The 139267-nt window shown below is 49.0% G+C and overlaps 24 protein-coding genes and 1 pseudogene across 25 annotated transcripts; 13 read left to right on the forward strand and 12 right to left on the reverse strand.

Annotated features, from left to right (window-relative positions):
- Positions 1–9634: 9634 nt before the first annotated feature.
- On the reverse strand, positions 9635–17334 carry LOC133345833 (uncharacterized). Of its 2 annotated transcripts, none has more exons than XM_061556853.1 (2): positions 12913–17334; positions 9635–12417 (listed from the first exon to the last, which is right to left on the reverse strand). In XM_061556853.1, exon 2 carries the CDS (start codon positions 11928–11930, stop codon positions 10893–10895), a length of 1038 nt encoding a protein of 345 aa, XP_061412837.1. In that variant the 5' UTR covers positions 11931–12417; positions 12913–17334; the 3' UTR covers positions 9635–10892. Both variants share the same exon structure in this region; 1 of them encodes a protein (XP_061412837.1).
- Positions 17335–19778: 2444 nt separating this feature from the next.
- Positions 19779–21339, reverse strand: LOC133345835 (heat shock protein beta-11-like). Its single transcript, XM_061556855.1, has one exon. The coding sequence runs from the start codon at positions 21276–21278 to the stop codon at positions 20646–20648; it is 633 nt and encodes a 210-aa protein (XP_061412839.1). The 5' UTR covers positions 21279–21339; the 3' UTR covers positions 19779–20645.
- A 1325-nt stretch (positions 21340–22664) lies between these two features.
- On the forward strand, positions 22665–23988 carry LOC133345836 (heat shock protein beta-11-like). The gene has a single exon (XM_061556856.1). The coding sequence runs from the start codon at positions 22745–22747 to the stop codon at positions 23363–23365; it is 621 nt and encodes a 206-aa protein (XP_061412840.1). The 5' UTR covers positions 22665–22744; the 3' UTR covers positions 23366–23988.
- A 155-nt stretch (positions 23989–24143) lies between these two features.
- Positions 24144–37595, reverse strand: LOC133345834 (pre-miRNA 5'-monophosphate methyltransferase-like). The gene is made up of 2 exons (XM_061556854.1): positions 37166–37595; positions 24144–27468 (listed from the first exon to the last, which is right to left on the reverse strand). The coding sequence occupies exons 1-2, from the start codon at positions 37406–37408 to the stop codon at positions 26833–26835; spliced, it is 879 nt and encodes a 292-aa protein (XP_061412838.1). The 5' UTR covers positions 37409–37595; the 3' UTR covers positions 24144–26832.
- Positions 37596–39764: 2169 nt separating this feature from the next.
- On the reverse strand, positions 39765–41156 carry LOC133345838 (heat shock protein beta-11-like). Its single transcript, XM_061556859.1, has one exon. It carries the CDS (start codon positions 41079–41081, stop codon positions 40467–40469), a length of 615 nt encoding a protein of 204 aa, XP_061412843.1. The 5' UTR covers positions 41082–41156; the 3' UTR covers positions 39765–40466.
- Positions 41157–42181: 1025 nt separating this feature from the next.
- LOC133345837 (heat shock protein beta-11-like) lies at positions 42182–43223 on the forward strand. The gene has a single exon (XM_061556857.1). The coding sequence runs from the start codon at positions 42254–42256 to the stop codon at positions 42866–42868; it is 615 nt and encodes a 204-aa protein (XP_061412841.1). The 5' UTR covers positions 42182–42253; the 3' UTR covers positions 42869–43223.
- Positions 43224–46153: 2930 nt separating this feature from the next.
- LOC133345840 (heat shock protein beta-11-like) lies at positions 46154–46870 on the reverse strand. Its single transcript, XM_061556861.1, has one exon. The coding sequence runs from the start codon at positions 46806–46808 to the stop codon at positions 46194–46196; it is 615 nt and encodes a 204-aa protein (XP_061412845.1). The 5' UTR covers positions 46809–46870; the 3' UTR covers positions 46154–46193.
- A 1034-nt stretch (positions 46871–47904) lies between these two features.
- On the forward strand, positions 47905–48816 carry LOC133345839 (heat shock protein 30-like). The gene has a single exon (XM_061556860.1). It carries the CDS (start codon positions 47975–47977, stop codon positions 48587–48589), a length of 615 nt encoding a protein of 204 aa, XP_061412844.1. The 5' UTR covers positions 47905–47974; the 3' UTR covers positions 48590–48816.
- A 2539-nt stretch (positions 48817–51355) lies between these two features.
- LOC133345735 (heat shock protein beta-11-like) lies at positions 51356–52412 on the reverse strand. The gene has a single exon (XM_061556704.1). The coding sequence runs from the start codon at positions 52357–52359 to the stop codon at positions 51745–51747; it is 615 nt and encodes a 204-aa protein (XP_061412688.1). The 5' UTR covers positions 52360–52412; the 3' UTR covers positions 51356–51744.
- Positions 52413–53511: 1099 nt separating this feature from the next.
- Positions 53512–54564, forward strand: LOC133345736 (heat shock protein 30-like). Its single transcript, XM_061556705.1, has one exon. It carries the CDS (start codon positions 53527–53529, stop codon positions 54139–54141), a length of 615 nt encoding a protein of 204 aa, XP_061412689.1. The 5' UTR covers positions 53512–53526; the 3' UTR covers positions 54142–54564.
- A 2341-nt stretch (positions 54565–56905) lies between these two features.
- LOC133345737 (heat shock protein beta-11-like) lies at positions 56906–57971 on the reverse strand. Its single transcript, XM_061556706.1, has one exon. It carries the CDS (start codon positions 57907–57909, stop codon positions 57295–57297), a length of 615 nt encoding a protein of 204 aa, XP_061412690.1. The 5' UTR covers positions 57910–57971; the 3' UTR covers positions 56906–57294.
- A 1142-nt stretch (positions 57972–59113) lies between these two features.
- LOC133345739 (heat shock protein beta-11-like) lies at positions 59114–60139 on the forward strand. Its single transcript, XM_061556707.1, has one exon. The coding sequence runs from the start codon at positions 59170–59172 to the stop codon at positions 59527–59529; it is 360 nt and encodes a 119-aa protein (XP_061412691.1). The 5' UTR covers positions 59114–59169; the 3' UTR covers positions 59530–60139.
- Positions 60140–70135: 9996 nt separating this feature from the next.
- LOC133345841 (heat shock protein 30-like) lies at positions 70136–70860 on the reverse strand (annotated as a pseudogene).
- Positions 70861–71974: 1114 nt separating this feature from the next.
- On the forward strand, positions 71975–73037 carry LOC133345842 (heat shock protein beta-11-like). The gene has a single exon (XM_061556862.1). It carries the CDS (start codon positions 72034–72036, stop codon positions 72646–72648), a length of 615 nt encoding a protein of 204 aa, XP_061412846.1. The 5' UTR covers positions 71975–72033; the 3' UTR covers positions 72649–73037.
- An 8967-nt stretch (positions 73038–82004) lies between these two features.
- LOC133345740 (heat shock protein beta-11-like) lies at positions 82005–83052 on the reverse strand. The gene has a single exon (XM_061556708.1). It carries the CDS (start codon positions 83035–83037, stop codon positions 82423–82425), a length of 615 nt encoding a protein of 204 aa, XP_061412692.1. The 5' UTR covers positions 83038–83052; the 3' UTR covers positions 82005–82422.
- A 3059-nt stretch (positions 83053–86111) lies between these two features.
- On the reverse strand, positions 86112–87239 carry LOC133345741 (heat shock protein 30-like). The gene has a single exon (XM_061556709.1). It carries the CDS (start codon positions 87097–87099, stop codon positions 86545–86547), a length of 555 nt encoding a protein of 184 aa, XP_061412693.1. The 5' UTR covers positions 87100–87239; the 3' UTR covers positions 86112–86544.
- Positions 87240–91621: 4382 nt separating this feature from the next.
- LOC133345742 (heat shock protein beta-11-like) lies at positions 91622–92980 on the reverse strand. The gene has a single exon (XM_061556711.1). It carries the CDS (start codon positions 92918–92920, stop codon positions 92306–92308), a length of 615 nt encoding a protein of 204 aa, XP_061412695.1. The 5' UTR covers positions 92921–92980; the 3' UTR covers positions 91622–92305.
- Positions 92981–94024: 1044 nt separating this feature from the next.
- On the forward strand, positions 94025–95400 carry LOC133345843 (heat shock protein beta-11-like). The gene has a single exon (XM_061556863.1). It carries the CDS (start codon positions 94098–94100, stop codon positions 94710–94712), a length of 615 nt encoding a protein of 204 aa, XP_061412847.1. The 5' UTR covers positions 94025–94097; the 3' UTR covers positions 94713–95400.
- A 3681-nt stretch (positions 95401–99081) lies between these two features.
- LOC133345743 (heat shock protein 30-like) lies at positions 99082–100044 on the forward strand. Its single transcript, XM_061556712.1, has one exon. The coding sequence runs from the start codon at positions 99392–99394 to the stop codon at positions 99944–99946; it is 555 nt and encodes a 184-aa protein (XP_061412696.1). The 5' UTR covers positions 99082–99391; the 3' UTR covers positions 99947–100044.
- A 3302-nt stretch (positions 100045–103346) lies between these two features.
- Positions 103347–104504, forward strand: LOC133345744 (heat shock protein 30-like). Its single transcript, XM_061556713.1, has one exon. The coding sequence runs from the start codon at positions 103656–103658 to the stop codon at positions 104208–104210; it is 555 nt and encodes a 184-aa protein (XP_061412697.1). The 5' UTR covers positions 103347–103655; the 3' UTR covers positions 104211–104504.
- A 9876-nt stretch (positions 104505–114380) lies between these two features.
- On the forward strand, positions 114381–115409 carry LOC133345844 (heat shock protein beta-11-like). Its single transcript, XM_061556864.1, has one exon. It carries the CDS (start codon positions 114406–114408, stop codon positions 115018–115020), a length of 615 nt encoding a protein of 204 aa, XP_061412848.1. The 5' UTR covers positions 114381–114405; the 3' UTR covers positions 115021–115409.
- Positions 115410–120985: 5576 nt separating this feature from the next.
- On the forward strand, positions 120986–122057 carry LOC133345845 (heat shock protein 30-like). The gene has a single exon (XM_061556866.1). The coding sequence runs from the start codon at positions 121073–121075 to the stop codon at positions 121625–121627; it is 555 nt and encodes a 184-aa protein (XP_061412850.1). The 5' UTR covers positions 120986–121072; the 3' UTR covers positions 121628–122057.
- A 9692-nt stretch (positions 122058–131749) lies between these two features.
- Positions 131750–132823, forward strand: LOC133345745 (heat shock protein beta-11-like). Its single transcript, XM_061556714.1, has one exon. The coding sequence runs from the start codon at positions 131811–131813 to the stop codon at positions 132423–132425; it is 615 nt and encodes a 204-aa protein (XP_061412698.1). The 5' UTR covers positions 131750–131810; the 3' UTR covers positions 132426–132823.
- Positions 132824–135494: 2671 nt separating this feature from the next.
- LOC133345746 (heat shock protein beta-11-like) lies at positions 135495–136521 on the reverse strand. Its single transcript, XM_061556715.1, has one exon. The coding sequence runs from the start codon at positions 136483–136485 to the stop codon at positions 135871–135873; it is 615 nt and encodes a 204-aa protein (XP_061412699.1). The 5' UTR covers positions 136486–136521; the 3' UTR covers positions 135495–135870.
- Positions 136522–137577: 1056 nt separating this feature from the next.
- On the forward strand, positions 137578–138594 carry LOC133345747 (heat shock protein beta-11-like). The gene has a single exon (XM_061556716.1). The coding sequence runs from the start codon at positions 137645–137647 to the stop codon at positions 138257–138259; it is 615 nt and encodes a 204-aa protein (XP_061412700.1). The 5' UTR covers positions 137578–137644; the 3' UTR covers positions 138260–138594.
- The last annotated feature ends 673 nt before the right edge of the window (positions 138595–139267 follow it).

Here is a 139267-nt window from a genome sequence, read left to right on the forward strand (position 1 = left end):
TACCATAATGCTGAAATTCATATTATCACAGGAAACATACCAGCTCATGAAAATGTGACTGTGAATGCAATCTGTGCATTATTGAATGAATCTGATGGAAATAAATGTTATTACCCGTAACTTTGTCTCCCGTATTGACACAGAGTAGCTATTACCCATGCAACAGTTACACACACGATGTACATCATTTGCATTTGCGTTGGAAAGTCTTTTCACACAGCAGGTGTTTCTTGATTTGTGCTGACAAAATTTCGCAGCAGCTTTCAGGTTCCCAATGCATCTGTGAATATTGGATGCGCTTCTGATGCCAAAGTAACAAAAATATAAACGTGAGGTATGGTGAATTATTTGGAAAATGTTTACGAATCTTTTACCAAGCCTACCTCATTCATCAAGCCACCAGAGGAATATGCTACATTTAATAATCTGTTCATTATGTATGCTTAGAAATATGGCCTTTTTAAAAGCCTGGCTTATTTTTGTTACTACCTTTTAAAAAAATCAACAAAAGTCTACTTTTATCTAACATGAATCAGACCCTTAGGACTGCTAAAAGCATTATTGTTACGTATTTATTTATTCAGGAATTTGAATGGCATATTGACGACCTTGACAATGTCTGAGCAATTAGCTGTACCACTTAGGGGTTCTAAGCTCTCGAAAAATGTGCTGTGGAAAAACAAATGTGAATTGTACCAAACGCTATTTGTTCAAAACGTCATGAAGGCCACTGTCATTTGGCGCCACACCTCACTCTCTCAACACTTTGCTTCCGTGAACATTCATTTGTTCAGGAATGCCTCACTCAAGACGTTTCAAGAGTGTCCTACTGGGTATGCACTGCATGACAGGTTACAATGGTGGGTAGTTGCCGGCCATGCGTATATTCGAGAACAGAATTTCCCAACCATCGCTTGTGGAACTGTCGCTAGAGCTAATTGATTATGTTGAGATGGAAAGCACTCTACAATATGTTTCTAACCAAAACTTCGAAAAGGCATACCGTATCTAGCAAATGGATTTGTATATGTACTGCATATAGATATTGGACCGCGATTTTATTTATTTAATTATAAAGCGCCTTCATCAGCTTACCCAAAAAGGTCTCAACATCGCTTCCCATTGGCTTTCGCACCAGCACTCATCCTGCGTCCACGTGAAATGGTTATCATTCTTGGGCAGTGGGACCAACGTTTTTATTCTCTCGCGAGCTTGTGGCCCGTCTTGGGGGTATGAGAAATCTTTTGAGGCCATAAACACTTAACCTATGTCATAACTCACAGTCAGCAGTGCTCTAGTTCCTGTGATTGGCCTGGACAAACTGGCAGAGCCACGAAGCTTTGCCACTAAAAGTGCCAGGCCAGTTTACAGGGACGAGATTTGCACCACTGGGTTATAAATCTATGGGCTTAATTTGCATAGCGTTCTTGCGAGCTGTACTAATCGTTACGCTGCTACCCCATGAGCGCCACTAAATTGCTGCCGCACTGTACTCTACACATTCAAGGGTACATGTTGGGGTCATGTGCTGAGCTGATTCTCCACCATTGCATGACACTAGGCCGTCTGCACCGTAGTTTAAAGTTTACGGAATCATTCTCCATGAATTTAGTGTAAACTAAAGTAAACTGTGTTTTAATTGACCAGGTAAGGCCCGCTGAGCAACATCGCCATTTTGTAGAAGCGACGTGGCCACAAATGACAGCTCAACGAAGTGGCGTATTGTCACGTATAAAAGTAGAGTAGCAGCCAAATACTCTAAACGCGTGATGTTGATTCTAAGTGCGGAGGGAAACAACCAGAGGACCCGGAGAAAAATCCACGGGACCACGGGGAGAGAGACACGCAAACTCGAAATATACAGCAGCAGGCGTCAGGGTCGGGATCGAATCATCTACCTCCTGCATACCAGGCGAGGTAGTTAACATCTCGCTGACGCGGTGCATATAAAGCCGCAGTTGTGACAGAGCAGTGATGATAAAAATGTTAGTTATGAAAGATTGGAATATACGGAAAAAATAAAAAAAGTATAAATAGCCACGTCAATTAGGGCCGGTGATAGGGGGGCACTGGTGCCCCCCCCCACCGAGTTCACTCTCCTTAGGGGCCGTCCATAAATGACGTCACGCGATTTTTGACGATTTTTGACCCCCCCCCCCTCGTCACACGGCGTCACAAAAAGTCAGACCCCCCCTCAAATATGACGTCACAAAGCTCTGCTCCCCCCCCCAATAAAACATGCTTCAAATCGCTCAAAACTATTGTCATTGTAGTGCGTATTTAATGTGGCGCTGCACTCTGATGTTGTAGGAGAACACATTTGTGTTGTCTATATTTATTTAAAGTTGCACATTTTGATGTGACGTCACATATCTCACCCCCCCCCCCGTCACACATCGTCACAAATGTCTGACCCCCCCCCCCCCAGGTGCGTGACGTCATTTATGGACGGCCCCTTAGCAGGGAACCACTGCTGTGATGCCCATTCCACTACACAACAGCAGTTGGAGCTGATGTCGGTGAAATTCAAGAAATGTTAAAACAGTTTAAAGCACAATTGCAAGTGGTTTAAATTTAACAGTGAGGAAAAGAAAACAAACTCATCGCATTTATGAATTCATTACAATAGCATTAGGCCACTTTCCCATTAATAACCCCAACACAATAACCCTGGCACAGAAATCAATAGCAATTCTATCTCCTTGCAGGCCTGGTGCCTCTGGGTAAATTGGTTGACACATTCAAGACGATTGTATTATTTTTTATAGTTGCCTCCAAAACCATATTTGACTTCCTGTAATAGGTAACCTTTATAATTTACACAGTAACCTGTCAACAAAACTGTTATCTGTAGCAAGAGTGACATCTACTGCGTCGGTGAATTATTGGAGACAAAGCAGCCCATACATGAGAGGAATAAATTGTGACGCCATCACCGATGTGGGTTTACTCTCCCACAAACCACCGAGACAGAAAGTTACACGTTCCGAATGCGGTCGTAATCTCCGAGGGTGGGCACGAACTGACAAAGTACAGCAACTGGTCAGTGACGTTTTCGACTTGGGTTGGGTGCCGATAATTCACAACGAATGACCACGGTGCTGTACGTCATTTGTGTTGACTCAGTGCTCATAGCTATCGTATTATAACTACCCTGAGTCATCCATATGCTTCAGTAATGTGGACACGCGCACAACGCAATTTATGGCTTCAATGCCTCGTTTTGTCATTTATCTGCCGACTCTCATGCAGTGTATTAAACCAATAGAGCTATTAGCATACTCGGTGCTTCCCGAACTCCGAACAATGATTTACATTTGAAGGGTTAATATCCTCCCGAACTGTTTAAACACATCTCACAGACAGTAAACATGTGATGTACAACAAAGTGAAGATTAAATTCGGTCCTGTAGAATGAAGTTACAGAAACGTATTGCCAAAAATATATCGTGTTCTTGAAAGCTTGGAGATTTTTTTTTCATTATTATAACAACATTTCAAACAGCATCACATTAAGTCATACGTGGTGAGATTGTGTCGGGTCTATTCTGTACATGCGTACATAACGCACTCCAGCCTTGTAGCCTTCATATATACTGTCGTGTATCACCCTCTGGATTACCCCAGCACATATCCCATTACATACAATAATGCATAATGTATTCTATTTCCAGTGAGTTAAATTCCCCGCCATGGCTAACATCAGTGTTGGGTGATATCCTCAACTGGTCCTGGTCCCCCATTCATCAAACGTGGTGGCGAGATGTTAACTACCTCGTCCGGTATACAGGAGGTCGAGGGGTCGATCCCGATCCCGACCCTGACGCCTGCTGTATATTTGGAGTTTAAATGTGTCTCTCCCCATGGTCGCGTGGATTTTTCTCTGGGTCCTCCGGTCTTTCCCCTCCACATTTAGGAACAAACGTACGTTTAGAGTATTTGACTGCTATAAATTCTCACGTGATACGCCACTTCGTTGAGCTTTCATTTGTGATAGCAATGTTTCGTCCTTTTTGTTTAACCCACACCGTCACTGAAGCGGTAAAATACGTTTTACGTTGGCATGTTCAGCCCAGATGATGAACACGAGAGATTTAGCAGTCTTTTGAAATACGTGGTCAACCAGGTTAGTGTCTAACTGTGTTGTTGGCCGACTGGAATGCGATACGTGATGTTTCTAAGGTCTTTTGAGTTTCTCGTCTCCCATCTTCTTGTTGCATTTGCCTACGTGCAGTTTGCCGTTCTCCATGTGCTCTGCACGTGGGGTCCCCTTGTGTGTTCCCTCGCTGTATGTTTCACCCCATTTCCACCTGACTATGAGCGCTTGTTCTTCTTGGTTCTTTCGGTAAAGTCACGTAGAAGGGAAGTAATAAAATAATAAAAATTACTTACTTCCCTTCTACGTGACTTTACCGAAATAACCAAGAAGATGAATCCCTGCAGTCACGAAAGCTTTAAATCGAAATATGAGCGCTTGTGTTGCGTTCGAAACGCCGTGATTTATATTAATTTAATTTATTAAAATTGTATTTTATTTCTACACACGTGACTTTATCGAAAGAACCAACAAGTGTCATTTCTGCAGTCACGAAAGCTTCCATCCTAGATTAGGTGAAATACGCTCGGACGTTGCATCACTGACGTGGCGTGAGGAGTCCAGGAAATCAACAAAGGGTTGTAACAAGTCTGCAATAGATTCAGCGACATCTTTATGGATTTTAAACATCAGTAACCACAATAGCATCCGATTTGTTCCAATTGACCCAGTGACCAATTGCAATGCAGCTTTTCGCACCCCTCCATACAATGGACATGAATACGATGGGAGTGCATTGTTACGCACAGGTTGCTGGAATAATCATAGCGGCAAACGCACACACGCACACACACACGCACACATACACACACACACACGCACACACGCACACACACACGCACACATACACACGCACACACACACACGCACACACACAAGCGTAACGAGGCCTCTGTGGGCTGTGAGCTATACGAAAGCATTGCATAAACCCTCAGGTACCGCCGTCCAAAGCCACCAGGTCCATTAAACATTCAGTCACAAGACAATGAGGATGATTGGCCCCTATGGCCTGGGGATTGACATAGTTTAGTGAAGTATATGAGAAAAGGCCAATAAAGCATACGTCTATGGAACAAGGTACCGCCGTCCAAAGCCACCAGGTCCATGAAACACTCAGTCACAAGACAATGAAGATGATTAGCCTCTATGGCCTGGGGATTGACAAGGTTTAGTGAAGTATATGAGAAAAGGCCAATAAAGCATACGTCTATGGAACAAGCTGTCATATAAAAAGGTTTTTTTTCTCGTAAAATGTCCGTGGAAAAGAACTTGATAATGACTATATACTCTTTGGTTCTTTCGGTAAAGTCACGTAGGTATAAAATAAAATAAATTAAATCACGACGTTTCGGGCGCAACACCACAAGCGTCCGTCATCAGGTGAGACAACCACAGCAAGAAACAATTATTTTCTACCTACGTGACTTTACCGAAAGGACCAAAGAGTATGGATCCCTGCAGTCACGAAAACATTAAATCTAGATTGATAATGACTTTCAGACATCAGTTTTCTCTAAGCGGGTGCCACATCTGCTGTAAATCACACGTATGCTCTCATTTTCTTCTATAGCCAAGCAGATTTTATTGTCCATTGTGTTGATGTCGGCTCCAGATTGGATGCTTGCAGCTGAACGTATAGGCTGACACATTGAAATAGCACTGGGGTTTTTATGGTTATATTCTTCAAAAGTATATTAAAAAAGGGTTTTAATTCTTGAATGCAAGAACTAGTTCATACTGTAGCAAAGCATTTTTGACCAGAAAACACATGGAGTGGGATGATCCTGCGCATGCCTATGTATTCATGAGTGTTATTGATATACATTGCACTGCCCGCTCATTTGCGTGTGATATAACTTAAGTGCAATTCTCTCACCTGGAATGCATCTGCAACAGCATTAAAATGAAAACGGAGTCGGCTCTGCTCAGATACATTATTGAAAAGGTCATCCAGCCCAGAGCGCCGAATAATTAATTTCTGGTTATCCTGGAACTCTTTTGCAAACTTCGATTCAAATCGGCCTCATAAAGTCGTGAGTGTGCATATTCTGCGGGGAATATTACAGGTAGATTTTGCTTAGCGCTCAGGATGCGTTCCTGGAGAAGTGAGCGCGAATCGAATCATTGTACTGTATCGATGGCGATGCGTTCCCGACGGCATTATTTTTTACGTATCAGCAATATGAGGGCTTTATTGGGGTATCGGTAACAGTGCTAATAATAATGCAAAGTTATTTTATAAATAAATTTACTTTATAAGTAAGAACGTTTTATCATAGCATCAATATGTACTGTGCTCACAAGTGCATCCAGCACTAACATTTGCAGACCTTTGTCCAGAAACGATGTGTCTAAAATGCTCACGAAAACACACAAAACTCAGGCAGTATAGGGGTGTATATTTTAAAGAGTATTCTTGCTAAGAGAATTCGCTATAAATAACAATTTGTAAATGTTGTGGCTTGGCTCTCCAACACACCGGTGTGCTGTACTAGTGACGAATTGGCACGTTCTGTTTACGTGACAACCCTTACTAGTTGGCTGTGTCGGGTGGTGACGGGTTTTAACGACACATTTATATATTTACGCGATATAACCCAAAAACCTCTATTATGGATGATATTGGTCGCGAAAGCCTACGTGTTAAACAATTTGAATTGAGACAAATTTGTTCACAAAACGGTGAAAAAAGTTCGTTTACCGAGCGGAGATCATTCAATAAAAATATGCGTCCCATGGCAGCAGGGGGCGCACAGAGGCTGTTTGTTTACCAGCTGTCCTGCACCGCGTGCCTCGCCTGTTTCGTGTTGTGGGGCAGCGGGGCTTCGTGGTGGCACTGCAGCGGGAGGGGAGCGGTGGCGGAACGGTTAGCGCGCGGCGCTACGAACCCGGTGACCCGAGTTCGATTCCTGCTCACGGCCAACACCAGTGACAATTATGTGAACCCGTCCTGGGCTTCCTCTAGGTCGACTCAGCCTCAAATGGGTACCTGTGCAGTGTGTAAACATCGCCACTCGGGAGACAAAGGCGGCCGGGCGTGGTGCTGGCCACCCACCCCTCGTGTGCTGTACCGGCCTTCATAGGTGCTCGCTAACAGCACTTACCTTCATAGGTCGCCAACAGTCTGTTAAGGGGTCGTCTATAAATGACGTCACGCACCTAGGGGGGGGGGGTCAGACATGTGTGACGATGGAGGGGGGGGGGTGAGAAATGTGACGTCACTTAAAAATGCGCAATTTTAAATAAATATAGACAACACGTTCTACTTAATGAAATAGACTTTAAAAATAAATGTTTTCTCCTACAACATCAGAGTGCAGCGCCACATTAAATACGCACTACAATGGCAATAGTTTAAAGCGATTTGAAGCATGTTTTATTTTTTGGGGGGGGAGGGTGGGCAAAGCTTTGTGACGTCATATTTGAGGGGGGGTCTGACTTTTTGTAACGCCGCGTGACGATGGGGGGGGGGGGGGGTCAAGAATCGTTCAAAATCGCGTGACGTAATTTATGGACGGCCCCTATGGTATACAGGAGGTTGTTGGTCCGATCCCAACCCTAACAACTGTATGTTTAGATTTAGCATGATCTCACCGTGGTCACGTGGATTTTTCCATCTACATTTATAAACGTTCGTTTAAGAAGATTTGGCTGCAATAGATTTCCACAATGTAAGCCACTGCGTTGGATTATCATGTGTGGCAAGGTCGCTTCTGAAAAAGAGCAATATAGTTCAGTGGGCCTTACCTGGTTAAAATAAAAAAAATACTATGGGGACCTCATTTGCCAGTAAAAATATGATAATTGGTTCTTTACCTTTCTATCTTGGCGTCATCTGGTCCAACCCATATGAGACTAGGCTCGAAGGAAAGCTGTCTCGGGTGTGGACCAATCAACTTCAAGGACAGTGCACATTATCAGAGTTATGTCTTTTGTTTGTATTTATGACTGCAGGTATTGCGGTCTATGCAAACATGACTCCTTGCAAAAAGGTGTCAGTTTTGTTGCCAGATAGAAGGGTAAAGAACCAATTATCATAAAAAAAATAGTTTAGTTTCCTGGTGACACTTGCTGGAGCCGACATTCATCCACGCACTGAATCATTGTGGAGTATTTGGCTTGAACAATGAAGTGCAAGGTGTGATACAATGATGTCGTCATGTACAAAGGGCAGGCTGTTGCATGTTCTGAGCTGTTTTTGTTGACATTTTGGGATATTGAAATTCAGAAAGGTGGCAATGTCCTCAGCGAGAGGAACACTTTTGTGTTTGTTTACTCCCGATGCACCATTTGGGAGATCGAGGGCCCTCTCCCTAGCCCATCTTTTTCAGCGCCCATTGTTCGTATGAAACGCAACATTCAAACCTTTGTCCCCGTAAATTGATAAGTGTCTCCGTTACTGTTTTCTGTGAGCAGGAATCAAGCCGAGGTTAAGATCACGAGGTACGAAGCACCGTGCCAAGCCTTGTGACGGGTTTGTGCTTAACCGTCAACAATGCAGCTCGAACCCTGCGGGTAAAGTTTGGAAAACCAAATGGAGTTCACCACAAGTCGCAAACACCTCGTGAAAGCCCCGACGACGTCCAATATTCCTGGCTTCGATCGTCCACGAAATTTCTGGGTCACAACCCTAAACCCCCTTCCACACACACACACCATGGCAGCTGCAGATGCGGACCTTGAAGATGATGCACAAATTGTAAAATTAAAAACTCTCCGGCAGTTGTTCAGAAAGTGGTCTCCCAGACCAGAACCACGGACCGTGTAACGACTTAATGCCCGATTCACAAACACGGTGATGAGCCACTCAGCCTGCGCCTGGCACAATAATCGATATAAAATGACAGTTGTTCTAGATCAGGGGTCGGCAACCTACGGCTCCGGAGCCGCATGCGGCTCTTTACGGGCTGCTTCTTGACGATATGTACGTATGTACAGTATGTACTCAAATGCATTGCGGCTCTTGAAATACTGAATTTTGTACCGAATTGGAAAGAAATGGCTCTTCTTGTTATTTTGGTTGCCGACCCCTGTTCTAGATCAACATCAGCCATATGAAGAACCGTGACTAAGACATGTTTATTTCATGAAAATCCATCACATCGCTGCATAAAATGGCTATGCAGCATCAACACAACTCGCTGGCCCCACGAGGTCGAAGTTTCGTATGAAATATTTTTGATACACAGTTCTGTCGTGGACACTTCGCATGTTATCTCACAATGAGTTATTTTTTAGGAAAAAGTTAACATAAGGGAAAAAAGTGCACCAGTTTATTACAATGTGTTGCTCAAGTAAAATACAGTAATGTTAAGTACAATGCTAATACTTGGAAATTGGTTTGATATGTATATAAAAGCAATCTAATGTATATTTAAGATTACACTCAAAACAATCTTCATTTTTATTCAGTTTTGCATTTATACTTTTTAAGAGGTGAATGTTAGATCATGATGTCTGTCTCGGCCTCGCTGTGCGCTGCGTTGCACCGCTAGGTGAGTAGTAAACCTCGCGTCCAATAAACCCTCAGAGCCAGGATGAACGTCCGACTTCAAACGTCATTTATTGAATTTAACGAGGTAAAACTGGTAAGAAAACAGCACAGATACAGCATCTTTTAGTACCCGGAAACACCAACACAATAAATGAACACCACAGCATAACATTGTCTTAGATAACATGTTTTTCAATAGATCCTGGATGGACCAGGCACCTACATTACCACTGAATAGCTATACAAGAGCATAAGCTACTGTGTTACATAAAGGCACACCGTGTTATCATCACACTGCACCCCAGATGTACAGTACTACACATAACACTGCACTATGAATTAGACATTTCGTCATCCTTGCTCTCCAGATCGCAATAAAGTTACTTGGGTACAAGTTTGACTCGACTCATTAAATTACAAGTAACATTCACAATAAAGAAAGTTGCAGGCTTCGTTGTTAACTAGGCCTCGAATTTATCATAACAATTTTAACAGCATTATAAAGGCATTTACATCATTATAACGGTCATTCTAACATTATGACAGCATTGCCAATATTATAAGTACATAAACGAACTTACAGACAATGCTTCTTAAAGTCCCACAATGGACAATTGCAGCTGGCTTCACTGGGACGCGATGTGTGCCGCCATCTTGAATTATGTGTGTAATGGCCGACAAACGCGTGGTTGAGCGGGAATCTTAAATCACAACTTCCTGATCACGTGACCAAACTTAGCATCAAAAACAGGAAATTCCTGTGTACATATGCCCCACATCTGCCGTGAGGCAAGACACCTGCCGTGAGGCAGAGCACTCCCCGTCTGGTATCTAGGAGATACCACCATTTATTTCCTATCTCATAAACAAATGGATAACAACTTCACCTTCTTGGATGTCTGGTCTGTTAGACTGGCACTTGCTGCGCACTTGGAGTGTCGTAAGGTACTCGTTTTTCCAGCGACGCCAGAACGTGTTCGCGAAGCTCTGCACTTGTCTCCTTTGACGTCTGTAGAGGTCTGCAGTGCTGGCCTCCTCGGTAGGTGCTGTGAGCACGTCTGTCTTCTGGGTAAGAAGTGTAGCAGGAGTCAAGATGAAGGGTGACTCCGGGTCGGTTGAGACAGGGATCAGGGGTCTTGAATAAAATATGGCTGAGACCTCGGTCATGATAGTGGTCAAGACCTCGTGAGAGAGCCGTGTGGACCCGACATCACATAGCATGAAGTTAAGAATGCGTCGAGCAATCCCGATCATGCGTTCCCAGGCTCCACCCATATGCGAAGAGTGGAGACGATTGAAGATTCATGTGCAGCCTTGGTCACAAAGGTATTTCCTGACAGAATCATCATTGACATTCTCCGTATTGATCTTAAGCTCTTTACATGCTCCAGCGAAATTGGTTCCACAATCAGAACGGAGTTGCTTGGCTGGCCCTCTGATGGCGAAGAATCTCCGGAATGCATTTATAAAGTTCGAAGAGTCCTTGGACTCGATGACTTCGATGTGCACTGCTCGTGTACTCATAGAGGTGAACAGCACTGCCCAACGTTTGCTGTTCGCGAGCTCTCCTCTGGTGCGGCGGGAGATGACTGTCCATGGTCCGAACACGTCGATCCCTACAGAGATGAAGGGAGGTTCCACACTGAGTTGATCGGCTGGGAGGTCTGCCGTTTTCTGTTTTTCCTCTTTTCCACATAGCTTGCGACACCTGATACACGTGGTGATTGTGCTGGTGATGCACCTTTTTGCTGCAACGATCCACTGCCCTGCAGATCGGATTGCTCCTTCTGTGAAGTGCCGACCTTGGTGCTTGACCTTCTCGTGGTAGTGGCGCACAAGTAAAATTGCAATGTGGCTCTGGCTTGGGATTATGAGGGGGTTTCGTTCATTTTCATTTAATTTTGCATTCTCTAGCCGACCACCGATCCTGAGCAAGTCGTCTTTGTCCATTCTGGGGTTTAGCTTCCTGAGGGTGATGACCCTAGGAAGGTCTTCTCCCTTGTTGATGGCCTTGATCTCAATTGCATAAGCTGCCTGTTGCACACAGCAGAAGATTGATTTCCTTGCTCTGGAAAGCTCGTCTTCAGTGCGTGGCACTGTGCAGTGATGCCATCCATTGCAGCTACCAGTGGTGCCTCTCATCGGGCGATGGAAGCAGTCTGCGATATGCGTTAGATGTGCTATCGCTCGCACGAGCGTCGTCCATTTCGAGAAATGTTCAAAATAGTGTGGACTCAGTGGACTTCTTGGTCGCACAGTGTTACGAAAGTTGTCACTTGAGGACGAATCTCCTTGTCTGACTCGGACTCTATGAGTCCAAAGTTCTCTTTGGTAGTACATGGGCCACCGTCATGTCGTAAGAGGAACGCTGGACCCGTCAGCCAGATGGTTTGCTTCAGCAGAGATGCAGGGACGATCCTAGTTGCGAGATCTGCTGGATTCTGGTCAGTTGGAACGTAATTCCATTGCTCCGGCTGCGTCGATCTCCTGATGCGCTTCACCGGTTGCTGATGTCGATGTAGAACCTTCTGGTTAGGTTGTTTATGTAGCCTAGTACGACCTTACTGTACATGTAGAACTTGACCGCGTCCAGTTTGACGTCCAAATCGTCTAAGATCAGTTCCGCCACCTCTGTAGCAAGAACGGCTCCACACAGCTCGAGCCTTGGGATGGTATGTTCCGGTTGTGGGGCCAGTTTGGCGTTGCTCAATATGAACCCAACATGCTGGACCGCCAGCTGAGTAGTTAACTTCGCGTCCAATAAACCCTCAGAGCCAGGATGAACGTCTGACTCCAAACGTCATTTATTGAATTTAACGAGGTAAAACTGGTAAGAAAACAGCACAGATGCAGCATCTGTTAATATCCGGAAACACCAACACAATGAATGAACACCACAGCATCATAACATTGTCTTAGATAACATGTTTCTCAACAATAGATCCTGGATGGACTAGGCACCTACATTACCACTGAATAGCTATACAAGAGCATAAGCTACTGTGTTACATAAAGGCACACCGTGTTATCATCACACTGCACCCCAGATGTACAGTACTACACATAACACTGCACTATGAATTAGACATTTCGTCATCCTTGCTCTCCAGATCGCAATAAAGTTACTTGGGTACAAGTTTGACTCAACTCATTAAATTACAAGTAACATTCACAATAAAGAAAGTTGCAGGCTTCGTTGTTAACTAGGCCTCGTATTTATCATAACAATTTAACAGCATTATAAAGGCATTTACATCATTATAACGGTCATTCTACCATTATAACAGCATTGCCAATATTATAAGAACATAAACGAACTTACAGAGAATGCTTCTTAAAGTCCCACAATGGACAATTGCAGCTGGCTTCACTGGGACGCGATGTGTGCCGCCATCTTGAATTATGTGTGTAATGGCCGACGCCCGCGTGGTTGAGCGGGAATCTTAAATCGCAACTTCCTGGTCACGTGACCAAACTTAGCATCAAAAACAGGAAATTCCTGTGTACATATGCCCCACATCTGCCGTGAGGCAAGACACCTGCCGTGAGGCAGAGCACTCCCCGTCTGGTATCTAGGAGATACCACCATTTATTTCCTATCTCATAAACAAATGGATAACAACTTCAACGGGTCAACTTATTTGTCCATATCTTTGCGAGAGACAAGTAGTACTGTCTCCACTATGGTCCTGACGAAAGTTCTTGCAACACCTTGCTTCGCAATCATAACCTCGACTTTTCTAACTTTTCCATCGGCGCTTGGAATCGACTTGAGGATGCGGCCCATTGGCCACTCATTCGGTTTGGCTTGGTTGTCCTTCAGTAGGACGAGGTCACCTTCTTGGATGTCTGGTCTGTTAGACTAGCACTTGCTGCGCACTTGGAGTGTCGTAAGGTACTCGTTTTTCCAGCGACGCCAGAACGTGTTCGCGAAGCTCTGCACTTGTCTCCTTTGATGTCTGTAGAGGTCTGCAGTGCTGGCCTCCTCGGTAGGTGCTGTGAGCACGTCTGTCTTCTGGGTAAGAAGTGTAGCAGGAGTCAAGATGAATGGTGACTCCGGGTCGGTTGAAACGGGGATCAGGGGTCTTGAATTAATTATGGCTGAGACCTCGGCCATGAGAGTGGTCAAGACCTCGTGAGAGAGCCGTGTGGACCTGACATCACATAGCATGAAGTCGAGAATGCGTCGAGCAATCCCGATCATGCATTCCCAGGCTCCACCCATATGCGAAGAGTGGGGACGATTGAAGATTCATGTGCAGCCTTGGTTACAAAGGTATTTCCTGACAGAATCATCTTCGACATTCTCCATATTGATCTTAAGCTCTTTACATGCTCCAGCGAAACTGGTTCCACAATCAGAACGGAGTTGCTTGGCTGGCCCTCTGATGGCGAAGAATCTCCGGAGTGGATTTATAAAGTTCGAAGAGTTCATGGACTTGATGACTTCGATGTGCACTGCTCGTGTACTCATACAGGTGAACAGCACTGCCCAACGTTTGCTGTTCGCGAGCTCTCCTCTGGTGCGGCGGGAGATGACTGTCCATGATCCGAACACGTCGATCCCTACAGAGATGAAGGGAGGTTCCACACTGAGTTGATTGGCTGGAAGGTCTGCCATTTTCTGTTCTTCATCTTTTCCACATAGCTTGCGACACCTGATACACGTGGGGATTGTGCTGGTGATGCACCTTTTTGCTGCAACGATCCACAGCCCTGCAGATCGGATTGCTCCTTCTGTGAAGTGCCGACCTTGGTGCTTGACCTTCTCGTGGTAGTGGCGCACAAGTAAAATTGCAATGTGGCTCTGGCTTGGGATTATGAGGGGGTTTCGTTCATTTTCATATAATTTTGCATTCCCTAGCCGACCACCGATCCTGAGCAAGTCGTCTTTGTCCATTCTGAGGTTTAGCTTCCTGAGGGTGCTGACCCTAGGAAGGTCTTCTCCCTTGTTGATGGCCTTGATCTCATTTGCATAAGCTGCCTGTTGCACACAGCGGAAGATTGATTCCCTTGCTCTGGAAAGCTCGTCTTCAGTGCGTGGCACTGTGCAGTGATGCCATCCATTGCAGCTACCAGTGGTGCCTCTCATCGGGCGATGGAAGCAGTCTGCGATATGCGTTAGATGTGCTATCTCTCGCATGAGCGTCATCCATTTCGAGAAATGTTCAAAATGGTGTGGACTCAGTGGACTTCTTGGTCGCACATTTGTTACGAAAGTTGTCACTTGAGCACGAATCTCCTTGTCTGACTCGGACTCTATCAGTCCAAAGGTTTCTTTGGTAGTACATGGGCCACCGTCACGTCGTAAGAGGAACGCTGGACCCGTCAGCCAAATGGTTTGCTTCAGCAGAGATGCAGGGACGGACCTAGTTGCGAGATCTGCTCGATTCTGGTCAGTTGGACCGTAATTCATTGCTCCGGCTGCGTCGATCTCCTGATGCGCTCCACCCGGTTGCTGATGTCGGTGTAGAACCTTCTGGTTTGGTTGTTTATGTAGCCTAGTACGACCTTACTGTCCGTGTAGAACTTGACCGCGTCCAGTTTGACGTCCAATTCGTCTAAGATCAGTTCTGCCACCTCTGTAGCAAGAACGGCTCCACACAACTCGAGCCTTGGGATGGTATGTTCCGGTTGTGGGGCCAGTTTGGCTTTGCCCAATATGAACCCAACATGTTGGATCCCTTCTGCGCTTGTGGTTTTTAGGTAAGCTACAGCTGCTACGGCCATCATAGAAGCATCTGCAAACACGTGTAACTCCTTCCGTTGGGTTACGGAAAGGGATGTGGGCGTGTAGGAATGTGGAATCTGCAGCTGCTCAAGTGCCTGTAAGGAATTTCTCCAAGTTTCCCATTCTTGTCGCCGTTCTTCCGTAAACGGGCTATCCCAGTCTTGTGTATCAGCACAAAGGTATCTAAGTATCCAACGGCCTTGCATGGTGACTGGCGCTACAAATCCTAGTGGACCGTACAGGCTGTTTACCATCGACAAGATGCTATGTCGCGTGTAAGGTTTCTCTCAAATTGATACTCGGAACGTGAACGTATCCGCTTTCAGGTCCCAACTCAGGACAAGGCTGCGTTGGATTGGTGGTGTGTCGACGTTAAGGTCCAAGTCTTTCAAGTCTTTTGAACGATCGTCTGAAGGAAACGCTTTTATCACTTCTGCGCTGCTGGACGCTATCTTGTGAAGTCTCAGGTTAGCAGTTGCTAACATTCCTTGCGTCCTTTGGAGCAGATCGATGGCTTCTGAGGCCGTGGGCATTGATTTAAGTGCATCGTCAACGTAGAAATCTCGCTCTACAAATCGCTTGGAGCCTTTCCCAAATTCCCCTTCTCCTGCCTGCGCGGTCCTCCTAAGTCCACAGGTGGCTACCGCTGGGGATGGGTTGTTGCCGAAGACATGCACCTTCATTCTGTATTCAACAATTCGATCATCGACATTGTTATTGTGGTACCAAAGAAACCTGAGGTAATTTCTGTCGTCTTCTCGGACAATGAAACAGTGGAACATTTGTTGAATGTCGGCTGTTACGGCGATTGACTCCTTTCTGAAACGGGTGAGTAACCCTAGGAGACTGTTGGTCAAGTCCGGTCCGGGGAGCATTACCTTGTTCAAGGAATGCCCTTAAATTGAGCACTGGAATCGAACACCACTCTGATCTGATCCGGCTTTGTTGGGTGATACACGCCAAAGATTGGTAAGTACCAACATTCCTGTTCTTCTTCTAGAGGAGAGGCTGCTTCAGCGTGACCACTATCAAATGTATTTTTCATGAAGGACACAAAATGATTCTTCATCTCTGTTTGTTGTCCAAGTTGCGGCGCAATGAGTTGAGCCGTGAGAGGGCTTGCTCTCTATTTTTGGGTAACCGGCATCTGGGATTACGAAATGGCAGAGGGGCAACCCAACTGTTTGACTCATCTTGGAAGAACTTTCTGTCCATTATTTTCAAGAATTCTTTATCCTCTAGTGATGAAGCAGGTTTGTCATCGTCCTTCGTGGTCACGAACACCGTATGTCCAACATCATCTTTCAGCATAGAGGTTTCTTCGTCGGCCTGCCTGGTACAGCCTTGACTTCTATCGTCGAATTTCTCTTTCAGCGTGCAGTGGTTGAGGCACGGTTTGAAGAGCGACATGCGTCCATTCATGAGCACACTCGTTCTGAATGTGCTAATGTGGTCTGGTGTGTGTGTTCCATCGATACAAACATCACCTACAATGACCCATCCTAGGTCGAGTCTCTGGGCGAAGGGAGCGTCGTGAGGTCCGTTGCGTTGATCACGAACTTTGTGGACTCTCAGCATGTCCCTGCCAAGCAGAAGTAAAATCTGTGCCACGTGATCCAATGGCGGGATGAACTCTGCTATAGGTTTGAGGTGTGGGTGGTGACGTGCGACTTCGGGCGTGGGAATCTCACTCCTGTCGTCCGGTATCGCATTGCATTCTGTCACCGTAGGAAGGGATAGCTTCATGGTGCTATCCATGGTTTCCACCATGAGGCCTGCTCGCTCTTCTTCCCGCTGTCTCCATCAGTCCTGAGCATGTTCTAAGCGTGTATGGAAAGGAATTCCCACCTACGCTCAGCTGATCAAAGAACTCTGCCCTTTCAGGATGTTCTTTGGGATACAGTCGGACGAGGCATATCTTTAAGCAAGATCTTCCTTTGAAGCATTCTCCGCAGACTTCTGTGCATTTGGTTGTGATTGAGGAAGTGAGTGCGGCGGTCTCGCCTTGCTCCCCGCCGTGCTATGCTTCGAAAGCCTTAGTGCCACTGGGTTTGTAGTAAAATGTGTGCAGAGCAATTGCCTGTTTGTCACTGTCACATTCCTCGCACTTGATATCTGCCTTGCAATTCCTTGCAAGGTGGTTTATAGAAGCACAGCATTTGAAGCACACTCCAAATTCTTTCAGCATGTTCTTCCGCTCTTCCAATGGTTTCCTCCTAAACTCACGGCATTTCTGGAGGGAGTGAGGTTTATCATGCAATGGGCATTGCTTTTCTGGATCCTCTATCTTTTTCTTTGTGGTGGTTGCCTGGACGGAGTTTGCGAATGTCGTAGGAGAGACCTCAGTCTTTTGTACGGAAATTGGCACTCTCGCTGTTCCTCATTTCGCCATTGCTCTTTCTATTTTTGGGAGATCTGGACTGGAAATCCCCGTGGTGCCAAACACGAAACTCGGGTCATTTCTGGTTTTAGCCAGGTTGCAGATAAACTTTGATAAAAAAAGAGAATGGGGGAAATGCAACCTGATGCTCTGACTTGTATCTTGAACCCGCTGTTCTCCATTTTTCCTGCACGTCAAATGGCAATTTTTCTACGATGGGGTTCACGCCATGGTAGGTATTCAAGAAAATGAGACCTGGTAAGTAGGGGTGAGCCTGGGCTGATTCAAGCTCCATCAAAAGATCTCCAAGCTCTCATAACCTTTTATTGTCTCTACCAGAGATGTTTGGAAAGTTCTGCAACTTCTTGAAGAGAGCTTTCTCAATGGTTTCTGGGCTACCATATCACTCCTCGAGCCTCTCCAACACCGCATGCAGGCTTGAGGCGGAGTCGTCTATGTTTGCCGACCGGATCCTCTTTGCGTACTCTGCAGATTCGTTTCCTAACCATTTCACCAACAGGTCGAGTTCTTCACTTGCAGAGATGTCTGCATTTCGGATTGCATTCCTGAAGGTAGATCTCCAGGCTCGATAGTTCTCAGAGTGATCATCAAATTTAACGAGTCCTGTGTTGATTAGTTCGCGGTGAGCCAGGTACCTAGCAAAGTCCCCTAATCCTGCTGATCCCGGGTGTGTCCATACTGGCGCTTGTGAGGTGCCATTATTGGCTGTATTGCCTTGCATGTCGTCATTTGCGATGGCGTTGGATTATGGGCCCAAAAGTTTTCGATCACCTTGGTTTGATCCCTTTATGTGACAGTCTAAAATGTGGGTCTGACTTGATGCATCCACGTCTGACCCCTCGTGTGCGACGCTGAGTCGGCGACTAACTGCCAGGACAGGATATGCATTTCCACCATTCCCGTAGACAGCACTCCTATTGACTCGGTGTGGAGATGACGATGCCTGAACGTCCACCCTTTGTTCAGTATCGTTTGGTGGAGGAGCATTGGTGCATTGTTCAGACCAGTCCAAAATATTTCTTCTGGTGAGTTGATCATGGTCCTTGACAGGCATCTGAGTGTCAAACTCACTCCAATTCTCTTCCTTATCCAGATTGGCTGCTGCTTCGAGCCCCTCTGCTTGGGCCCTAGCAGCAGATGCTTCTTTTTGAGCTGTAGAGTACTTAACTTAGCATCCAGCTCAATTTTCTTCCGAGTGGCGGTAGCCACTAATGTACTCTCTGCTATGCTTGCTTCTTCTTGTATGTGAGCCTTTTCCATTAGCATGACTTCCTCTTCAGCCATGTAGGCAATACGGGCGTTTGCTGCTTCTGCTGCTGCGCGTGCCTGAGCTGCTGCGATACTAGTAGATTATGTCTTTGAGTGTGCTGAGCCTTTAGATCTTGTGGTGGACCTGGATGAGACAGAGTGCTGAGATCGTGTCTCTCTTAAGCTCTCCACACGGTCCATTGCATCTTGTATCACTGCCTGCACATCATCATCGAGCAGTTCGAGGAAGTGCTCTTGCGTGTGCACTTCCTCAATGCCCTCATCTTTTTTCATCTTCATCAGGAGGAAGATGTATTTATTTGCCAGAAGCTTGTAGCTTGAGCTGCTCACCTTCACTCGCTGGATGGCCCGCTGAATTGAGGCCACTGTGTCTGAGGTGTTTGAAGCTTCAGATATATCTGTTTCAACTCAGTCCCATGCCCTTTGTATGCTGGCATCAAGGTCCTGCTTCTCAGCATCATAGCTTTCCAAGGCCCGTTGTGTCAACCTGACCTCTCTTTGGGGCCTTGAACTCCCTTGGTCCTCTTGAGGCAGGATGGGAGGTCCTGGATTGCTTAAATCACCTTCTTCAGCATCTCTCCCTGCTGAACTGTGGCTTTCCATGCTGCGATGCTTGCAAAACAATTTTTAATGTAGACTTGCTGCAGAGCTGGCTGCAGAGCTGGCTGCAGCGCTGGTTGCGAGCTTCAAGAAGAGTGTCTTTTTACTGTCTCGGTCTCGCTGTGTGCTGCGTTGCACCACTAGCTGAGTAGTTAACCTCACGTCCAATAAACGCTCAGAGCCAGGATGAACGTCCGACTCCAAACGTCATTTATTGAATTTAACGAGGTAAAACTGGTAAGAAAACAGCACAGATACAGCATCTGTTAATACCCGGAAACACCAACACAATGAATGAACACCACAGCATCATAACATTGTCTTAGATAACATGTTTCTCAACAATAAATCCTGGATGGACCAGGCACCTACATTACCACTGAATAGCTGTGCAAGAGCATAAGCTATTGTGTTACATAAAGACACACCGTGTTATCATCACACTGCACCCCAGATGTACAGTACTACACATAACACTGCACTATGAATGAGACATTTCGTCATCCTTGCTCTCCAGATCGCAATAAAGTTACTTGGGTACAAGTTTGACTCGACTTATTAAATTACAAGTAACATTCACAATAAGGAAAGTTGCAGGCTTCGTTGTTAACTAGGCCTCGTATTTATCATAACAATTTAACAGCATTATAAAGGCATTTACATCATTATAACGGTCATTCTAACATTATAACATCATTGCCAATATTATAAGAACATAAACGAACTTACAGACAATGCTTCTTAAAGTCCCACAATGGACAAATTGCAGCTGGCTTCACTGGGACGCGATGTGTGCCGCCATCTTGAATTATGTGTGTAATGGCCGACGCCCGCGTGGTTGAGCGGGAATCTTAAATCGCAACTTCCTGGTCACGTGACCAAACTTAGCATCAAAAACAGGAAATTCCTGTGTACATACGCCCCACATCTGCCGTGAGGCAAGACACCTGTCGTGAGGCATAACAACGTCATTGCATAAATTAAAGAAACATTCCCAAACATTGAACATAGCAATACAAAAAGTCATATTGAAACAGATTCTCAAAGTCACTTTCTATGCAAGGGTGGCAGCGTAGATAGGAAGGTGGGCGACTGGGGATGAGGCCGTGCCAGGAGTCGATGTCGCTGGCTGCTCAATGGCCACCACCCTCTCGGCCGCTGCAGGGAGGGCGCGGCGCTGAGCCTTGACCTTCAGCTTCCCGTCTTGGGTCAAGCAGCAGCTCACGCTCTGCGGGTCCACGTCCCTGGGCAGCTGCGTCTCCCTGTGGAACTCCTGGCAGCTGTGGCTGTAGCTGCCGCTGCCGACTTCTCCGCTCTTCACCTCGCGCCGTCCAGCCACCACCAGCTTGTCTCCAGACACCTTCACGGCCAGGTCCTTCGTGGAGAAGTCCTGCACGTCCAGGGACGTGACAAACCCGTCTCCCTGCTCCTGTGGATCTTCAATCTGGAACCCACTGCTCACGGCCGGCTGCTGCTGCAGCGCGTTTCTGAGGCTGTCCGGAGCCCACGTGTGGCTGCTGAGCTGACCGACTCCACGGAAGATTCTCTCCATCCTCTCCATCTCGCTCCTCATGTCTCGCTGCAGCTGCTGGAAGAGACTTTCACCGCAGGGCTTCCAAATAGGCCAGCCTGGCCAGACGCTCCTCTCCATCACGTGCATCGCAGGGAAGGAAACACTCAGGGCCATCCTTGCTTGTTGATGTGCTTCACAGTGAGTCTTGCTTGAGCTGTGAGCGTTGGTCTTCGTCTGGCGATGTTCTGCCATTACAGCTACAGGAGCTGCTTTTATAGCCCTGGCAGTGCTGACGAGCAGATGCCAGAGGGAGCCAGAAGCGTCCAGAATGACGCAGCTGCTCCCAGGGGCTTCCCTCACCCACAGAAAATAGCAGTGACTCAAGCCTTGGGCTCTGCTTTGTGACGTCTTCTATAAAATAAGAATGCTATTTCCATTCTAAACGAGCAGGCAAGATACAACTTTCATACACTCTAGTATTTTAAATATGAGTATTGCTAAAAACATTGATGTTATACTATAAAGCTGCATGTCCCTTGACTTGGCGAAGGATCGGGGTTTTAAACTCTACTTACGGTAATAATTGTTATTTTCACCTCAATATTACATTAAAAAGTGTATTTTCAGTGCCCAGATGGGAACATTGCTGGGTTTTTCTCTCTACATTTTTAAACGTAGTTCTAGACATGGACTTGACTATATTTGTGCCAAATGGCCACCAATGTAATGAACTGGAATCATTCCACTCCTGATATCATTTTGAATGAAAACATCTAAAGATGGTATTCAACAAAGCTACACAATAAAATGGTAAATTTTTCAGTGGCACAATTTTGGCATGTGCACAGATGTGCATGGTTGTAATATGTTGGCTCCTGTATTCCCTTCATGTGCTGTATTCAGTAGAGAAATCAGAATCTTTATTTCGATATAGAAGGACCACTGTCTGAATTTATTTTGTTTACAGCTGGTAGGATGGATGGATGTTAATTAAGAGCTATATTATCTTTAAATATGGAGGGAGAGCATTTTCATAACGATAATTAAGGTAGATATACATGGATTGCTTGTAATTGGCCCGAAAACAAAGGACTATTATTACAATGCCCAAGTATGGTTGCCACTTGTCCGGGTGTGACCCAATCAGGAACATATTCGAGTGGCAAACATTTACCGAGATCTCGTGGTATTGTGTTGAACATTATCACTGCAAACTGCTGCGTGGATAGATCTCGGCTGAATGAGAAATGTCTATGTTTAACGTGTGGAAAAGATGTCAACCCTATTGTAAAGACCATCTTTCTGTAATCCACATACGGTGTAGCCATTTAAGGTAATAAACTCTAACTCTAATTGGTAACTTCATCTATTTTGGCCCCACTTGCCACTAATACTGATGGAACGCACGGCATATACATGACACAAGCTCAGGCATGAGTCACTGCTATTTCTGGGGGGTGAGTAAAGTCCCTGTGAGAAGCTAAATCTGGACGCTTCTGGCTCTTCCTGGAATCTGCTCGTCAGCACTGCCAGGGCTTTAAAAGCAGCTCCCGTAGCTGTACTGGCAGAACATCGGCAGACGAGAGAACAGCGCTCACAGCTCAAGCAAGCCTCACTGTGAAGCACATCAACAAGCAAGCATGGCCCTGAGTGTTTACTTCCCTCCGATGCACGTGATGGAGAGGAGCGTCTGGCCAGGCTGGCCGGTCTGGAACACTCGCGGCGAAAGCCTCTTCGAGCAGATGGAGCAAGACATGAGGATTGAGATCGAGAGGATGGAGAGAATCTTCCGTGGATTCGATCAGCTCAGCAGCCACATGTGGGCTCCGGGAAACCTTCGAGTCACCCTGCAGCAGCCGGACGTGAGCAGTGGGTTCCACATTGAAGCTGCACGGCAGCAGGGAGACGGGTTCGTCGCGTCCCTGGACGTGCAGGACTTCTCCCCACAGGACCTGGCCGTGAAGGTGTCTGGAGACAAGTTGGTGGTGGCCGGACGGCGCGAGGTGAAGAGCGGAGAAGGCAGCAGCTACAGCCACAGCTGCCAGGAGTTCCACAGGGAGACGCAGCTGCCCAGGGACGTGGACCCGCAGAGCGTGAGCTGCTGCTTGACCGAAGACGGGAAGCTGAAGGTCAAGGCTCAGCGCCGTGCCCTCCCTGCAGCGACCGAGAGGGTGGTGGCCATTGAGCTTCCAGCGACATCGACTCCTGGCACGGCCACTCCAGCCATCCACGCACCCACCTTCGCAAGCACCCGTACATAGAATTTGGCGTTGGGCCAACCAAGATTGTTACTTTAACCGTACAATTTAGTTGTGTGTAGTAGCGTATATTGAAATGTTCTTCGTGAAATTGTACCGCTTCAATTAATTGTAATACTTTGAATACAAAACATGAATGGGTTTGGAAATAACTTAGTTTTTTTTGTTTAAAAAGCTATCAAATGTTGTACTGTCAATAATATGAAAGTGTACAGCTTAAACGTAGAGTGGTTTGCCTGGATAAATATTTCAAAGTCGTCTTTTGCACTGTAATACAAAGCTATTTGTTTTGGGAAACAAAATACCTTTTTCCGTTCTTCAGTTTTCATTCTAAAACATTAAATGCATCTAATATTCAGTATATATAAAGAACGTATTTATTTGCAATTTTAGATTCATGAATAAGTCAGAAATGGTTAATTATGTGGAGATTGGAGATAACTCTCCCCTCTGTATGTGGAGAAACAGCAGTGTCAGAAACTGTACATTACCCAACATTTTAAATAGTTTTAATTGTATTATGCACGATGCAACTGAAAGAAAACAAATGTTGAACACGAAGCCCTCGTATGTGCTCATAAGGTTGAATGTTTGACTTTTACAACTAAAATAAACAGAAAAAAGCATCTTCTTTTCACTGTTTTTTGCCCAGTACCTATCTGCAAACATTGGAATTAAACTTTTTGCAATTAACCATAATTAACCATAACCGTTTCACCAGGCGGTGGAGGCTACCCACATGCCCTGTAATCCGGCAATGTGGAGGTAGCAGCGAGCGTTGGTGGAACATCGCACAGATGTTGTGAAACTCCCTTCCTGGCTCGTAGGTAGTGTGGACACTCCATTTGTTCCATCTGTACAGGGTAGTGTTGCCCCCCTTGCACACGTAGGTTTTCTCCGGGCACACCAGTTTCCTCACACACGTAAACACTCAGTAACTGACCGATAACACCTTCATATATAGAGGACCGCAGAGATTGTGGGGTTTGAATTAGGCATTGGCTCACTGCCTGTGGTTCCTCCTTGCGCCTCAGAGTCATCCTCTTCTCTCCTGGTGAGGGAGTGATTCCTGTGCGGCAGGTGTGGCGGGCGCGTTACAAGTTGATGTGAATATACAGGGTGTTTAAAAAAGATGGACCCAATTTCAAAGCAGTATATTTCACGATGGCAACATGTTACAATTACACGAAAAAATTACCAACGGTTTAATGAGTCATCAAGTTTTACTAACCTTTATAAATGCTCTATGTGCCCTCCACCTGCTGTATGGACAACATCGAGACGATAGTTGAATTCGTCCCAAACGCCTCTCAAAGTGTCTTCTTCCACTGAAGTCACCGCTGCCGTGATTCTGTTTTTGAGGTCATCCAGATTAGTCGCTAATGGTGGCACAAAAACACGGTCTTTGACGTATCCCCACAACAAAAAGTCGCAGGGTGTGATGTCTGGGGATCTTGGGGGTCAAGAGTGTAGCGCCAAGTCTTGGGGTCCCGTGCGACCTATCCAACGTTGAGGCAGTGTGTCATTTAGAAAACGTCGAACCTGCAGGTGCCAATGTGGCAGTGCTCTGTCTTGCTGAAAAATGAAGTAATCGGAAATTCAAGTGGTAAGAGTTTCATTCATGGGCGGTTCGTGGTTGTAGGGATAAAGCGATTTCAAATCGGGACCATCTTTTTGAAACACCCTGTACATTGGTTTGGCAGGGTAGTGCGATGTTAATCCGATTTAAAGAGCCCCCGTTACTCAAGACGTTTGACATAACATACAAAACGGTGACAGAATGGTATGATGTAGTTGACAGGGGCATGCTACAAGGATTGAGGTAATGAGGTACTTAGGGATCACAAAGGGATTGGGAGGGAAAGGAAGGAGTGGTGGGGAGAGAGGAAGGGAGAGGCAGGCAACGGGCAATAGGGAAGAAGTGAGCTTTAAGAGAGGAAGAAGGGTCCCGGGTTCGATTCCCAACTCGGGCACCCCTTCTGTGTGGAGCGTATGTATGTTCTCCCCCAGTTCTGCAATTGAAAGACTTTACAGTTTTTTTAAAATTAATCTTTTCATAGAGAATCACAACAAAGTAATATTGCACGAACCTCGAAGGGCTGCGGGGCCTCCTGCAGCTCCTCGCCATCCTGCCCTCCCCCCTTATCGCCCCATGCATAACCAGCCCCATGCTTAACCAGCTCCATACATAACCAGCTGCTTTCTGACGTATGTACGCAAAAAAACAAACTCACTAACTTGTAAGATTCTTTCATGATTGAAATTATAATTTTGGATGCTCGGTGATATTGGATGCTTGTGCGAGGCAGGACACTTAGTGCATGGCTATGAATAACAGACGTGTCACAACATTCCGCCAACGCAAAGATTGTTCCGTTGCTGCAGTTACAGCAAATGATCAGATTCCACTTCAAGAAATCTAATCAGGCGCCAATGCTGCTGCGTACCGTTTTCAGTAGGTACAACGGAGAAGTGTCATCCTCATGGGTCTCATCATACTGGTTTGGCCTCAAACATCTACCATTTAAAGATATTGATCCAAGATTATCAGTAACATTGGGAAGCATTATTTTTGTCTGTAGATATTTTTTCTAGATTTTACTTTGAGTTCCATAGCGGATTAAAGAAAAACGGGAAGGAGCCTATCGGCATCAACATCAGCGATGGCACAAGTCCCATTCAGCAGACGAGCAACTCTTGCCGACATTGCGACCGATGCTTCCGCTCAAGGGCTGGGCTCTTCCCACCAGCGTGCAGGAAAATGCTACTACTAGCTGTTCTCGGCAGTCATCATGGTTCGCGATTGCCAGCCGAATTTTTTTTTTCAGCAATCAAATCCCGCTTGTATAACTTTTCACCCTTAACTGCTGAAACATATCTTTCAAACTGAGCATTGCCCACCAGTTGCCACTCGGCCGCGTGATATCGCAACAGCACCTGTCAGTCTGAGTGCACTCTGCAAACCGTGCATATAGAAAACACAACAAAGATATCAATGGAGCAGAGGGAGCTCACAGAACATGGGATGGATTGCCTCCAAACCAGACGTTGTGGTTAATGGTGGGATGAATGGCAATTATGACTTCACACAATTACTATGCACCCATCAACTATTTACAATGTTTAGATTTTATTTCACTATAAATATAAAAGTAGCATATCCAAAACATTCACATGTGCATTTCAATATTTCGGATGCACGTGGAAATCCAAAGGTAACAGGGACATAGTTCAAATTTACAAAGCAGCCGACACTTACATCATGAGCTGCCTTAAATTATTTGAGGAAAATCGCGTGTGAAGAGGAAATATATCTATGTCTTCCATGGGCTGGGTTTTATATAGTTTTCAAAATACTTCCTCCAAACAATGCTTTGAAGTTAGTGATATTAATTTTCCATTGTAAGAGATGCTGTTGTCCCATTTATAAATAAAAAAGAACCCGCATTCCCCACATCAGCAACGGGGTTTCAATCGGTAGTTTTGTCAATGCATCCCAAGGCCACGTCCGTCCGTCCAAACAGCAGCAGGGACCGCCCCCACTCGGTGCTGCCCAGGCTGGACAGCAAGCGCATGTCTCCCTCCTCTCTCAGCAAGGCGACCAGCTCCTCGGCCTCCGTGCGGCCGCTACCGCCGCCGCCAGCCCCACGCAGGAGCCGCAGATCCGGCAGGAGGGGGAACTCGGGCAGCCCCAGACGGCGCAGGCGGCGCGCGGCCGCTCGGTAGCACTTCCACGGCTGCGGTTCGACCAACAGGAAGGTGGCGGCGCGCGCGGCGGCCGCGAGGAAACGTTGCAGGCCGGCGTCTCCGTGGTGCAGGTGAATCCACATCGTCACCGACATGCAGAGGCACAGGTCAAAGCGCGTCCGGCCGTGGCGTCGCAGGAAGGCGTCCAGCACGGCGTCTCGGGCTGCGGTGTCCATGAAGTCAAACGTCTCGTAGGCGATATCCTCCGGGTGAGGATTGTGGCCCCGCGCACGCTCCACCAGATCGGCGTCCAAGTCGCAGGCCAGCACAGACAGCGGCACGCGGGCAAGCTGCCCAGAGCGTCCAACCTCGGGCTGGTCCAGCCCCGTCAGGTGGCGATACATAGCCACTGTCAGCTCCTGTGAGAAACCACGGGGCCACCAGTGGCGGGCAAGCAGATGTTGATTTGCTGGAGAATGTCATAAAAAAACAACATGATGCGAGGATGGAGAACTTCATTATTGTTAATTATTGTTGAGGAGGTTCCAATGGTGAACTTCATTATTCATAATGAAAAATAAGTTAACACCTCAGTGGGCTTTGCCTGGCAGGATGGGGTTGGTTTAGTTATATTTGTATGTGTTTGGGTGATTTGTTTACCTTTCTTGTACTTGGCACTATCGTGTTTTGTATTTTGTTGTTGTAACGTTCTTACCCTCCCCTACTAGACATCTGCGAAAAAGAGCTTTATCGCTCATCAGATTCCTCCAGCATGAATATTCTGATTCTGGCCACAGTATTAGCTGCAACTTTATTCAATACAAACCTATGACGCAGTGATTCTAGGTCAAAAAAGCCAACGAGACCAAGCTCTATGTTCAGCTACTGGCATAAAAATGCAACTTTAAATATCTAATAAACGCGTTCAAACCAGTGATATGTCCGAACCAGTCCTTGACACGCACTTTCAGCAACCTTCATTGCCAAAACCACCCGTGACCAAAAGTTAATTGACAAAAGGTCTGGAGCTAACGATGAATTTCCATGACTCACGTGTTTGTCATTCACATAATGATGAACAACGTCCATATGGGGCAGTGTATTCCATGTCTTACATAGCCACCCACACTACCCCACTGCGATTAGTGCAGCCCCACACCACACACAGTGATTAGTGCAGCCCCACACCACACACAGTGATTAGTACAGCCCCACACCACACACAGTGATTAGTGCAGCCCCACACCGCAGACTGTGATTAGTACAGCCCCACACCACACACTGTGATTAGTGCAGCCCCACACCACAGACTGTGATTAGTGCAGCCCCACACCACACACTGTGATTAGTGCAGCCCCACACCACACACAGTGATTAGTGCAGCCCCACACCACACACTGTGATTAGTGCAGCCCCACACCACACACTGTGATTAGTGCAGCCCCACACCACAGACTGTGATTAGTACAGCCCCACACCACAGACTGTGATTAGTGCAGCCCACACCACACACTGTGATTAGTGCAGCCCCACACCACACACAGTGATTAGTGCAGCCCCACACCACACACTGTGATTAGTGCAGCCCCACACCACACACTGTGATTAGTACAGCCCCACACCACACACTGTGATTAGTGCAGCCCCACACCACAGACTGTGATTAGTGCAGCCCCACACCACACACTGTGATTAGTGCAGCCCCACACCACACACTGTGATTAGTGCAGCCCCACACCACACACTGTGATTAGTGCAGCCCCACACCACACACTGTGATTAGTGCAGCCCCACACCACAGACAGTGATTAGTGCAGCCCCACACCACACGCTGTGATTAGTGCAGCCCCACACCACACACAGTGATTAGTACAGCCCCACACCACACACAGTGATTAGTGCAGCCCCACACCACACACAGTGATTAGTGCAGCCCCACACCACAGACTGTGATTAGTACAGCCCCACACCACACACAGTGATTAGTGCAGCCCCCCACTACCACACACAGTGATTAGTGCAGCCCCCGACTACCACACACCGTGATTAGTGCAGCCCCCACTACCACACACAGTGATTAGTGCAGCCCCCCACTACCACACACAGTGATTAGTGCAGCCCCCACTACCACACACAGTGATTAGTGCAGCCCCCCACTACCACACAGTGATTAGTGCAGCCCCCCACCACACACAGTGATTAGTGCAGCCCCCCACTACCACACACAGTGATTAGTGCAGCCCCCGACTACCACACACAGTGATTAGTGCAGCCCCCCACTACCACACACAGTGATTAGTGCAGCCCCCCACTACCACACACAGTGATTAGTGCAGCCCCCACTACCACACACAGTGATTAGTGCAGCCCCCCACCACACACAGTGATTAGTGCAGCCCCCCACTACCACACACAGTGATTAGTGCAGCCCCCGACTACCACACACAGTGATTAGTGCAGCCCCCCACTACCACACACAGTGATTAGTGCAGCCCCCCACTACCACACACAGTGATTAGTGCAGGCCCACACTACCACACACAGTGATTAGTGCAGCCCCCCACTACCACACACAGTGATTAGTGCAGCCCCCCACTACCACACACAGTGATTAGTGCAGCCCCCCACTACCACACACAGTGATTAGTGCAGCCGCCCACTACCACACAGTGATTAGTGCAGCCCCCCACCACACACAGTGATTAGTGCAGCCCCACATCACACACAGTGATTAGTGCAGCCCCCCACTACACACAGTGATTAGTGCAGTCCCCCACCACACACAGTGATTAGTGCAGCCCCACATCACACACAGTGATTAGTGCAGCCCCCCACCACACACTGTGATTAGTGCAGCCCCCCACCACACACAGTGATTAGTGCAGCCCCCCACCACACACAGTGATTAGTGCAGCCCCACATCACACACAGTGATTAGTGCAGCCCCCCACCACACACTGTGTTTAGTGCAGCCCCACACCACACACTGTGATTAGTGCAGCCCCACACCACACACAGTGATTAGTGCAGCCCCACACCACACACTGTGATTAGTGCAGCCCCACACCACACACAGTGATTAGTGCAGCCCTACACCACACACTGTGATTAGTGCAGCCCCACACCACACACTGTGATTAGTACAGCCCCACACCACACACTGTGATTAGTGCAGCCCCACACCACACACAGTGATTAGTACAGCCCCACACCACACACTGTGATTAGTGCAGCCCCACACCACACACAGTGATTAGTACAGCCCCACACCACACACAGTGATTAGTGCAGCCCCACACCACACACTGTGATTAGTACAGCCCCACACCACACACAGTGATTAGTGCAGCCCCACACCACACACAGTGATTAGTACAGCCCCACACCACACACAGTGATTAGTACAGCCCCACACCACACACAGTGATTAGTGCAGCCCCACACCACACACAGTGATTAGTGCAGCCCCACACCACAGACTGTGATTAGTACAGCCCCACACCACACACAGTGATTAGTGCAGCCCCCCACTACCACACACAGTGATTAGTGCAGCCCCCGACTACCACACACCGTGATTAGTGCAGCCCCCACTACCACACACAGTGATTAGTGCATCCCCCCACTACCACACACAGTGATTAGTGCAGCCCCCACTACCACACACAGTGATTAGTGCAGCCCCCACTACCACACACAGTGATTAGTGCAGCCCCCCACTACCACACAGTGATTAGTGCAGCCCCCCACCACACACAGTGATTAGTGCAGCCCCCACTACCACACACAGTGATTAGTGCAGCCCCCGACTACCACACACAGTGATTAGTGCAGCCCCCCACTACCACACACAGTGATTAGTGCAGCCCCCCACTACCACACACAGTGATTAGTGCAGCCCCCACTACCACACACAGTGATTAGTGCAGCCCCCCACCACACACAGTGATTAGTGCAGCCCCCCACTACCACACACAGTGATTAGTGCAGCCCCCGACTACCACACACAGTGATTAGTGCAGCCCCCCACTACCACACACAGTGATTAGTGCAGCCCCCCACTACCACACACAGTGATTAGTGCAGGCCCACACTACCACACACAGTGATTAGTGCAGCCCCCCACTACCACACACAGTGATTAGTGCAGCCCCCCACTACCACACACAGTGATTAGTGCAGCCCCCCACTAGCACACAGTGATTAGTGCAGCCCCCCACCACACACAGTGATTAGTGCAGCCCCACATCACACACAGTGATTAGTACAGCCCCACACCACACACAGTGATTAGTGCAGCCCCACACCACACACAGTGATTAGTGCAGCCCCACACCACACACTGTGATTAGTACAGCCCCACACCACACACAGTGATTAGTGCAGCCCCACACCACACACAGTGATTAGTACAGCCCCACACCACACACAGTGATTAGTACAGCCCCACACCACACACAGTGATTAGTACAGCCCCACACCACACACAGTGATTAGTGCAGCCCCACACCACACACAGTGATTAGTACAGCCCCACACCACACGCAGTGATTAGTGCAGCCCCACACCACACACAGTGATTAGTACAGCCCCACACCACACACAGTGATTAGTACAGCCCCACACCACACACAGTGATTAGTACAGCCCCACACCACACACTGTGATTAGTGCAGCCCCACACCACACACAGTGATTAGTGCAGCCCCACACCACACACAGTGATTAGTGCAGCCCCACACCACACACAGTGATTAGTGCAGCCCCACACCACACACTGTGATTAGTGCAGCCCCACACCACACACAGTGATTAGTGCAGCCCCACACCACACAGTGATTAGTGCAGCCCCACACCACACACAGTGATTAGTGCAGCCCCACACCACACACAGTGATTAGTGCAGCCCCACACCACACACAGTGATTAGTACAGCCCCACACCACACACAGTGATTAGTGCAGCCCCACACCACACACTGTGATTAGTGCAGCCCCACACCACACACTGTGATTAGTGCAGCCCCACACCACAGACTGTGATTAGTGCAGCCCCCCACTACCACACACTGTGATTAGTGCAGCCCCACACCACACACAGTGATTAGTGCAGCCCCACACCACACACAGTGATTAGTGCAGCCCCACACCACACACAGTGATTAGTGCAGCCCCACACCACACACTGTGATTAGTACAGCCCCACACCACACACAGTGATTAGTGCAGCCCCACACCACACACAGTGATTAGTGCAGCCCCACACCACACACAGTGATTAGTGCAGCCCCACACCACACACAGTGATTAGTACAGCCCCACACCACACACTGTGATTAGTGCAGCCCCACACCACACACAGTGATTAGTGCAGCCCCACACCACACACAGTGATTAGTGCAGCCCCACACCACACACTGTGATTAGTGCAGCCCCACACCACACACTGTGATTAGTGCAGCCCCACACCACAGACTGTGATTAGTACAGCCCCACACCACAGACTGTGATTAGTGCAGCCCACACCACACACTGTGATTAGTGCAGCCCCACACCACACACAGTGATTAGTGCAGCCCCACACCACACACTGTGATTAGTGCAGCCCCACACCACACACTGTGATTAGTACAGCCCCACACCACACACTGTGATTAGTGCAGCCCCACACCACAGACTGTGATTAGTGCAGCCCCACACCACACACTGTGATTAGTGCAGCCCCACACCACACACTGTGATTAGTGCAGCCCCACACCACACACTGTGATTAGTGCAGCCCCACACCACACACTGTGATTAGTGCAGCCCCACACCACAGACAGTGATTAGTGCAGCCCCACACCACACGCTGTGATTAGTGCAGCCCCACACCACACACAGTGATTAGTACAGCCCCACACCACACACAGTGATTAGTGCAGCCCCACACCACACACAGTGAATTAGTGCAGCCCCACACCACAGACTGTGATTAGTACAGCCCCACACCACACACAGTGATTAGTGCAGCCCCCCACTACCACACACAGTGATTAGTGCAGCCCCCGACTACCACACACCGTGATTAGTGCAGCCCCCACTACCACACACAGTGATTAGTGCAGCCCCCCACTACCACACACAGTGATTAGTGCAGCCCCCACTACCACACACAGTGATTAGTGCAGCCCCCCACTACCACACAGTGATTAGTGCAGCCCCCCACCACACACAGTGATTAGTGCAGCCCCCCACTACCACACACAGTGATTAGTGCAGCCCCCGACTACCACACACAGTGATTAGTGCAGCCCCCCACTACCACACACAGTGATTAGTGCAGCCCCCCACTACCACACACAGTGATTAGTGCAGCCCCCACTACCACACACAGTGATTAGTGCAGCCCCCCACCACACACAGTGATTAGTGCAGCCCCCCACTACCACACACAGTGATTAGTGCTTAGTGCAGCCCCGACTACCACACACAGTGATTAGTGCAGCCCCCCACTACCACACACAGTGATTAGTGCAGCCCCCCACTACCACACACAGTGATTAGTGCAGGCCCACACTACCACACACAGTGATTAGTGCAGCCCCCCACTACCACACACAGTGATTAGTGCAGCCCCCCACTACCACACACAGTGATTAGTGCAGCCCCCCACTACCACACACAGTGATTAGTGCAGCCGCCCACTACCACACAGTGATTAGTGCAGCCCCCCACCACACACAGTGATTAGTGCAGCCCCACATCACACACAGTGATTAGTGCAGCCCCCCACTACACACAGTGATTAGTGCAGTCCCCCACCACACACAGTGATTAGTGCAGCCCCACATCACACACAGTGATTAGTGCAGCCCCCCACCACACACTGTGATTAGTGCAGCCCCCCACCACACACAGTGATTAGTGCAGCCCCCCACCACACACAGTGATTAGTGCAGCCCCACATCACACACAGTGATTAGTGCAGCCCCCCACCACACACTGTGTTTAGTGCAGCCCCACACCACACACTGTGATTAGTGCAGCCCCACACCACACACAGTGATTAGTGCAGCCCCACACCACACACTGTGATTAGTGCAGCCCCACACCACACACAGTGATTAGTGCAGCCCTACACCACACACTGTGATTAGTGCAGCCCCACACCACACACTGTGATTAGTACAGCCCCACACCACACACTGTGATTAGTGCAGCCCCACACCACACACAGTGATTAGTACAGCCCCACACCACACACTGTGATTAGTGCAGCCCCACACCACACACAGTGATTAGTACAGCCCCACACCACACACAGTGATTAGTGCAGCCCCACACCACACACTGTGATTAGTACAGCCCCACACCACACACAGTGATTAGTGCAGCCCCACACCACACACAGTGATTAGTACAGCCCCACACCACACACAGTGATTAGTACAGCCCCACACCACACACAGTGATTAGTGCAGCCCCACACCACACACAGTGATTAGTGCAGCCCCACACCACAGACTGTGATTAGTACAGCCCCACACCACACACAGTGATTAGTGCAGCCCCCCACTACCACACACAGTGATTAGTGCAGCCCCCGACTACCACACACCGTGATTAGTGCAGCCCCCACTACCACACACAGTGATTAGTGCAGCCCCCCACTACCACACACAGTGATTAGTGCAGCCCCCACTACCACACACAGTGATTAGTGCAGCCCCCACTACCACACACAGTGATTAGTGCAGCCCCCACTACCACACAGTGATTAGTGCAGCCCCCCACCACACACAGTGATTAGTGCAGCCCCCCACTACCACACACAGTGATTAGTGCAGCCCCCGACTACCACACACAGTGATTAGTGCAGCCCCCCACTACCACACACAGTGATTAGTGCAGCCCCCCACTACCACACACAGTGATTAGTGCAGCCCCCACTACCACACACAGTGATTAGTGCAGCCCCCCACCACACACAGTGATTAGTGCAGCCCCCCACTACCACACACAGTGATTAGTGCAGCCCCCGACTACCACACACAGTGATTAGTGCAGCCCCCCACTACCACACACAGTGATTAGTGCAGCCCCCCACTACCACACACAGTGATTAGTGCAGGCCCACACTACCACACACAGTGATTAGTGCAGCCCCCCACTACCACACACAGTGATTAGTGCAGCCCCCCACTACCACACACAGTGATTAGTGCAGCCCCCCACTACCACACAGTGATTAGTGCAGCCCCCCACCACACACAGTGATTAGTGCAGCCCCACATCACACACAGTGATTAGTACAGCCCCACACCACACACAGTGATTAGTGCAGCCCCACACCACACACAGTGATTAGTGCAGCCCCACACCACACACTGTGATTAGTACAGCCCCACACCACACACAGTGATTAGTGCAGCCCCACACCACACACAGTGATTAGTACAGCCCCACACCACACACAGTGATTAGTACAGCCCCACACCACACACAGTGATTAGTACAGCCCCACACCACACACAGTGATTAGTGCAGCCCCACACCACACACAGTGATTAGTACAGCCCCACACCACACGCAGTGATTAGTGCAGCCCCACACCACACACAGTGATTAGTACAGCCCACACCACACACAGTGATTAGTACAGCCCCACACCACACACAGTGATTAGTACAGCCCCACACCACACACTGTGATTAGTGCAGCCCACACCAACACGTGTTGCAGCCCACACCACACACAGTGATTAGTGCAGCCCCACACCACACACAGTGATTAGTGCAGCCCCACACCACACACAGTGATTAGTGCAGCCCCACACCACACAGTGATTAGTGCAGCCCCACACCACACACAGTGATTAGTGCAGCCCCACACCACACAGTGATTAGTGCAGCCCCACACCACACACAGTGATTAGTGCAGCCCCACACCACACACAGTGATTAGTGCAGCCCCACACCACACACAGTGATTAGTACAGCCCCACACCACACACAGTGATTAGTGCAGCCCCACACCACACACTGTGATTAGTGCAGCCCCACACCACACACTGTGATTAGTGCAGCCCCACACCACAGACTGTGATTAGTGCAGCCCCCCACTACCACACACTGTGATTAGTGCAGCCCCACACCACACACAGTGATTAGTGCAGCCCCACACCACACACAGTGATTAGTGCAGCCCCACAACCACACACAGTGATTAGTGCAGCCCCACACCACACACTGTGATTAGTACAGCCCCACACCACACACAGTGATTAGTGCAGCCCCACACCACACACAGTGATTAGTGCAGCCCCACACCACACACAGTGATTAGTGCAGCCCCACACCACACACAGTGATTAGTACAGCCCCACACCACACACAGTGATTAGTGCAGCCCCACACCACACACTGTGATTAGTACAGCCCCACACCACACACAGTGATTAGTGCAGCCCCACACCACACGCAGTGATTAGTACAGCCCCACACCACACACAGTGATTAGTGCAGCCCCACACCACACACAGTGATTAGTGCAGCCCCACACCACACACAGTGATTAGTGCAGCCCCACACCACACACTGTGATTAGTACAGCCCCACACCACACACAGTGATTAGTGCAGCCCCACACCACACACAGTGATTAGTGCAGCCCCACACCACACACAGTGATTAGTACAGCCCCACACCACACACTGTGATTAGTGCAGCCCCACACCACACACTGTGATTAGTGCAGCCCCACACCACACACAGTGATTAGTGCAGCCCCACACCACAGACTGTGATTAGTGCAGCCCCACACTACCACGTGGCATGCCCCCCCCCCCCCCCCCCCCACTTGGGGCCCCCCTTTCTCGCCACGCTCGCCGCGTCTTCTGAACGCGGACCGATGACTTTAAAGTATTTTAATGACGCTTCAAACCGCACTCGTGGACATTCTTAAGGGGGTTGACGTTTGTTTGTTGATGTTTAGCTTCAACGCGCAAGATTTCGCAACGTTTCTCTCACGGCCACGTGAACGTCCCCAGATTCTCAGAACCTTCACACCCTCCCCCACCCCCCGGTCCACGCGGACGTCCTCGGCCCCGTCCGTGGGAACGTCGAGTTGCGCTCACCCCGCTGTTGCAGCCCACGTCGAGGGCGAGGACCGGCGGCGGCGACTCCGCCAGGAGCCGCCTCAGCAACTCGCGGGGCAGCAGCGCGACGCGCCGCGCCGGGGGGTTGAAGGCCGCGTAGTTGATGAAGTTCCCGTGGGGAGCCGCGCCGGGCTCCCCCTTCCTCGGGGCCCCGGGCGCTGCCATGTCCTCCCCGTCCTCCTTCTTCATCTCCTCCTCCTTCTCTTGTTTCCCCGCCTCCATCGGGGTTCCCCTGTGGCCGTCAGCGAGGAGGCTGTCAGGGGGGATCGGCACGAGCAAGAGGGGGGAGCGGGACGCGCGAGTGTGTGGAGGCCGAGTCAGCCATGTTACGTAGGGATGTGAACGTCAAGGCAGAGTCAGCCATGTTACGTGGGGAAGTGAACGTCAAGGCAGAGTCAGCCATGTTACGTGGGGAAGTGAACGTCAAGGCAGAGTCAGCCATGTTACGTGGGGATGTGAACGTCAAGGCAGAGTCACCCATGTTACGTGGGGAAGTGAACGTCAAGGCAGAGTCAGCCATGTTACGTGGGGATGTGAACGTCAAGGCAGAGTCAGCCATGTTACGTGGGGAAGTGAACGTCAAGGCAGAGTCAGCCATGTTACGTGGGGATGTGAACGTCAAGGCAGAGTCACCCATGTTACGTGGGGAAGTGAACGTCAAGGCAGAGTCAGCCATGTTACGTGGGGATGTGAACGTCAAGGCAGAGTCAGCCATGTTACGTGGGGAAGTGAACGTCAAGGCAGAGTCAGCCATGTTACGTGGGGAAGTGAACGTCAAGGCAGAGTCAGCCATGTTACGTGGGGAAGTGAACGTCAAGGCAGAGTCAGCCATGTTACGTGGGGAAGTGAACGTCAAGGCAGAGTCAGCCATGTTACGTGGGGATGTGAACGTCAAGGCAGAGTCAGCCATGTTACGTGGGGAAGTGAACGTCAAGGCAGAGTCAGCCATGTTACGTGGGGATGTGAACGTCAAGGCAGAGTCACCCATGTTACGTGGGGATGTGAACGTCAAGGCAGAGTCAGCCATGTTACGTGGGGAAGTGAACGTCAAGGCAGAGTCACCCATGTTACGTGGGGATGTGAACGTCAAGGCAGAGTCACCCATGTTACGTGGGGATGTGAACGTCAAGGCAGAGTCACCCATGTTACGTGGGGATGTGAACGTCAAGGCAGAGTCAGCCATGTTACGTGGGGAAGTGAACGTCAAGGCAGAGTCACCCATGTTACGTGGGGATGTGAACGTCAAGGCAGAGTCACCCATGTTACGTGGGGATGTGAACGTCAAGGCAGAGTCACCCATGTTACGTGGGGATGTGAACGTCAAGGCAGAGTCACCCATGTTACGTGGGGATGTGAACGTCAAGGCAGAGTCAGCCATGTTACGTGGGGAAGTGTGAACGCCGTGGAGGAGTGAATGCAGTGAATAAATCAATAATATATGAATTAGATCATTTATTTACTTTGATAACTTTACAATCAATCGTACATTTGTATTGTACTAGTTTAATGTCTGAAGGTTAAGTTTTATATTCTCGAGGCTGAAACAAGTTATTTTTCAAAAAGAATGACATTAATAGGCGCATGCATTGAAAGTGCAATTTTAAATAAACCGTGTCAGTCTTCAAATACTGTTTGGTTATTCGACCTTTTTGGAATCCCTATTGTCTCCTGAACCCACAAACAACAGAGTTATTGTTGGGGTGGAGAGAAGCACAGCCAGCAGCCAGCCAGGAAACTCGAGACATAGAATATTTTAACACATTCCTGTGGAGGGAGCTGGTAGGAACGTTGGGTTGCTCGGTCAATGGCCAGGGTCACCGGCGGCGTGGTGTATTCCGCAAATATGCCCGACTGTGAGGGCGGTCACAAGCCGGCGTGAGTAGGTCAAACGTTGATAAAGGCACCACGGGGTGACCAGCCCCTCCCCTCCCCACCCAGCCCCACCCCTCTCACCCCCCACCCTCCCCACCCAGCCCCTCCCCACCCTCCCCTCCCCACCCAGCCCCTCCCCATCCTCTCCACCCAGCCCCTCCCCACCCCACCCAGCCCCTCCCCACCCTCTCCACCCAGCCCCTCCCCACCCAGCCCCTCCCTGCACGACGGACACAATAATCCCCTGTGGGCTGGTGTAACCAGGAGGTTCCCACCAGTAATAGCAGCGTGACTTGCAGTGCTAAAGCAGCGATGTTGTCATGTAACTATTTACATTCTCTGCGTCGCAACATTTAATGGCAACTGATTTTTTCTGTGGCACGCTTGTCCCCACGATTAGAGGACCAATTCCTTAGCGACGTATTTACTACTAATTGAAGGGTGATAAATGTGAAATGTGAAGTGGTAAGATTGATCTTTGATCATTGCAAGCCAATCCCAAATTGTGAGTGCGGAGTGACTGGGTAGGACGACCACACAGGCAGGACCCGACAGCGTGAGCCTGGCGCCTTGGGAGTTGTCATGGACAGGGAGCAATGAGGCGGCGTTACCGGTTGTCTTAGTTTTGGGGAATTCTGTCTCAAGAACTCTGATCCACAGCAACGATGAAACAAACACAATTCAGAAAAAAAGAACAGTGCAACTGTTTCATGAAATTAAGAGGCATTTTATTATGTTAAAAAAATATTCGTCATTTACCATTGCCAAAAAAGAGTATAGTTTTGTTAATAAATATTTAGATTCAGTTAAAAATGGGCACTACGTGAAAAATAGCAATGTATAACGATGAAAAATACTTGAAGATAACATTTAGCATTATCTTATTGTAATATATGATCGTGTAATTGCAAATTAACACGATGCAATACAATTTGACAATCATGCACAGCGATACACTTACTCCAATGGAGTTGAATGTGAACTCTGAAAAATGAAATATTAGTTAACATAGCGTGAATAGAAACTGCTTTAACTAAACACATTCCTGTGGAGGTGGTAGGAACGTTGGGTTGCTCGGTCAATGGCCAGGGTCAACGGCGGCGTGGTGCATTCTGCAAATATTCCCGACTGTGAGGGCGGGCACAAGCTGGCGTGAGTAGGTTAAACGTTGAGTTTTATAAGGGCACCACGGGGTGACCAGCCCCTCCCCCCCCCCAGCCCCACCCCTCCCACCCCCCACTCAGCCCCACCCACCCCACCCAGCCCCTCCCCACCCAGCCCCTCCCTGCACGACGGACACAATAATCCCCTGTGGGCTGGTGTAACCAGGAGGTTCCTACCAGTAATATCCGTACAATAAAAACATCAATGAAGCAGGTTGCTGTAATGGATGCTCCAGGACGCCACTCTACGCGTGAGTGGAGCCAGTGGACTGAGAGGCCGTGCCAGGAGTCGATGTCGCTGGCTGCTCAATGGCCACCACCCTCTCGGCCGCTGCAGGGAGGGCGCGGCGCTGAGCCTTGACCTTCAGCTTCCCGTCTTGGGTCAAGCAGCAGCTCACGCTCTGCGGGTCCACGTCCCTGGGCAGCTGCGTCTCCCTGTGGAACTCCTGGCAGCTGTGGCTGTAGCTGCCGCTGCTGACTTCTCCGCTCTTCACCTCGCGCCGTCCAGCCACCACCAGCTTGTCTCCAGACACCTTCACGGCCAGGTCCTGTGGGGAGAAGTCCTGCACGTCCAGGGACGCGACAAACCCGTCTCCCTGCTCCTGTGGATCTTCAATCTGGAACCCACTGCTCACGGCCGGCTGCTGCAGCAGTGCGTCTCCGAGGCTGCCCGGAGCCCACGTGTGGCTGCTGAGCTGATCGACTCCACGGAAGATTCTCTCCATCCTCTCGATCTCGCTCCTCATGTATCGCTGCAGCTGCTGGAAGAGGCTTTCACCGCGGGGCTTCCAGACCGGCCAGCCTGGCCAGACGCTCCTCTCCATCACGTGCATCGCAGGGAAGTAAACACTCAGGGCCATGCTTGCTTGTTGATGTGCTTCACAGTGAGGCTCGCTTCAGCTGTGAGCGCTGCTCCCTCCTCTGCCGATGTTCTGCCAGTGCAGCTACAGGAGCTGCTTTTATAGCCCTGGCAGTGCTGACGAGCAGATGCCAGGGGGAGCCAGAAGCGTCCAGAATGACGCAGCTGCTCCCAGGGGCTTCCCGCATCCGCAGAAAATAGCAGTGACTCGTGTCTCAGGCTGCATTCTGTGACAAGTTCACTACAATAGCATCCAGTTCACGCTGCCAACTTTAGCACTACGTATATTTTAAAAATAACATCGTACAGAATGTATAGTTTGCATTAATAAAGTTTAAAGTAAGACACATTCGTTGGCTTTGCTCATCTCACTGTGTGCCTCAGTCTTTCCTGATAAGGCTGATGATGTCATTGTGCTGTGTAAGCGAGAATGTAAGTGTCGGTTTGTATCACGCTTCAAAGTGTAGTAATTTCAATTCAATATTGAAGAGCACATCACTCTGTTTTACAATCATTATATCACTGTGTAATGCATTTTTATTTTGATCCTGGGTAGTAAGTGTTATTTCCTAATTGCGTATGCCTAAAAAGTACAGAAAACGGCTATTATTCCTCACAAACTTTGCTTTTGTGACCAGGACATTGATAATTTTAAATTTACCTATTTTCAATGAGAAAACGTGTGCATTTGTGTCATTCCTTCACGTAAAGTCCTGGTCACAACAGCAAAGCTTGTGGGGAATAATAGCCATTTTCGATCATTTTGAGGCATTAGCAATTAGAAAATAACACTTACTACCCAGGAACAAAAATCGGTGTACATAGTGAATTATCAGTGCATAGTGAATTATCAGTGCATAGTGAATTATCAGTGCATAGTGAATTTTCAGTGCATAGTGAATTATCAGTGCAGAGTGAATTCCATGCCAGTAAAATGCTCACAGACTGCAGCCTGAGACACGAGTCACGCTCTTGATTCTCTGCCGATGATGGAAGCCCATGGGAGCAGCTGCGTCAATCTGGACGCTTCTGGCTCCCCCTGGCATCTGCTCGTAGCTACTACCAGGGCTATAAAAGCAGCTCCTGTAGCTGCACTGGCAGAACATCGGCGGAGGAGGGAGCAGCGCTCACAGCTGAAGGGAGCCTCACTGTGAAGCACATCAACAAGCAAGCATGGCCCTGAGTGTTTACTTCCCTGCGATGCACGTGATGGAAAGGAGCGTCTGGCCAGGCTGGCCGGTCTGGAACCCCCGCGGTGAAAGCCTCTTCCAGCAGCTGCAGCGAGACATGAGGAGCGAGATCGAGAGGATGGAGAGAATCTTCCGTGGAGTCGATCAGCTCAGCAGCCACACGTGGGCTCCGGGCAGCCTCGGAGACGCACTGCTGCAGCAGCCGGCCGTGAGCAGTGGGTTCCAGATTGAAGATCCACAGGAGCAGGGAGACGGGTTTGTCGCGTCCCTGGACGTGCAGGACTTCTCCCCACAGGACCTGGCCGTGAAGGTGTCTGGAGACAAGCTGGTGGTGGCTGGACGGCGCGAGGTGAAGAGCGGAGAAGTCAGCAGCGGCAGCTACAGCCACAGCTGCCAGGAGTTCCACAGGGAGACGCAGCTGCCCAGGGACGTGGACCCGCAGAGCGTGAGCTGCTGCTTGACCCAAGACGGGAAGCTGAAGGTCAAGGCTCAGCGCCGCGCCCTCCCTGCAGCGGCCGAGAGGGTGGTGGCCATTGAGCAGCCAGCGACATCGACTCCTGGCACGGCCTCTCAGTCCACTGGCTCCACTCACGCGTAGAGTGGCGTCCTGGAGCATCCATTCCCGTGTCTGGTTATTTAAACAGTATTCGTGCTGGAATTTAATTTGATACAATGTCATGAATTTTGTATTTTAAGTCTTCATGAGAATGTTTAAATATATGTAATGTGTCGTATCTTAACAGTAATTTAACATCCTGCAGGACGTTATTTTCAATGCGACTCATTAGATTAAGAATGTTGCATTTTACGGGGCAACATTAAGTACAATATTGTAAGCAATTTATTGTTTACACACGAATATAGTTATTTAGGTGTACATGTACGTTCCTGCTTTGAGCTCTTACTGTTAACATTGTATGCAGTACATAAACAAAAACAACGTTTGATTTGTGGCTTTCGTCCGTATACTGTATTTTTTTTAAAGACATTTTTAAATAAAGTTTTTGTTGCATAAAACCCAATGTTCTAAGTCCAGTTTATATACTGAACCTCATGATGCACAACTGAGGATGTTGAATTATTAAGCAGCATTTTAAATTATTTTAAATGAACGGTGAGCTGAGTACAGCCGAATGGACATCAGTGTAGTGACGTAAATACTGATATGAAAATACATATTTAAACTGCGCAATAATCGATCAAAATGAACAAAATTTGATCAAAATTAAATCTCCAATGCTTGACATTTAATCAGCCGCATAGCCGATTCATGGTCAGGATGTTGTGTATGTTTGCATGGGCATGGCGAGAGTTGCCACCTGTCCGGGAATATCCATCTCTGTTCATTTGGTAGGTATCAATTTGTACCGAGATATAGCACCCTTATTGTGTCGTTTACTGTGAAGTTCTGATAATTATAGACCGAGTGCTGACTGAGAAATCTGTCCAGGTTTGGTCTACAGTCAAAAAGTTGGCAATCTCATAGCAACACCCTCCTGTGTCTCCAGTGTGAATATGCAGTAGAGTCACTTGTTCAACGCAGCGTATGTTTGCTTGGTGAACTTCTTTCGCACCGTACGCAGCCAACCATGCTTTAATGGAGGTGCGGGGGAATAACAAACTGAACGCAAAAAGAACAGGGACACAGATTGAAAACACAGAAGTGCATTTACACGTAGGGCGGTTGTTGAAGGGGGAGAGGGATGAAAAGTATTAAGAGAGACGTATCAGGGCAGAGCAAAGTGGTTATTGTAATCTGAACTTAATAATAAAACGTAAGAAAGCATTTTGCCTTAAGCAGAATGCTCGTTAATCAGGGGACATGACCTGCAATAACAGACTCATCACAAACATGGCCATTGATGAAGACAATGGAGCCAATGTTGAGAAGTGCACAAGGAAGCGTAGACATGCAAATGCTAGGAATTATACTGAGACTGGAAGCAGGACACGTCAATTGGATATCATATGCAAATTAAAGGCATTATTTTAGTTTCGAAAGTTGGGGTGAGGCAGGACACAACCTGAAGGGATGACGGCCGGTGGACGAGACTAACGTGGGAATGGGAGCTAAAGGAGGGAACACAACCAACAGAGTCGAATGCGAAGATGGAGCGAATAAATCAAGCTGTGGGAACGAGACAGACAGATTTTTGCATCGGAAATCCGCAAGAGATGGTGATGGCTTCGTACAGAAGTGGCGAAATCACGGCTGGAGATGGTGACGGCTGCATAAGTAGCTTTCGAAAACATTTACACGATATCAACTTCAAAAACATCCAATTACTAAAACACATTTTCATTAAATGTGTATTCAGAAAGATAAACGATAACAATTTGCCGTTTTCTATATGCTATGTACGTGATGTCCCCCTGTGTGTTCCCTCGCTATATGTTTCACCCCATTCCCACCTGATGATGAGCGCTTGTGTTGCGTTCGAAACGTCGTGATTTATTTTAATTTGATTACATTTTATTCATTAAAATTTTATTTTATTTCTACATACGTGACTTTACCGAAAAAACCAATGAGTAATAGTAAAGGAATTACATAGTTTATTTTGCTAATTTACAATAAAGCGTAATTTTTTCATTGTACTATTTTCATATGTATTCTTGGTTCTTTCGGTAAAGTCACGTAGAAGGGAAACAATAAAATAATAACGTCGTGAGAAATTTTTTTTGTTTTCCTTCTTCGTGACTTTACCGAAAGAACCAAGAATATGAATCCCTGCAGTCACGGAAGCATTAAATCAAAAGTTTAATATGTCTTAAGGGTTTTTTTTTATTCTCTAAGATAAAAAAATGTTTTGACAAAAAATTTACATTTAAAGGCGCATTATTTGAAAGTGCTATTTTAAATCAATCGTGTCATTCTTCGATAGTTTTGGTTATTCCCACCTTTTTGGTGCCCCGAATGTCTTATGATCTTCTGCCATTTCAACTAATCGTAACGTTTATTTCTTCCACGACAAATTCCGTGTAGCGAGCTGCAAAACGAATTTTGTTGGCAACAGCCCAAAGCCACTAACAACAGAGTTATTGTTGGGGTGGAGAGAAGCACAGCCAGCAGCCAGCCAGGAAATTCGAGACAGAATATTTTAATAGCAGCGTGACTTACACTGCTACAGCAGCATTGCTGTGCTGTAACTGATTTCCATTCTCTCAGTCGCAATATTCAAGGGCAACTAATTTATCCGTGTTTACGATTGGCCATACGATGTGAGAAACAACTCTTCACGTTAGGATTTGTTAACAGTTGAAGGGCGATAGAAGTGAAATGGGCTTTGTGGTAACATTTCACGTAAATCATTGCAACCCCGGCCCCAATTCTGAGTTGCGAGTGACTCGGCAGGACGACCACACAGGCAGGGCCGACGGCGTGAGCCTGGCACCTTGGGAGTTGTCATGGACAGGGAGCAATGAGGCGGCGCTACCGGTTGTCTTAGTTTTGGGGAATTCTGTCTCAAGATCTCTGATCCACAGCAACGATGAAACAAACACAATACAGACAAAAAGAACAGTGCAACTGTTGTATGAAATTGAAAGGCATTTTATTATATTAAAAAAAACATTCGTCAAAAACGATTGCCAAAAACAGTATAGTATTGTCAATAATAATTTAGATTCAGTTAGAAATGTATACTATGTGAAAAATAGCAATGTACAGCGATGAAAAATACGTGAAGATAACATTCAGCATTATATTTCAATATATGAACGTGTAATGGAAAATTAAAACGATGCAATACAATTTGACAATCATGTACAGCGATACACTTACTCCAATGGAGTTGAATGTGAACGCTGAAAACGTAAATATTATAAGAACATATCGTGAATAGAACCCGATTCAACAAAATATCCATGTAAGTAAATCATCAATGAAGCAGGCTGCTGGAATGGATGCTCCAGGCGCCACTCTACGCGTGAGTGGAGCCAGTGGACTGAGAGGCCGTGCCAGGAGTCGATGTCGCTGGCTGCTCAATGGCCACCACCCTCTCGGCCGCTGCAGGGAGGGCGCGGCGCTGAGCCTTGACCTTCAGCTTCCCGTCTTGGGTCAAGCAGCAGCTCACGCTCTGCGGGTCCACGTCCCTGGGCAGCTGCGTCTCCCTGTGGAACTCCTGGCAGCTGTGGCTGTAGCTGCCGCTGCTGACTTCTCCGCTCTTCACCTCGCGCCGTCCAGCCACCACCAGCTTGTCTCCAGACACCTTCACGGCCAGGTCCTGTGGGGAGAAGTCCTGCACGTCCAGGGACGCGACAAACCCGTCTCCCTGCTCCTGTGGATCTTCAATCTGGAACCCACTGCTCACGGCCGGCTGCTGCAGCAGTGCGTCTCCGAGGCTGTCCGGAGCCCACGTGTGGCTGCTGAGCTGATCGACTCCACGGAAAATTCTCTCCATCCTCTCGATCTCGCTCCTCATGTCCCGCTGCAGGTGCTGGAAGAGACTTTCACCGCGGGGGTTCCAGACCGGCCAGCCTGGCCAGACGCTCCTCTCCACCACGTGCATCGCAGGGAAGTAAACACTCAGGGCCATGCTTGTTGATGTGCTTCACAGTGACGCTCGCTTCAGCTGTGAGCGCTGCTCCCTCCTCCGCCGATGTTCTGCCAGTGCAGCGACAGGAGCTGCTTTTATAGCCCTGGCAGTGCTGACGAGCAGATGCCAGGGGGAGCCAGAAGCGTCCAGAATGACGCAGCTGCTTCCAGGGGCTTCCCTCATCCGCAGAAAATATCAGTGACTCATGTCTCAGGCTGCATTCTGCGACAAGTTCACTACAATAGCATCCAGTTCACGCTGTCAACTTTAGCATTACGTAAATTTTAAAAATAACATTGTACAGAATTCATAGTTTGCATTAATAAAGTTTAAAGTAAGACATTCGTTGGCTTTGCTCATCTCACTGTGTGCCTCAGTCTTTCCTGATAAGGCTGAGGATGTCATTGTGCTGTGTAAGCGAGAATGTAAGTGTCGGTTTGTATCACCATTCAAAGTGTAGTAATTTCAATTCAATATAGAAGAGCACATCACTGTTTTACATTCATTATATCACTGTGTGACGAAATTGTTTTGTTTGTTCCTGGGTTGTAAGTGTTACTTCCTATTTGCCTATCCCTCAAAAGTATAGAAAATGGCTATTATTCCCCACAAACTTTGCATTTATGACCAGGACATTGATATTTATAAATTTACCTATTTTCAATGAGAAAACGTGTGCATTTGAGTTATTCCTTCATGTAAAGTCCTGGTCACAAAATGAAAGTTTGTGGTGAATAAGAGCCATTTTCTATACTTTTGAGGCATAAGCAAATAGGAAGTAACACTTACTACCCAGGAACAAATATCGTGTTACATAGTGAATTATCAGTGCATAGTAAATTATCAGTGCAGAGTGAATTATCAGTGCAGAGTGAATTATCAGTGCAGAGCGAATTATCAGTGCAGAGTGAATTCCATGGCAGTAAACTGCTCACAGACTGCAGCCCGAGACACGAGTCACGCTCTTGATTCTTTGCCGATGATGGAAGGCCCTGGGAGCAGCTGCGTCATTCTGGACTATTCTGGCTCCCCCTGGCATCTGCTCGTCAGCACTGCCAGGGCTATAAAAGCAGCTCCTGTATCTGCACTGGCAGAACATCGGCGGAGGAGGAAGCAGCGCTCACAGCTGAAGCGAGCGTCACTGTGAAGCACATCAACTAACAAGCATGGCCCTGAGTGTTTACTTCCCTGCGATGCACGTGATGGAGAGGAGCGTCTGGCAAGGCTGGCCGGTCTGGAAGCCCCGCGGTGAAAGTCTCTTCCAGCAGCTGCAGCGAGACATGAGGAGCGAGATCGAGAGGATGGAGAGAATCTTCCGTGGAGTCGATCAGCTCAGCAGCCACACGTGGGCTCCGGGCAGCCTCGGAGACGCACTGCTGCAGCAGCCGGCCGTGAGCAGTGGGTTCCAGATTGAAGATCCACAGGAGCAGGGAGACGGGTTTGTCGCGTCCCTGGACGTGCAGGACTTCTCCCCACAGGACCTGGCCGTGAAGGTGTCTGGAGACAAGCTGGTGGTGGCTGGACGGCGCGAGGTGAAGAGCGGAGAAGTCAGCAGCGGCAGCTACAGCCACAGCTGCCAGGAGTTCCACAGGGAGACGCAGCTGCCCAGGGACGTGGACCCGCAGAGCGTGAGCTGCTGCTTGACCCAAGACGGGAAGCTGAAGGTCAAGGCTCAGCGTGGCGCCCTCCATGCAGCGGCCGAGAGGGTGGTGGCCATTGAGCAGTCAGCGACATCGACTCCTGGCACGGCCTCTCAGTCCACTGGCTCCACTCACGCGTAGAGTGGCGCCTGGAGCATCCATTCCCGTGTCTGACTATTTAAACAGTATTCGTGCTGGAATTCAGTTTGATACAGTGTCATGAATTTTGTATTTTAAGTCATCATAAGAATGTTAAAAGGCGTGTAATGTGTCGTATCTTAACAGTAATTTTAACATCCTACTGGACGTTATTTTGAACACGACTCATTAGATTAAGAATGTTTTATTTTACGGGGCAACAATATGTACAATATGTTAAGCAATTTATTGTTTACATTCGAATTTCGTTATTTAGTTGTACATGTACGTTCCTGCTTTGAGCTCTTACTGTTAACATTGTATGCAGTACATTCAGTATTATTTAGAACGTTTGATTTGTGGCTTTCGTCCGTATATTTTTAAAAAATACATTTTGAAATAAAGTTTTTGTTGCATAAAACCAAATGTTCTAAATCCAGTTTGTATACTGAACCTCAGGACGCACAACCGAGGATGTTTAATTATTAATCAGAATTTTTAATTATTTTAAAAGAATGGTGAGCTGAGTACAGCAGAATTAACATGAGTGCAGTTAAGTAAATACTGATATAAAAATATATATTTTAAACTGCGCCAAAATCAATCAAAACGAACAGAATTGGATCAAAATTAAATCTCCAATGCTTGAAATTTAATCAGCCGCATAGCCGATTCATGGTAAGGATGTTGTGTATGTTTGCATGGGCATGGCGAGAGTTGCCACCTGTCCGGGAATTACCATCTGTGTTCAGGTTGTAGGTATTTGTACTGAGATATAGGACCCTCATTGTTTTGATTGTTATTGTCGTTTACTGTGTAGTTCTGATAATTATAGACCGGGTGCTGACTGAGAAATCTGTCCAGGTTTGGTCTACGATTAAAATTTGGAAATCTCATAGCAACACCCTCCTGTGTCTCCAGTGTGAATATGCAGTAGGGTCATGTTTCAACGCAGCGTATGTTTACATGGTGAACTTCTTTCGCACCGTACGCAGCCAACCATGCTTTAATAGAGGTGCGGGGGAATAACAAACTGAACGCAAAAAGAACAGGGACACAGATTGAAAACACAGAAGTGCATTTACACGTAGGGCAGTTGGTGAAGGGGGAGAGGGATGAAAATTATTAAGAGAGATGTATCAGGGCAGAGCAAAGTTGTTATTATAATATGAACTTAATAAAAAGTAAGAAAGCATTATGCCTAAAACAGAATGTTTGTTAATCAGTGGACGTGACCTGCAACAACAGAAGCAACACAAACATGGTCATTGACGAAGACAATGCAACCAATGTTGAGAAGTGCACAAGGAAGCGAAGACATGCACATGCTAGGAATCATACTGAGACTGGAAGACGGACACGTCAATTGGATATCATATGCAAATGAAAGGCATCATTTTAGTTTCGAAAGGTGGGGTGAGGCAGGACACACAACTTGAAGGGATGACGGCCGGTGGTCGAGACTAACGTGGGAATGGGAGCTAAAGGAGGGAACGCAACCGACAGAGCGTCCACTGCGAAGATGTAGCAAATAAATCAACCTGTGGGCATGCGCCAGACGATTTTTGCATTGCAAATCCGCAAGAGATGTTGATGGCTTCGTACAGAAGTGGAGAAATCACGGCTGGAGATGGTGACGGCTGCAAAAGTAGCTTTGGAAAGCATTTACACGATATCACCTTCAAAAACATCCATTTACTAAATCACATTTTCATTAAATGTGTATTCAGAAAGATAAACTATAACAGTATAAGAATTAGATCGCTTCTTTATTTTGTTAATTTTAAAATAAAGCGTAAATTTTTAATTGTACTAGTTTAATGTCTTAAGGTTGTTTTAATATTCTCTAAGATAAAAAAGTTTGCCAAAAGAATGACATTAAAAGGCGCATTAATTGAACGTGCTATTTTAAATAAACCGTGTCATTCCTCGATACTGTTTTGGTAATTCCCACCTTTTTGGTGCCCCGATTGTCTTCTGAACATCTTCTACCATTTCAACTAATCGTCACGTTAATTTGTTACACGGCAAATCCGTGTAGCCTGTTGCCCAGCTACTTTTGTTGGCAACAGCCCAAAGCCATAAATAACAGAGTTATTTTTCGATTTAAAGCTTTCGTGACCTCAGGGATTCATCTTCTTGGTTCTTTCGGTAAAGTCACTTTTCTGATGGCACGGCGGCCACCCTACGTGGTCCCACTTCTTCACTCCATCAACTGGCCTCGATCTCTTCTGGGCTCCCCTCTATAACCTCTCTCCCACGTGACCCTGACTCCTCCCATCCGGATCGTCAGATCCGGCCTTCCCATACTGCCCTGCTGGCTCCACCTCCATTCACCTCGCTTCCCATTGGAGCCGAGGTGAACGGCGGCCCCTCTCACACGCCCCCCATACCGGGCTCCGCCCCCAATACCAAGGGTCGTGTGATTGGGCCAGAGTCCAGCAGCAACCAACATTTACGCTCGCATTACAACAGTATGATTTGTTAACAGTTGAAGGACGATATAACTGAAATGGCATTTGTGGTAACATTTCACGTAGATCATTGCAACCCCGGCCCCAATTCTGAGTGCGGAGTGACTGGGCAGGACGACCACACAGGCAGTGCCGACGGCGTGAGCCTGGCACCTTGGGAGTTGTCATGGACAGGGAGCAATGAGGCGGCGTTACCGGTTGTCTTAGTTTTGGGGAATTCTGTGTCCAGAACTCTGATCCACAGTAACGATGAAACAAACACAATGCAGACAAAAAGAACAGTACAACTGTTGCATGAAATTGAAAGGCATTTTATTATATATATAAAAAACATTCGTCAAATACCATTGGCAAGAACAGTACAGTATTGTCAATAAAAATTTAGATTCAGTTAGAAATGTATACTATGTGAAAAATAGCAATGTATAACGATGAAAAATACTTTCAGATAACATTCAGCATTATCTTATTGCAATATATGAACGTGTAATGGGATATTAAAACGATGCAACACAATTTGACAATCATGAACAGCGATACACTTACTCCAATGGATTTGAATGTGAACGCTGAAAACGCAAATATTAGTGAACATATCGTGAATAGAAACCGATTTAACAAAATATCCGTACAATCAAAACATCAATGAAGCAGGCTGCTGGAATGGATGCTCCAGGCGCCACTCTACGCGTGAGTGGAGCCAGTGGACTGAGAGGCCGTGTCAGGAGTCGATGTCGCTGGCTGCTCAATGGCCACCACCCTCTCGGCCGCTGCAGGGAGGGCGCGGCGCTGAGCCTTGACCTTCAGCTTCCCGTCTTGGGTCAAGCAGCAGCTCACGCTCTGCGGGTCCACGTCCCTGGGCAGCTGCGTCTCCCTGTGGAACTCCTGGCAGCTGTGGCTGTAGCTGCCGCTGCTGACTTCTCCGCTCTTCACCTCGCGCCGTCCAGCCACCACCAGCTTGTCTCCAGACACCTTCACGGCCAGGTCCTGTGGGGAGAAGTCCTGCACGTCCAGGGACGCGACGAACCCGTCTCCCTGCTCCTGTGGATCTTCAATCTGGAACCCACTGCTCACGGCCGGCTGCTGCAGCAGTGCGTCTCCGAGGCTGCCCGGAGCCCACGTGTGGCTGCCGAGCTGATCGACTTCACGGAAGATTCTCTCCATCCTCTCGATCTCGCTCCTCATGTCTCGCTGCAGCTGCTGGAAGAGACTTTCACCGCGGGGGTTCCAGACCGGCCAGCCTGGCCAGACACTCCTCTCCATCACGTGCATCGCAGGGAAGTAAACACTCAGGGCCATGCTTGTTGATGTGCTTCACAGTGACGCTCGCTTCAGCTGTGAGCGCTGCTCCCTCCTCCGCCGATGTTCTAGCCAGTGCAGCGACAGGAGCTGCTTTTATAGCCCTGGCAGTGCTGACGAGCAGATGCCAGGGGGAGCCAGAAGCGTCCAGAATGACGCAGCTGCTTCCAGGGGCTTCCCTCATCCGCAGAAAATATCAGTGACTCATGTCTCAGGCTGCATTCTGCGACAAGTTCACTACAATAGCATCCAGTTCACGCTGTCAACTTTAGCATTACGTAAATTTTAAAAATAACATTGTACAGAATTCATAGTTTGCATTAATAAAGTTTAAAGTAAGACATTCGTTGGCTTTGCTCATCTCACTGTGTGCCTCAGTCTTTCCTGATAAGGCTGAGGATGTCATTGTGCTGTGTAAGCGAGAATGTAAGTGTCGGTTTGTATCACCATTCAAAGTGTAGTAATTTCAATTCAATATAGAAGAGCACATCACTGTTTTACATTCATTATATCACTGTGTGACGAAATTGTTTTGTTTGTTCCTGGGTTGTAAGTGTTACTTCCTATTTGCCTATCCCTCAAAAGTATAGAAAATGGCTATTATTCCCCACAAACTTTGAATTTTTGACCAGGACATTGATATTTATAAATTTACCTATTTTCAATGAGAAAACGTGTGCATTTGAGTTATTCCTTCATGTAAAGTCCTGGTCACAAAATGAAAGTTTGTGGTGAATAAGAGCCATTTTCTATACTTTTGAGGCATAAGCAAATAGGAAGTAACACTTACTACCCAGGAACAAATATCGTGTTACATAGTGAATTATCAGTGCATAGTGAATTATCAGTGCAGAGTGAATTATCAGTGCAGAGTGAATTATCAGTGCAGAGTGAATTATCAGTGCAGAGTGAATTCCATGGCAGTAAACTGCTCACAGACTGCAGCCCGAGACACGAGTCACGCTCTTGATTCTTTGCCGATGATGGAAGGCCCTGGGAGCAGCTGCGTCATTCTGGACTATTCTGGCTCCCCCTGGCATCTGCTCGTCAGCACTGCCAGGGCTATAAAAGCAGCTCCTGTATCTGCACTGGCAGAACATCGGCGGAGGAGGAAGCAGCGCTCACAGCTGAAGCGAGCGTCACTGTGAAGCACATCAACTAACAAGCATGGCCCTGAGTGTTTACTTCCCTGCGATGCACGTGATGGAGAGTAGCGTCTGGCAAGGCTGGCCGGTCTGGAAGCCCCGCGGTGAAAGTCTCTTCCAGCAGCTGCAGCGAGACATGAGGAGCGAGATCGAGAGGATGGAGAGAATCTTCCGTGGAGTCGATCAGCTCAGCAGCCACACGTGGGCTCCGGGCAGCCTCGGAGACGCACTGCTGCAGCAGCCGGCCGTGAGCAGTGGGTTCCAGATTGAAGATCCACAGGAGCAGGGAGACGGGTTTGTCGCGTCCCTGGACGTGCAGGACTTCTCCCCACAGGACCTGGCCGTGAAGGTGTCTGGAGACAAGCTGGTGGTGGCTGGACGGCGCGAGGTGAAGAGCGGAGAAGTCAGCAGCGGCAGCTACAGCCACAGCTGCCAGGAGTTCCACAGGGAGACGCAGCTGCCCAGGGACGTGGACCCGCAGAGCGTGAGCTGCTGCTTGACCCAAGACGGGAAGCTGAAGGTCAAGGCTCAGCGTGGCGCCCTCCATGCAGCGGCCGAGAGGGTGGTGGCCATTGAGCAGTCAGCGACATCGACTCCTGGCACGGCCTCTCAGTCCACTGGCTCCACTCACGCGTAGAGTGGCGCCTGGAGCATCCATTCCCGTGTCTGACTATTTAAACAGTATTCGTGCTGGAATTCAGTTTGATACAGTGTCATGAATTTTGTATTTTAAGTCATCATAAGAATGTTAAAAGGCGTGTAATGTGTCGTATCTTAACAGTAATTTTAACATCCTACTGGACGTTATTTTGAACACGACTCATTAGATTAAGAATGTTTTATTTTACGGGGCAACAATATGTACAATATTTTAAGCAATTTATTGTTTACATTCGAATTTCGTTATTTAGTTGTACATGTACGTTCCTGCTTTGAGCTCTTACTGTTAACATTGTATGCAGTACATTCAGTATTATTTAGAACGTTTGATTTGTGGCTTTCGTCCGTATATTTTTTAAAAATACATTTTGAAATAAAGTTTTTGTTGCATAAAACCAAATGTTCTAAATCCAGTTTGTATACTGAACCTCAGGACGCACAACCGAGGATGTTTAATTATTAATCAGAATTTTTAATTATTTTAAAAGAATGGTGAGCTGAGTACAGCAGAATTAACATGAGTGCAGTTAAGTAAATACTGATATAAAAATATATATTTTAAACTGCGCCAAAATCAATCAAAACGAACAGAATTGGATCAAAATTAAATCTCCAATGCTTGAAATGTAATCAGCCGCATAGCCGATTCATGGTAAGGATGTTGTGTATGTTTGCATGGGCATGGCGAGAGTTGCCACCTGTCCGGGAATTACCATCTGTGTTCAGGTTGTAGGTATTTGTACTGAGATATAGGACCCTCATTGTTTTGATTGTTATTGTCGTTTACTGTGTAGTTCTGATAATTATAGACCGGGCTGCTGACTGAGAAATCTGTCCAGGTTTGGTCTACGATTAAAATTTGGAAATCTCATAGCAACACCCTCCTGTGTCTCCAGTGTGAATATGCAGTCGGGTCATGTTTCAACGCAGCGTATGTTTACATGGTGAACTTCTTTCGCACCGTACGCAGCCAACCATGCTTATTGGATGTGCGGGGGAATAACAAACTGAACGCAAAAAGAGCAGGGACACAGATTGAAAACACAGAAGTGCATTTACACGTAGAGCGGTTGGTGAAGGGGGAGAGGGATGAAAATTATTAAGAGAGATGTATCAGGGCAGAGCAAAGTTGTTATTATAATATGAACTTAATAAAAAGTAAGAAAGCATTATGCCTAAAACAGAATGTTTGTTAATCAGTGGACGTGACCTGCAACAACAGAAGCAACACAAACATGGTCATTGACGAAGACAATGCAACCAATGTTGAGAAGTGCACAAGGAAGCGAAGACATGCACATGCTAGGAATCATACTGAGACTGGAAGACGGACACGTCAATTGGATATCATATGCAAATGAAAGGCATCATTTTAGTTTCGAAAGGTGGGGTGAGGCAGGACACACAACTTGAAGGGATGACGGCCGGTGGTCGAGACTAACGTGGGAATGGGAGCTAAAGGAGGGAACGCAACCGACAGAGCGTCCACTGCGAAGATGTAGCAAATAAATCAACCTGTGGGCATGCGCCAGACAATTTTTGCATTGCAAATCCGCAAGAGATGTTGATGGCTTCGTACAGAAGTGGAGAAATCACGGCTGGAGATGGTGACGGCTGCAAAGTAGCTTTGGAAAGCATTTACACGATATCACCTTCAAAAACATCCATTTACTAAATCACATTTTCATTAAATGTGTATTCAGAAAGATAAACTATAACAGTATAAGAATTAGATCGTTTCTTTATTTTGTTAATTTTAAAATAAAGCGTAAATTTTTAATTGTACTAGTTTAATGTCTTAAGGTTGTTTTAATATTCTCTAAGATAAAAAAGTTTGCCAAAAGAATGACATTAAAAGGCGCATTAATTGAACGTGCTATTTTAAATAAACCGTGTCATTCCTCGATACTGTTTTGGTAATTCCCACCTTTTTGGTGCCCCGATTGTCTTCTGAACATCGTCTACCATTTCAACTAATCGTCACGTTAATTTGTTACACGGCAAATCCGTGTAGCCTGTTGCCCAGCTACTTTTGTTGGCAACAGCCCAAAGCCATAAATAACAGAGTTAATTTTCGATTTAAAGCTTTCGTGACCTCAGGGATTCATCTTCTTGGTTCTTTCGGTAAAGTCACTTTTCTGATGGCACGGCGGCCACCCAACGTGGTCCCGCTTCTTCACTCCATCAACTGGCCTCGATCTCTTCTGGGCTCCCCTCTATAACCTCTCTCCCACGTGACCCTGACTCCTCCCATCCGGATCGTCAGCTCCGGCCTTCCCATACTGCCCTGCTGGCTCCACCTCCATTCACCTCGCTTCCCATTGGAGCCGAGGTGAACGGCGGCCCCTCTCACACGCCCCCCATACCGGGCTCCGCCCCCAATACCAAAGGTCGTGTGATTGGGCCAGAGTCCAGCAGCAACCCCATTTACGCTCGCATTACAACAGTATGATTTGTTAACAGTTGAAGGACGATATAACTGAAATGGCATTTGTGGTAACATTTCACGTAGATCATTGCAACCCCGGCCCCAATTCTGAGTGCGGAGTGACTGGGCAGGACGACCACACAGGCAGGGCCGACGGCGTGAGCCTGGCACCTTGGGAGTTGTCATGGACAGGGAGCAATGAGGCAGCGTTACCGGTTGTCTTAGTTTTGGGGAATTCTGTGTCCAGAACTCTGATCCACAGTAACGATGAAACAAACACAATGCAGACAAAAAGAACAGTACAACTGTTGCATGAAATTGAAAGGCATTTTATTATATATATAAAAAACATTCGTCAAATACCATTGGCAAGAACAGTACAGTATTGTCAATAAAAATTTAGATTCAGTTAGAAATGTATACTATGTGAAAAATAGCAATGTATAACGATGAAAAATACTTTCAGATAACATTCAGCATTATCTTATTGCAATATATGAACGTGTAATGGGATATTAAAACGATGCAACACAATTTGACAATCATGAACAGCGATACACTTACTCCAATGGATTTGAATGTGAACGCTGAAAACGCAAATATTAGTGAACATATCGTGAATAGAAACCGATTTAACAAAATATCCGTACAATCAAAACATCAATGAAGCAGGCTGCTGGAATGGATGCTCCAGGCGCCACTCTACGCGTGAGTGGAGCCAGTGGACTGAGAGGCCGTGCCAGGAGTCGATGTCGCTGGCTGCTCAATGGCCACCACCCTCTCGGCCGCTGCAGGGAGGGCGCGGCGCTGAGCCTTGACCTTCAGCTTCCCGTCTTGGGTCAAGCAGCAGCTCACGCTCTGCGGGTCCACGTCCCTGGGCAGCTGCGTCTCCCTGTGGAACTCCTGGCAGCTGTGGCTGTAGCTGCCGCTGCTGACTTCTCCGCTCTTCACCTCGCGCCGTCCAGCCACCACCAGCTTGTCTCCAGACACCTTCACGGCCAGGTCCTGTGGGGAGAAGTCCTGCACGTCCAGGGACGCGACAAACCCGTCTCCCTGCTCCTGTGGATCTTCAATCTGGAACCCACTGCCCACGGCCGGCTGCTGCAGCAGTGCGTCTCCGAGGCTGCCCGGAGCCCACGTGTGGCTGCCGAGCTGATCGACTTCACGGAAGATTCTCTCCATCCTCTCGATCTCGCTCCTCATGTCTCGCTGCAGCTGCTGGAAGAGACTTTCACCGCGGGGGTTCCAGACCGGCCAGCCTGGCCAGACACTCCTCTCCATCACGTGCATCGCAGGGAAGTAAACACTCAGGGCCATGCTTGTTGATGTGCTTCACAGTGAGGCTCGCTTGAGCTGTGAGCGCTGCTTCCTCCTCCGCCGATGTTCTGCCAGTGCAGCTACAGGAGCTGCTTTTATAGCCCTGGCAGTGCTGACGGGCAGATGCCAGGGGCTGTCAGAAGCGTCCAGAATGACGCAGCTGCTTCCAGGGGCTTCCCTCATCCACAGAAAATATCAGTGACTCATGTCTCAGGTTGCAGTCTGCGACAAGTTCACTACAATAGCATCCAGATCACGCTGCCAACTTTAGCATTACGTATATTTTAAAAATAACATTGTACAAAATGTATAGTTTGCATTAATAAAGTTTAAAGTAAGACACATTCGTTGGCTTTGCTCATCTCACTGTGTGCCTCAGTCTTTCCTTATAAGGCTGATGATGTCATTGTGCTGTGTAAGCGAGAATGTAAGTGTCGGTTTGTATCACGCTTCAAAGTGTAGTAATTTCAATTCAATATAGAATATCACATCACTCTATTTTACATTCATTATATCACTGTGTGACGAAAACATGTTTTTTGTTCCTGGGTCGTAAGTGTTACTTCCTAATTGCGTACGCATCAAAAGTATAGAAAATGGCTATTATTCCCTACAAACTTTGCTTTTGTGACCAAGACATTGATATTTAGAAATTTACCTATTTTCAATTAGAAAACGTGTGCATTTGAGTTATTCCTTCATGTAAAGTCCTGGTCACAAAAGGAAAGATTATGGTGAATAATAGCCATTTTCTATACTTTTGAGGTATAAGCAATTAGAAAATAACACTTACTACCCAGGAGCAAATATCGTGTTACATAGTGATTTATCAGTACAGAGTGAATTATCAGTGCAGAGTGAATTATCAGTACAGAGTGAATTATCAGTGCAGAGTGAATTATCAGTGCAGAGTGAATTATCAATGCAGAGTGAATTATCAGTGCAGAGTGAATTATCAATGCAGAGTGAATTATCAATGCAGAGTGAATTATCAGTGCAGAGTGAATGCCATGGCAATAAACTGCTCACAGACTGCAGCCCGAGACACGAGTCACGCTCTTGATTCTTTGCCGATGATGGAAGGCCCTGGGAGCAGCTGCGTCATTCTGGACTATTCTGGCTCCCCCTGGCATCTGCTCGTCAGCACTGCCAGGTCTATAAAAGCAGCTCCTGTAGCTGCACTGGCAGAACATCGGCGGAGGAAGAAGCAGCGTTTACAGCTGAAGCGAGCCTCACTGTGAAGCACATCAACAAGCAAGCATGGCCCTGAGTGTTTACTTCCCTGCGATGCACGTGGTGGAGAGGAGCGTCTGGCCAGGCTGGCCGGTCTGGAACCCCCGCGGTGAAAGTTTCTTCCAGCACCTGCAGCGGGACATGAGGAGCGAGATCGAGAGGATGGAGAGAATTTTCCGTGGAGTCGATCAGCTCAGCAGCCACACGTGGGCTCCTGGCAGCCTCGGAGACGCACTGCTGCAGCAGCCGGCCGTGAGCAGTGGGTTCCAGATTGAAGAGCCACAGGAGCAGGGAGACGGGTTCGTCGCGTCCCTGGACGTGCAGGACTTCTCCCCACAGGACCTGGCCGTGAAGGTGTCTGGAGACAAGCTGGTGGTGGCTGGATGACGCGAGGTGAAGAGCGGAGATGTCAGCAGCGGCAGCTACAGCCACAGCTGCCAGGAGTTCCACAGGGAGACGCAGCTGCCCAGGGACGTGGACCCGCAGAGCGTGAGCTGCTGCTTGACCCAAGACGGGAAGCTGAAGGTCAAGGCTCAGCGCCGCGCCCTCCCTGCAGCGGCCGAGAGGGTGGTGGCCATTGAGCTTCCAGCGACATCGACTCCTGGCACGGCCTCTCAGTCCACTGGCTCCACTCACGTGTAGAGTGGCGTCCTGGAGCATCCATTCCCGTGTCTGGCTATTTAAACAGTATTCGTGCTGGAATTTAATTTGATACAATGTCATGAATTTTGTATTTTAAGTCTTCAGGAGAATGTTTAAATATATGTAATGTGTCGTATCTTAACAGTAATTTAACATCCTGCAGGACGTTATTTTCAATGCGACTCATTAGATTAAGAATGTTGCATTTTACGGGGCAACAATAAGTACAATATTGTAAGCAATTTATTGTTTACACACGAATATAGTTATTTAGGTGTACATGTACGTTCCTGCTTTTAGCTCTTACTGTTAACATTGTATGCAGTACATAAACAAAAACAACGTTTGATTTGTGGCTTTCGTCCGTATACTGTATTTTTTTAAAAGACATTTTTAAATAAAGTTTTTGTTGCATAAAACCCAATGTTCTAAGTCCAGTTTATATACTGAACCTCATGATGCACAACTGAGGATGTTTAATTATTAAGCAGCATTTTAAATTATTTTAAATGAACGGTGAGCTGAGTACAGCCGAATGGACATCAGTGTAGTGACGTAAATACTGATATGAAAATACATATTTAAACTGCGCAATAATCGATCAAAATGAACAAAATTTGATCAAAATTAAATCTCCAATGCTTGACATTTAATCAGCCGCATAGCCGATTCATGGTCAGGATGTTGTGTATGTTTGCATGGGCATGGCGAGAGTTGCCACCTGTCCGGGAATATCCATCTCTGTTCATTTGGTAGGTATCAATTTGTACCGAGATATAGCACCCCTATTGTGTTGAACGTTATTGTCGTTTACTGTGAAGTTCTGATAATTATAGACCGAGTGCTGACTGAGAAATCTGTCCAGGTTTGGTCTACAGTCAAAAAGTTGGCAATCTCATAGCAACACCCTCCTGTGTCTCCAGTGTGAATATGCAGTAGAGTCACTTGTTCAACGCAGCGTATGTTTGCTTGGTGAACTTCTTTCGCACCGTACGCAGTCAACCATGCTTTAATAGAGGTGCGGGGGAATAACAAACTGATCGCAAAAAGAACAGGGACACAGATTGAAAACACAGAAGTGCATTTGCACGTAGGGCGGTTGTTGAAGGGGGAGAGGGATGAAAAGTATTAAGAGAGACGTATCAGGGCAGAGCAAAGTGGTTATTGTAATCTGAACTTAATAATAAAACGTAAGAAAGCATTTTGCCTTAAGCAGAATGCTCGTTAATCAGGGGACATGACCTGCAATAACAGACTCATCACAAACATGGCCATTGATGAAGACAATGGAGCCAATGTTGAGAAGTGCACAAGGAAGCGTATACATGTGTAGAGGTGATACGCGCTGGGATTAGGGATCGTAGGCCAGCGCGTAATGATTGGCTGTGTATGTGGTGACACGCGCTGACGGTGGAGGATCAGGGGTCAGCGCGGGGTCGTGGGTTACGGGGTACTGATTGGCTGTGGGCTGGTGACGCGCTGAGAGGGAGTGACCGGGTGGCAGCGCGGTGTGATTGGTGGAGTAGTGTTAACACGCGCTGGGGAAAACGGATCGTAGAGAGAGTGCGTCGTGATTGGTTCACTAAGGAGCGATGCTCACGTCGACGTCCGCATCAGCTCCGTCTCTCGTGAGCAGGGGCTATAAAAGGGGATGCACACAGGCGTAAGAGCAGTATGTAACCAGCGAAGAATGAAGACGGGGTTGAAGACATAGGGCCCTGCGGTACCTAGTCCCGCTGTCCTAACGGGACCGGGACTCTGTGTAACCCAGAGGCGAGTGTAGTGTGTGTAGCCATAGGCATAGAGTCTACACGAGCCGAATGTATTGTGTGTAGCCAGAGGCATAGGGTCTACACGAGTCAAATGTATTGTGTGTAGCCAGAGGCATAGGGTCTACACGAGTCAGGTGTATTGTGTGTAGCCAGAAGCATAGAGTCTACACGAGTTAAGTGGAGTGTATAGTCCAAAGGATAGAGACCACCCGTTGTATTGTGACACGTCAAGATTTAATAAAAGTGTGTTACCCGTCAAGAAGTTCCTGCCGTCAATTCCAATACTTCAACTGGCGTCAGAAGTGAAACGGTCTTCCAAGCATGGATACAAGGAAGACCCGTCGGACCCACGGGATTGACCGCGGGGACAACCTCGACGACTCGGGCCAGCTGGCATCGGGGGGTGAGGACGAGGAATTGCCCACGCTGCAGGATCCGCCGACGGCGCCGGACGAGCGACGGGGGACCGACGCCGTGCTCCGCGAGGCGCACTCCCGCCTGGCGGAGCTGCTGTTCGCCGCCGCGTCCATCCTGGCGGAGATCAGCTCGTCGGGAGGAGCGGGGACGGCGGCGGACGTTCTACAGGGTCGCCCCGCAGATTCCCGCCAAAATGACTTGGCGATTCCCGCCATTTCATCTGCGCCGACTTTTGGCGGGAATGGCCATCACCACGTGGCAGCGGTTCTCCAAGCGCGCCCGCTTACGTCACCAACGCGCGCTGCGGACCGCCATCAAACACCCGCCACTGGGGCCGCCATCTCACACACCAACGGGGCGGCGGAGAGGAAGCACGAGGAGGAGGACGACTTCATCTTTCAACAGCGCCTTCCCACGTTGTCAGCCTTCAAGGCGGAAGGCGGGGACTGGGGCCAATTTCAGCGCAGGTTTTTGGCGCATCAGGAGATGTCCGCCTGGTCCGACGCTACGGCACTGCGGGCACTGCCTGCCATGCTGGACGACAACGCGCTCGCGGCCTTCACGTCCGCACGCAGGTCGGACCGCTCCACGCTCAAGGATGCGCTGGCTCTCATGGCCAAGGTCTATGGTCCTCCCTCGGCGTGTCGCCATCATTTTTATGCAAGACGGAAGGCGGACACGGAGACCGTGCTCGCCTATCGCACGGCGTTGCTGGCTCTCGCCGACGCCGCGTTCCCTCGTATGGACGCGGAGGCCAAGATGCGATGGTTTTGGAGCAACTGCTCAAGTTGGCGCAGGACCTGGGGGTCCCCATCAACACGGCCGACGAGACCGATATTTCTTCCTTACGGGTCGCTACGAGCATACAAGCGCACGAGGTCCTTCAACGTAAACAAGGGGTCGTCTGCAACGCTGCCGTGGCCTCAGCTCCGGGCCCGGTAGTCACCGTGCCCCAAGTCGTCAGCCCACGAGAGGAGGCGTTCATCGCGGGACGACCGGGGGACTGGAGGTCGGGGGGTCGTTCGCCTCTGCGATCGGCCCGCAAGCTGGAGCAACCGAGATCTCCGACGACTGTCATCACGTGTTATAACTGCGGCCTCCGGGGCCATGTGGCCTCCAGTTGCCGCGCCCCACGTAAGCGCGCCATGGGACCTCGGCTGGACGACGAACAAGGCCCCAAGTCATCCCTGCAAACCCCGGCAAGTCGCGGCACCTCACATGCCCGGCCCGCATACTCGACACGCATGGGCCGTCGCGTTGCGGCGGAGGAGAGCCGAGTAGGGTTCGGGGATTCGGTTCGGCGAGGGGGGTTCGGCCGGGACCGGGGAGACATTAAATGGTCGGAGTTGGGGCACATAATAGTGGCTGCCTCAGCGGGTTCATCCGTCGTTACGGGATCTATTGATGGGGTCGAGGTCAGGGTGTTAGTGGACACGGGGGCATCGGCGACTATTATATCGGACCTCATTTATAACATTCTCCCTGTACAATGTCGTCCGCTTCTTCCGGTGGATGTGCCATTTTACGCCGCTAACGGGGGATCATTGGGCATTATCGGTCAGATTAGGGCGTCCATTTGCATTGGTGATATCAAATTGTCGGGACCCGTTTTCGTTTCGTCCTCCCTGGCGGTTCCTTGTCTATTGGGCACTGATTTTTTGGCAAAAATGCCTATCAAAATTCTCATTGATCAGCGTTGCATTGAATTACCATCGGGTCGCCGTATTTCATTTTTGACGAGCCCTACTGAAATTCGGACGGCGTGCGCTACGATACAAGCGTTAGCGACACAGACCGTGCACGTGCCCCCGGGTTCACAAATGTTAATTCCCCTCCGGTTGCGGAAACCATGGGTGAGGGAGGCCTCGGAACAAGGCATGCTTTTGGGTCCTTCTAATAGGGCTGTTGGAGGTCTCGATTTGTCGGTGGCTCACACTTTGGTTGGGGCTGACAGGGATCCGTTTGTAATGGTTTTAAACGCTGGGTCGCGGCCGGCCGTCATTCAGCAGGGCACCGTGCTAGCTCACGCGGCGCGGGTCCCTGCGGAAGAGCGGCTGGTTGCGCAGGCTGATCCGAGCCCCAAGCAAAACGTAAAACCGAAGGAGGACCTCGAATGGGTCGATTCGCTGTGCGCGGACTCGGACGATTTGTCAGCGGTACAGTTGGGTGCGCTGCGCGGGTTGCTGATTGAATTTTCGGATGTCTTCAGTAAACATAAGTATGACATTGGGTGCACGGACCTGCTACGCCACCACATTGAAACGGGCGATGCGGCACCGGTCAGGCTAAATCCCTTCCGACTGAGTCCTGCTGAGAAGGAACATGTTCAGTCGGCCGTTAACGATATGCTAGAAGCCGACATTATTTCGCCTTCTTCCAGTCCTTGGGGAGCACCTATTGTGCTCGTTAAAAAGCAGGACGGGTCCTTGCGATTTTGCGTCGATTTCCGTCGCCTGAATAAGATCTCTGTGGCCGACGCGTATCCGCTCCCCAGGATGGACGAGTCCCTCGACGCATTGTCTGGTGCGCGATACTTTTCGACTCTTGATTTATTATCCGGATTCTGGCAGTTGCCACTCGACGAAGAGTCTAAGCCTAAGACTGCATTTCGGACTCCAGGGGGCCTGTTTCAGTTTAACCGGTTACCCATGGGACTTCACTCCTCTCCTGCGACGTTTCAGCGCCTTATGGAGTGGGTTTTGTCAGGCTTGCAATGGGATACGTGCCTGATTTACCTTGACGATGTCATTGTTTTCAGTAAAACGTTTGAAGAACACCTCCAGCGATTGAGAGGGGTGTTCTTGCGAATGCGATCGGCTAAATTAAAGTTTAAACCGGCCAAATGCCACCTTTTTCGTAAATCCGTTAGATACTTGGGTCACATTGTCGACTCTTCGGGGATTTCTACCGATCCTGCGAAGACGGACTGTGTCAGTTCGTGGCCGACGCCCACGTCAGTTTCGGACGTGCGCAGTTTCATCGGCTTTGCTTCTTATTATTGCCGATTCGTTGAGCACTTCGCCACCATTGCAAAACCCTTGCACGCTCTAACGGCGAAAGGAGTGAAGTTCCGATGGGGACCGGAGGAGGAGGCTGCATTCTGCTCCCTCCGGGACGCCTTGGTAGGGGCCCCACCCTTGCGCTATCCGGACTTTGCGAGTCCCTTCTTGCTAGACACGGATGCTAGCAACACGGGCATTGGGGGGGTGCTGTCCCAAGTCGTTGGAGGGGTCGAACGGGTGGTCGCCTATGGTAGCAGAGTGTTGTCGCCGGCAGAGCAGCGCTACTGCGTCACCCGTCGCGAGCTGCTTGCCATTGTTTTTTTCGTACAACAATTCAGACCATATCTCTATGGTCGTCACTTTACGGTCCGGACGGACCACGCGGCGCTCCAATATTCATTGCGGGTCGCCCAGCCCTCGGGCCAATTGTCGCGGTGGTTGGAAGTCCTCCAGGACTATCAGTTCACGACTACATACCGTAAGGGGTTGCGACACACAAATGCCGATGCCCTGTCGCGGTTGTTGCCTTGTCACAAATGTGCGTGCTTATCGGGATCGGCGCGCTGTAAACCGCCAGTTACAGAAGGTATGGAGGCGTTGGTTGCGACCGCGGGCACACCAATGGGGGATGTTCCCGCTACCCCAGGGGGTCAGGACTCGCTGCTCTCAATGTCGCTGATTGAGTGGGGCCGTCTCCAAATGGCGGACAGCTCCCTGCTAGCATTGCGCCGCAGGACGGGGGGTTCCGAAGGTGACCATGAACGAACTGGCTCCTACGTACTTAAGCAAGGTCTGTTAATGAGATGGGACAGTTTGTCCCGGCGGCACGCGATTGTAGTGCCTTCTGCTGTGAGGGGGAAGGTTGTCTTGGCCGCACACGAACGCCTCTTGCATTTGGGAGTTAACAAAACGCTTGCCCTGCTTCAGCGTGACTATTATTGGCCGGGAATGGGGAGTGACGTGGTGAATATTCTGAAGGGTTGTGTTGAGTGCGCCAGACGGAAACCACCGCCCGTGGCAGCTAATCCACCGCTGCAATCTATCCAGGTCTCGCGCACTAACGAGCTCGTTGCACTCGATATTCTGGGGCCTTTTCCAGTCACGCCTAGGGGTAATAAGTACCTGTTGGTGGGGGTCGAATATTTTACCCGGTGGCCTATGGCGTGGCCACTCGCCAACCAGTCGGCGGCGGCTGTGACGGACGCCTTTGTCCAGGGCTACGTCCTGGACAAGGGGGCTCCCGAACGCTTGCTGACCGACCAAGGGAAAAATTTTTCGAGTAAATTACTGCAAGAGGTGTGCGACCTGTTGGGTACTAAGAAGGTGCGTACCTCCCCGTACCACCCGCAGACGGACGGGATGGTGGAGAGGCTCCACAGGACATTGACTTCTATGCTGTGCCAGCAGGTGTGTGAGGCACATGTTGATTGGGACCTGCAGGTCCCTGGGGTCCTCGCCGCGTATAGAATGGCCCCCCATGCAGCTACGGGATTTTCCCCGTTTTATCTGATGTACGGTCGGGAAGCCGACCCGCCCATGGAAACGCAGCTGGACCTGCCCGCACCACGAACTAATTCGAAATTGGCAGAGCATATTAAATTTAATATTCATAAGCTGACAGAGGCAAGGGAGGCCGCACGGCTTAATTCGCGGGCTCGCCAAATTGCAAACGAGCGGTTGCGTGCACGGAAGGTGTCCGTGCACAACTGGGAACCAGGTGACAGGGCCTGGCTGCATTGCCCTCAGGCACCTTTGGCTACGTCGCCTAAATTGTTGAAGCCATGGCGGGGACCCGTGGAGGTCGTGCGGGTTGCACGCCCCCAGTGCGTTCAGATAAAATGGGGAAAACGCCGTTGGTACGTCCACCCCTCCCGACTGAAACCGTTCTCGCCTCCATATGGCCTACCCCTTGTGTCGTGAGGGCCGAGCATGTGACGTGACCGACGACCCTAAGGGGGAAATGTCTTTGCCTGATCCTCACATGTCTCCGCCTGATCCGCTCCCAGGTGTCTCGGAACTGACAGCTGCCGACCACCGGCGGCCGGATCTTCGCGGCGGGGCCGGTCCTTCCAGGCCCGATCCGCGCCGTCTAGAGCTGCTGGAGCCACCGGACGGTCGCCAGCGTCCCGTCCCATACGACGGACCGGCCAGACGGACTCGCGCTAGGTCGCGCTACTTTTTATGACCTACCACGTGAGGAGTCGAGGCAGCCGGAGCGCCTCGTCACTGCGTTTAGTCACAGAGACACTTGGCGCGTTCGTTTTCTGGTGTTCGCTTTTATTGTATTGTTCGTCGGGCTGTATATTGCTTCTTATTTAAGTGTTGTTGTTGTGTTGTTGTTGTTGCGTTACGGGGCACACTGGGGGGTGGGGCTTCTTTATTACTGCGTTGACGTTAGGTTGTGTTGTTGGTTAACAGCCGGGCCGGCTGCAAGCTATGTGGGAGGGGGTGATGTAGAGGTGATACGCGCTGGGATTAGGGATCGTAGGCCAGCGCGTAATGATTGGCTGTGTATGTGGTGACACGCGCTGACGGTGGAGGATCAGGGGTCAGCGCGGGGTCGTGGGTTACGGGGTACTGATTGGCTGTGGGCTGGTGACGCGCTGAGAGGGAGTGACCGGGTGGCAGCGCGGTGTGATTGGTGGAGTAGTGTTAACACGCGCTGGGGAAAACGGATCGTAGAGAGAGTGCGTCGTGATTGGTTCACTAAGGAGCGATGCTCACGTCGACGTCCGCATCAGCTCCGTCTCTCGTGAGCAGGGGCTATAAAAGGGGATGCACACAGGCGTAAGAGCAGTATGTAACCAGCGAAGAATGAAGACGGGGTTGAAGACATAGGGCCCTGCGGTACCTAGTCCCGCTGTCCTAACGGGACCGGGACTCTGTGTAACCCAGAGGCGAGTGTAGTGTGTGTAGCCATAGGCATAGAGTCTACACGAGCCGAATGTATTGTGTGTAGCCAGAGGCATAGGGTCTACACGAGTCAAATGTATTGTGTGTAGCCAGAGGCATAGGGTCTACACGAGTCAAGTGTATTGTGTGTAGCCAGAAGCATAGAGTCTACACGAGTTAAGTGGAGTGTATAGTCCAAAGGATAGAGACCACCCGTTGTATTGTGACACGTCAAGATTTAATAAAAGTGTGTTACCCGTCAAGAAGTTCCTGCCGTCAATTCCAATACTTCACATGCACATGCTAGGAATTATACTGAGACTGGAAGCAGGACACGTCAATTGGATATCATATGCAAATTAAAGGCATTATTTTAGTTTCGAAAGTTGGGGTGAGGCAGGACACAACCTGAAGGGATGACGGCCGGTGGACGAGACTAACGTGGGAATGGGAGCTAAAGGAGGGAACACAACCAACAGAGTCGAATGCGAAGATGGAGCGAATAAATCAAGCTATGGGAACGAGACAGACAGATTTTTGCATCGGAAATCCGCAAGAGATGGTGATGGCTTCGTACAGAAGTGGCAAAATCACGGCTGGAGATGGTGACGGCTGCATAAGTAGCTTTCGAAAACATTTACATGATATCAACTTCAAAAACATCCAATTACTAAAAAACATTTTCATTAAATGTGTATTCAGAAAGATAAACGATAACAATTTGCCGTTTTCTATATGCTATGTACGTGATGTCCCCCTGTGTGTTCCCTCGCTATATGTTTCACCCCATTCCCACCTGATGATGAGCGCTTGTGTTGCGTTCGAAACGTCGTGATTTATTTTAATTTGATTACATTTTATTCATTAAAATTTTATTTTATTTCTACATACGTGACTTTACCGAAAAAACCAATGAGTAATAGTAAAGGAATTACATAGTTTATTTTGCTAATTTACAATAAAGCGTAATTTTTTCATTGTACTATTTTCATATGTATTCTTGGTTCTTTCGGTAAAGTCACGTAGAAGGGAAACAATAAAATAATAACGTCGTGAGAATTTTTTTTGTTTTCCTTCTGCGTGACTTTACCGAAAGAACCAAGAATATGAATCCCTGCAGTCACGGAAGCATTAAATCAAAAGTTTAATATGTCTTAAGGGTTTTTTTTTTATTCTCTAAGATAAAAAAATGTTTTGACAAAAAATTTACATTTTAAGGCGCATTATTTGAAAGTGCTATTTTAAATCAATCGTGTCATTCTTCGATAGTTTTGGTTATTCCCACCTTTTTGGTGCCCCGAATGTTTTATGATCTTCTGCCATTTCAACTAATCGTAACGTTTATTTCTTCCACGGCAAATTCCGTGTAGCGAGCTGCAAAACGAATTTTGTTGGCAACAGCCCAAAGCCACTAACAACAGAGTTATTGTTGGGGTGGAGAGAAGCACAGCCAGCAGCCAGCCAGGAAATTCGAGACAGAATATTTTAATAGCAGCGTGACTTACACTGCTACAGCAGCATTGCTGTGCTGTAACTGATTTCCATTCTCTCAGTCGCAATATTCAAGGGCAACTAATTTATCCGTGTTTACGATTGGCCATACGATGTGCGAAACAACTCTTCACGTTAGGATTTGTTAACAGTTGAAGGGCGATAGAAGTGAAATGGGCTTTGTGGTAACATTTCACGTAAATCATTGCAACCCCGGCCCCAATTCTGAGTTGCGAGTGACTCGGCAGGACGACCACACAGGCAGGGCCGACGGCGTGAGCCTGGCACCTTGGGAGTTGTCATGGACAGGGAGCAATGAGGCGGCGCTACCGGTTGTCTTAGTTTTGGGGAATTCTGTCTCAAGATCTCTGATCCACAGCAACGATGAAACAAACACAATACAGACAAAAAGAACAGTGCAACTGTTGTATGAAATTGAAAGGCATTTTATTATATTAAAAAAACATTCGTCAAAAACGATTGCCAAAAACAGTATAGTATTGTCAATAATAATTTAGATTCAGTTAGAAATGTATACTATGTGAAAAATAGCAATGTACAGCGATGAAAAATACGTGAAGATAACATTCAGCATTATCTTATTGCAATATATGAACGTGTAATGGGATATTAAAACGATGCAACACAATTTGACAATCATGAACAGCGATACACTTACTCCAATGGATTTGAATGTGAACGCTGAAAACGCAAATATTAGTGAACATATCGTGAATAGAAACCGATTTAACAAAATATCCGTACAATCAAAACATCAATGAAGCAGGCTGCTGGAATGGATGCTCCAGGCGCCACTCTACGCGTGAGTGGAGCCAGTGGACTGAGAGGCCGTGCCAGGAGTCGATGTCGCTGGCTGCTCAATGGCCACCACCCTCTCGGCCGCTGCAGGGAGGGCGCGGCGCTGAGCCTTGACCTTCAGCTTCCCGTCTTGGGTCAAGCAGCAGCTCACGCTCTGCGGGTCCACGTACCTGGGCAGCTGCGTCTCCCTGTGGAACTCCTGGCAGCTGTGGCTGTAGCTGCCGCTGCTGACTTCTCCGCTCTTCACCTCGCGCCGTCCAGCCACCACCAGCTTGTCTCCAGACACCTTCACGGCCAGGTCCTGTGGGGAGAAGTCCTGCACTGTCCAGGGACGCGACAAACCCGTCTCCCTGCTCCTGTGGATCTTCAATCTGGAACCCACTGCTCACGGCCGGCTGCTGCAGCAGTGCGTCTCCGAGGCTGGCCGGAGCCCACGTGTGGCTGCCGAGCTGATCGACTTCACGGAAGATTCTCTCCATCCTCTCGATCTCGCTCCTCATGTCTCGCTGCAGCTGCTGGAAGAGACTTTCACCGCGGGGGTTCCAGACCGGCCAGCCTGGCCAGACACTCCTCTCCATCACGTGCATCGCAGGGAAGTAAACACTCAGGGCCATGCTTGTTGATGTGCTTCACAGTGAGGCTCGCTTGAGCTGTGAGCGCTGCTTCCTCCTCCGCCGATGTTCTGCCAGTGCAGCTACAGGAGCTGCTTTTATAGCCCTGGCAGTGCTGACGGGCAGATGCCAGGGGCTGTCAGAAGCGTCCAGAATGACGCAGCTGCTTCCAGGGGCTTCCCTCATCCACAGAAAATATCAGTGACTCATGTCTCAGGTTGCAGTCTGCGACAAGTTCACTACAATAGCATCCAGATCACGCTGCCAACTTTAGCATTACGTATATTTTAAAAATAACATTGTACAAAATGTATAGTTTGCATTAATAAAGTTTAAAGTAAGACACATTCGTTGGCTTTGCTCATCTCACTGTGTGCCTCAGTCTTTCCTTATAAGGCTGATGATGTCATTGTGCTGTGTAAGCGAGAATGTAAGTGTCGGTTTGTATCACGCTTCAAAGTGTAGTAATTTCAATTCAATATAGAATATCACATCACTCTATTTTACATTCATTATATCACTGTGTGACGAAAACATGTTTTTTGTTCCTGGGTCGTAAGTGTTACTTCCTAATTGCGTACGCATCAAAAGTATAGAAAATGGCTATTATTCCCTACAAACTTTGCTTTTGTGACCAAGACATTGATATTTAGAAATTTACCTATTTTCAATTAGAAAACGTGTGCATTTGAGTTATTCCTTCATGTAAAGTCCTGGTCACAAAAGGAAAGATTATGGTGAATAATAGCCATTTTCTATACTTTTGAGGTATAAGCAATTAGAAAATAACACTTACTACCCAGGAGCAAATATCGTGTTACATAGTGATTTATCAGTACAGAGTGAATTATCAGTGCAGAGTGAATTATCAGTGCAGAGTGAATTATCAGTGCAGAGTGAATTATCAATGCAGAGTGAATAATCAGTGCAGAGTGAATTATCAATGCAGAGTGAATTATCAATGCAGAGTGAATTATCAGTGCAGAGTGAATGCCATGGCAGTAAACTGCTCACAGACTGCAGCCCGAGACACGAGTCACGCTCTTGATTCTTTGCCGATGATGGAAGGCCCTGGGAGCAGCTGCGTCATTCTGGACTATTCTGGCTCCCCCTGGCATCTGCTCGTCAGCACTGCCAGGTCTATAAAAGCAGCTCCTGTAGCTGCACTGGCAGAACATCGGCGGAGGAGGAAGCAGCGTTTACAGCTGAAGCGAGCCTCACTGTGAAGCACATCAACAAGCAAGCATGGCCCTGAGTGTTTACTTCCCTGCGATGCACGTGGTGGAGAGGAGCGTCTGGCCAGGCTGGCCGGTCTGGAACCCCCGCGGTGAAAGTCTCTTCCAGCACCTGCAGCGGGACATGAGGAGCGAGATCGAGAGGATGGAGAGAATTTTCCGTGGAGTCGATCAGCTCAGCAGCCACACGTGGGCTCCGGGCAGCCTCGGGGACGCACTGCTGCAGCAGCCGGCCGTGAGCAGTGGGTTCCAGATTGAAGATCCACAGGAGCAGGGAGACGGGTTTGTCGCGTCCCTGGACGTGCAGGACTTCTCCCCACAGGACCTGGCCGTGAAGGTGTCTGGAGACAAGCTGGTGGTGGCTGGACGGCGCGAGGTGAAGAGCGGAGAAGTCAGCAGCGGCAGCTACAGCCACAGCTGCCAGGAGTTCCACAGGGAGACGCAGCTGCCCAGGGACGTGGACCCGCAGAGCGTGAGCTGCTGCTTGACCCAAGACGGGAAGCTGAAGGTCAAGGCTCAGCGCCGCGCCCTCCCTGCAGCGGCCGAGAGGGTGGTGGCCATTGAGCAGCCAGCGACATCGACTCCTGGCACGGCCTCTCAGTCCACTGGCTCCACTCACGCGTAGAGTGGCGCCTAGAGCATCCATTCCAGCAGCCTGCTTCATTGATGTTTTATTTACATGGATATTTTGTTGAATCGGGTTCTATTCACGATATGTTCACTAATATTTACGTTTTCAGCGTTCACATTCAACTCCATTGTATTAAGTGTATCGCTGTACATGATTGTCAAATTGTATTGCATCGTTTTAATTTTCCATTACACGTTCATATATTGAAATATAATGCTGAATGTTATCTTCACGTATTTTTCATCGCTATACATTGCTATTTTTCACATAGTATACATTTCTAACTGAATCTAAATTATTATTGACAATACTATACTGTTTTTGGCAATCGTTTTTGACGAATGTTTTTTTAATATAATAAAATGCCTTTCAATTTCATACAACAGTTGCACTGTTCTTTTTGTCTGTATTGTGTTTGTTTAATCGTTGCTGTGGATCAGAGATCTTCAGACAGAATTCCTCAAAACTAAGACAACCGGTAGCGCGGCCTCATTGCTCCCTGTCCATGACAATTCCCAAGGTGCCAGGCTCACGCCGTCGGCCCTGCCTGTGTGGTCGTCCTGCCGAGTCACTCGCAACTCAGGTTTGGGCCGGGGTTGCAATGATTTACGTGAAATGTTACCACAAAGCCCATTTCATTTCTATCGTCCTTCAACTGTTAACAAATCCTACCGTGAAGAGTTGTTTCTCAAATCGTGTGGCCAAGCGTAGCACTAATACATTAGTTGCCCTTGAATGTTGCGACAGAGAGAATGGAAATCAGTTACAGCACAGCAATGCTGCTGTAGCAGTGTAAGTAACGCTGCTATTAAAATATTATATGCCTCGAGTTTCCTGGCTGGCTGCTGGCCGTGCTTCTCTCCACCCCAACAATAACTCTGTTGTTAGTGGCTTTGGGCTGTTGCCAACAAAAGTAGCTGAGTAACTGGCTACACGGGATTTGCCGTGTAACAAATGAACGTGACGATTAGTTGAAATGGCAGAAGAAGTTCAGAAGACAATCGGGGCACCAAAAAGGTGAGAATAACCAAAACAGTATCGAAGAATAACACGGTTGATTTAAAATATCACTTTCAATTAATGCGCCTTTTAATGTCATTCTTTTGGCAACTTTTTTTTTTATCTCAGAGAATATTAAAACAACCTTAAGACCTAATAAACTAATACAATGAAAAAATTAATCTTCATTGTTAAAGTAACAAAATAAATAAACGATCTAATTCCTCTTCTTGGTTCTTTCGGTAAAGTCACGTAGAAGATGAATCCCTAATTCGTGTACGGTTTTAGTTTATCTTTCTGAATACACATTTAATGAAAATGTGTTTTAGTGAATGGTTGTTTTGAAGGTGATATCGTGGAAATGCTTTCCAAAGCTACTTTTGTAGCCGTCACCATCTCCAGCCGTCATTTCTCCACTTCTGTACGAAGCCACCATCATCTCTTGCGGATTTGCAATGCAAAAATCGTCTGGCTCATGCCCACAGGTTGATTTATTTGCTACATCTTCGCAGTGGACGCTCTGTCGGTTGCGTTCCCTCCTTTAGCTCCCATTCCCACGTTTGTCTCGACCACCGGCCGTCATCCCTTCAAGTTGTGTGTCCTGCCTCACCCCACCTTTCGAAACTAAAATGATGCCTTTAATTTGCATATGATATCCAATTGACGTGTCCTGCTTCCAGTCTCAGTTAAATTCCTTGCATGTGCATGTCTACGCTTCTTTGTGCACTTCTCAACATTGGCTCCATTGTCTTCGTCAATGGCCATGTTTGTGGTGAGTCTGTTATTGCAGGTCATATCCACTGATTAACGAGAATTCTGCTTAAGGCATAATGCTTTCTTACGTTTCATTATTATGTTCAGATTGCAATCAACACTTTGCTCTGCCCTGATACGTCTCTGAATCATTTTCATCCCTCTCCCCCTTCAACAACCGCCCTACGTGCAAATGCACTTCTGCGTTTTCAAGGCTGTGTCCCTGTTATTTTTGCGTTCAGTTTGTTATTCCCCCGCACCTCCATTAAAACATGGTTAGCTGCGTACGGTGCGAAAGAAGTTCACCATGTAAACATGCGCTGCGTTGAAAAGTTACTCTACTGCATATTCACACTGGGGAGACAGGATGGTGTTGCTATGAGATTGCCACATTTTTGACTGTAGACCAAACCTGGACAGATTTCTCAGTCAGCACTCGGTCTATAATTATCAGAACTTCACAGTAAACGACACAATAAGGGTGCTATATCTCGGTACAAATTGATCCCTACCAAATGAACAGAGATGGATATTCCCGGACAGGTGGCAACTCTCGCCATGCTCATGCAAATGTAGTGGTGATGTAGTGGTGGTACGTGCTGGCGGGGAGGATCGTGAGACAGCGCGTGGTGGGTGGCTACATCACGCTCTGCAGGCGGGTGTCCACATCGCGGTCCGCATAGGCCCCGCCCCCCTGGAGCGGAGGGCTATGTAAGGCGATGTGCGGGGGCACTCGGGGAATCGTGAACCAGTGAAGACAGAAGACGGAGGAAGAGATAGGCCCTGAGACCCCTAGCCCCGCTGCCCTTGTAAGGGCCGGGACTCTGTGAGGCTCAGAGGCGAGGCCTTGGGATTCACGGCCCGACGTCCTTGTAAGGGCCGGGCTGTGTAACCCAGTGGTCGAGACCCGTGCCTGGCAAGGCGGGTCTGATAGCTCCCCGTGGGGAGAGCGTAGCCGGAGAGCCTGAGTACGAGGCGAGTTAGGCACGCGTACCCTACGGGAAAGACTGAGTGCGTGGCCGAGTTAGGCACGCGTAGCGTAGGTGTTATCTCGGCTGTGCCTGTTACTGTGCAACCGGTGTTAATAAATAAGTGCTGCCCCATCAACTCGTCTCCCGCCATTATTGAGATATTACAACTGGCGTCAGAAGTGAAACTGTCTTCGAGATATGGATACCAGGAAGACTAATTGGACTCACGAGCAAGACCGGGAGGACGAACACGACGAATCGGGACAGCGAGCTTCGGGAGGAGAGGAAGAGGAGATGCCGACGCCACAGAACCTTTCGGGGATGCCCGACGCTCCACTGGGGTCCGACACCGGACTCCAGGATGCGCACTCTCGCCTGGCGGAGCTGCTACTCACCGCGGCGTCCATTTTGGCGAAGATCGCCGCATCGGGAGGAGGAAGGACGACAGCGAACGTCGAGAAGGGGCACGCAGGAGATTCCTGCCAAAATGCGCTTCGCGCCTCTGACTTGGGAAATAGCGCCATTTTTACGGAGCGCCCGTCAATTGGCGGGAATCGCGAGCACCAGGTGACCGGGGACCTCCACTCTCCTCCGCTCACGTCATCGGCGCGCGCCACAAGTCGCCATGCACCACCCATGGACGGGGCCGCCATTTCTCATACCGACGGCGCAACGCGGGAAAATAATCTATCGGAAGACGACTAGGTGTTTCAACAGCAACTTTCCGCGTTGACGGCCTTTAAAGCTGAGGGGGGTGACTGGGGAGATTCCTCGCCCATCAAGAAATGTCGGGGTGGTCCGACGCTACGGCGCTACGGGCGCTACCTGCGATGCTGGACGACGATGCGCTCGCGGCCTTCAGGTCCACCCCGAGATCGGGCCGCTCCACACTCAAAGCCGCGCTGGGCCTCATGGCCAAGGTGTATGGACCACCCTCGGCCTGCCGCCACCAATTCTACGGGTGACGGAAGAGGGACACGGAAACTACACTCGCCTACCGCACAGCGCTGCTTGCTCTCGCGGACGCCGCCTTTCCTCGCATGGACGAGGAGGGGCAGGACGCCATGGTGATGGAACAGCTGCTGGCGTTAGCCCAGGACCTGGGGGTCCCCATCAACACGGCGGACGAGGTGGACATTTGTTCGTTGCGGGTTGCAACGAGCATCCAGGCACACGAGGTCCTGAAACGGAAGCGGGGGGTCGTCTGCGTATCTGCCGCGGTCTCAACTCCTGCCCCGGTGGACACCGACCCCCAAGTCATTCTGCCTCGGGAGGAGGCATTCGCTACAGTGAGACCGGGGGATTGGAGGTCGGGGGGTCGTTCGCCCCTGCGATCGACCCGCAAGCAGGAGCAACCGAAACCTGCGACGTCTCTCGTCACGTGCTACAACTGCGGCCTTCAAGGCCACGTGGCGTCCAGGTGCCGCGCTCCGCATCAGCGCGCCACGGGACCTCGGCTGGACGACGACCAAGGCCCAAAGTCGTCCCAACTACCCCCGGCAAGTCGCGGCACCACGCATGCTCGGTCCACATACACGTCACACGTAGGTCGCCGCTTCGCGGCGGAGGATGTACGCATGGGGGCCGGAGATTCAGTTCGGCGAGGGGGGTTCGTACGGGGGCCAGGAGCGATCAAATGGTCCGAGTTGGGCCACAGGATGGTGGCTGCGTCGGCCGGGTTGTCGGTGGTTACGGGATTTATAGACAGTATTGAGGTCAGGGTGCTGGTTGACACGGGTGCGTCGGCAACTATAATTTCTGATCTTATTTACAACATTCTCCCCGTCCAATGTCGGCCCCTGCTCCCGGTAGACGTGCCATGTTATGCGGCGAATGGGGGCTCCTTGGGCATTGTCGGCCAGATTCGGGCGAGCATTTGTATAGGGGATATTAAATTGGCGGAACCTGTTTTGGTCTCTTCCTCCCTGGCGGTTCCATGTCTGTTGGGCACAGACTTTTTGGCTAAAATGGCGATAAAAATTCTCGTTGATCAGGGTTGTATCGAGCTACTGTCGGGTCGCCGTATTTCATTTTTGTCAAACCCTACAAAACTGCGCACGGCTTGTGCGACGGTCCAAGCGCTGGCGACCCATACGGTGCACGTACCCCCGGGATCGCAGATGCTGGTACCCCTCTGTTTACGGAAGCCATTGGGGGGGGAGTCGAACAGGGCTGTTGGGGGTCTGGACTTAGCGGTGGCTCAGACGTTGGTACGGGCGGACAGGGACCCATTCGTCATGGTTTTGAACGCGGGGTCGCGGCCAGCCGTCATTCCACAGGGCACCGTGCTTGCTCACGCGGCGCCGGTCCCTGTGGAAGAGCGGCTCATTGCGCACGTTGATCCCGCTCCGGCGCAGAAAATTCAATTGGGGGAAGATCAACAGTGGTTGGACTCGTTATGTGCAGGCTCCAGTAACTTGTCAGGTGTGCAATTGGGGGCGCTGCGCGCCCTGCTAAGTGAATTTTCGTACGTATTCAGCAAACACAAGTATGATATTGGGTGCACGGACCTGTTACGCCACCACATTGAAACGGGTGATGCGGCCCCGATTCGGCAGAATCCTTTCCGGTTAAGCCCAACCGAGAAGGAACACGTTCAATCGGCCGTCAATGACATGCTGACCGCCGACATCATTTCGCCCTCATCCAGTCCATGGGGAGCACCCATCGTGCTTGTTAAAAAACAAGACGGGTCCTTGCCATTTTGTGTTGATTTCCGCCGCCTAAATAAGATCTCTGTGGCTGACGCGTATCTGCTCCCCAGAATGGATGAATCTCTGGATGCATTGGCGGGGGCGCGTTATTTTTCTACGTTAGACCTACTGTCGGGATTCTGGCAATTGCCGCTCGATGAGGAGTCCAAACCAAAGACCGCATTCCGGACCCCGGTAGGCCTGTTCAAGTTTAATCGTTTGCCCATGGAACTCCATTCTGCTCCCGCCACGTTCCAGAGGCTTATGGAATTGGTTTTGTCTGGTCTCCAATGGGATACCTGTTTAATTTACCTTGACGACGTCATCGTTTTCAGTCGAACTTTCGAGGAGCACCTCCAACGCTTAAGGGGGGTGTTCTTGAGGATGCGATCGGCTAAGTTAAAGTTTAAACCGGCAAAATGCCACCTACTTCGGGATTCCGTACGCTACTTGGGGCACATTGTCGGCCGTTTGGGGATCTCCACCGATCCCGCGAAGATACACTGTGTCAGTTCATGGCCGACGCCTACGTCGGTTACTGAGGTCCGCAGTTTCATTGGGTTTGCTTCCTACTACCGCCGTTTCGTTGAGCACTTCGCCACCATAGCCAAATCCCTGCATGCTCTGACAGCTAAAGGGGTCAGGTTTCGCTGGGGGCCGGAGGAGGAGGCCGCGTTTTGCTCCCTTCGGGACGCCTTGGTGAGTGCTCCGCCCTTGTGTTACCCCGATTTTACGAAACCCTTCCTGCTGGACACGGATGCCAGTAACACAGGCATTGGGAGGGTGCTCTCACAGGTGGTCGGGGGAGTCGAACGGGTGGTCGCCTACAGTAGCAGGGTTTTGTCACCTGCGGAACAGCGCTACTGTGTGACCCGTCGCGAGTTGCTGGCTATTGTTTTTTTTGTACAGCAATTCAGACCGTATTTCTAGGGCCGTTATTTTACGGTCCGTACGGACCACGCGGCGCTTCAATACGCGTTGCGGGTCGCCCAGCCCTTGGGCCAATTATCACGGTGGTTGGAGGTCCTCCAGGACTACCAATTTACGACCACTTACCGTAAGGGGTTGCGCCACACCAACGCGGATGCCCTGTCGTGGTTGTCGCCTCGTTCCGAATGTGCGTGTTTTCTGGGGTCGGCGCGCTGTAAGCCGCATGTCGCCGTCCCCGGGGGAGAGTTGGTCGCTGCCGCCGATGCGCCGCGGGTCGACGTTCCCGCTACTCCTACGGGCGGGGACTCGCTACTTGCGTTGCCTCTTATTGAATGGGGCCGACTCCAGATGACTGACAGCTCCCTACTTGCGTTGCGTCGTAGGGCAGGGGGTCCCGAGGGAGGGCAAAAGGGAGCTGGCTCCTGGGTGCTTAAACAGGGCCTACTCATGAGGTGGGACAGTATGTCCCGGCGACACGCGCTTGTCGTGCCGTCTGCTATGCGGGGTAGAGTTGTTCTGGCCGCTCACGAACGCCTCTTGCATCTGGGAGTTAACAAAACGCTCGCCCTGCTCCAGCGGGACTATTATTGGCCGGGGATGGGGAGCGATGTGGTGAACATACTCAAGGGGTGTGTAGGGTGCGCTCAACGGAAACCACCGCCCATTGCGGCTAATCCACCGCTACAGTCCATTCAGGTCTCGCGCACGAATGAGCTCGTTGCGCTGGATATCTTGGGGCCTTTTCCGGTGACGCCTAGGGGTAACAAGTACCTGCTGGTTGGCGTGGAATACTTCACTCGATGGCCCATGGCGTGGCCGCTTGCCAACCAATCGGCAGCGGCCGTGGCGGACGCCTTTGTCCAGGGCTATGTTTTGGACAAGGGTGCTCCCGAACGCTTGCTGACCGACCAGGGAAAACATTTTTTCGAGCGTTTTACTGCATGAGGTGTGCGACCTTTTGGGTACAAAAAAAGTGCGCACCTCCCCGTACCACCCACAGACTGACGGGATGGTGGAGCGACTCCACAGGACGATTACTTCCATGTTATGCCAACAGGTATGTGAGGCTCAGGTTGACTGGGACTTGCAGGTCCCTGGTGTCCTCGCCGCGTACAGGATGGCCCCCCATGCGGCTACGGGGTTTTCCCCATTTTATCTCATGTACGGTCGGGAGGCCGATCCGCCCATGGAGGCCCAGCTGGGGATTCCCGATCCGCGGCCTAAATCTAAATTGGCCGACCATATTAAAATTAACATAGCGAAACTGGCCGAAGCGCGGGAGGTTGCAAGGCTGAATTCGAGGTCAGGCCAAATTGCTAACGAGCGGTTGCGTGCACGAAAGGTGTACGTGCACGAATGGAAACCGGGCGATAGCGCCTGGCTGCACTGCCCGCATGCGCCATTGGCTACATCCCCTAAACTGCTGCGGCCATGGAGGGGACCCATGGAAGTCGTGCGAGTTGCACGACCCCAGTGCATTCAGATAAAATGGGGAAAGCGCCGTTGGTACATTCACCCCTCCCGGCTGAAACCGTTCTCGGCGCCATATGACCTTCCTTTATGTCGTGATGACCGAACATGTGATGTGGCCATCGACTCGGGGAGGGAAATTTCTCCGCCTGATCCTCACATGTCTCCGCCTGATCCGCTCCCAGGTGTCTCGGAACTGACGGCTGCTGACCGTCGGCGACCGGATCCCCGAGGCACGTGCGGTTCTTCCAAGCCTGCTCCGTGCCTTCCTGGACTGCCGGAGCCACCGGACGGCCAAACACGTCATGTCCCGTACGATGGACCGGCCAGGCGGACCCATGCTAGGTCGCGCAACTTTTCCTGACTGAAAAGGGGGGGACGCGACGGTTCCGCCGGGTCGTCTCGTCACAGCGTTCCCCGGCCGTCCGACCGTTCTAATGTTCCGTTCAAGGGGCGAGCGGGGGGGGGGGGGGGGGGGGGGCAGGGGGTCGAGGGGACGATGGACACGTCACTCTTGTAAATACTTTATTCGGTTTACTCGTCGGTGTGTACATATGTTCGTTGTTATTACTGTTTAATGGTGGGATTTATTGCGTGGATTGTGTTGTGTTTTGTTGGTGTTACGGGGCGCACATGCGGAGAGGGTTTTTTTTGCAGCCGGGCCGGCTGCGAGCTATGTGGGAGGGGGTGATGTAGTAGTGATGTAGTGGTGGTACGTGCTGGCGGGGAGGATCGTGAGACAGCGCGTGGTGGGTGGCTACATCACGCTCCGCAGGCGGGTGTCCACATCGCGGTCCGCATAGGCCCCGCACCCCTGGAGCGGAGGGCTATGTAAGGCGATGCGCGGGGGCACTCGGGGAATCGTGAACCAGTGAAGACAGAAGACGGAGGAAGAGATAGGCCCTGAGACCCCTAGCCCCGCTGCCCTTGTAAGGGCCGGGACTCTGTGAGGCTCAGAGGGGAGGCCTTGGGATTCACGGCCCGACGTCCTTGTAAGGGCCGGGCTGTGTAACCCAGTGGTCGAGACCCGTGCCTGGCAAGGCGGGTCTGATAGCTCCCCGTGGGGAGAGCGTAGCCGGAGAGCCTGAGTACGAGGCGAGTTAGGCACGCGTACCCTATGGGAGAGACTGAGTGCGTGGCCGAGTTAGGCACGCGTAGCGTAGGTGTTATCTCGGCTGTGCCTGTTACTGTGCAACCGGTGTTAATAAATAAGTGCTGCCCCGTCAATTCGTCTCCCGCCATTATTGAGATATTACACAAACATACACAACATCCTGACCATGAATCGGCTTTGCGGCTGATTAAATGTCAAGCATTGGAGATTTAATTCTGATCCAATTCTGTTCGCTTCGATTGATTTTGGCGCAGTTTAAAATATATTTTTACATCAGTAATTACGTAACTACACTCATGTTCATTCGGCTGTACTCAGTTCTCCATTCCTTTAAAATAATGGAAAATTCTGATAAATAATTAAACATGTTCGGTTGTGCGTCCTGAGGTTCAGTATACAAACTGGACTGAGAACATTGGGTTTTACGTAACAAAAACTTTATTTCATTTTTATTTATTTCATATATACTGACGAAAATAACAAATCAAACGTTCTAAATTATATTGTATATGTACTGCATACAATGTTAACAATAAGACCTCAAAGCAGGAACGTACATGTACACCTAAATAACTATATTCGTGTGTAAATAATAAATTGCTTACAATATTGTACTTATTGTTGCCCCGTAAAATGCAACATTCTTAATCTAATGAGTCGCATTGAAAATAACGTCCTGCAGGATGTTAAATTACTGTTAAGATACGACACATTACACATCTTTAAACATTCTCATGAAGACTTGAAATACTAAATTCATGACATTGTATCAAATTAAATTCCAGCACGAATACTGTTTAAATAGCCAGACACGGGAATGGATGCTCCAGGCGCCACTCTACGCGTGAGTGGAGCCAGTGGACTGAGAGGCCGTGCCAGGAGTCGATGTCGCTGGCTGCTCAATGGCCACCACCCTCTCGGCCGCTGCAGGGAGGGCGCGGCGCTGAGCCTTGACCTTCAGCTTCCCGTCTTGGGTCAAGCAGCAGCTCACGCTCTGCAGGTCCACGTCCCTGGGCAGCTGCGTCTCCCTGTGGAACTCCTGGCAGCTGTGGCTGTAGCTGCCGCTGCTGACTTCTCCGCTCTTCACCTCGCGCCGTCCAGCCACCACCAGCTTGTCTCCAGACACCTTCACGGCCAGGTCCTGTGGGGAGAAGTCCTGCACGTCGAGGGACGCGACAAACCCGTCTCCCTGCTCCCGTGGATCTTCAATCTGGAACCCACTGCTCACGGCCGGCTGCTGCAGCAGTGCGTCTCCGAGGCTGCCCGGAGCCCACGTGTGGCTGCTGAGCTGATCGACTCCACGGAAGATTCTCTCCATCCTCTCGATCTCGCTCCTCATTTCTCGCTGCAGCTGCTGTAAGAGACTTTCACCGCGGGGCTTCCAGACCGGCCAGCCTGGCCAGACGCTCCTCTCCATCACGTGCATCGCAGGTAAGTAAACACTCAGGGCCATGCTTGCTAGTTGACGTGCTTCACAGTGGGGCTCGCTTCAGCTGTGAGCGCTGTTCCCTCCTCCGCCGATGTTCTGCCAGTGCAGCTACAGGAGCTGCTTTTATAGCCCTGGCAGTGCTGACGAGCAGATGCCAGGGGCTGTCAGAAGCGTCCAGAATGACGCAGCTGCTCCCAGGGGCTTCCCTCATCCACAGAAAATATCAGTGACTCGTGTCTCAGACTGCATTCTGTGACAAGTTCACTACAATAGCATCCAGATCACGCAGCCAACTTTAGCATTACGTCTATTTTAAAAATAACATTGTACAGAATTTATAGTTTGCATTAATAAAGTTTAAAGTAAGACATTCGTTGGCTTTGCTCATCTCACTGTGTGCCTCAGTCTTTCCTGACAAGGCTGATGATGTCATTGTGCTGTGTAAGCGAGCATGTAAGTGTCGGTTTGTATCACCCTTCAAAGTGTAGTAATTTAAAGTAAATATTAGAAGAGCACATTACTCTATTTTACATTCATTATATCACTGTGTAACGAAAACATGTTTTTTTTTTCTTGGGTAGTAAGTGTTTCTTCCTAATTGGTTATTCCTCAAAAGTATAGAAAATTACTATTATTCCCCACAAACTTTGCAATACTCTGATAGTGCACTGTTTTTGAGTTGTACGCCTTTTGGTGTCATCTGGTCCAACACCAATGGAGACTAGGCTCTAAAGAAAGCTGTCTCGGGTGTGGACCAATCAACTTCAAGGACAGTGCATATCATTATCATCATCAGAGTTGTATCTTTTTGTTTGCATTTTGACTACTTGTGTTGTGGTTATTGCAAACATGATGCCTTGTATAAAGGTGTCAGTTTTGTACCAGTTTAAAGGGTAAAACCTACTATATTTTGCCACTGGTAAAGGAGGTCTCAGTGTAAGAAGTGTAGTGTTGGAAGCGCAGCAGCTCCTCCAACCTCGTCTCCCATCGTTGCCTTGTAGGAGTACACTACATCATACTGATGTTATAATACATTATTTTAGTAATGAAATAAGGTTTAATAATATTATTTCATAATCATGTATGAATTATTATTAGTGCTATTACCAATACCCCAATAATCCCTCCTTATTGCTCGTATGAAAGAAATAACGCTGCTAGGAACGCATCTCCATATATGCAATGGTATAATGACCCCATTTATCGCCGATTCTATTTGCGCTCACTTCTCCAGGAACGCATCTTGAGTGTTAAACGAGGTCTGCCTGTATTTGTGTAATTTAATATTATTCACCTCTCGACATCCCTTACATCTGCAGCTCATTAAATGGAATGTAAAACCAGTATTTATGTGCATCGCATCAGCAATGGAATAAAATGGTCCTGCTATCCACAGTTGAATGAAAACGGGCACAGTATTTGACAAATGGAGATGGTTCTAACTGGTAAGGTACGTTTTATCTTTGCTGTTGTGGACAAGATGAAGTAGCCCAGGCATAAAGCTTCCCCCACTGCACCTCATACAGTGACATGAACCAGACGTTTACTGACATTACTCACGGATAAGATGGTCATAACGAGCAGGCTTCATCTTTTCCCTGGTGTTACCGGCAAGGTGACGTAGCGGGGACCGCGGTGGTGAGATGTTCACTACCTCGCCGAGTATTCAGGAGGTAGTGGGTTCGATCCCGACTGACGCCTGCTATATATTTGGAGTTTGCGTGTCTCCCCGTGGTCGTGTGGATTGTTCTCCGGGTCCTCCGGTCTTTTCCTCTACAATTAGAAACACGTCTTTAGAGTGTGTCTGCTATAAATGTCCACGTAATAATCTACTTCGTTGAGCTATCAGTTGTGGCCAGGTCGCTTCCGAAAAAAGAGCTATATAGCTCAGTGGGTTTTACGTGGTAAAATAAAAATAATAGTTTAGTTTTAGTGTGTTTAACTTTGGGAGTCATCGTTTGTGCGGAGGTCTCATATCCTTCAACTCTGCAAAAACCTTCCACCTCCATCTGTACGGCAGCTGCATCTCACATTTCCTCGCCTCCTTTTGCTGCTGAGACACATGCATTCATCAGATCTTGATTCTACCACTGCATGTTTCATGTAAGCCCTCCCCAAAAGAAATGTTTCCCTCTGCGTTTTAATTGGTGGCATGCTAACGTCATTATCCACAAAATTAATGCTAATTCAGTCTTAATGTTGTTTTTATCATAGCCAAGAGGATAAACTGCTGTTTGTGTTTAGTTTGTTGTCCTTCCCCGCATCTGCGATTAGCACGGTTGGCTGCGTACGGTGCGAAAAAAGCTCTACATGCAAACAAGATTGTCCATGCATCATCTACACCAGTGGTTCTCGGCCGGGTGTCGGCGGACCTCTGGGGGCACGTGGGGTGATTTATACTCGTGTGAAATTATATCATACATGAGAGTCATTGGTGAACAATCATGTATGAATCTGCCAATATTGAAATAGCTATAATAACATGTAAATCTATAAGGTAACCTATAACGATATAAAGACCTTTCTACACTCATTGATCCTAAACAATGTGATTTACTAGAGCAGCCAGCGAGTGCGAACAAGTTACGTCATGCATGCAGAGTGTCCGTTGATTTTTTTTTATTCGCTTGCAGTTACTAGCTCGTGAGGATACCTCACAAAATGGGTAATCGATTAAAATATTAATGTTAATCATGCGTTTATTTATTTATTTCTCAGAACCATGTTGGGTCAGGCAAGGGGGGGGGGGTAACTCGGTTGAAACAAATTTCAACAAGGAGTGTACAGTCGCCAAAACAAAGTTTGAAAACCAATCGGCTACACCATCTCTCCATATATCTGACACAAGATGTTAACTAAAGACCGTACAAGGTGCTGTTTTCTATCGAGCGTGATTGGCAGGGGCTGACTAATGGGCCATTCTCGCCAACAACTCGTCAAATCTGTGGGAATTTGCTAAAGAATGGTGTATGCTGGTAAGTGGATGTCAGAAATCGTCCCTTTCCCAAGCGAAGGTTGTTAATGTGTGCTAGTTTCACAGCCCTGAACGGCAGATTTTATTTTTAGCTTGGACACAGAAAAAAAAAGCACAAACTTCCGTGAATACTGGGATCTTTTATTTTGCAGCATCAAATTACTCTATTTTCAAGACTATTTCCACTGTAACAATTAAATTGAACTTGCAAAAAAACATCACAAGTTTGTCGTTATAAAAAGCATTTGAAACGAATGTAACAAAGCATGGCATTAAAAGCGAGAACAACATTAACGTTATGTGCAGGAAAAGCAAAGTTAATTGAAAAACAATGACTTCTGGAAATTGGTATTAGATTCAAAGAGTATATTCATTGAACAATTAAGCCATGTTTCGTTGATTAACTTCGTAACATTTTAGATGTATTTTATTGTACTTCACATAGTGAATGTGAACAATTAGCATTGTTACAATTTTGCATTTAAGAAGCAAGCACTTTCTGCAGGGCGTTTAACGTTAGATTCCAAATGTTAATGTTTTGGTGAGCACTTCCCAGCTCACTCAATGGCCACCAGCCTCCCAGCAGTCACGGCAGGGAGGGCGCGGCGCTGAGCCTTGATCTTCAGCTTCCCGTCGTCGGTCAGGCAGCAGCTCACGCTCTGCGGGTCCACGTCCTTGGGCAGCTGCATCGCTTCGTGGAACTCCTGGTAGCTGTGGCTGTAGGCGCCGCTGCCTTCGCGCTTGACCTCACGACGTCCGGCCACCACCAGCTTGTCTCCAGACACCTTCATAGCCAGGTCCTTTGGGGAGAAGCCCTGCACGTCCAGGGTCGCGACAAACCCGTCTCCCTGCTGCCGCTGATCTTCGATCTGGAACGCGGCACTCACGGCCGGCTGCTGTTGCAGCGCAACTTTGGGGATGCCCGGAGCCCACGAGTGGCTGCTGAGCTGATCGACTCCACGGAAGATTTGCTCCATCCTCTCGATCTCGCTCCTCATGTCTCGCTCCAGCTGCTGGAAGAGGCTTTTGTCTTGGAGGTTCCAGACCGGCCAGCCTGGCCAGACGCTCTTCTCCATCACGTGCATTGGAGGGAAGTACACGTTCATGTCCATGATCGTTTACTTTGAAGGAAGTCTCCGAGCTGTAGAGGACTGCTCTGTCTTCTTGTCCGAGAGTGGTCTGCTCGCACAACTAGGGCAGCAATTATATAGCACAGGTAATGCGAATAAGCGTAAGCCAGCATTTGCTGGAACATTCTCACTTTAAGGCTTTAGATGAGTCATGTACAGGCACGCCTTAGCGAGAATGAAGTCATTTTTTTGGTGAATCAGATAGAAGCTTCTCCGGCTTTGGCGTCTCAAAGCATAGAATGCAGGCTGCATGTTCCGTTAACTTAGTAACATCTAACTTTGCAGTTTTCTACATGGTGTGTTTTGTTCGTCAAAAAATTGAGACGAGGGCTATTTGCTAGTTTATATCGAGTGAGCTTCAAGGAGTGAAGACATTAAGGATGATTCCAGATTACCCATAATACTACACCAACCATTAATATCTGTAATTTGCATCCGTTTGCAACAATAGCAATGCATTGCATCTATTCTCATCTGTTATCTTAACCATGGCAGCGGATCCGCGATTATTGCTGTAGGCGTTGGTTTTGGTTTTAGTAATCGTGTTCCCCAACCTCTTGTCCATTCCCTCAGCACATTCGCTTCACATTGTCACAATCCAAGTTCGTGCCACTATCCAGCCCATTGCGGGACTGCGAAATGAAAAGATGTGGCATTATCCCGGATAAACTCCACGAGCCTGACATCATTTTTATATGGCCATGAAAAAGATTTTGTAGAATGCTCAGAGTTTAAAAAACAGTTACACTGTTGAACATTATCTGCATTGTTCGAACTCTGAAAGTAACCTATTATCTTCAAAATTGCTTGAATTTATTCTGTCTCATGGCGTAATTTTCAGGAGCCAAATTGTCAAGGTCTGCTTGCCATGAGAGGGCTTCAGTGTAGAGTTTGTGTAGTTTTGCTATTCCTGCGTTGAAGGAGCTCAGACGTGTATTTTTACTACGTGGTCCATAGTTTGGTTTTGCATGGGCATAATCGTACTGTGGCTTTACTTTAATTAACCATTTGCATGTATGTTAGTTGAACTTAATTCTAGATTTGAAGTTTTCGTGACTGCAAGGATCCATACTCATTGGTTCTTTCGGTAAAGTCACGTAGGTAAAAACATAATAATAATAAATAATACAATTACAATAACTAAATTAAATCACGACGTTTCGGAGGCAACACAAGCTTCCATCAAAACCGTATGTAGCCAACTGTGTTAATCGGAGGTGTATGGAAAGAACTGGCATAATGACCCCTTTTTTATGAAGGAGATAATGCGCATCGGCCTGTTGACGTTTTGATGAGGTTGATGGTTACACCAATGTCTCCAAGAAGGAATCTCAAAGCCAGGAGGTGTGATGTTTGGGTTTCAAATGTGTTTATTTTGGACGCACGTGTTGTGCCACTGTTCACCAGCGTCATTCCAGATCTGGGTGACATTCTAGGATGGTGACAGCGCGAGGTACATTGTTGATGCCTTCGTTGATGGGTAGGCAGGTGATTGTTGTTGTTGTTTCTGGAAAGAAAACGTGTCAACTCCTTTGCAGTTTGCGCGATGTCTCTGCGGATATTTGGTGGCAGATTATTCGCCAGAACAGGGAAGCCAGGGGATTGGTGTCGGTTTCGGTGTTCCGGTAACGATGTACATTGTGTTAATTAATTGTGCATCTGGCAGATTGCTGTTAAAAAAGACACTCACTCTCCCCAGACTGCCCTAAGTGCCCCCGGGCACCATCCAAACTTACATCCACGCCTTCTGGGGCAGTCCCATAATCAGGACATGCGGTGATAAAATAACCGATCTGTACAACGTGATGTGTGGCACCGAGATACTACCTAGCATTGAATCCTCCCTCCTGGGTCTTAAACCCCAAGGTATCACCAGGCACCAACACACCCTTTTCCAAGCATCTAAGATTTCGGTTAGAAAGACCATCATTAGCTCCAGGAATAATAATGGGGCCCCCTCTTTCGCCCTCTGGCACAACTCCCCTAGTCGCCATAGTAGCTTTAGAACACCTGAGTCTTAAACTGAGGAATAGGGAAGGTGAGTTGTCCCATATCTGGGGCCCCCTCATGAATGCCACTCCAGAGACGCTGAGTTTACTTGACTGAACTTGAAATGAGACTGACTCCCCTCCCTCCCGCCCCCTCTTTACCCTTTCCTTCCCCGAAGCAAAGGGGATCTGACGCACCACGTAATACACAACGCTACGTTCCTGCACGTCCCCGTTGGTTGTCTGTCCCAGCCGCCTATCCCGATATGCACCACTCACCTGTCGCGTGGTTTGATCAATACAAAATTATTATTTTTTAAATATATACACACTAGAATTCAAATCCGCCAATACTGGACATCTGTGAAAAATTGCTTCATAAGCTAGTCGGATTCCTCCAATCGAAATAAAGATTCTGATTCTGAAAGTGGATTCCCAATCAATGCTCCACATTACCATGTTATTATAACAGATATTACGGTACCGCATGGAACACTCCTCTATTGTTTTTAATGATGCTTATTATATGGGGATGATGTTCCGTTCATAATGGCGCACAAGCACAAATGACAACAAACTCCACATTCGGCCATAACACTACCTTGCTTGTAAAAGAAACGTATAATGGGCCCGAAACGTTGCTTATTAGAGTTTGTTCATTCAGAAGGGCCATTGCCTGAAAAGTCTATCATTTTTTTCATTCAAGGCAGTGTTATTTTTTAATGAAATTATGCTCCACTGATGACAGTGTAATGGGTATGTAGAATACATCACCTTGGTGTGCTGCCCTCTGGTGTCAGGAGCAACCCCTTGGGTGTGCGAGCAGGGACAGTGGCAAGAGAGGGCACCCCGTTGGCGAGATGTTAACTACCTCGCCTGGTATACAGGAGATAGAAGGTTCGATCTCGACCCTGACGCCTGCTGCTGTATATTTGGATTTGTAATGTTCTCCCAGTGATCGCGTGGATTTTTCCCCCCGGGTCCTCTGGTTTTTCCCACCACATTTAGAATAAAAATGCGTTTAGAGTTTTTGGCTGCGATAAATGTCCACGTGATAAGCCACTTCGTTGAGCTGTCATTTGTGGCCTGGTCGCTTATGTAAAAATAGCTACGAAGTTCAGCGGGCGATACCTGGTAAAATAAAAAATAAATAGTAAAAAGTCTCGCTCAACAAGCTGCTGTCACGTGCAGCTGTATCGAGTTACTGTCACGAGTGGAATCTTGCTGTGGGTCAAGTATTGGTGGCATGAGAGAAATGCTCAGAGGAAAATATAGCTTGGTCCGCACACAGCGTCTCTTTCACAGCGCAGATAAACCATTGTATTGTTACGGTTGCACATCTGAATTTTAAGGATATGACAAAAACTTTATTTCAAAATGTCTTTATAAAAAATATATTGACGAAAGCCACAAATCAAATGTTCTAAATTATATTGAATGTGTCCTGCATACAATTGTAGTGACATAAGAAGGGAGGGGCTGCTGGGGGCTCTGGGATCCCAGGCGAGTCCAGACGCTTAAGCCTCTGGGCGCCAGGCGCTGGGTTCCCAGGGGGTCCAGACGCTTAAGCCTCTGGGCGCCAGGCGTTGAGTTCCCAGGCGCTTAATCCCCTGGGCGCCGCCAACGGGGGGGGGGGGCTGTGTGTGCTCTGTGGGATGTCTGGTGGCGCACACGGCCCCACCCCTCGTTGGACCAGGCATAAAAGGAGAGCTCCCTGGACGATCGGGGCCCAGTTGTAACTCAAGACCCAAGACCCACGACCAGCCATCTGAAGACCCTGGGATGCTGTGAGAGCCAGTGGTGGGACTCTGGAACTCCCGACTCTACGACCTTGTGAGGGCGAGTTCCGGAGCGTAGCCAGAGTAGAGTATCTAGGCCGGAGAGCTAGGCTGTGTACCTAGGCTGTAACAGAGTATCAGGACTGTTGGAGTGTTGTATTGTAATAAAGAAGTTACCTCTACAAGTGTCTCCAGAACCCGTTACACAATGTTAACAGTAAGAGCTGAAAGCAGGAACGTACATGTACAACTAAATAACTATATTCGAGTGTAAACAATAAATTGCTTAAAATATTGTACTTATTGTTGCCCCGTAAAATGAAACATTCATAATCTGAGTCGCATTGAAAATAACGTCCTGCGGAATGTTAGAATTAAAGTTAAGATACGACACGTTACATGTATTTTAACATTCTTATGATGACTTAAAATACAGAATTCATGACATTGTATCAAATTTAATTCCAGCACCAATACTTTTTAAGTAGTCAGAAAAGACCTAAAGAATATATCATTGCAACCCCGGCCACAATTCTGAGTGCGGAGTGACTGGGCAGGACGACCACACAGGCAGGGCCGACGGCGTGAGCCTGGCACCTTGGGAGTTGTCATTGACAGGGAGCAATGAGGCCGCGCTACCGGTTGTCTTAGTTTTGGGGAATTCTGTCTCAAGAAATCTGATCCACAGTAACGATGAAACAAACACAATGCAGGAAAAATACCCGTGGAACTGTTGCATGAAATTGAAAGGCATTTTATTATATAACAAAAAACATTCGTCATTTACCATTGCCAAAAAACAGTATAGTATTGTCAATAAATATTTAGATATAGTTAGAAATGTATACAATCTGAGAAATAACAATGCATAACGATGAAAAATAATTGAAGATAACATTAAGCATTATTTTATTGCAATATATGAACGTGTAGTGGGAAATTTAAACGATGCGATACAATTTGACAATCATGTACAGCGATACACTTACTCCAACGGAGTTGAATGTGGACGCTGATAACATAAATATTAGTGAAGATAGCGTGAATAAAAACTGCTTTTACTAAACACATTCCTGCAGAGGGAGCTGGTAGGAACTTTGGGTTGCTCGGTCAATGGCCAGGGTCAACGGCGGCGTGGTGTATTCCGCAAATATGCCCGACTGTGAGGGCGGGCACAAGCCGGCGTGAGTAGGTTAAACGTTGAGTTTTATAAGGGCACCACGGGGTGACCATCCCCTCCACACCCAGCCAAACCCCTCCCAGCCCCTCGCCACCCAGTCCCTCCCCATCCAGCCCCTCCCTGCACGACGGACACAACAATTCCCTGTGGGCTGGTGTAACCAGGAGGTTCCTACCAGTAATATCCGTACAATAAAAACATCAATGAAGCAGGTTGCTGGAATGGATGCTCCAGGCGCCACTCTACGCGTGAGTGGAGCCAGTGGACTGAGAGGCCGTGCCAGGAGTCGATGTCGCTGGCTGCTCAATGGCCACCACCCTCTCGGCCGCTGCAGGGAGGGCGCGGCGCTGAGCCTTGACCTTCAGCTTCCCGTCTTGGGTCAAGCAGCAGCTCACGCTCTGCGGGTCCACGTCCCTGGGCAGCTGCGTCTCCCTGTGGAACTCCTGGCAGCTGTGGCTGTAGCTGCCGCTGCTGACTTCTCCGCTCTTCACCTCGCGCCGTCCAGCCACCACCAGCTTGTCTCCAGACACCTTCACGGCCAGGTCCTGTGGGGAGAAGTCCTGCACGTCCAGGGACGCGACGAACTCGTCTCCCTGCTCCTGTGGATCTTCAATCTGGAACCCACTGCTCACGGCCGGCTGCTGCAGCAGTGCGTCTCCGAGGCTGCCCGGAGCCCACGTGTGGCTGCCGAGCTGATCGACTCCACGGAAGATTCTCTCCATCCTCTCGATCTCGCTCCTCATGTCTCGCTGCAGCTGCTGGAAGAGACTTTCACCGCGGGGGTTCCAGACCGGCCAGCCTGGCCAGACGCTCCTCTCCAATACGTGAATCGCAGGGAAGTAAACACTCAGGGCCATGCTTGTTAGTTGATGTGTTTCACAGTGAGGCTCGCTTGAGCTGTGAGCGCTGCTTCCTTCGCCGATGTTCTGCCAGTGCAGCTACAGGAGCTGCTTTTATAGCCCTGGCAGTGCTACGAGCAGATGCCAGGGGGAGCCAGGGGGAGCCAGAAGCGTCCAGAATGACGCAGCTGCTCCCAGGGGCTTCCCTCATCCGCAGAAAATATCAGTGACTCATGTCTCAGGCTGCATTCTGCGACAAGTTCACTACAATAGCATCCAGTTCACGCTGTCAACTTTAGCATTACGTAAATTTTAAAAATAACATTCTACAGAATTCATAGTTTGCATTAATAAAGTTTAAAGTAAGACATTCGTTGGCTTTGCTCATCTCACTGTGTGCCTCAGTCTTTCCTGATAAGGCTGATGATGTCATTGTGCTGTGTAAGCGAGAGTGTAAGTGTCGGTTTGTATCACCATTCAAAGTGTAGTAATTTCAATTCAATATAGAATAGAACATCACTCTATTTTACATTCATTATATCACTGTGTGACGAAATTCTTTTGTTTGTTCCTGGGTCGTAAGTGTTACTTCCTATTTGCTTATCCCTCAACAGTATAGAAAATGTCTATTATTCCCCACAAACTTTGCATTTTTGACCAGGACATTGATATTTAGAAATTTACCTATTTTCAATGAGAAAACGTGTGCATTTGAGTTATTCCTTCACGTAAAGTCATGGTCACAAAAGGAACGTTTGTGGTGAATAATAGCTATTTTCTATACTTTTGAGGCATAAGAAATTAGAAAATAACACTTACTACCCAGGAACAAATATCGTGTTACATAGTGAATTATCAGTGCATAGTGAATTATCAGTGCAGAGTGAATTATCAGTGCAGAGTGAATTATCAGTGCAGAGTGAATTATCAGTGCAGAGTGAATTCCATGGCAGTAAACTGCTCACAGACTGCAGCCCGAGACACGAGTCACGCTCTTGATTCTTTGACGATGATGGAAGGCCCTGGGAGCAGCTGCGTCATTCTGGACGCTTCTGGCTCCCCCTGGCATCTGCTCGTAGCACTGCCAAGGATATAAAAGCAGCTCCTGTAGCTGCACTGCCAGAACATCGGCGGAGGAGGGAGCAGCGCTCAAAGTTGAAGCGAGCCTCACTGTGAAGCACATCAACTAACAAGCATGGCCCTGAGTGTTTACTTCCCTGCGATGCACGTGATGGAGAGGAGCGTCTGGCCAGGCTGGCCGGTCTGGAAGCCCCGCGGTGAAAGTCTCTTCCAGCAGCTGCAGCGAGACATGAGGAGCGAGATCGAGAGGATGGAGAGAATCTTCCGTGATGTCGATCAGCTCGGCAGCCACACGTGGGCTCCGGGCAGCCTCGGAGATGCACTGCTGCAGCAGCCGGCCGTGAGCAGTGGGTTCCAGATTGAAGATCCACAGGAGCAGGGAGACGGGTTTGTCGCGTCCCTGGACGTGCAGGACTTCTCCCCACAGGACCTGGCCGTGAAGGTGTCTGGAGACAAGCTGGTGGTGGCTGGACGGCGCGAGGTGAAGAGCGGAGAAGTCAGCAGCGGCAGCTACAGCCACAGCTGCCAGGAGTTCCACAGGGAGACGCAGCTGCCCAGGGACGTGGACCCGCAGAGCGTGAGCTGCTGCTTGACCCAAGACGGGAAGCTGAAGGTCAAGGCTCAGCGCCGCGCCCTCCCTGCAGCGGCCGAGAGGGTGGTGGCCATTGAGCAGCCAGCGACATCGACTCCTGGCACGGCCTCTCAGTCCACTGGCTCCACTCAGGCGTAGAGTGGCGCCTGGAGCATCCATCCAAGCAGCCTGCTTCATTGATGTTTTGATTGTACGGATATTATTGGTAGGAACCTCCTGGTTACACCAGCCCACAGGGGATTATTGTGTCCGTCGTGCACGGAGGGGCTGGGTGGGGAGGGGCTGGGTGGCGAGGGGCTGGGAGGGGTGGGGCTGGGTGGGGAGGGGATGGTCACCCCGTGGTACCCTTATAAAACTCAACGTTTAACCTACTCACGCCGGCTTGTGCCCGCCCTCACAGTCGGGCATATTTGCGGAATACACCATGCCGCCGTTGACCCTGGCCATTGACCGAGCAACCCAACGTTCCTACCAGCTCCCTCCGCAGGAATGTGTTTAGTTAAAGCAGTTTCTATTCACGCTATGTTCACTAATATTTATGTTATCAGCGTTCACATTAAACTCCATTGGAGTAAGTGTATCGCTGTACATGATTGTCAAATTGTATCGCATCGTTAAAATGTTCCATTATACGTTCATATATTGCAATAAAATAATGCTAAATTTTATCTTCAAGTATTTTTCATTGTTATGCATTGTTATTTCTCACATTGTATACATTTCTAACTGAATCTAAATATTTTTTGACAATATTATACTGTTTTTTGGCAATGGAAAATGACGAATGTTTTTTTTATATAATAAAATGCCCTTCAATTTCATACAACAGTTGCACTGTTCTTTTTTCTGTATTGTGTTGGTTTCATCGTTACTGTGGATCAGAGTTCTTGAGACAGAATTCCCCAAAACTAAGACAATCGGTAACGCCGCCTCATTGCTCCCTGTCCATGACAACTCCCAAGGTGCCAGGCTCACGCCGTCGGCCCTGCCTGTGTGGTCGTCCTGCCCAGTCACTCCGCACTCAGAATTGTGGCCGGGGTTCCAATGATCTATTCTTTAGGTCTTTTCTGACTACTTAAAAAGTATTCGTGCTGGAATTAAATTTGATACAATGTCATGAATTTTGTATTTTAAGTCATCATAAGAATGTTAAAAGACATGAAACGTGTCGTATTTTAACTTTTATTTTAACATCCCGCAGGACGTTATTTTAAATGCGACTCATTAGATTAAGAATGTTTCATTATACGGGGCAACAATAAGTACAATATTTTAAGCAATTTATTGTTTACACTCGAAAATAGTTATTTAGTTGTGCATGTACGTTCCTGCTTTGAGCTCTTACTGTTAACATTGTATGCAGGACACATTCAATATAATTTAGAACGTTTGATTTGTGGCTTTCGTCAATATATTCTTAAAAAATACACTGTGAAATAAAGTTTTTGTCATATCCTTAAAATTCAGATGTGCAGCCATAACAATACAATGTTTTATTTACGCTGCGAAAGAGACGCTGTGTGCGGACCAAGCTATATTTCCCTATGAACATTTCTCTCATGTCACCAGTACTTGACCCACAGCAAGATTCCACTCGTGACAGTAACTCGATACAGCTGCATGTGACAGCAGCTTGTTGAGCGAGACTTTTTACTATTTATTTTTTATTTTACCAGGTATCGCCCGCTAAACTTCGTAGCTATTTTTACAGAAGCGACCAGGCCACAAATGACAGCTCAACGAAGTGGCTTATCACGTGGACATTTATCGCAGCCAATTACTCGAAACGCATTTTTATTCTAAATGTGGTGGGAAAAACCAGAGGACCCGGGGGGAGAAATCCAAGCGATCACTGGGAGAACATTACAAATCCAAATATACAGCAGGCGGCAGGGTCGAGATCGAACCTTCTACCTCCTGTATACCAGGCGAGGTAGTTAACATCTTGCCAACGTGGTGCCCTCCCTTGCCACTGTCCCTGCTCGCACACCCAAGGGGTTGCTCTTGACACCAGAGGGCAGCACCCCAAGGTAATGTATTCTACATACCCATTACACGTGTCATCAGTGGAGCATAATTTCATAGAAAAATGACACTGCCTTGAATGAAAAAAATGATAGACTTTTCAGGCAATGGCCCTTCCGAATGAACAAACTCTAATAAGCAACGTTTCGGGCCCATTATACATTTATTTTACATGCAAAGCAATGTTATGGCCGAATGTGGAGTTTGTTGTCATTTGTGCTTGTGCGCCATTATGAACGGAACATCATCCGCATATAATTTGCATCATAAAAAGAATAGTGTAGTATTCCATGCAGTACCGTAATATCTGTTATAATAACATGGTAATGTGGAGCATTGATTGGGAATCCACTTTCAGAATCAGAATCTTTATTTCGATTGGAGGAATCCGACGAGCTTATGAAGCCATTTTTCACAGATGTCCAGTATTGGCGGATTTGAATTCTAGTGTGTATATTTTTTTAAAATAATAATTTTGTATTGATCCAACCACGCGACAGGTGAGTGGTGCATATCGGGAGAGGCGGCTGGGACAGACAACCAACGGGGACGTGCAGGAGTGTAGCGTTGTATGTTACGTGGTGCGTCAGATCCCCTTTTCTTCGGGGAAGGAAAGGGTAAAGAGGGGGCGGGAGGGAGGGAGGGGAGCCAGTCTCATTTCAAGTTCAGTCAAGTAAACTCACGGTCTCTGGAGTGGCATTCATGAGGGGGCCCCAGATATGGGACAACTCCCCTTCCCTATTCCTCAGTTTAAGACTCAGGTATTCTAAAGCTACTATGGCGACTAGGGGAGTTGTGCCAGAGCGCGAAAAAGGGGGCCCCGACTTTATTCCTGGAGCTAATGATGGTCTTTATAACCGAAATGTTAGATGCTTGAAAAAGGGTATATTGGTGCCTGGTGATACCTTGGGGTTTAAGACCCAGGAGGGACGATTCAATGCTACGTCGTTTCACGGTGCCACACATCACGTTGTACAGATCGGTTATTTTATCATCGAATGTCCTGATGGTGGGACAGTCTCAGAAGGCGTGGATGTAAGTTTGGATGGTGCCCGGGGGCACTTAGGGTAGTCTGGGGAGAGTGCGTATATTTTTTTACAGCAATCTGCCAGAGGCACAACTAATTAACACAATGTACATCGTTACCGGAACACCGAAACCGACACCAATCCCCTGGCTTCCCTGTTCTGGCGAATAATCTGCCACCAAATATCCGCAGAGACATCGCGCAAACTGCAAAGGAGTTGACACGTTTTCTTTCCAGGAACAACAACAACAATCACCTGCCTACCCATCAACGAAGGCATCAACAATGTACTTCGCGCTGTCACCATCCTAGAATGTCACCCAGATCTGGAATAACGCTGGTGAACAGTGGCACAACACGTGCGTCCAAAATAAACGCATTTGAAACCAAAACATCACACCTCCTGGCTTTGAGATTCCTTCTTGGAGACATTGGTGTAACCATCAACCTCATCAAAACGTCAACAGGCCGATGCGCATTATCTCCTTCATAAAAAGGGGTCATTATGGCAGTTCTTCCCATACACCTCCGATTAACACAGTTGGCTACACAAGGTGATGATGGAAGCTTGTGTTGCCTCCGAAACGTGATTTAATTTAGTTATTTTCATTGTATTATTTATTATTATTATTAAAACAATTTTACCTACGTGACTTTACCGAAAGAACCAAAGAGTATGGATCCTTGCAGTCACGAAAACTTCAAATCTAGAATGAAGTTCAACTAACATGCATGCAAATGGTAAATTAAAGACAAGCCACCGCACGATTATGGCCATGCAAAACCAAACTATGGACCATGTAGTAAAAATACACGTCTGAGCTCCTTCAACGCAGGAATAGCAAAACTACACAAACTCTATCCTGAAGCCCTCTCATGGCAAGCAGACCTTGACAATTTGGCTCCTGAAAATTACGCCATGAGACAGAATAAATTCAAGCAATTTTGAAGATAATAGGTTACTTTCAGAGTTCGAACAATGCAGATAATGTTCAACAGTGTATATTTTTTGAAACTCTGAGCATTCTTCAAAATCTTTTTTAATCCCATATAAAAATGAAGTGAGGCTCGTGGAGTTTGTCCGGGATAATGCCACATCTTTTCATTTCGCAGTCCCGAAATGGGCTGGATAGTGGCACGAACTTGGATTGTGACAATGTGAAGCGAATGTGCTTAGCGAATGGACAAGAGGTTGGGGAACACGATTACGTAAAACCAAAACAAACGCCAACAGCAATAATCGCGGATCCGCTGCCATGGCTAAGATGACAGATGAGAGTAGATGCACTGCATTGCCATTGTTGCAACCGGATGCAAATTACAGATATTAATGGTTGGTGTAGTATTATGGGTAATCTGGAATCATCCTTAATGTCTTCACTCCTTGAAGCTCACTCGATATAAACTAGCAAATAGCCTTCGTCTAATTTTTTTGACGAACAAAACACACCATGTAGAAAACTGCAAAGTTAGATGTTACTAAGTTAACGGAACATGCAGCCTGCATTCTATGCTTTGAGACGCCAAAGCCGGAGAAGCTTCTATCTGATTCACCAAAAACAATGACTTCATTCTCGCTAAGGCGTGCCTGTACATGACTCATCTAAAGCCTTAAAGTGAGAATGTTCCCGCAAATGCTGGCTTACGCTTATTCGCATTACCTGCGCTATATAATTGCTGCCCTAGTTGTGCGAGCAGACCACTCTCGGACAAGAAGACAGAGCAGTCCTCTACAGCTTGGAGACTTCCTTCAAAGTAAACGATCATGGACATGAACGTGTACTTCCCTCCAATGCACGTGATGGAGAAGAGCGTCTGGCCAGGCTGGCCGGTCTGGAACCTCCACGACAAAAGCCTCTTCCAGCAGCTGGAGCGAGACATGAAGAGCGAGATCGAGAGGATGGAGCAAATATTCCGTGGAGTCGATCAGCTCAGCAGCCACTCGTGGGCTCCGGGCACCCCCAAAGTTGCGCTGCAACAGCAGCCGGCCATGAGTGCCGCGTTCCAGATCGAAGCTCAGCCGCAGCAGGGAGACGGGTTTGTCGCGACCCTGGACGTGCAGGGCTTCTCCCCAAAGGACCTGGCCATGAAGGTGTCTGGAGACAAGCTGGTGGTGGCCGGACGTCGTGAGGTCAAGCGCGAAGGCAGCGGCGCCTACAGCCACAGCTACCAGGAGTTCCACGAAGCGATGCAGCTGCCCAAAGACGTGGACCCGCAGAGCGTGAGCTGCTGCCTGACCGACGACGGGAAGCTGAAGATCAAGGCTCAACGCCGCGCCCTCCCTGCCGTGACTGCTGGGAGGCTGGTGGCCATTGAGTGAGCTGGGAAGTGCTCACCAAAACATTAACATTTGGAATCTAACGTTAATCGCCCTGCAGAAAGTGTTTGCTTCTTAAATGCAAAATTGTAACAATGCTAATTGTTAAATGCGACTCATTAGATTAAGAATGTTTCATTATACGGGGCAACAATAAGTACAATATTTTAAGCAATTTATTGTTTACACTCGAAAATAGTTATTTAGTTGTGCATGTACGTTCCTGCTTTGAGCTCTTACTGTTAACATTGTATGCAGGACACATTCAATATAATTTAGAACGTTTGATTTGTGGCTTTCGTCAATATATTCTTAAAAAATACACTGTGAAATAAAGTTTTTGTCATATCCTTAAAATTCAGATGTGCAGCCATAACAATACAATGTTTTATTTACGCTGCGAAAGAGACGCTGTGTGCGGACCAAGCTATATTTCCCTATGAACATTTCTCTCATGTCACCAGTACTTGACCCACAGCAAGATTCCACTCGTGACAGTAACTCGATACAGCTGCATGTGACAGCAGCTTGTTGAGCGAGACTTTGTACTATTTATTTTTTATTTTACCAGGTATCGCCCGCTAAACTTCGTAGCTATTTTTACAGAAGCGACCAGGCCACAAATGACAGCTCAACGAAGTGGCTTATCACGTGGACATTTATCGCAGCCAATTACTCGAAACGCATTTTTATTCTAAATGTGGTGGGAAAAACCAGAGGACCCGGGGGGAGAAATCCAAGCGATCACTGGGAGAACATTACAAATCCAAATATACAGCAGGCGGCAGGGTCGAGATCGAACCTTCTACCTCCTGTATACCAGGCGAGGTAGTTAACATCTTGCCAACGTGGTGCCCTCCCTTGCCACTGTCCCTGCTCGCACACCCAAGGGGTTGCTCTTGACACCAGAGGGCAGCACCCCAAGGTAATGTATTCTACATACCCATTACACGTGTCATCAGTGGAGCATAATTTCATAGAAAAATGACACTGCCTTGAATGAAAAAAATGATAGACTTTTCAGGCAATGGCCCTTCCGAATGAACAAACTCTAATAAGCAACGTTTCGGGCCCATTATACATTTATTTTACATGCAAAGCAATGTTATGGCCGAATGTGGAGTTTGTTGTCATTTGTGCTTGTGCGCCATTATGAACGGAACATCATCCGCATATAATTTGCATCATAAAAAGAATAGTGTAGTATTCCATGCAGTACCGTAATATCTGTTATAATAACATGGTAATGTGGAGCATTGATTGGGAATCCACTTTCAGAATCAGAATCTTTATTTCGATTGGAGGAATCCGACGAGCTTATGAAGCCATTTTTCACAGATGTCCAGTATTGGCGGATTTGAATTCTAGTGTGTATATTTTTTTAAAATAATAATTTTGTATTGATCCAACCACGCGACAGGTGAGTGGTGCATATCGGGAGAGGCGGCTGGGACAGACAACCAACGGGGACGTGCAGGAGTGTAGCGTTGTATGTTACGTGGTGCGTCAGATCCCCTTTTCTTCGGGGAAGGAAAGGGTAAAGAGGGGGCGGGAGGGAGGGAGGGGAGCCAGTCTCATTTCAAGTTCAGTCAAGTAAACTCACGGTCTCTGGAGTGGCATTCATGAGGGGGCCCCAGATATGGGACAACTCCCCTTCCCTATTCCTCAGTTTAAGACTCAGGTATTCTAAAGCTACTATGGCGACTAGGGGAGTTGTGCCAGAGCGCGAAAAAGGGGGCCCCGACTTTATTCCTGGAGCTAATGATGGTCTTTATAACCGAAATGTTAGATGCTTGAAAAAGGGTATATTGGTGCCTGGTGATACCTTGGGGTTTAAGACCCAGGAGGGACGATTCAATGCTACGTCGTTTCACGGTGCCACACATCACGTTGTACAGATCGGTTATTTTATCATCGAATGTCCTGATGGTGGGACAGTCTCAGAAGGCGTGGATGTAAGTTTGGATGGTGCCCGGGGGCACTTAGGGTAGTCTGGGGAGAGTGCGTATATTTTTTTACAGCAATCTGCCAGAGGCACAACTAATTAACACAATGTACATCGTTACCGGAACACCGAAACCGACACCAATCCCCTGGCTTCCCTGTTCTGGCGAATAATCTGCCACCAAATATCCGCAGAGACATCGCGCAAACTGCAAAGGAGTTGACACGTTTTCTTTCCAGGAACAACAACAACAATCACCTGCCTACCCATCAACGAAGGCATCAACAATGTACTTCGCGCTGTCACCATCCTAGAATGTCACCCAGATCTGGAATAACGCTGGTGAACAGTGGCACAACACGTGCGTCCAAAATAAACGCATTTGAAACCAAAACATCACACCTCCTGGCTTTGAGATTCCTTCTTGGAGACATTGGTGTAACCATCAACCTCATCAAAACGTCAACAGGCCGATGCGCATTATCTCCTTCATAAAAAGGGGTCATTATGGCAGTTCTTCCCATACACCTCCGATTAACACAGTTGGCTACACAAGGTGATGATGGAAGCTTGTGTTGCCTCCGAAACGTGATTTAATTTAGTTATTTTCATTGTATTATTTATTATTATTATTAAAACAATTTTACCTACGTGACTTTACCGAAAGAACCAAAGAGTATGGATCCTTGCAGTCACGAAAACTTCAAATCTAGAATGAAGTTCAACTAACATGCATGCAAATGGTAAATTAAAGACAAGCCACCGCACGATTATGGCCATGCAAAACCAAACTATGGACCATGTAGTAAAAATACACGTCTGAGCTCCTTCAACGCAGGAATAGCAAAACTACACAAACTCTATCCTGAAGCCCTCTCATGGCAAGCAGACCTTGACAATTTGGCTCCTGAAAATTACGCCATGAGACAGAATAAATTCAAGCAATTTTGAAGATAATAGGTTACTTTCAGAGTTCGAACAATGCAGATAATGTTCAACAGTGTATATTTTTTGAAACTCTGAGCATTCTTCAAAATCTTTTTTAATCCCATATAAAAATGAAGTGAGGCTCGTGGAGTTTGTCCGGGATAATGCCACATCTTTTCATTTCGCAGTCCCGAAATGGGCTGGATAGTGGCACGAACTTGGATTGTGACAATGTGAAGCGAATGTGCTTAGCGAATGGACAAGAGGTTGGGGAACACGATTACGTAAAACCAAAACAAACGCCAACAGCAATAATCGCGGATCCGCTGCCATGGCTAAGATGACAGATGAGAGTAGATGCACTGCATTGCCATTGTTGCAACCGGATGCAAATTACAGATATTAATGGTTGGTGTAGTATTATGGGTAATCTGGAATCATCCTTAATGTCTTCACTCCTTGAAGCTCACTCGATATAAACTAGCAAATAGCCTTCGTCTAATTTTTTTGACGAACAAAACACACCATGTAGAAAACTGCAAAGTTAGATGTTACTAAGTTAACGGAACATGCAGCCTGCATTCTATGCTTTGAGACGCCAAAGCCGGAGAAGCTTCTATCTGATTCACCAAAAACAATGACTTCATTCTCGCTAAGGCGTGCCTGTACATGACTCATCTAAAGCCTTAAAGTGAGAATGTTCCCGCAAATGCTGGCTTACGCTTATTCGCATTACCTGCGCTATATAATTGCTGCCCTAGTTGTGCGAGCAGACCACTCTCGGACAAGAAGACAGAGCAGTCCTCTACAGCTTGGAGACTTCCTTCAAAGTAAACGATCATGGACATGAACGTGTACTTCCCTCCAATGCACGTGATGGAGAAGAGCGTCTGGCCAGGCTGGCCGGTCTGGAACCTCCACGACAAAAGCCTCTTCCAGCAGCTGGAGCGAGACATGAAGAGCGAGATCGAGAGGATGGAGCAAATATTCCGTGGAGTCGATCAGCTCAGCAGCCACTCGTGGGCTCCGGGCACCCCCAAAGTTGCGCTGCAACAGCAGCCGGCCATGAGTGCCGCGTTCCAGATCGAAGCTCAGCCGCAGCAGGGAGACGGGTTTGTCGCGACCCTGGACGTGCAGGGCTTCTCCCCAAAGGACCTGGCCATGAAGGTGTCTGGAGACAAGCTGGTGGTGGCCGGACGTCGTGAGGTCAAGCGCGAAGGCAGCGGCGCCTACAGCCACAGCTACCAGGAGTTCCACGAAGCGATGCAGCTGCCCAAAGACGTGGACCCGCAGAGCGTGAGCTGCTGCCTGACCGACGACGGGAAGCTGAAGATCAAGGCTCAACGCCGCGCCCTCCCTGCCGTGACTGCTGGGAGGCTGGTGGCCATTGAGTGAGCTGGGAAGTGCTCACCAAAACATTAACATTTGGAATCTAACGTTAATCGCCCTGCAGAAAGTGTTTGCTTCTTAAATGCAAAATTGTAACAATGCTAATTGTTCGCATTCACTATGTGAAGTACAATAAAATACATCTAAAATGTTACGAAGTTAATCAACGAAACATGCTTAATTGTTCAATGAATATACTCTTTGAATCTAATACCAATTTCCAGAACTCATTGTTTTTCAATTAACTTTGCTTTTCCTGCACATAACGTTAATGTTGTACTCGATTTTAATGCCATGCTTTGTTACATTCGTTTAAAATGCCTTTTTATAAAGACAAACTTGTGATGTTTTTTTGCAAGTTAAATTTAATTGTTACAGTGGAAATAGTCTTGAAAATAGAGTAATTTGATGCTGCAAAATAAAAGATCCCAGTATTCACGGAAGTTTGTGCTTTTTTTTCTGTGTCCAAGCTAAAAATAAAATCTGCCGTTCAGGGCTGTGAAACTAGCACACATTAACAACCTTCGCTTGGGAAAGGGACGATTTCTGACATCCACTTACCAGCATACACCATTCTTTAGCAAATTCCCACAGATTTGACGAGTTGTTGGCGAGAATGGCCCATTAGTCAGCCCCTACCAATCACGCTCGATAGAAAACAGCACCGTTTACGGTCTTTAGTTAACATCTTGTGTCAGATATATGGAGAGATGATGTAACCGAGTGGTTTTCAAACTTTGTTTTGGCGACTATACACTCCTTGTTGAAATTTGTTTCAACCGAGTTACCACCCCCCCCCCCTTGCCTGACCCAACATGGTTCTGAGAAAGAAAGAAATAAATGAATGATTAACATTAATATTTTAATCGATTACCCCATTTTGTGAGGTATCCTAACGAGCTAGTAACTGAAAGCGAATAAAAAAAAATTAAACGGACACTCTGCATGCATGACGTAACTTGTTCGCGCTCGCTGGCTGCTCTAGTAAATCACATTGTTTAGGATCAATGAGTGTAGAAAGGTCTTTATATCGTTATAGGTTACCATATAGATTTACATGTTATTATAACTATTTCAATATTGGCAGATTCATACATGATTATTCACCAATGACTCTCATGTATGATATAATTTCACACGAGTATAAATCACCCCACGTGCCACCAGAGGTCCGCCGACACCCGGCCGAGAACCACTGGTGTAGATGATGCATGGACAATCTTGTTTGCATGTAGAGCTTCTTTCGCACCGTACGCAGCCAACCGTGCTAATCACAGATGCGGGGAAGGACAACAAACTAAACACAAACAGCAGTTTATCCTCTTGGCTATGATAAAAACAACATTAAGACTGAATTAGCATTATTTTTGGGGATAATGACGTTAGCATACCACCAATTAAAAAGCAGAGGAAAACATTTATTTTGGGGAGGGCTTACATGAAACATGCAGTGGTAGAATCAAGATATGATGAATGCATGTGTCTCAGCAGCAAAAGGAGGCGAGAAAATGTGAGATGCAGCTGCCGCACAGATGGAGGTGGAAGGTTTTGCAGAGTTGAAGGATATGAGACCTCCGCACAAACGATGACTCCCAAAGTTAAACACACTAAAACTAAACTATTATTTTTATTTTACCACGTAAAACCCATTGAGCTATATAGCTCTTTTTTCGAAAGCGACCTGGCCACAACTGATAGCTCAACGAAGTAGATTATTACGTTGACATTTATAGCAGACACACTCTAAAGACGTGTTTCTAATTGTAGAGGAAAAAAACCGGAGGACCTGGAGGAGAACAATCCACACGGCCACGGGGAGACATGCAAACTCCAAATATAAAGCAGGCGTCAGGCGGGATCGAACCCACTACTTCCTGTATACACGGCGAGGTAGTGAACATCTCGCCACCGCGCCCCCCGCTACGTCACCTTGCCGATAACACCAGGGAAAAGATGAAGCCTGCTCGTTATGACCATCTTATCCGTGAGTAATGTCAGTAAACGTCTGGTTCATGTCACTGTATGAGGTGCAGTGGGGGAAGCTTTATGCCTGGGCTACTTCATCTTGTCCACAACAGCAAAGATAAAACGTACCTTACCAGTTAGAACCATCTCCATTTGTCAAATACTGTGCCCGTTTTCATTCAACTGTGGATAGCAGGACCATTTTATTCCATTGCTAATGCGATGCACATAAATACTGGTTTTACATTCCATTTAATGAGCTGCAGATGTAAGGGATGTCGAAAGGTGAATAATATTAAATTACACAAATACAGGCAGACCTCGTTTAACATTCAAGATGCGTTCCTGGAGAAGTGAGCGCAAATAGAATCGGCGATAAATGGGGTCATTATACCATTGCATATATGGAAATGCGTTCCTAACAACGTTATTTATTTCATACGAGCAATATAGGAGGGATTATTGGGGTATTGGTAATAGTGTAGTAAGTTGCAAGAGGCTTGGACGACGGGGTCAGAGGCACACTTATTTATTAACACCAACTTGTGTACAGTAACGGGTAAACCCAGCACTTGAAGGGGTATCGTCCCCTTCACTCGTCTAACAGGGAGACACAACGTCTAACCCCGCTAACCTACGCCCGAGTCCTCCACTACGGAGCTAGAGGAGGCTACCTATCCCAGCCCTGGTCAAGCTGGGATCCCGGCACCCTGAGTCTCCAGACCGGCTCTTATAAGAACGTCAGTCTGGGCTCTAGGGGCCACGCCACCGGCTTGCGCTGGTCGGCCCTGACAAGGACAGCGAGCCAGGGGAGCTCCGGGGCCTATTCTATCTGGTCTTCACTCTTCGCTGGTTAAAGCTAATACTCGACCTCGAGCCCTCCGGCTCACCACCTTTTATAGCACTCGGACCCGGGAGGGGCCCGTGGGGGATGCAGGTGCGGACGTCGGTGTGAGCACCTCCTCTGTGTACGGCCCTAACCACGCCCCTTGTGTTTGTTAGCCATCCGTGCCCATACATCTACACAATTACACCTCTACATCACCCCCCCCTGTACAGCTCGCAGCCGTCCCCGACTGCAACAAAATCACAATAAAGGTGCATCCCCCCCCCAAAACCGTGTGTGCCTCGCGTAATTTTAACAAGAACAACAACAATAACAACAGGAAACAGAAAAAACAACCCGATGCATCCCCCCTGAATAAATACCCCATTCCGCAAAACCAACATATATACATGCACTCCGGACTCCCCCCCCTTCTTCCGCAAGGGCCCCCCAACGGCCGACCTCACAAAATTCTGCGCGTTTTGGCGCGCGTTCTCGCGGCGGGCCCGTCACAAGGGCCCGCCCCGGCTCGCCCAGTGGCGGGTGTCGACAGTCCGGGTGCGAGAGTGTCCGGCTTCGCTGCTGAGTGACACCCGACCCCCCCGGGAGGGGTTGGCGGTCGTGGACCCGTCACTCCTGGTGCACCTGGAGATGGAACAGTCGGTGTCAGGTTAGGCGGAAGCAGCGAAGCCGGGGAGTTGGCGGACCCCTCACACGTTTGGCCATGCGTGTGTGTGTGAGAACCCTGGGGCGGCGCAATGAACGGTTTCAACCTGGAGGGGTGCACGTACCACCGACGTTTCCCCCACTTGACACGTACACATTGCGGCCGAAAGACCTGTATGACCTCCACGGGCCCCCGCCACGGCCGCACCAGCTTCGACGAGGTCGCCAGTGGCACCTGGGGACAGTGCAACCATGCCCTGTCCCCCGGTTTCCATTGGAACACATGTGCCCGCCCCAGCCTAAGCCTCTCGTTCGCCTTTTGGCGGAGTTCAGAATTTTGCACGGCCGCTTCCCGTGCCTCTGTTAATTTCCCGATGTTAAATTTAACGTGGTCGGACAATTTAGACATCGCCTGAGGCGCCGAGAGCTTCAGCTGTGTCGTCACAGGCGGGTTAGCCTCGCGACCATACATTAAGAAGGAAGGTGAAAATCCGGTGGCCGCATGGGGAGCCATCCTGTAGGCTTGCAACACACCCGCAATGCGAAGGTCCCAATCTGTCTGGGATTCCGATACCTGCTGGGACAGCATGGACGTGATAGTCCGATGCAGCCATTCCACCATCCCCTCAGTTTGTGGGTGATATGGGGAGGTCCGAATTTTCTCCGTACCCAAGAGGTCGCACACCTCGCGGAGGAGTTTCCCTGAAAAATTTTGACCCTGGTCAGTCAGCAGACATTCCAGAGCACCCTTGTCGAGGACGTAGCCCTGGACAAAGGCCTCCGCGACAGCTGCTGCCGACTGGTTGGCCAGGGGCCAAGCCATGGGCCATCTCGTGAAGTATTCGACCCCTGTCAATAAGTACCTATTTCCCCTGGGTGTAGCGGGAAATGGCCCGAGAATATCCAGAGCAACGAGCTCGTTAATCCGGGAAACCTTTATGGACTGCAGCGGAGGGTTGGACCCCCTCGCTGGTGGCTTCCGCTGCGCGCATTGAGTGCATGACCCCAGGATATCCCCCACGTCCTTTGCCATGCCCGGCCAGAAGAAATCGAGCTGGAGCATGGCAAGGGTCTTGTGAATCCCCAAGTGCAGGAGCCGCTCATGCGCAGCCCACACCACTTTACCCCTCAATGTTGCAGGCACCACCAGCCGTTGGCGGCGGGATTTCCCGTCCCAGTGCATTAAAAGCCCCTGGAACAACCCCCACGAGTCAACATTCGCCGCTCCCTGACCAACCCCCCCGATGCGACGGCGCAGAGCGAGGAGGGAGGTGTTCTCCATTTGGAGGCGTCCCCACTCCGCAACGGACAACCCCAGCAAGGAATCCCTCCCTTCTTGCTCGATAGGACCCGAAGTTGAAGGCGCATCGGCGGCGGCCACAAAGACCGAATCCGTGGTCACGTTCGGGGGCCTACAACGCCCCGAACCCGAGAGGCAAGCGCACTCCGAAGTGGGCGGCAACCGCGACAGAGCGTCAGCGTTCGTGTGGCAGACGCCCTTACGATATGTGGTGACAAAGTCGTAGTCTAGGAGAATCTCCAACCATCGAGACAACTGTCCCGATGGTTGTTGAATCCGCAGGGCGTACTGCAGCGCCGCATGATCTGTACGGACGGTGAAACGTCGACCGTACAGATACGGGCGGTACTGCTGAATGAAATAAACGATCGCCAATAGTTCACGACGGGTAACGCAGTACCGTTGTTCCGCCGGAGACAACACCCGACTACCATAAGCCACCACATGCTCTACGCCACCAATGAGCTGGGACAGCACGCCCCCAATGCCCGTGTTACTTGCGTCTGTATCGAGCAAGAAGGGTTGTGAGAAATCGGGATAATTCAACGGCGGAGCCCCCACCAGGGCATCCCGGAGGGAGCGAAAAGCAGCCTCCTCCTCCGGCCACCAACGAAACCTGACTCTTTTGGACGTCAAGGCATGCAAGGGTTTCGCGATCGTAGCGAAGTCAGCCACAAATCGTCGGTAGTACGACGCGAACCCAATGAAACTCCTGACCTCCCCCACCGAGGTGGGAGTCGGCCAGGAGCTGACGCATTCCGTTTTGGCGGGATCTGTGGATATCCCCGAGCGACCAACAATATGACCCAAATACCGCACCGATTCGCGGAGCAAATGGCACTTCTGCTGTTTAAATTTCAAATTGGCATCCCGCATTTTGAGAAAAACAGCACGCAACCTTTGGAGGTGTTCATCGAATGTTTTGCTAAAGACGATGACATCGTCCAAGTAAATTAAGCACGAATCCCATTGCAAGCCCGCCAAGACCAGTTCCATTAACCGCTGAAAAGTTGCCGGCGCAGAATGTAAGCCCATCGGCAAGCGGTTAAATTGGAAAAGGCCGTGCGGTGTACGGAAAGCAGTCTTAGGTTTAAATTCGTCATCCAGAGGAAGCTGCCAGAATCCAGAAAGTAAATCCAGGGTGGAAAAGAATCGCGCCCCCGCCAAGGCATCAAGCGACTCATCCATTCGAGGAAGCGGGTACGCGTCGGCTACTGAAATTTTGTTCAACCGCCGAAAGTCGACACAAAACCGCAGTGAGCCGTCGTGTTTTTTCACCAAAACGATCGGTGCGCCCCACGGGCTGTTGGAAGGGGATATGATATCGGCGGCTAGCATGTCGTCAACGGCCGATTTGACATGATCCTTTTCGGCGGGACTCAACCGAAAGGGATTTTGGCGGATTGGCGCGCTGTCACCCATGTCAATGTGGTGTCGCAGCAATTTAGTACGACCAATATCAAATTTGTGTCGACTAAAAACGTCGGCAAACTCTTTCAGAACTCGCAGCCTCTCACGCTGTGAGTCGGACAGGTCCACTGATCCCGCGCAAAGCGCATCCAGCCATCCGTCATCACAGTCCGAATGTGGTCGCGACGGAGAATCGGTGCTCACCTGACCCACGAGAGGTTCCTCATAGGGTGCCGGCGTTGCGTGTGCAAGCACGGTCCCTTGAGGAACCACGGCCGTTCGCGATCCCACATTAAGAACTGCAATGAAGGGGTCCCCATCCCCTTTCACCATGGTCAGAGCCGCTATCAAATCGGGTCCATCGAGATGGTCCCAACAAGACCCCCCGATCCGCAACCCCCTCAGCAAATGGCCGATGTAACCTAAGAGGGACGAGCATCTGAGCTCCCGGGGGTACGCGTACAGTTCTCGCCACGAGCGCCTGCACGGTCGCAAATGCCCGATGCTCCGTGGCGGGGGAAGACAAAAATGTTACACGTCGGCCCGACGGGAGTTCGATGCACCCCTGGTCGATCAATATACGGATAGGCATTTTGGCCAAGAAATCCGTCCCCAACAGGCACGGAACCGCCAGTACGGAGGAAACCAATACAGGCCCGGATAATTTAATGTCCCCAATGCAAATTTTGGCGCGGATCTGCCCAATGATGCCCAGCGATCCCCCATTAGTAGCATAGCATGGCACGTCAACGGGGAGCAAAGGACGGCTTTGAACGGGAAGGATGTTATAAATCAAATCAGATATAATGGTCGCCGATGCTCCCGTGTCAATTAAAATCCGCACCTCAACCCCATCTATGTGACCGACCACGACAGACGACCCAGCCGACGCTGCAACGACACGATGGGCGAGCTCCGACCACTGGCCCGGTTGGAGCGCTCGCCGCATTTCAGAACAATCTGACGCAACGCCCGGCGAATTTCGAGCCGTGTATGTTTCAGCGAGTGAGTGTGTGACAGATGTGTGCACGGGCCTAACGTGTGAGATGCCACGACTCGCCGTATTTCTCTGCTGGAGCTTGGGTGGGGGCGGCGCGGCGTCCTGACGAGGTGTCGCCCCATGCTGACGAGGAGCCCGGCATCCTGAAGCCACGTGGCCTTGAAGGCCACAGTTGTAGCAGCGTGTGAGCGCCCCGGATGGCCTGGGCTGCTCCTGGCGGCTCGGTCCGTTCCGAGCCTGTGTTCCCGCAGATCTCCATTCCCCCCGCCGCTCCACCCCGCAGACCTCCTCCGATGGGAGGGCGGGAGCCGCCATGGCATGGCCGGCCACCCCCTTGGTGGCCTTGCGACGCAGGGACCGCAATCTCCCGTGGATGTGGCGCGCGACCAGCAAGGAAGACATCTCTGTGTTGTCTTGAGCCAAGATGGCGACATCCAGCTCGTCCGCGAGTAGCAACAGCTTTTCTGCCACCATAGCGTTCACTCCCTCCTTGTCCATCCGCGGAAAAGCTGCCTTCGCCAGGGCCAGGAGAGCCGTCCGGAAAGCCAGGGGCGATTCGTTGGCGCCCCGATGACGATCGTGGAACAGCTGCCTGCAGTCCGAAGGCGGGCCGTAGACAGCGGACAGCAGCTGCAGCGCCAAGTGCAGTGTGGCGCGCTTTTCCTTAGGCGCCGAGGTGAGGGTAGCCAGGGCGTCGTTGTCCAGCATCGCCGGCAGCGCACGTAGTTCTTCGGCGTCCGTCCAGTTCGCCATCTCCTGATGAGCGATGAACCGTCTCTTGAATCCGCCCCAGTCCCCGTCCGCGCCCATGAATTCTTTGAGAGGGAGCAGTCGCTGCTGTAACGCGACGTCCGTGGCTGCGGATCGCGCTCCGTCGTTCCCGGCGCTCTGTACAGTGTGGGCGGGCTGCGCGTATGGCATCGCCGGTCGCTCCGTTGTCGACACGCTGGCCGGTGTTGATGATGTCACGGCTTGTGCTTGGCCCTCGGCGGTCACCTGACGCGGGCCGGCCCCGCCCTCTGCACCCACTGTAGCGATGGCGGGAAATTTGACTGCGAGCCGCGTCGGGATGGCGTGAAACGGCGCCGCGCGTCGGTATGCCATCGTCGTCCCGTGCAGCCCCTCCAGCCCCCAGCCGCGTGATCTCCTCCAACGTGGCGGCTGCAGCGTAGAGCAGCTCCGCCAGGCGGGAGTGAGCCAGCCGAAGTCCCTCGGCCGACGCATCCCACCCTTCCTGTCGTAGCGGCGCGGGTGTACTCGGCCCCGGCTGCTCGGATCCGACCTCGGCCATCTCTGGTGCCGAGTCGGCCCGAGGTGTCCTCCATCTCTGACTCCCTGGTACGTGTCGTCCTTCGTGTGTCCATTGTTTCACGATCACTTCTGACCCCAGATGTAGTAAGTTGCAAGAGGCTTGGACGACGGGGTCGGAGGCACACTTATTTATTAATACCAACTTGTGTACAGTAACGGGTACACCCAGCACTTGAAGGGGTATCGTCCCCTTCACTCGTCTAACAGGGAGACACAACGTCTAACCCCGCTAACCTACGCCCGAGTCCTCCACTACGGAGCTAGGGGAGGCTACCTATCCCAGCCCTGGTCAAGCTGGGATCCCGGCACCCTGAGTCTCCAGACCGGCTCTTATAAGAACGTCAGTCTGGGCTCTCGGGGCCACGCCACCGGCTTGCGCTGGTCGGCCCTGACAAGGACAGCGAGCCAGGGGAGCTCCGGGGCCTATTCTAGCTGGTCTTCACTCTTCACTGGTTAAAGCTAATACTCGACCTCGAGCCCTCCGGCTCACCACCTTTTATAGCATTCGGACCCTGGGAGGGGCCCGTGGGGGATGCAGGTGCGGACGTCGGTGTGAGCACCTCCTCTGTGTACGGCCCTAACCATGCCCCTTGTGTTTGTTAGCCATCCGTGCTGATACATCTACACAATTACACCTCTACAATAGCACTCATAATAATAATTCATACATTATTATGAAATAAGATTATTAAACCTTATTTAATTACTAAAATAATGTATTATAACATCAGTAGTATGTACTGCATTCCTACAAGGCAACGATGGGAGACGAGGTTGGAGGAGCTGCTGCGCTTCCAATACTACACTTTTTACACTATGAGACCTCCTTTACCAGTGGCAAAATATAGTAGGTCTTACCCTTTAAACTGGTACAAAACTGACACCTTTATACAAGGCATCATGTTTGCAATAACCACAACACAAGTAGTCAAAATGCAAACAAAAAGAAACAACTCTGATGATGATAATGATATGCAATGTCTTGAAGTTGATTGGTCCACACCCGAGACAGCTTTCTTTAGAGCCTAGACTCCATTGGTGTTGGACCAGATGACACCAAAAGGCGTACAACTCAAAAACAGTGCATTATCACAGTATTGCAAAGTTTGTGGGGAATAATAGTCATTTTCTATACTTTTGAGGAATAAGCAATTAGGAAGAAACACTTACTACCCAGGAAAAAAAAACATGTTTTCGTTACACAGTGATATAATGAATGTAAAAGAGAGTAATGTGCTCTTCTATATTTACTTTAAATTACTACACTTTGAAGGGTGATACAAACCGACACTTACATGCTCGCTTACATAGCACAATGACATCATCTGCCTTGTCAGGAAAGACTGAGGCACACAGTGAGATGAGCAAAGCCAACGAATGTCTTACTTTAACTTTATTAATGCAAACTATAAATTCTGTACAATGTTATTATTAAAATATACGTAATGCTAAAGTTGACAGCGTGATCTGGATGCTATTGTAGTGAACTTGTCGCAGACTGCAACCTGAGACACGAGTCACTCATATTTTCTGTGGATGAGGGAAGCCCCTGGGAGCAGCTGCGTCATTCTGGACGCTTCTGGCTCCCCCTGGCATCTGCCCGTCAGCACTGCCAGGGCTATAAAAGCAGCTCCTGTAGCTGCACTGGCAGAACATCGGCGGAGGAGGAAGCAGCGCTCATAGCTCAAGCGAGCCTCACTGTGAAACACATCAACTAACAAGCATGGCCCTGAGTGTTTACCTCCCTGCGATGCACGTGATGGAGAGGAGCGTCTGGCCAGGCTGGCCGGTCTGGAACCCCCGCGGTGAAAGTCTCTTCCTGCAGCTGCAGCGAGACATGAGGAGCGAGATCGAGAGGATGGAGAGAATCTTCCGTGGAGTCGATCAGCTCAGCAGCCACACGTGGGCTCCGGGCAGCCTCGGAGACGCACTGCTGCAGCAGCCGGCCGTGAGCAGTGGGTTCCAGATTGAAGATCCACGGGAGCAGGGAGACGGGTTTGTCGCGTCCCTGGACGTGCAGGACTTCTCCCCACAGGACCTGGCCGTGAAGGTGGCTGGAGACAAGCTGGTGGTGGCTGGACGGCGCGAGGTGAAGAGCGGAGAAGTCAGCAGCGGCAGCTACAGCCACAGCTGCCAGGAGTTCCACAGGGAGACGCAGCTGCCCAGGGACGTGGACCCGCAGAGCGTGAGCTGCTGCTTGACCCAAGACGGGAAGCTGAAGGTCAAGGCTCAGCGCCGCGCCCTCCCTGCAGCGGCCGAGAGGGTGGTGGCCATTGAGCAGCCAGCGACATCGACTCCTGGCACGGCCTCTCAGTCCACTGGCTCCACTCACGCGTAGAGTGGCGCCTGGAGCATCCATCCCAGCAGCCTGCTTCATTGATGTTTTGATTGTACGGATATTTTGTTAAATCGGTTTCTATTCACGATATGTTTACTAACATTTACGTTTTCAGTGTTCACATTCAAATCCATTGGAGTAAGTGTATCGCTGTTCATTATTGTCAAATTGTGTTGCATCGTTTTAATTTGCCATTACCACGTTCATATATTGCAATATAAGATAATGCTGAATGTTATCTTCAAGTATTTTTTACTGTTATACATTGCTATTTTTCACATAGTATACATTTATAACTGAATCTAAATATTTATTGACAATACTAAACTGTTTTTTGGCAATGTAAAATGACGAATGGTTTTTTATATAATAAAATGCCCTTCAATTCCTATAGTGTTATAGTTCATCTTTCAGATGTACTTACATTTGAATTAAAATTCATCCATGAAGTCCTTTCTGAGCGTTTAAAAAAACTACACATTTTCTTTTTAAAAATGTAACCCTAAAAATGTTGCTACGCGGTTTCACATGGTAACCATGGCACTTAAAAAAATTAAAATATTCAGTAAAACCGCAGCGTGAGCGCGACATCCCCAAATGATGAGGTCAACTCTCTTACACCCGCTATGTCCAAACAAACGCTGCATAGTAATTTTAACATGCCGCAGGACGTTATTTTCAATGCGACTCATTAGATTCAGAATGTTTCATTTTACGGGGCAACAATAAGTACAATATTTTAAGAAATGTATTGTTTACACTCGAATATAGTTATTTAGTTGTACATGTACGTTCCTGCTTTGAGCTCTTACTGTTAATATTGTATGCAGTACACATTCAATATAATTTGTGGCTTTCGTCAATATATTTTTTAAAAAGACATGTTGAAATAAAGTTTTTGTCATATCCTTAAAATTCAGATTTGCAGCTGTAACAATACAATGGTTTTTCTGCCCTGTGAGAAAAATCAGAGGACCCGGGGGAAAAATCCACGCGATCACTGGGAGAACATTCAAACTCCAAATAGACAGCAGGCGTCAGGGTCGAGATCGAACCTTCTACCTCCTGTATACCAGGCGAGGTAGTTAACATCTCGCCAACGGGGTGCCCTCCCTTGCCACTGTCCCTGCTCGCACACCCAAGGGGTTGCTCCTGACACCAGAGGGCAGCACCCCAAGGTAATGTATTCTACATACCCATTACACGTGTCATCAGTGGAGCATAATTTCATAGAAAAACTAGCATAAGTACCCGGCGTTGCCCGGGTGAAAAATATATTTCTTAATAACCTTACATATATACACAGATGGGCTGCTACCCCTGCCCCCCCCAGCCACGATCTCCTCGACCGCTGTGCAGTAATATGTACGGCCTATAGTGTGGTGGGGTGTCGAGGCCTAGTACCGTGCAGAGCCTCCGGCCTCGCCTAAATTGCCCACCCGGCTGAGGCTGGGTACTGGGGCCGTTAACCCCCCCCCCCCCCCCCCCGCGCTACAATAATACTGTCTAATCGCTATAATTTTATTATCTACCGACCATATAATAGTAATAGCACACATTGGGGTGGGGGGGGGGGGAGTGAAGAGGACGTGAAACTTTGATGAATTTACCTCAGAGTCGCGTGTTAATGCGTGCGCATATTTTTAACGGAAATTAAAAATGGCGTCCACCCCGCAGCGAATGCGTTGCTACCCGTTGCCAGGGGCAACCGCCGTGGAAAACCAAACGGACCAATCACGTCTCGCAAATCCCTCACATTTCGTCCAATGAAACTGCGTATGGTCCGGCGACACACAGACAAACAGACACACACACAGACAGACAGACAGACAAACAGACAGACAGACACGTTCCTTCGGAGTGGGCAGGTAGGAACTTGGTTGGACAGCGCATTCGTGCACGACAGACAAATAATCCCTGGTCGGCAGTGTGGAACCTGTTGTTCCTACCTGTATGTATAAAAGATAACTTGACTCTAGATTTGAAGCTTTCGTGACTGCAATGATTCATATTCTTGGGTTTTTTCGGTAAAGTCACGTAGGTAAAAACATTAAAAGTAAAATAAAATAAAAATCACGACGTATCGGAGGCAACACAAGCTTCCGTCTTCAGGTGGTACCGTCACAGCCACGACGACTGTATCAAGTAAATGAGAGATTGTAGGAGCTACCACTCCGTTTATATAATGGTCGGAGAAGGTGGGGGTGCAAGGGCCGCATACTTTTTATTAATATGGTAAGGTGAGGCTTAAGACTAAGAATAGACTGCATAACAAAGGCTGAGCCCACCGAGTTGTAGCAAAGGCTGAGCCTTTGTTATGGAGAGGTGCGGTTTGTGACTCAACCTGTAACAGGGAGACCACCACTAAGCATGGTACAACTGTGATGGTTGTCTGTCAAATAAGATTGGCAAATAAGTGTAGTTAAATCTTTTTTGCATGGTTAATCACATCTTTCCAATGATTTTTTAGTCTTAAGCCTCACCTTACCATATTAATAAAAAGTATGCGGCCCTTGCACCCCCACCTTCTCCGACCATTATATAAACGGAGTGGTAGCTCCTACAATCTCTCATTTACTTGATACAGCCGTCGTGGCTGTGACGGTACCACCTGAAGACGGAAGCTTGTGTTGCCTCCGAAACGTCGTGATTTTTATTTTATTTTACTTTTGAATGTTTTTACCTACGTGACTTTACCGAAAAAACTTAAGAATATAGATAACTTGACTTTAGGTAGCCAGGCAGACAGCCCCCTTAACTATCGCCCCCCCCCCTCCCTTAGGCCCCTCCCCCCTTAGGCCCCTCCCATGACCCCCTTTCCCTTAGGCCCCTCCCCTGAGCACCCCCCCCCCCATATCCTCAGGCCCCTCCCCTGACCCCCCTTCCCTTAGGCCCCTCCCCTGACCCCCCTTCTGTTAGGCCCCTCCCCTGAGCACCCCCCCCCCCCATATCCTTAGGCCCCTCCCCTGACCCCCCCTCCCTCAGGCCCCTCCGCTGACCCCCCCCCTCAGGCCCCTCCCCTGAACCCACCCCTCAGGCCCCTCTCCTGACTCCCCCCTTCCTTAGGCCCCTCCCCTGACCCTCCTCCCTTAGGCACCTCCCCTCTCCGTACCCGGCAGTAGGTCTCCACCAATCAAAGAGCTGTTTACCTGACTCCCCCCTTCCTTAGGCCCCTCCCCTGACCCTCCTCCCTTAGGCACCTCCCCTTTTCGTACCCGGCAGTATGTCTCCACCAATCAAAGAGCTGTTTGTAAGGTCTCCACCAATCAAAGAGCTGTGTGTATTATATATTTATTTATGCACGACAGACAGACAGTCAGACAGACAGCTAAATAATCCCTGGTGGGCAGTGTGGAACATTGTTCCTCCCTGTATTTGCGATTTCAAATATATAGATAACACTGCCTTGAATGAAAAAAATGATAGACTTTTCAGCCAATGGCTCTACCGAATGAACAAACTCTAATAAGCAACGTTTCGGGCCCATTATACATTTATTTTACATGCAAAGCAATGTTATGGCCGAATGTGGAGTTTGTTGTCATTTGTGCTTGTGCGCCATTATGAACGGAACATCATCCGCATATAATTTGCATCATAAAAAGAATAGTGTAGTATTCCATGCAGTACCGTAATATCTGTTATAATAACATGGTAATGTGGAGCATTGATTGGGAATCCACTTTCAGAATCAGAATCTTTATTTCGATTGGAGGAATCCGACGAGCTTATGAAGCCATTTTTCACAGATGTCTAGTATTGGCGGATTTGAATTTTAGTGTGTATATTTTTTTTAAATAATAATTTTGTATTGATCCAACCACGCGACAGGTGAGTGGTGCATATCGGGATAGGCGGCTGGGACAGACAACCAACGGGGACGTGCAGGACCGTAGCGTTGTGTGTTACGTGGTGCGTCAGATCCCCTTTGCTTCGGGGAAGGAAAGGGTAAAGAGGGGGCGGGAGGGAGGGGAGTCAGTCTCATTTCAAGTTCAGTCGAGTAAACTCACGGTCTCTGGAGTGGCATTCATGAGGGGGCCCCAGATATGGGACAACTCCCCTTCCCTATTCCTCAGTTTAAGACTCAGGTATTCTAAAGCTACTATGGCGACTAGGGGAGTTGTGCCAGAGCGCGAAAGAGGGGGCCCCGATATTATTCCTGGAGCTAATGATGGTCTTTTTAACCGAAATGTTAGATGCTTGGAAAAGGGTATATTGGTGCCTGGTGATACCTTGGGGTTTAAGACCCAGGAGGGAGGATTCAATGCTACGTCGTTCCACGGTGCCACACATCATGTTGTACAGATCGGTTATTTTTATCATCGAATGTCCTGATGGTGGGGGACAGTCTCAGAAGGCGTGGATGTAAGTTTGGATGGTGCCCGGGGGCACTTAGGGCAGTCTGGGGAGAGTAAGTATACTTTTTAACAGCAATCTGCCAGATGCACAATTAATTAACACAATGTACATCGTTACCGCCGGAACACTGAAACCGACACTAATCACCTGGCCTCCCTGTTCTGGCGAATAATCTGCCACCAAATATCTGCAGAGACATCGCGCAAACTGCAAAGGAGTTGACACGTTTTCTTTCCAGGAACAACAACAACCACCTGCCTACCGATCAACGGAGGCATCAACAATGTACCTCGCGCTGTCACCATCCTAGAATGTCACCCAGATCTGGAATGACGCTGGTGAACAGTGGCACAACACGTGCGTCCAAAATAAACACATTTGAAACCCAAACATCACACCTCCTGGCTTTGAGATTCCTTCTTGGAGACATTGGTGTAACCATCAACCTCATCAAAACGTCAACAGGCCGATGCGCATTATCTCCTTCATAAAAAAGGGGTCATTATGCCAGTTCTTTCCATACACCTCCGATTAACACGGTTGGCTACATACGGTGATGACGGAAGCTTGTGTTGTCTCCGAAACGCCGTGATTTAATTTAGTTATTTTCATTGTATTATTTTTATTCTCATTATTTTTCATCTACGTGACTTTACCGAAAGAACCAAAGAGTATGGATCCTTGCAGTCACGAAAACTTAAAATCTAGAATTAAGTTCAACTAACATACATGCAAATGGTAAATTAAAGACAAGCCACAGTACGATTATGGCCATGCAAAACCAAACTATGGACCATGTAGTAAAAATACTCGTCTGAGCTCCTTCAACGCAGGAATAGCAAAACTACACTAACTCTAATAAATTCAAGCAATTTTGAAGATAATAGGTTACTTTCAGAGTTCGAACAATGCAGATAATGTTCAACAGTGTAACTTTTTTAAAACTCTGAGCATTCTTTAAAATATTTTTCATGGCTATATAAAAATGAAGTCAGGCTCGTGGAGTTTGTCCGGGATAATGCCACATCTTTTAATTTCGCAGTCCCGTAATGGGCTGGATAGTGGCACGAACTTGGATTGTGACAATGTGAAGCGAATGTGCTTAGGGAATGGACAAGAGGTTGGGGAACACGATTACGTAAAACCAAAACCAACGACAACAGCAATAATCGCGGATCCGCTGCCATGGATAAGATGACAGATGAGAGTAGATGCACTGCATTGCCATTGTTGCAACTGGATGCAAATTACACGATATTAATGGTTGGTGTATTATGGGTAATCTGGACTCATCCTTAATGTCTTCACTCCTTGACGCTCACTCGATATAAACTAGCAAATTATTCCTCGTCTCATTTTTTTGACTAACAAAACACACCATGTAGAAAACTGCAAAGTTAGATGTTACTAAGTTAACGGAACATGCAGCCTGCATTCTATGCTTTGAGACGCCAAAGCTGGAGAAGCTTCTATCTGATTCACCAAAAACAATGACTTCATTCCCGCTAAGGCGTGCCTGTACATGACTCATCTAAAGCCTTGAAGTGAGAATGTTCCCGCAAATGCTGGCTTACGCTTATTCGCATTACCTGCGCTATATAATTGCTGCCCTAGTTGTGCGAGCAGACCACTCTCGGACAAGAAGACAGAGCAATCCTCTACAGCTCGGAGACTTCCTTCAAAGTAAACGATCATGGACATGAACGTGTACTTCCCTCCAATGCACGTGATGGAGAAGAGCGTCTGGCCAGGCTGGCCGGTCTGGAACCTCCACGACAAGAGCCTCTTCCAGCAGCTGGAGCAAAACATGAAGAGCGAGATCGAGAGGATGGAGCAAATCTTCCGTGGAGTCGATCAGCTCAGCAGCCACTCGTGGGCTCCGGGCATCCCCAGAGTTGCGCTGCAGCAGCAGCCGGCCGTGAGTGCCGCGTTCCAGATCGAAGCTCAGCCGCAGCAGGGAGACGGGTTTATCGCGACCCTGGACGTGCAGGGCTTCTCCCCAAAGGAGCTGGCCATGAAGGTGTCTGGAGACAAGCTGGTGGTGGCCGGACGTCGCGAGGTCAAGCGCGAAGGCAGCGGCGCCTACAGCCATAGCTACCAGGAGTTCCACGAAGCGATGCAGCTGCCCAAGGACGTGGACCCGCAGAGCGTGAGCTGCTGCCTGAGAGACGACGGGAAGCTGAAGATCAAGGCTCAGCGCCGCGCCCTCCCTGCCGTGACTGCTGGGAGGCTGGTGGCCATTGAGTGAGCTGGGAAGTGCTCACCAACACATTAACATATGGAATCTAACGTTAAACGCCCTGCAGAAAGTGCTTGCTTCTTAAATGCAAAATTGTAACTGCGCTAATTGTTCGCATTCACTATGTGAAGTACAGTAAAATACATCTAAAATGTTGCAAAGTTATTAAACTAAACATGCTTAATTGTTCAATGAATATACTCTTTGAATCTAATGCCAATTGCCAGAAGTCATTGTTTTTCAATTCACTTTGCTTTTCCTGCACATAACGTTAATGTTGTTCTCGCTTTTATTGCCATGCTGTTACATTCGTTTCAAATGCTTTTTTATAAAGACAAACTTGTGATGTTTTTTTGCAAGTTCAATTTGATTGTTACAGTGGAAATAGTCTTTAAAATATAGTAATTTGATGCTGCAAAATAAAAGATCCCAGTATTCACGGAAGTTTGTGCTTTTTTTTTCTGTGTCCAAGCTAAAAATAAAATCTGCCGTTCAGGGTTGTGAAACTGGTACACATTAACGACCTTCGCTTGGGAAAGGGACGATTTCTGACATCCACTTACCAGCATACACCATTCTTTAGCAAATTCCCACAGATTTGACGAGTTGTTGGCGAGAATGGCCCATTAGTCAGCCCCTACCAATCACGCTCGATAGAAAACAGCACCGTTTACGGTCTTTAGTTAACATCTTGTGTCAGATATATGGAGAGATGGTGTAGCCGAGTGGTTTTCAAACTTTGTTTTGGCGACTGTACACTCCTTGTTGAAATTTGTTTAAACCGAGTTACCCCCCCCCCCCTTGCCTGAGCAAACATGGTTCTGATCAATAAATATTTGCATGATTAACATAAATATTTTTTATCGATTATCCATTTTGTGAGGTATCCTAACGAGCTAGTAACTGCAAGCGAATAAAAAAAATTCAGCGGACACTCTGCATGCATGACGTAACTTGTTCGCACTCGCTGGCTGCTCTAGTAAATCACATTGTTTAGGATCAATGAGTGTAGAAAGGTCTTTATATCGTTATAGGTTACCATATAGTTTTACATGTTATTATAGCTATTTAAATATTGGCAGATTCATACATGATTGTTCACCAATGACTCTCATGTATGAGATAATTTCACACGAGTATAAATCACCCCACGTGCCCCCAGAGGTCCGCCGACACCCGGCCGAGAACCTCTGGTGTAGATGATGCATGGACAATCTTGTTTGCATGTAGAGCTTCTTTCGCACCGTACGCAGCCAACCGTGCTAATCACAGATGCGGGGAAGGACAACAAACTAAACACAAACAGCAGTTTATCCTCTTGGCTATGATAAAAACAACATTAAGACTGAATTAGCATTATTTTTGGGGATAATGACGTTAGCATACCACCAATTAAAAAGCAGAGGAAAACATTTCTTTTGGGGAGGGCTTACATGAAACATGCAGTGGTAGAATCAAGATATGATGAATGCATGTGTCTCAGCAGCAAAAGGAGGCGAGAAAATGTGAGATGCAGCTGCCGCACAGATGGAGGTGGAAGGTTTTGCAGAGTTGAAGGATATGAGACCTCCGCACAAACGATGACTCCCAAAGTTAAACACACTAAAACTAAACTATTATTTTTATTTTACCACGTAAAACCCATTGAGCTATATAGCTCTTTTTTCGAAAGCGACCTGGCCACAACTGATAGCTCAACGAAGTAGATTATTACGTTGACATTTATAGCAGACACACTCTAAAGACGTGTTTCTAATTGTAGAGGAAAAAAACCGGAGGACCTGGAGGAGAACAATCCACACGACCACGGGGAGACATGCAAACTCCAAATATAAAGCAGGCGTCAGTCGGGATCGAACCTACTACTTCCTGTATACTCGGCGAGGTAGTGAACATCTCGCCACCGCGCCCCCCGCTACGTCACCTTGCCGATAACACCAGGGAAAAGATGAAGCCTGCCCGTTATGACCATCTTATCCGTGAGTAATGTCAGTAAACGTCTGGTTCATGTCACTGTATGAGGTGCAGTGGGGGAAGCTTTATGCCTGGGCTACTTCATCTTGTCCACAACAGCAACGATAAAACGTACCTTACCAGTTAGAACCATCTCCATTTGTCAAATACTGTGCCCGTTTTCATTCAACTGTGGATAGCAGGACCATTTTATTCCATTGCTAATGCGATGCACATAAATACTGGTTTTACATTCCATTTAATGAGCTGCAGATGTAAGGGATGTCGAAAGGTGAATAATATTAAATTACACAAATACAGGCAGACCTCGTTTAACATTCAAGATGCGTTCCTGGAGAAGTGAGCGCAAATAGAATCGGCGATAAATGGGGTCATTATACCATTGCATATATGGAAATGCGTTCCTAACAGCGTTATTTATTTCATACGAGCAATATAGGAGGGATTATTGGGGTATTGGTAATAGTGTAGTAAGTTGCAAGAGGCTTGGACGACGGGGTCAGAGGCACACTTATTTATTAACACCAACTTGTGTACAGTAACGGGTACACCCAGCACTAGAAGGGGTATCGTCCCCTTCACTCGTCTAACAGGGAGACACAACGTCTAACCCCGCTAACCTACGCCCGAGTCCTCCACTACGGAGCTAGGGGAGGCTACCTATCCCAGCCCTGGTCAAGCTGGGATCCCGGCACCCTGAGTCTCCAGACCGGCTCTTATAAGAACGTCAGTCTGGGCTCTCGGGGCCACGCCACCGGCTTGCGTTGGTCGGCCCTGACAAGGACAGCGAGCCTGGGGAGCTCCGGGGCCTATTCTAGCTGGTCTTCACTCTTCGCTGGTTAAAGCTAATACTCGACCTCGAGCCCTCCGGCTCACCACCTTTTATAGCACTCGGACCCGGGAGGGGCCCGTGGGGGATGCAGGTGCGGACGTCGGTGTGAACACCTCCTCTGTGTACGGCCCTAACCACGCCCCTTGTGTTTGTTAGCCATCCGTGCCCATACATCTACACAATTACACCTCTACATCACCCCCCCCTGTACAGCTCGCAGCCGTCCCCGACTGCAACAAAATCACAATAAAGGTGCATCCCCCCCCCAAAACCGTGTGTGCCTTGCGTAATTTTAACAAGAACAACAATAACAACAGGAAACAGAAAAAACAACCCGACGCATCCCCCCTGAATAAATACCCCATTCCGCAAAACCAACATATATACATGCACTCCGGACTCCCCCCCCTTCTTCCGCAAGGGCCCCCCAACGGCCGACCTCACAAAAGTCTGCGCGTTTTGGCGCGCGTTCTCGCGGCGGGCCCGTCACAAGGGCCCGCCCCGGCTCGCCCAGTGACGGGTGTCGACAGTCCGGGTGCGAGAGTGTCCGGCTTCGCTGCTGAGTGACCCCCGACCCCCCCGGGAGGGGTTGGCGGTCGTGGACCCGTCACTCCTGGTGCACCTGGAGATGGAACAGTCGGTGTCAGGTTAGGCGGAAGCAGCGAAGCCGGGGAGTTGGCGGACCCCTCACACGTTTGGCCATGCGTGTGTGTGTGAGAACCCTGGGGCGGCGCAATGAACGGTTTCAACCTGGAGGGGTGCACGTACCACCGACGTTTCCCCCACTTGACACGTACACATTGCGGCCGAAAGACCTGTATGACCTCCACGGGCCCCCGCCACGGCCGCACCAGCTTCGATGAGGTCGCCAGTGGCACCTGGGAACAGTGCAACCATGCCCTGTCCCCCGGTTTCCATTGGAACACATGTACCCGCCCCAGCCTAAGCCTCTCGTTCGCCTTTTGGCGGAGTTCAGAATTTTGCACGGCCGCTTCCCGTGCCTCTGTTAATTTCCCGATGTTAAATTTAACGTGGTCGGACAATTTAGACATCGCCTGAGGCGCCGAGAGCTTCAGCTGTGTCGTCACAGGCGGGTTAGCCTCGCGGCCATACATTAAGAAGGAAGGTGAAAATCCGGTGGCCGCATGGGGAGCCATCCTGTAGGCTTGCAACACACCCGCAATGCGAAGGTCCCAATCTGTCTGGGATTCCGATACCTGCTGGGACAGCATGGACGTGATAGTCCGATGCAGCCATTCCACCATCCCCTCAGTTTGTGGGTGATATGGGGAGGTCCGAATTTTCTCCATACCCAAGAGGTCGCACACCTCGCGGAGGAGTTTCCCTGAAAAATGTTGACCCTGGTCAGTCAGCAGCCATTCCAGAGCACCCTTGTCGAGGACGTAGCCCTGGACAAAGGCCTCCGCGACAGCTGCTGCCGACTGGTTGGCCAGGGGCCAAGCCATGGGCCATCTCGTGAAGTATTCGACCCCTGTCAATAAGTACCTATTTCCCCTGGGTGTAGCGGGAAATGGCCCGAGAATATCTAGAGCAACGAGCTCGTTAATCCGGGAAACCTTTATGGACTGCAGCGGAGGGTTGGACCCCCTCGCTGGTGGCTTCCGCTGCGCGCATTGAGTGCATGACCCCAGGATATCCCCCACGTCCTTTGCCATGCCCGAACAGAAGAAATCGAGCTGGAGCATGGCAAGGGTCTTGTGAATCCCCAAGTGCAGGAGCCGCTCATGCGCAGCCCACACCACTTTACCCCTCAATGCTGCAGGCACCACCAGCCGTTGGCGGCGGGATTTCCCGTCCCAGTGCATTAAAAGCCCCTGGAACAACCCCCACGAGTCAACATTCGCCGCTCCCTGACCAACCCCCCCGATGCGACGGCGCAGAGCGAGGAGGGAGGTGTCCTCCATTTGGAGGCGTCCCCACTCCGCAACGGACAACCCCAGCAAGGAATCCCTCCCTTCTTGCTCGATAGGACCCGAAGTTGAAGGCGCATCGGCGGCGGCCACAAGGACCGAATCCGTGGTCACGTTCGGGGGCCTACAACGCCCCGAACCCGAGAGGCAAGCGCACTCCGAAGTGGGCGGCAACCGCGACAGAGCGTCAGCGTTCGTGTGGCAGACGCCCCTACGATATGTGGTGACAAAGTCGTAGTCTTGGAGAATCTCCAACCATCGAGACAACTGTCCCGATGGTTGTTGAATCCGCAGGGCGTACTGCAGCGCCGCATGATCTGTACGGACGGTGAAACGTCGACCGTACAGATACGGGCGGTACTGCTGAATGAAATAAACGATCGCCAATAGTTCACGATGGGTAACGCAGTACCGTTGTTCCGCCGGAGACAACACCCGACAACCATAAGCCACCACATGCTCTACGCCACCAATGAGCTGGGACAGCACGCCCCCAATGCCCGTGTTACTTGCGTCTGTATCGAGCAAGAAGGGTTGTGAGAAATCGGGATAATTCAACGGCGGAGCCCCCACCAGGGCATCCCGGAGGGAGCGAAAAGCAGCCTCCTCCTCCGGCCCCCAACGAAACCTGACTCTTTTGGACGTCAAGGCATGCAAGGGTTTCGCGATCGTAGCGAAGTCAGCCACAAATCGTCGGTAGTACGACGCGAACCCAATGAAACTCCTGACCTCCCCCACCGAGGTGGGAGTCGGCCAGGAGCTGACGCATTCCGTTTTGGCGGGATCTGTGGATATCCCCGAGCGACCAACAATATGACCCAAATACCGCACCGATTCGCGGAGCAAATGGCACTTCTGCTGTTTAAATTTCAAATTGGCATCCCGCATTTTGAGAAAAACAGCACGCAACCTCTGGAGGTGTTCATCGAATGTTTTGCTAAAGACGATGACATCGTCCAAGTAAATTAAGCACGAATCCCATTGCAAGCCCGCCAAGACCAGTTCCATTAACCGCTGAAAAGTTGCCGGCGCAGAATGTAAGCCCATCGGCAAGCGGTTAAATTGGAAAAGGCCGTGCGGTGTACGGAAAGCAGTCTTAGGTTTAAATTCGTCATCCAGAGGAAGCTGCCAGAATCCAGAAAGTAAATCCAGGGTGGAAAAGAATCGCGCCCCCGCCAAGGCATCAAGCGACTCATCCATTCGAGGAAGCGGGTACGCGTCGGCTACTGAAATTTTGTTCAACCGCCGAAAGTCGACACAAAACCGCAGTGAGCCGTCGTGTTTTTTCACCAAAACGATCGGTGCGCCCCACGGGCTGTTGGAAGGGGATATGATATCGGCGGCTAGCATGTTCTCAACGGCCGATTTGACATGATCCTTTTCGGCGGGACTCAACCGAAAGGGATTTTGGCGGATTGGCGCGCTGTCACCCATGTCAATGTGGTGTCGCAGCAATTTAGTACGACCAATATCAAATTTGTGTCGACTAAAAACGTCGGCAAACTCTTTCAGAACTCGCAGCCTCTCACGCTGTGAGTCGGACAGGTCCACTGATCCCGCGCAAAGCGCATCCAGCCATCCGTCATCACAGTCCGAATGTGGTCGCGACGGAGAATCGGTGCTCACCTGACCCACGAGAGGTTCCTCATAGGGTGCCGGCGTTGCGTGTGCAAGCACGGTCCCTTGAGGAACCACGGCCGTTCGCGATCCCACATTAAGGACTGCAATGAAGGGGTCCCCATCCCCTTTCACCATGGTCTGAGCCGCTATCAAATCGGGTCCATCGAGATGGTCCCAACAAGACCCCCCGATCCGCAACCCCCTCAGCAAATGGCCGACGTAACCTAAGAGGGATGAGCATCTGAGCTCCCGGGGGTACGAGTACAGTTCTCGCCACGAGCGCCTGCACGGTCGCAAATGCCCGACGCTCCGTGGCGGGGGAAGACAAAAATGTTACACGTCGGCCCGACGGGAGTTCGATGCACCCCTGGTCGATCAATATACGGATAGGCATTTTGGCCAAGAAATCCGTCCCCAACAGGCACGGAACCGCCAGCGCGGAGGAAACCAATACAGGCCCGGATAATTTAATGTCCCCAATGCAAATTTTGGCGCGGATCTGCCCAATGATGCCCAGCGAGCCCCCATTAGCAGCATAGCATGGCACGTCAACGGGGAGCAAAGGACGGCTTTGAACGGGAAGGATGTTATAAATCAAATCAGATATAATGGTCGCCGATGCTCCCGTGTCAATTAAAATCCGCACCTCAACCCCATCTATGTGACCGACCACGACAGACGACCCCGCCGACGCTGCAACGACACGATGGGCGAGCTCCGACCACTGGCCCGGTTGGAGCGCTCGCCGCATTTCAGAACAATCTGACGCAACGCCCGGCGAATTTCGAGCCGTGTATGTTTCAGCGAGTGAGTGTGTGACAGATGTGTGCACGGGCCTAACGTGTGAGATGCCACAACTCGCCGTATTTCTCTGCTGGAGCTTGGGTGGGGGCGGCGCGGCGTCCTGATGAGGTGTCGCCCCACGCTGACGAGGAGCCCGGCATCCTGAAGCCACGTGGCCTTGAAGGCCACAGTTGTAGCAGCGTGTGAGCGCCCCGGATGGCCTGGGCTGCTCCTGGCGGCTCGGTCCGTTCCGAGCCTGTGTTCCTGCAGATCTCCATTCCCCCCGCCGCTCCACCCCGCAGACCTCCTCCGATGGGAGGGCGGGAGCCGCCATGGCATGGCCGGCCACCCCCTTGGTGGCCTTGCGACGCAGGGACCGCAATCCCCCGTGGATGTGGCGCGCGACCAGCAAGGAAGACATCTCTGTGTTGTCTTGAGCCAAGATGGCGACGTCCAGCTCATCCGCGAGTAGCAACAGCTTTTCTGCCACCATAGCGTCCACTCCCTCCTTGTCCATCCGCGGAAAAGCTGCCTTCGCCAGGGCCAGGAGAGCCGTCCGGAAAGCCAGGGGCGATTCGTTGGCGCCCCGATGACGATCGTGGAACAGCTGCCTGCAGTCCGAAGGCGGGCCGTAGACAGCGGACAGCAGCTGCAGCGCCAAGTGCAGTGTGGCGTGCTTTTCCTTAGGCGCCGAGGTGAGGGTAGCCAGGGCGTCGTTGTCCAGCATCGCCGGCAGCGCACGTAGTTCTTCGGCGTCCGTCCAGTTCGCCATGTCCTGATGAGCGATGAACCGTCTCTTGAATCCGCCCCAGTCCCCGTCCGTGCCCATGAATTCTTTGAGAGGGAGCAGTCGCTGCTGTAACGCGACGTCCGTGGCTGCGGATCGCGCTCCGTCGTTCCCGGCGCTCTGTACAGTGTGGGCGGGCTGCGCATATGGCATCGCCGGTCGCTCCGTTGTCGACACGCTGGCCGGTGTTGATGATGTCACGGCTTGTGCTTGGCCCTCGGCGGTCACCTGACGCGGGCCGGCCCCGCCCTCTGCACCCACTGTAGCGATGGCGGGAAATTTGACTGCGAGCCGCGTCGGGGTGGCGTGAAACGGCGCCGCGCGTCGGTATGCCATCGTCGTCCCGTGCAGCCCCTCCAGCCCCCAGCCGCGTGATCTCCTCCAACGTGGTGGCTGCAGCGTAGAGCAGCTCCGCCAGGCGGGAGTGAGCCAGCCGAAGTCCCTCGGCCGACATATCCCACCCTTCCTGTCGTAGCGGCGCGGGTGTACTCGGCCCCGGCTGCTCGGATCCGACCTCGGCCATCTCTGGTGCCGAGTCGGCCCGAGGTGTCCTCCATCTCCGACTCCCTGGTACGTGTCGTCCTTCGTGTGTCCATTGTTTCACGATCACTTCTGACCCCAGATGTAGTAAGTTGCAAGAGGCTTGGACGACGGGGTCGGAGGCACACTTATTTATTAATACCAACTTGTGTACAGTAACGGGTACACCCAGCACTTGAAGGGGTATCGTCCCCTTCACTCGTCTAACAGGGAGACACAACGTCTAACCCCGCTAACCTACGCCCGAGTCCTCCACTACGGAGCTAGGGGAGGCTACCTATCCCAGCCCTGGTCAAGCTGGGATCCCGGCACCCTGAGTCTCCAGACCGGCTCTTATAAGAACGTCAGTCTGGGCTCTCGGGGCCACGCCACCGGCTTGCGCTGGTCGGCCCTGACAAGGACAGCGAGCCAGGGGAGCTCCGGGGCCTATTCTAGCTGGTCTTCACTCTTCACTGGTTGAAGCTAATACTCGACCTCGAGCCCTCCGGCTCACCACCTTTTATAGCACTCGGACCCTGGGAGGGGCCCGTGGGGGATGCAGGTGCGGACGTCGGTGTGAGCACCTCCTCTGTGTACGGCCCTAACCATGCCCCTTGTGTTTGTTAGCCATCCGTGCCGATACATCTACACAATTACACCTCTACAATAGCACTCATAATAATAATTCATACATTATTATGAAATAAGATTATTAAACCTTATTTAATTACTAAAATAATTTATTATAACATCAGTAGTATGTACTGCATTCCTACAAGGCAACGATGGGAGACGAGGTTGGAGGAGCTGCTGCGCTTCCAATACTACACTTTTTACACTGAGACCTCCTTTACCAGTGGCAAAATATAGTAGGTCTTACCCTTTAAACTGGTACAAAACTGACACCTTTATACAAGGCATCATGTTTGCAATAACCACAACACAAGTAGTCAAAATGCAAACAAAAAGAAACAACTCTGATGATGATAATTATATGCAATGTCTTGAAGTTGATTGGTCCACACCCGAGACAGCTTTCTTTAGAGCCTAGACTCCATTGGTGTTGGACCAGATGACACCAAAAGGCGTACAACTCAAAAACAGTGCATTATCACAGTATTGCAAAGTTTGTGGGGAATAATAGTCATTTTCTATACTTTTGAGGAATAAGCAATTAGGAAGAAACACTTACTACCCAGGAAAAAAAACACATGTTTTCGTTACACAGTGATATAATGAATGTAAAAGAGAGTAATGTGCTCTTCTATATTTACTTTAAATTACTACACTTTGAAGGGTGATACAAACCGACACTTACATGCTCGCTTACACAGCACAATGACATCATCTGCCTTGTCAGGAAAGACTGAGGCACACAGTGAGATGAGCAAAGCCAACGAATGTCTTACTTTAACTTTATTAATGCAAACTATAAATTCTGTACAATGTTATTTTTAAAATATACGTAATGCTAAAGTTGACAGCGTGATCTGGATGCTATTGTAGCGAACTTGTCGCAGACTGCAACCTGAGACACGAGTCACTCATATTTTCTGTGGATGAGGGAAGCCCCTGGGAGCAACTGCGTCATTCTGGACGCTTCTGGCTCCCCCTGGCATCTGCCCGTCAGCACTGCCAGGGCTATAAAAGCAGCTCCTGTAGCTGCACTGGCAGAACATCGGCGGAGGAGGAAGCAGCGCTCATAGCTCAAGCGAGCCTCACTGTGAAACACATCAACTAACAAGCATGGCCCTGAGTGTTTACTTCCCTGCGATTCACGTGGTGGAGAGGAGCGTCTGGCCAGGCTGGCCGGTCTGGAACCCCCGCGGTGAAAGTCTCTTACATCAGCTGCAGCGAGAAATGAGGAGCGAGATCGAGAGGATGGAGAGAATCTTCCGTGGAGTCGATCATCTCAGCAGCCACACGTGGGCTCCGGGCAGCCTCGGAGACGCACTGCTGCAGCAGCCGGCCGTGAGCAGTGGGTTCCAGATTGAAGATCCACAGGAGCAGGGAGACGGGTTCGTCGCGTCCCTGGACGTGCAGGACTTCTCCCCACAGGACCTGGCCGTGAAGGTGTCTGGAGACAAGCTGGTGGTGGCTGGACGGCGCGAGGTGAAGAGCGGAGAAGTCAGCAGCGGCAGCTACAGCCACAGCTGCCAGGAGTTCCACAGGGAGACGCAGCTGCCCAGGGACGTGGACCCGCAGAGCGTGAGCTGCTGCTTGACCCAAGACGGGAAGCTGAAGGTCAAGGCTGAGCGCCGCGCCCTCCCTGCAGCGGCCGAGAGGGTGGTGGCCATTGAGCAGCCAGCGACATCGACTCCTGGCACGGCCTCTCAGTCCACTGGCTCCACTCATGCGTAGAGTGGCGCCTGGAGCATCCATTCCCGTGTCTGACTATTTAAACAGTATTCGTGCTGGAATTCAGTTTGATACAGTGTCATGAATTTTGTATTTTAAGTCATCATAAGAATGTTAAAAGGCATGTCATGTGTCGTATCTTAACAGTAATTTTAACATCTTACTGGACGTTATTTTGAATGCGACTCATTAAATTAAGAATGTTTTATTTCATGGGGCAACAATATGTACAATATTTTAAGCAATTTATTGTTTACACTCGAATTTCGTTATTTAGTTGTACATGTACGTTCCTACTTTGAGCACTTACTATTAACATTGTATGCAGTACACATTCAATATAATATAGAACGTTTGATTTGTGACTTTTGTCCGTACATTTTAAAAAAAGACATTTTGAAATAAAGTTTTTGTTGCATAAAACCAAATGTTCTAAGTCCAGTTTGTATACTGAACCTCAGGACGCACAACCGAGGATGTTTAATTATTAATCAGAATTTTTAATTATTTTTAAAGGAATGGCGAGCTGAGTACAGCAGAATTAACATGAGTGCAGTTAAGTAAATACTGATATAAAAATATGTTTTAAACTGCGCCAAAATCAATCAAAACGAACAGAATTGGATCAGAATAAAATCTCCAATGCTTGACATTTAATCAGCCGCATAGCCGATTCATGGTCAGGATGTTGTGTATGTTTGCATGGGCAGGGCGAGAGTTGTCACCTGTCCGGGAATTACCATCTGTGTTCAGGTTGTAGGTATTTATACTGAGATATAGCACCCTTATTGTGTTGATTGTTATTGTCGTTTACTGTGTAGTTCTGATAATTATAGACCGAGTGCTAACTGAGAAATCTATCCAGGTTTGGTCTACGATTAAAAGTTGGAAATCTAATAGCAACACCCTCCTGTGTCTCCAGTGTGAATATGCAGTAGGGTCATGTTTCAACGCAGTGTATGTTTACATGGTGAACTTCTTTCGCACCGTACGCAGCCAACCATGCTTATTGGAGGTGCGGGGGAATAACAAACTGAACGCAAAAAGAGCAGGGACACAGATTGAAAACACAGAAGTGCATTTACACGTAGGGCGGTTGTTGAAGGGGGAGAGGGATGAAAATGATTCAGAGACGTATCAGGGCAGAGCAAAGTGTTGATTGCAATCTGAACATAATAATGAAACGTAAGAAAGCATTATGCCTTAAGCAGAATTCTCGTTAATCAGTGGACATGACCTGCAATAACAGACTCACCACAAACATGGCCATTGACGAAGACAATGGAGCCAATGTTGAGAAGTGCACAAGGAAGCGTAGACATGCACATGCAAGGAATTTAACTGAGACTGGAAGCAGGACACGTCAATTGGATATCATATGCAAATTAAAGGCATCATTTTAGTTTCGAAAGGTGGGGTGAGGCAGGACACACAACTTGAAGGGATGACGGCCGGTGGTCGAGACAAACGTGGGAATGGGAGCTAAAGGAGGGAACGCAACCGACAGAGCGTCCACTGCGAAGATGTAGCAAATAAATCAACCTGTGGGCATGAGCCAGACGATTTTTGCATTGCAAATCCGCAAGAGATGTTGATGGCTTCGTACAGAAGTGGAGAAATCTTGGCTGGAGATGGTGACGGCTGCAAAAGTAGCTTTGGAAAGCATTTACACGAAATCACCTTCAAAAACATCCATTTACTTAATGACATTTTCATTAAATGTGTATTCAGAAAGATAAACTATAACAGTATAATAATTAGATCGTTTCTTTATTTTGCTAATTTTAAAATAAAGCGTAATTTTTTTCATTGTACTAGTTTAATGTCTTAAGGTTGTTTTAATATTCTCTAAGATAAAAAAAGTTTTCCAAAAACATGACATTAAAAGGCGCATTAATTGAACGTGCTATTTTAAATAAACCGTGTCATTCCTCGATACTGTTTTGGTAATTCCCACCTTTTTGGTGCCCCGATTGTCTTCTGAACATCTTCTACCATTTCAACTAATCGTCACGTTAATTTGTTACACGGCAAATCCGTGTAGCCTGTTGCCCAGCTACTTTTGTTGGCAACAGCCCAAAGCCATAAATAACAGAGTTATTTTTCGATTTAAAGCTTTCGTGACCTCAGGGATTCATCTTCTTGGTTCTTTCGGTAAAGTCACTTTTCTGATGGCACGGCGGCCACCCAACGTGGTCCCGCTTCTTCACTCCATCAACTGGCCTCGATCTCTTCTGGGCTCCCCTCTATAACCTCTCTCCCACGTGACCCTGACTCCTCCCATCCGGATCGTCAGCTCCGGCCTTCCCATACTGCCCTGCTGGCTCCACCTCCATTCACCTCGCTTCCCATTGGAGCCGAGGTGAACGGCGGCCCCTCTCACACGCCCCCCATACCGGGCTCCGCCCCCAATACCAAGGGTCGTGTGATTGGGCCAGAGTCCAGCAGCAACCCCATTTACGCTCGCATTACAACAGTATGATTTGTTAACAGTTGAAGGACGATATAACTGAAATGGCATTTGTGGTAACATTTCACGTAGATCATTGCAACCCCGGCCCCAATTCTGAGTGCGGAGTGACTTGGCAGGTGTGTGTGAGGGATGCGTTTCAACCGTGGTGGCCGAATGCCCTTCGCCGCAGCCATACCATCTTAAGGCCAGTTGCAGCGCCGCGGTGCAAGGTAGCGTCGGGGGAGGTCGTCCAATTCCCTGATCGCTGGAAACCGTGAGAGTTAATCCCGATAAGGATTTCTCGGATAAAAACCGGTCGATCAGGTGACCTTCCATTCCAGCTCTATGGGGGGGGGGGGGGGGGGAATGCGTGCGGGTGTGTTCATGTGAGGTGAGGTGAGGGGGACGAGGGGTTGGCTCCGTCGCTTGGTGGTGGCGAGGTCGCAGATGGGGCGCCTGCCAAATGGCTTCGTGGCGGTGGCATCACAGAGCAATGAGGCGGCGTTACCGGTTGTCTTAGTTTTGGGGAATTCTGTGTCCAGAACTCTGATCCACAGTAACGATGAAACAAACACAATGCAGACAAAAAGAACAGTGCAACTGTTGCATGAAATTGAAAGGCATTTTATTATATATATAAAAACATTCGTCAAATACCATTGCCAAGAACAGTACAGTATTGTCAATACAAATTTAGATTCAGTTAGAAATGTATACTATGTGAAAAATAGCAATGTATAACGATGAAAAATACTTTAAGATAACATTCAGCATTATCTTATTGCAATATATGAACGTGTAATGGGATATTAAAACGATGCAACACAATTTGACAATCATGAACAGCGATATACTTACTCCAATGGATTTGAATGTGAACGCTGAAAACGTAAATATTAGTGAACATATCGTGAATAGAAACCGATTTAACAAAATATCCATGTAAGTAAAACATCCATGAAGCAGAATACTGGAATGGATGCTCCAGGCGCCATTCTACGCGTGAGTGGAGCCAGTGGACTGAGAGGCCGTGCCAGGAGTCGATGTCGCTGGCTGCTCAATGGCCACCACCCTCTCGGCCGCTGCAGGGAGGGCGCGGCGCTGAGCCTTGACCTTCAGCTTCCCGTCTTGGGTCAAGCAGCAGCTCACGCTCTGAGGGTCCACGTCCCTGGGCAGCTGCGTCTCCCTGTGGAACTCCTGGCAGCTGTGGCTGTAGCTGCCGCTGCTGACTTCTCCGCTCTTCACATCGCGCCGTCCAGCCACCACCAGCTTGTTTCCAGACACCTTCACGGCCAGGTCCTGTGGGGAGAAGTCCTGCACGTCCAGGGACGCGACAAACCCGTCTCCCTGCTCCTGTGGATCTTCAATCTGGAACCCACTGCTCACGGCCGGCTGCTGCAGCAGTGCGTCTCCGAGGCTGCCCGGAGCCCACGTGTGGCTGCTGAGCTGATCGACTCCACGGAAGATTCTCTCCATCCTCTCGATCTCGCTCCTCATGTCTCGCTGCAGCTGCTGGAAGAGACTTTCACCGCGGGGGTTCCAGAACGGCCAGCCTGGCCAGACGCTCCTCTCCATCACGTGCATCGCAGGGAAGTAAACACTCTGGGCCATGCTTGTTGATGTGCTTCGCAGTGAGGCTCGCTTCTGCTGTGACCGCTGCTCCCTCCTCTACCGATGTTCTGTCAGTGCAGCTACAGGAGCTGCTTTTATAGCCCTGGCAGTGCTGACGAGCAGATGCCAGGGGGAGCCAGAAGCGTCCAGAATGACGCAGCTGCTCCCAGGGGCTTCCCTCATCCGCAGAAAATATCAGTGACTCATGTCTCAGGATGCATTCTGCGACAAGTTCACTACAATAGCATTCAGTTCATGCTGTCAACTTTAGCATTACGTAAATTTTAAAAATAACATTGTGCAGAATTCATAGTTTGCATTAATAAAGTTTAAAGTAAGACATTCGTTGGCTTTGCTCATCTCACTGTGTGCCTCAGTCTTTCCTGATAAGGCTGATGATGTCATTGTGCTGTGTAAGCGAGAATGTAAGTGTCGGTTTGTTTCACCATTCAAAGTGTAGTAATTTCAATTCAATATAGAATAGCACATCAATCTGTTTTACATTCATTATATCACTGTGTGACGAAATTCTTTAGTTTGTTCCTGGGTCGTAAGTGTTACTTCCTATTTGCTTATCCCTCAAAAGTATAGAAAATTGCTATTATTCCCCACAAACTTTGCAATTTTGACCAGGACATTGATATTTAGAAATTTACCTATTTTCAATGAGAAAACGTGTGCATTTGAGTTATTCCTTCACGTAAAGTCCTGGTCACAAAAGGAAAGTTTGTGGTGAATAATAGCCATTTTCTATACTTTTGAGACATAAGCAATTAGAAAATAACACTTACTACCCAGGAACAAATATCGTGTTACATAGTGAATTATCAGTGCAGAGTGAATTTTCAGTACAGAGTGAATTATCAGTGCAGAGTGAATTATCAATGCAGAGTGAATTCCATGGCAGTAAACTGCTTAAAGACTGCAGCCTGAGACACGAGTCACGCTCTTGATTCTGTGCCGATGAGGGAAGCCCCTGGGAGCAGCTGCGTCATTCTGGACGCTTCTAGCTTCCCCTGGCATCTGCACGTCAGCACGGCCAGGGCTATAAAAGCAGCTCCTGTAGCTGCACTGGCAGAGCATCATCGAAGGAGGGAGCAGCGCACACAGCTCACGCGAGTCAAGCGAGCCTCACTGTGAAGCACATCAACAAACAAGCATGGCCCTGAGTGTTTACTTCCCTGCGATGCACGTGATGGAGAGGAGCGTCTGGCCATGCTGGCCGGTCTGGAACCCCCGCGGCGAAAGTCTCTTCCAGCAGCTGCAGCGAGACATGAGGAGCGAGATCGAGAGGATGGAGAGAATCTTCCGTGGAGTCGATCAGCTCAGCAGCCACACGTGGGCTCCGGGCAGCCTCAGAGACGCACTGCTGCAGCAGCCGGCCGTGAGCAGTGGGTTCCAGATTGAAGATCCACAGGAACAGGGAGACGGGTTCGTCGCGTCCCTGGACGTGCAGGACTTCTCCCCACAGGACCTGGCCGTGAAGGTGTCTGGAGACAAGCTGGTGGTGGCTGGACGGCGCGAGGTGAAGAGCGGAGAAGTCAGCAGCGGCAGCTACAGCCACAGCTTCCAGGAGTTCCACAGGGAGACGCAGCTGCCCAGGGACGTGGACCCGCAGAGCGTGAGCTGCTGCTTGACCCAAGACGGGAAGCTGAAGGTCAAGGCTCAGCGCCGCGCCCTCCCTGCAGCGGCCGAGAGGGTGGTGGCCATTGAGCAGCCAGCGACATCGACTCCTGGCACGGCCTCTCAGTCCACTGGCTCCACTCAGGCGTAGAGTGGCGCCTGGAGCATCCATCCCAGCAGCCTGCTTCATGGATGTTTTACTTACATGGATATTTTGTTAAGTCAGTTTCTATTCACGATATGTTCACTAATATTTACGTGTTTCAGCGTTCACATTCAACTCCATTGGAGTAAGTGTATCGCTGTACATGATTGTCAAATTGTATTGCATCGTTTTAATTTTCCATTACACGTTCATATATTGCAATATAATGCTGAATGTTATGTTCACGTATTTTTCATCGCTATACATTGATATTTTTCACATAGTATACATTTCTAACTGAATCTAACTTATTATTGACAATACTATACTGTTTTTGGCAATCGTTTTTGACGAATGTTTTTAATATAATAAAATGCCTTTCAATTTCATACAACAGTTGCACTGTTCTTTTTGTCTGTATTGTGTTTGTTTCATCGTTGCTGTGGATCAGAGATCTTGAGACAGAATTCCCCAAAACTAAGACAACCGGTAGCGCGGCCTCATTGCTCCCTGTCCATGACAACTCCCAAGGTGCCAGGCTCACGCCGTCGGCCCTGCCTGTGTGGTCGTCCTGCCGAGTCACTCGCAACTCAGAATTGGGGCCGGGGTTGCAATGATTTACGTGAAATGTTACCACAAAGCCCATTTCACTTCTATCGTCCTTCAACTGTTAACAAATCCTACCGCGAAGAGTTGTTTCTCAAATCGTGTGGCCAAGCGTAGCACTAATACATTAGTTGCCCTTGAATGTTGCGACAGAGAGAATGGAAATCGGTTACAGCACAGCAATGCTGCTGTAGCAGTGTAAGTCACGCTGCTATTAAAATATTCTGTCTCGAATTTCCTGGCTGGCTGCTGGCTGTGCTTCTCTCCACCCCAACAATAACTCTGTTGTTAGTGGCTTTGGGCTGTTGCCAACAAAAGTAGCTGAGTAACTGGCTACACGGGATTTGCCGTGTAACAAATGAACGTGACGATTAGTTGAAATGGCAGAAGAAGTTCAGAAGACAATCG

This window comes from Lethenteron reissneri, chromosome 23 (genome assembly GCF_015708825.2).
Source record: "Lethenteron reissneri isolate LAM-NWPU_2019-01 chromosome 23, ASM1570882v1, whole genome shotgun sequence".
Taxonomy (NCBI): Eukaryota; Metazoa; Chordata; class Hyperoartia; order Petromyzontiformes; family Petromyzontidae; genus Lethenteron; species Lethenteron reissneri.

What these genes read in the sequence shown, in the direction of transcription:
- LOC133345740 (XM_061556708.1), bottom strand. Translation starts at nt 83,037, where the DNA reads ATGGCCCTGAGTGTTTACTTACCTGCGATGCACGTGATGGAGAGGAGC.
- LOC133345836 (XM_061556856.1), top strand. Translation starts at nt 22,745, where the DNA reads ATGGCCCTGAGTGTTTACTTCCCTCCGATGCACGTGATGGAGAGGAGC.
- LOC133345833 (XM_061556853.1), bottom strand. Translation starts at nt 11,930, where the DNA reads ATGTACTACCAAAGAGAACTTTGGACTCATAGAGTCCGAGTCAGACAA.
- LOC133345843 (XM_061556863.1), top strand. Translation starts at nt 94,098, where the DNA reads ATGGCCCTGAGTGTTTACTTCCCTGCGATGCACGTGATGGAGAGGAGC.
- LOC133345743 (XM_061556712.1), top strand. Translation starts at nt 99,392, where the DNA reads ATGGACATGAACGTGTACTTCCCTCCAATGCACGTGATGGAGAAGAGC.
- LOC133345834 (XM_061556854.1), bottom strand. Translation starts at nt 37,408, where the DNA reads ATGGAGGCGGGGAAACAAGAGAAGGAGGAGGAGATGAAGAAGGAGGAC. An exon ending in ACGTGGGCTGCAACAGCGGG is followed by an intron (nt 27,469 to 37,165) that starts GTGAGCGCAACT and finishes GGTTTCTCACAG; the next exon opens with GAGCTGACAGTGGCTATGTA.
- LOC133345742 (XM_061556711.1), bottom strand. Translation starts at nt 92,920, where the DNA reads ATGGCCCTGAGTGTTTACTTCCCTGCGATTCACGTATTGGAGAGGAGC.
- LOC133345745 (XM_061556714.1), top strand. Translation starts at nt 131,811, where the DNA reads ATGGCCCTGAGTGTTTACTTCCCTGCGATTCACGTGGTGGAGAGGAGC.
- LOC133345747 (XM_061556716.1), top strand. Translation starts at nt 137,645, where the DNA reads ATGGCCCTGAGTGTTTACTTCCCTGCGATGCACGTGATGGAGAGGAGC.
- LOC133345737 (XM_061556706.1), bottom strand. Translation starts at nt 57,909, where the DNA reads ATGGCCCTGAGTGTTTACTTCCCTGCGATGCACGTGATGGAGAGGAGT.
- LOC133345838 (XM_061556859.1), bottom strand. Translation starts at nt 41,081, where the DNA reads ATGGCCCTGAGTGTTTACTTCCCTGCGATGCACGTGATGGAGAGGAGC.
- LOC133345741 (XM_061556709.1), bottom strand. Translation starts at nt 87,099, where the DNA reads ATGGACATGAACGTGTACTTCCCTCCAATGCACGTGATGGAGAAGAGC.
- LOC133345839 (XM_061556860.1), top strand. Translation starts at nt 47,975, where the DNA reads ATGGCCCTGAGTGTTTACTTCCCTGCGATGCACGTGATGGAGAGGAGC.
- LOC133345840 (XM_061556861.1), bottom strand. Translation starts at nt 46,808, where the DNA reads ATGGCCCTGAGTGTTTACTTCCCTGCGATGCACGTGGTGGAGAGGAGC.
- LOC133345842 (XM_061556862.1), top strand. Translation starts at nt 72,034, where the DNA reads ATGGCCCTGAGTGTTTACTTCCCTGCGATGCACGTGGTGGAGAGGAGC.
- LOC133345845 (XM_061556866.1), top strand. Translation starts at nt 121,073, where the DNA reads ATGGACATGAACGTGTACTTCCCTCCAATGCACGTGATGGAGAAGAGC.
- LOC133345837 (XM_061556857.1), top strand. Translation starts at nt 42,254, where the DNA reads ATGGCCCTGAGTGTTTACTTCCCTGCGATGCACGTGATGGAAAGGAGC.
- LOC133345746 (XM_061556715.1), bottom strand. Translation starts at nt 136,485, where the DNA reads ATGGCCCAGAGTGTTTACTTCCCTGCGATGCACGTGATGGAGAGGAGC.
- LOC133345735 (XM_061556704.1), bottom strand. Translation starts at nt 52,359, where the DNA reads ATGGCCCTGAGTGTTTACTTCCCTGCGATGCACGTGATGGAGAGGAGT.
- LOC133345844 (XM_061556864.1), top strand. Translation starts at nt 114,406, where the DNA reads ATGGCCCTGAGTGTTTACCTCCCTGCGATGCACGTGATGGAGAGGAGC.
- LOC133345835 (XM_061556855.1), bottom strand. Translation starts at nt 21,278, where the DNA reads ATGGCCCTGAGTGTTTCCTTCCCTGCGATGCACGTGATGGAGAGGAGC.
- LOC133345739 (XM_061556707.1), top strand. Translation starts at nt 59,170, where the DNA reads ATGGCCCTGAGTGTTTACTTCCCTGCGATGCACGTGGTGGAGAGGAGC.
- LOC133345736 (XM_061556705.1), top strand. Translation starts at nt 53,527, where the DNA reads ATGGCCCTGAGTGTTTACTTCCCTGCGATGCACGTGATGGAGAGTAGC.
- LOC133345744 (XM_061556713.1), top strand. Translation starts at nt 103,656, where the DNA reads ATGGACATGAACGTGTACTTCCCTCCAATGCACGTGATGGAGAAGAGC.